Source organism: Passer domesticus, chromosome 3 (genome assembly GCF_036417665.1).
Source record: "Passer domesticus isolate bPasDom1 chromosome 3, bPasDom1.hap1, whole genome shotgun sequence".
Taxonomy (NCBI): Eukaryota; Metazoa; Chordata; class Aves; order Passeriformes; family Passeridae; genus Passer; species Passer domesticus.
Window position 1 is genome coordinate 24,791,777 of NC_087476.1, and position 115,548 is coordinate 24,907,324.

At 37.5% G+C, this 115,548-nt stretch overlaps 2 protein-coding genes across 9 annotated transcripts; one reads left to right on the plus strand and one right to left on the minus strand.

Annotated features, from left to right (window-relative positions):
- Positions 1-2,748: 2,748 nt before the first annotated feature.
- Positions 2,749-29,426, plus strand: GFRAL (GDNF family receptor alpha like). Of its 3 annotated transcripts, none has more exons than XM_064412217.1 (10): positions 2,749-2,908; positions 6,101-6,235; positions 11,918-12,076; positions 13,566-13,970; positions 14,690-14,746; positions 15,808-16,135; positions 17,974-18,233; positions 20,917-21,015; positions 26,006-26,087; positions 27,129-29,426. In XM_064412217.1, the coding sequence occupies exons 1-10, from the start codon at positions 2,887-2,889 to the stop codon at positions 27,214-27,216; spliced, it is 1,635 nt and encodes a 544-aa protein (XP_064268287.1). In that variant the 5' UTR covers positions 2,749-2,886; the 3' UTR covers positions 27,217-29,426. The 3 variants fall into 3 exon arrangements, with proteins under 3 accessions (XP_064268287.1, XP_064268286.1, XP_064268289.1); XM_064412216.1 differs by having other exon boundaries at positions 11,924-12,076; positions 13,566-13,997; XM_064412219.1 differs by lacking the exon at positions 11,918-12,076 and having other exon boundaries at positions 13,566-13,997.
- A 2,773-nt stretch (positions 29,427-32,199) lies between these two features.
- HMGCLL1 (3-hydroxy-3-methylglutaryl-CoA lyase like 1) lies at positions 32,200-106,919 on the minus strand. 6 transcript variants are annotated; one of them, XM_064412220.1, is made up of 9 exons: positions 106,739-106,918; positions 86,117-86,194; positions 85,042-85,149; positions 81,567-81,662; positions 79,697-79,845; positions 64,962-65,025; positions 60,376-60,564; positions 37,549-37,674; positions 32,200-35,465 (listed from the first exon to the last, which is right to left on the minus strand). In XM_064412220.1, exons 1-9 carry the CDS (start codon positions 106,841-106,843, stop codon positions 35,352-35,354), a joined length of 1,029 nt encoding a protein of 342 aa, XP_064268290.1. In that variant the 5' UTR covers positions 106,844-106,918; the 3' UTR covers positions 32,200-35,351. The 6 variants fall into 6 exon arrangements, with proteins under 6 accessions (XP_064268290.1, XP_064268294.1, XP_064268293.1 ...); XM_064412224.1 differs by lacking the exon at positions 106,739-106,918 and adding an exon at positions 105,563-105,731 and having other exon boundaries at positions 85,042-85,094; XM_064412223.1 differs by lacking the exon at positions 106,739-106,918 and adding an exon at positions 105,563-105,730.
- Positions 106,920-115,548: the final 8,629 nt, after the last annotated feature.

Consider the following 115,548-nt stretch of genomic DNA (forward strand, 5'->3'; position numbering starts at 1 on the left):
TTCCCAGATCCCTGTGAGACAAACAGAGAAGAAAAGAGTTCAGTACTCCTACCTGGGCCAGCAAAGAAAGAACGAAAATTTTCGATGTTAGTGATGCTCATGGACAAATCCTAACTGGCATCTTTCTAAAGAGGAGGTGAATTCCACCTGCTGACACAATTTGTATTCTTTTTGCTGTACCTTAATTCCAGGGGGATAAATTATGTTAGCTGAGTTCGTTCTGAGGCAAGAACATCACTAAAGGTCAATGGCAGTTTCTGGAGGTGTTCTGAGCCATGTTAAAAAGGGAGATTCTGGCCTTAATTTTGTCTTTGTAAGAGAAAGCATATCTTGGTTCTCTTTTTTATTCTTTTTTATTTTCAACTAGATGTCCAGAATTAAAATGTTGCAACATTTCTAGGAATTTCTTTTAACCACAACTTTAACTTAGCAGTACTTTTTGTGTGGAGAAGATAAATAAAATATGAGACATTCATTAGCAAATGATTCTGGGTTTTCTCTGGACAATTTCTATTGAGCAAACAGCATATCTTTCAGACACAAATTGTACAATCAGAAGTTATATCAGATTTTAAATTCTAAGGATAGCTAGAGAGCATTAGCTAACTTTTGCTGGAGACTGTGGCCATCAAGCTAAATATTGATGAAATATGGTTATCAAGATAAATATCTGGTTATTTTTATGAAAAGATTTTTCATTCAAAAATAAATATTTTTGATGAAAATATTCCTATGCTTTTATTTCTTTAGTTTTACAAAATTCAAGGAATACCCTTTTTTAATTAAAATGATCACTGGGAGAAATAAACCCAACAGTGAGCAATAGCCAGAAATGGAGATAGCTGTGAGAAGAGAGTTTATAATGAATGAACATTTCTTATCCAGCATATAAATACTGAATCTTATCTAAAATCTGAGCCATCATTGGGCTTTGCTACCTCTAGCTGCTTTGTTATTCTAATATTTCCACTATTGAAATGGAGCTAAATAGAAAAATGGAGTTCTCATGCTGTTGTTTCTGCTTGTCCACAGCAGCATTAAGCATAGGGTTTAAATCACAGTGTATTTGTTCCTGCTGATATAAGTTCTTGTGCCACCATCATTCTGGTGCTTTGTCTCTCAATATATTTCACAGTCTTGAAGGTCTGATATCCTGACCTGTTTCTCCTTTACTGTTGTCACTGTAGTGATAAGCTTGTGCCTCGCAGTCACAATGAATGCAAGATAACATCTCCCTGTCTCCACCTCCAAAACCACAAGGTTTTTCTTTTTTTTTCTGGACTAAATAGAGAGAACCATCTCATTCTCTGACTTTAGCAAAATTGATATGTGTTATTGACCTGGAGAGTGTTTTATAGGATGAAGAATACACCAACCATTTCTTTAAGTCAGACCTCACTCAATGACATATCATAACCTACTGCTGCATATTACAATGGTTCAAGGCAAAGGCAGATTTAGCTTTCCAGCCTAGATTTTCTTTCACAGCTAAAATTACATTATTCTGTCTAGCCATTATTTCTACTTGACAATTAGGTTTTTCTGTGGCTGTTGGAGATATTAGGTAAAGTAATATATTATTTATTGAACAATTAAAAAGCCACAAACAAATATTTAGTAATTTTGTCATTAAGATCTTACACAAATAATGCAGTTTTAAAAACTAGCTAAAAATCTGTGTAAAATAAAATAAAATGAGAAATTACAGGCAAGATCGATTTTTCCTGAGCTAAGAAAAATAACCAAAATCTGGACTTCGGGTCAAGTTTTTCTTTGTCAGTAGGGACAGGATTTCAACCACTATATCTGTCTGTCTGATAGCTAAGCTGAAAATTTTATGACATCTTTTTGTTTAGGCATTTAAGTACCAAATACAGTTAAAATTTTGTGAAAATAAGATTCATGAGTAGCATGGGGAAATCAGTAGGGATCTGTTGGTTTCTCTTCCTTCCACTGCAAAAGCAAAGCACACACACTGGAGCCGGCAGGTGTGTGATTGCATCCTTTATGGTTGACTGCTTCATTGTTAAGTACCAAGTCAGCTGCTGACTTGTATGGCAAACTGGTTTTTGAGGTATTTCAGTGAAACACCTGAGGTTACACTCATAGTCCAGTCTGGGACTAGACTATAGATTAATTATTTGTTCCCCTGGTCTGCCATCCAATATATTCCAAAGGACTTCTCTCTCCTTAACAGATTAAGATGGTATTCCACACCTGAGATGAAAACAAATTCACTCCTAAAACGGGTTGAACAGTGCTTACAGAAGTTGATAGGACATAGCAACAGGCATTTTCCAAGGAGATTACAGGCAGCAGCCAAAGACCTGCTCTGTTAGTTTCTCTGGAGATCAAATGAGAACTAAGCGCGGAGGGAGTGCCAGATCCCGTGGAAGATGCCGAAGAACTCCTGCGTGTCATCTGGCCGCGGTCCGGCTCAGCGTTTGTGGCAAGAGAAGAGATGTAAGCAGAGGGTGTGACAGAGGCAGCCGAGGCCGCTCCCGGAGGTGGGAAGCTTCATTCCCTGGTCGCAGGAGGTGGGCAGAGGCAGAGGCAGGGCGGCTGTCGGCGCTGCCCCCGCCCGTGCCGCGATCGGAGCCGCCCAGAGCGGCGGGCGGGGCCGGCGGGCGCTGTCCCCCGGACGGTGCTGAAGGGGCGGCCCCGCTCCGGCACCTGCGGCCCCGCTCCACTACCTGCGGCCCCGCTCGGGCACCTGCGGCCCCGCTCCGCTACCTGCGGCCCCGCTCCGCTACCTGCGGCCCCGCTCGGGCACCTGCGGCCCCGCTCCGCTACCTGCGGCCCCGCTCCGCTACCTGCGGCCCCGCTCGGGCACCTGCGGCCCCGCTCCGCTACCTGCGGCTCCTCTCGGGCACCTGCGGCCCCGCCATGGCCGCGCTCCTCGGCCCCGGTAAGTGCGGCGGGCGGGCAGCTCCGGACCCGCGCCTCGCCCCGCGGCCCCGGTCGTCCCTTCCCTCCTTCCCTCCGCACGGCTCCTTGTCCCGCGGTCTCCAGGCGGGGCCCGGCGGTTCGCGGCGGCGGCGGCTCGGCCCCAGGGCGGGGGAGCCCCGGAGATCTGGGCGGCGGGAAGGAGCGGAGCGGCGGGGACAGCCCGGAGGGGACAGCCCGGAGGGGACACCTGACAGGGAACTGCCCGGCAGGGACACCTAGCAGGGACAGCCCGGAGGGGACACCCGTCAGGGACAGCCCGTCAGGGACAGCCCGGAGGGGACACCTGACAGGGACAGCCCGGCGGGGACAGCCGAACCGAACGGACAGCGGCTTGTTCTCTGGCTGGGGAGCGCTGGGCGCTGCCAGTGCTACACACAGGGCTGCCGACACTTCCTTTGGGTTTGAGTGGAGAAAAAGGGGAAATCAACAAAGCTGGTACAGAGAGATTTGGTACAGGAGAATATGATGAGACAAGTATGTTGTATGTTAATTTTTGTTATTCTCCTTTTCTCCTCACTATATACATATACTATGTGCATATATGCCGCTTCTTTTTAACACCCGAGTACTCTAAACTTATATTTCTGTGTTAAAAGTAGGTAGTTCTGCCCCAGGTTTTATTAAAATTAAGTTGTCTTTTATCACTTTTTGATTATATTGAGCTGTAGTTTGCCATTTTGCCTTCAGAGCTTGGTATCCCTCTCCTTCTGCCATTGGATAGAAACCACAGTTTGGTTTCCCCGTATTAATTATTACTTATTTGCATTATTTTAGGATGGCAGAATTGGAAAGTATAATTTCTCCATTCCTCAGTTCCCAGTCTGCAAAATGAAGGTGCTAAAATGTTTCTTTTCCTCCCTCCTTTTAACTTTATGCACCAAATTCTACAGAAAACAGAATTGTACACCTACCTAGTGAATCAATAGGCCTTTGCATAAAAATACAAAATATATCTGCAGATATTTAAATGTGTGTCTTTTGTCAGTATGGACCCCTCCAAAACTTTTAGCTGCAAACTAACTCTTAGATGCCCTCAACTCTTCTATGCAGAATCACACAGTATTCCAAACACTAGAGTAAATAAGTAAAGAGAACAACTGAAGTAATATCTGTCAGTTTAAGGAACTGCATAAGCTACAGTGCCCTGGACTCTAAAATCATATAGGACAGTTTGTTTCATGTAGGTTTCTGGCAGTGTACCCCCTCTGTGCTGCTGACCCATCCATAATATGTCACTAGACCTAAAGAAGCCCTTCCTTCAGCTGAAGTGCCTTAAATCATAGATTATGCTACTCACCTTTTTATTTTGCAAAAACATCACCTCCTATTTTGGGGCCAGTTTCCAGGTAGGTTCAAAATGGGCAGCAGTGTGAAATACTCCCTAAAAAGTAGCAGGAAGGCTGTGCAATCAGTCCTCTTTTGACTGTCTCAGCCATTGGTCCTTGAAAACTGTCTGAACATGAGGAAGAGATCACAGAGTCTTTGTGTTGTAAATCCTAGTCAGATGAGTAAATCTTCTGTTGTGTAAGAACCTAAAAAATAGATAAATTCTCATCCAGCAGAATACCTTTTTTTAAATAAATCTGTGGGTTTATAATTTTGTTTTGCTTTATATATGCAGTCATTTTGCCCTGTAAAGTATTTGGCAATTTTTTTTTTCTGTCATCTGAATAAATAGTAATTTCAAAATAAGTAAGACATTTTGGAGACAATTCTAGGACTAAAATGTTGTCATAATAAGCCGTAATTGTCCCTATGGATAGGGCCAGCTGCACATTCCTCATGGTCAGGATGTAGGAGCTGTTCCTATCAATATGTCTTCAAGGCTGATGGACAGACACAGCCTAGGAGTGTTTCAGGCTGGAAATCACCACCAGTCCTGCCAGGAACATGCACAGCTGAGGAAGGATTAGCACCAGCTATAATAAGCACATGGGGCCTCTTTCTTGTCTCATAGGCACACTAGATGCTGTTGCACCTGTCAATTATTATGTATTAAATGTTGCTTCATATTTATCAACATGCAGCTGAAAAGTGTTCCCTGCAGCAGCATTATTATACCACTGGTAAATAATTCCCAGAAGGGATGGCATCACCTCCAAACAGCAGTGGCTCTTTAAGGTTATCAAGAGGGATATTTGATATGTAATTTCTTATTCTAAAATGTATAATTGAAAAAAGTTAATTTCTTCTGATAGGATCTGAACAAATCCTGAAGCAATATTTCATGCCTCTTGCAAATGATGTTTAAGGGATTAAACAATGCTGGAAACCACTTAAACACCACATGAACTTACCTGAACATGAGGTGGGGGGAAAAAAGTTATTTTGTCAGAGAGATGCTGTGCTCTTCAACAGCTAAATAAAACACATTAGGTGTTCAGCAGAAACTTAATTTTGTTGAAAATAAAGACACATGATTACAAATTAGAGGTTGTCTTACCATGGGAATGTTAATGAAAGAGCTAAACTTTAGCTGATCCTTCCTTAACAAGGCAATTTAATTTTCTACTGATAAGTCACAGGCAGTGCTGCTTTTAAATTTTTTACCTTGAAACCTCCAGAACTTTTTTACATAATTAACAGGCTCAATGCACTCAAGAAAGCAGATGAAGACATATATGTGAGAGTTGCTTTCAAGAAATGATGCATCTGTGAAGTAAAAATAGAGAGTGAAGAGTACTGTATTTATAAAATAAAATCACATTTATTATCTAACAGTTGTGTATTTGTCAAATCTCTTTCACACACTCTATTAATAAGAATTCCTAAACAGCTTAGCTTGGTAAGATTTCCTGTGAATAAAGTACTGTTTCTTCTGAATTTTATACTATCTTCCTTTCTGTAATTTATTATGGATCTCAGAATTTCGATATGCCCATGCACCAATGTCATATATAACTGTGGTTACTGTTATAATACTGGGGTAAAACCAATGCAAAATATGCCACACTGAAACTTTGAACATTTAAATTTAATTTTCTGGTTGCAAAACAGAGGAAAAGCTTTGTTCTGCTAAAATTTAATTTGCTACCAAATTTGAATCTATAGCAAAACTATAGTGAATTATATTTTTTAAATCTATGTTTAAAGGAAAAGGGTCAGTACAGTATCTACTGCTTTAAATAGTCATTATATTCTGTTTTTACAGTGTTGTTCATTTACTTCACATGTATATCTACTGTCCAGACTACTGACTGTCTACACTTGAGAGAGCAATGTATTAATGCTGGAAATGGATGCGAGAGAGTCTGGAATGCGGTTGAAGATGCCTGCAATATTTCAGGTAATTCTGCATGGTGTACACACCTAAATTTTGAATTGCTATATGCAATTGAGTATTCATAGTTTATTACAATATTGCTGGAGTAACTAAATTAAGTCAGTAAGATTTCAAAGAGAAAAATTATGGCAAAAGACAATCAATTTTTGAAATCCTTTACAATGGCCAATGCTACTTTTAGTGACAGTCATGCTATCTCTTCAAGAAAGTGACAAATGAATTTTCTGCACTATGAATAAAATCAGAGCCTGAATCAACTCAAGAAGTCTGAATTCAGGAGAAATTAGGCTCTTGTGGAATCCTGTTAAATAAAGCTTGTGTGCAACTGGAAAAGAAATTCTGACTTTGTTTTACCCAGTTTGGAGGAGTTGATCTGCCCCCTCCCTGGCAGTGTTCAAGGCCAGGTTGCATGGGGCTTTGAGGAACCTGTTCTAGTGGAAGATGTCCCTGCCAATGGCAGAGGGGTTGAAGGTCCCTTCCAATCTAAACCATTCTATGCTTCTATAATCTAACACAAAACCCAAAACAATGTGGTAGCTACTTAGAGTAATTTTAATTATTGTATTAAAAAATTTAATTATTGTACTAAAAAAAAACAACCTACCAGCAGCATCATTAGTAAGAATAACGTTATTCTGTCATGTGAAAGAATAAGAAATAGATAAAACATTCACCTCTACTGTGAGCTACCTGAATGAATGCCTGAATGTTGCAGGCATTTGATGTCCCAAATGTCCCAAGTCACAAGACATTATTTAAAATAATCAGAGTAGAAAATTCTCTTAGGGGTCTTTCTTAGTGTGTCCTTTTCTAGATACTAATCTACTTTGCATAGAATGGCTGAATACTTTTAAAAACAGATGAAGTAAATGAAAAGTACATGGTAATATAACAGTTAGAACAGTTCCCAAAGCAGCTGGGCTTCAGCCTATGTTCTATTGATTTGTTGAATATTTCATGTGAAACGAAACAGTTTCAAAAGATATGGCTGCTGTTTAGAAAAAAAAAAGGAATACGCAGAACTTTCTGGAGATGAGCTCTCTAGAACCAAAACAGAACAAGCTGAATTTGTTTCTCTCACATCATTCACAAACACATTAGCACCAGGACTACTTGCCACAAAGATATACATTTGTGCTGTAGCCTGTTAATTTTGATACCCTGCAGCCAGATGAAGTGGGCCAGCACGATTACTTCTGTGGTCCCCCTTTGGATGCACAACATTGTCCCATAATATGACATTTCTCTCTCTTACTGTCCTATGTACTTATTAGCTGATATTAATGACATTTGTAACTGGGCCAGAGAAACCTTCCAGAAATAATCATTCTTGTGATTACTTGTTTGGATTTGCATCTGTAAGTTTCCTTAGGATAATAGCTTTTGGCAAGGACTCTCCAGCATTGCAGAGCACTCAGATATTGTGTTGGGTCTAGGACAAATTATACTAAATGTGCTTATTAGGTAGCATGATCCCAGAGCATGTAAATCCAGTCAGACAGCTGATGGTACCTCTCAGACAGCCCACAGAAACAGTGATAGAAAACCTACCAGCAGCATCTCTAGTAAGAATAACATTATTCTGCCATGTCTAGAAACTTCATGCTGTATTTGCTTTCTTAGCTTCTTTATGTCACTATACGATAAGAGACAACACAATGCAGACACACTGCTGCTCTCAAGGCAGGAAAAAAGGAAGTTTATTTTCTGACTCCAACATTTATAGATTTCCAAAGGTGACAGTGGATTGGAGGGTGAAAGTGCCACCTCTCCAATGACACTGGACAAACCAACAGGCCATCAAATTTCTCCTCCTCCATAAAAGAATGCAAAACAATAAGTTGTTTACAGAAAGTGTGTGAGAAAGTTTGCTACAAGAATGCAAACATCAGAAGGCTTAGAAAATCTTAAAAAATCGGGGCGACATATTTATGCAAAATCTAACTACAAATTATAATTAAACTCCTTTGGGGAACAATTCAGTCCATCAGTCTGTAACCTCAAAGTTAAATGTGCTGTAATTGGAGATCTATCCAAACTGTGGTCTCACCAGTCCTAGAAAGGAAAACCTCACACTTTCCCCTGCAGTCTTCAAATTCAATTCCCACTGAGATGACTGAAGAGCTGATTAAGCAAAAGCAGAGATTATCACTCTGGGAGTGTCAGCTTCTGCTCTCTCATGCTTCTGTCTGTGGTCCTCTGTACACGAATTATGTACCTATAAATAAATCAAATTATGAATAATGGCTGCCAAATATTAGGTTGAGAGAGCATTTATTTTTGTAAATGCCTTAGAAGCATATGTATAAGATAAAATATATTACCTAGAACTAATCCCTGGTAGAGAAACAATAATTGAAAACCAGTAATAAAATATTTTCTGCTGTTCATCACAGCTGAATCAATACCATGTACAAACAGAGCAATACTGATAATAGGTTATTTCTACACAGTTTTCAAGAAGTCATGCAAGGGAGCCCCATAAATCTGATGTGCTTCCTGCTTCTGTCTGTGCCCTTTGCATGCTGGTAGCCCCACAGCCTCTCCCCCAGCCCCAGCCCTCGGGTGCTGACTCAGCACAGTGAGATCACAGAGCAGGGGGCCACTGAACACAGCCCCTGACTCCCAGCCACGACTTGTCAGTGTCATGAAGAGAGGTGAGCTGAGTGAGGCTGGGGTGCTGTGCAAAATATACTGGGGTATGGGGGTTTATTCTTCTAGTTCTGCTCACCTTCACCTTTGAAGTCTACTCTGGACCTTGAAAAAGACAGTCATAAATTTTGTGAACAAGCTAATTTTTACACAAGCCCCTCCCTCCTGATCTTTATTGCTCTCTTTCTACTGGAATATATTTTTCTGAAATTATTTTATTATCCCTTACTTAGTTGATAAAATACAGAGTAGAATATCCACACACTCATCTTCATGGGCCATGTCACCACATCCTTTCCATCCCATTTTCATGGTCAGGGAGTACCCTATGTCTGTGACCTTCAATAAATCTCCTGAGTTCCTTGACTTCTGGAACTATGAGGGTTGAGGTCATGATCTGCTTCTGAAAAACCAGAAGGACAGTTGAAGATGGGATTGCAGAGATACAGGCAATCCCAGCCACCATCATCTCCTTCCTTGCTGGTGCAGGAGGTGGAGTGGGAGCAGAGGCTGGGATCAGCAGCTCTTGCTGGCCTGGGACATTCCCCTCTAGTAATTACTTGATATATCCCTCAAACCCTCCTTAGTCAACAACTGGAGAAAGGGCAATGCAGAGACTGTTAGGAAAAAGGGGATCAGGACAGGGATGTGAAGTCAGGAATAGCTGATTCTCATTACTCCAGGCAGTGGCAAAATGCACTGTTTCCTCCTGCAGAGTTTTGCCTCCACTGTCTTCCTCTGCTATTTGCGTCAACAGCATATAAGTGATTTTAAAACTCTGCTCACATCAAAGCTTGCCCATGGTGCTGGTGACACAGGACTTCTTGTCACTTTGCATTTTTACTGAGTGCAGAGTCTTTGCTCTCCACACCTGTGGGGAAGCAGCAAGGCAGGAATCAGGCAGCACCATTTGCAGGGCAGAGACATCAGCCTGTGTGCTCAGTAGACTGAAACCAGTCCTCATGCTGCCCTGTGACCTGGCTGGATCTCGTGAACCACATACTGCTTCTCTTACATATTGGGAGACATTGAATATCTATGAGGTAAAGAGAGGAAATGTGCTGGTTTGGGGATCTACATACCTGTTTTGACAAGGTAGATCATGGCTTTCACAGAATAAAACCTATCTAAATTAAATTAAATTAAATTGCAATTAAATTCACTTGTAATATTCTTAAGTAATATGTAACTTTCTTAAGCAATAATAAATCATAGAATCATACAATGTTAAGTGTTGAAGGGACCATAGAGATCATCTAGTCCCAACTCCCCCTGCCATGAGCAGGGACACCTCCCACTAGACCAGGCTGCTCAAGGTCTTATCAACCTGGCTTTGAGCATTGCCAGGGATGGGGCATTTACAGCCTCTCTGGGCAACGTCTTCTGGTGTCGCATCATCCTCACAGGAAAAAATTTCTTCCTATAATCTAACCTAAATTTCTCTTCTTTTAGATTGTGCCCATTACTCCTTCTCCTGTCACTACAGTTCCTGACCAAGAGTCCCTCTCTGGCTTCCCTTAGGCCCCTTCAGATACTGGAAGGTTGTTGTAAGGTCTCCACACAACTTTCTCTTCTCCAGGCTGAACAGTCCCAACATTCTCAGCCTGTCCTTGCAGGGGAAGAGCTCCAGTCCTGTTATCAACTTCCTGGCCCTTGTCTGGACTTGCTCCCACAGTTCCATGTCCTTCTTATGCTGGGAACACCAGAGCTGGGTGCAGCACTCCAGGTGGGGTCTCATGAGAGCAGAGCAGAGGTGTAGAATCACCTCCTTCCACCTGCTGGCCATGCTGCTTTTGATGCAGCCCAGGGCACGCGTGGCTTTGAGTGAGCATTGCTGCCAACTCACGACGGGCTTTTCATCAACCTTTGCACCCAAGTGTTATTCTGCAGGGCTGCTCTCAATCCCTCCTCTGCCCAGCCTGCAGATGTGTCTGGGATTGCCATGACCCAGGGGCAGGACCTTGCACTTTGCTTCATTGAACATCATAAGGTCTGCATTAGCCCACTTCTCAAGCCTGCCAGGGTCCCTCCAGGAGCATCCCTTCCCTCCAAGGTGCCAGCTGCACCACACAGCTTGGTGCCATCAGCACATTTGCTGAGGATGCATTCAATCCCATTACCATCATAATAATAAGATTTTTGAAAATCTTTTAGGTAATAAAGGGTTGATTAATTTACCTTTGTACCACAAACTAGTATATGCTCTTTATTTTCACCACACATACATGGAAAATATGACCTGACAGCCTGTATGAGTGTCTTTACCATTAAGTCCAAGTGCACATGCAAGCAGACTTGAAACTGGGCCAGCAAACTAAAATTTCTGCATATTTATTTTTTTATGTTAACTTCTCCCTCATTTTTATCCTAAAAATCCTAAGAAATCAGACTATTCTTGGGCTACGTAATATTTGTTGTAATTCTTAAACTTAGGCAGTGAAGTTGTTCTGTGGGATAGGGGTTCAAGGCAATATCCAAAGGGCATTTGTAGGCTTGCACCATCCTCACATGAGAGAGAATCTGATCCAGGGCAAGCATCTCCCCAGCCTGGGGTTCTCATCACCATTATTGTGGGGCTGGGTCTGCCCTCTGTGTCCTGCTTCTCACTCCATCACACAGTGATGCTTCAAGCCTGCACTGTGTGTTCCTGTCCCTGTACCAGGCACCTCATTTCTACTACACAGAACCAAAACAAGCCTCTCAGTTCAGGTTATGCCCCTTCCACTCCTAAGCACCTTTTTAGCTTGGTCTCAGTGCCTGACCTGCCTAAAATAAAAGGTGTGAGTTTAAGGTTTTATGTATTTTTTAAAGGAGAGCAGATTTTCAGGCAATGGATTAGATCAAATAAAAGAAGCCAATATTGTATCCACGGCTTTATTGTATTATTTTGAATATTATTTAAAGTGTGTAAATATTATAAACCATCTTCTCTTGGCAAAGCATATTATTTTTGTTCTTCAATTGAATTGTTTTATGTAACCATATCCCTTAAGCATTCATAAGCATTAATGAAATTATAATTTTAATGGTGAGTTCTAGGTAATAGATGCAAGGCAGAAGACACTGTTGGATGTAATAGAATAATCCAGGTCCTGGTTGATGAATACCCAGAATTTAGAAACTGTGTCTGCACTACAGACGATATCTGTAGCACCACAACTTTGCTTGGGAAACTGTGCAGCATTAATAAAGGTAACTGAACATAAAGTTGGAATGATGAAGACCAAACCCGGTAATTTTGTAACCACCATTTTAAATAGATTCAACTTTCTTTGCATATTGTCAAGTCTAACAAATGCCCCCAAAAATTAATCTTGTCTTTTCTATGATATTCATGCTCCAGCATGCATATGAAAGAAATGCCACAAACAAAGCAGTAAAATTTATGTGAGAAATTCAAATGGCTTCTAAAACTCATGTTGAATCCAGTGGAAAGCAAGAGTGAATACACAATATGTGTTGAGGCTTACTCAATGTCCAGGGAAATTTGAGAGTCACTGGATCTAGGTTGTGTATATAGACACATTCAGACACTTCTGAATGGGAGGATGAGTGAATGATGACACAGGGGTGCACAGTTGTGTCACACTGTGTTGCAGGAGGACCTTCACTACATCTAGGAGAGGCTACTGGATGTGTGAAACATAGTCACCTGCATAAAGCTGTACATAATATATAGAGTGCATCTTTTAAAAATTCTATTGTTCTCAATGGGCTGAGCTCCCCTCAATATATTTCGATTTTTCTGAGAACTCTTATCCCTGCGCAAAGTCTATCTCTGTAATTGAGAATTGCTTAGTACATGAAGAAGTTGCAGTTTCTGGTCCAAAGTCTCCTGCCATAATAATTAGCAAAGCTGACACAAGAGAGATAAATCAGCCAGCGAATGAGAGTCTGCAAAGTGAGTTTCAAAGAGATTCCTGGAACTGATCCATCACACCCTATTGGCATCACACAGCATTCGTCGTAATACTAGACTGGACATTCATATAGTACTAGAATATAGCCTTATTGTAGAGGGAATAATAACATCCTGATCTGCCCCAAACTCCTTGCCTCAAACAAGAAGTATGGATATCTGAAACCTAATGTTGCTTTTGCTTCTAGCAAAATAACATCATGTTATATTTTTTTGCCAATTGAGATTACATCTCTCACCACTATAGAAACAAGTTTGGATGGACTTACAGTAGTGTTGAGTTTACCTACAAGGGGCAGCATATGGTGTTGCCAGGCACTTTCAGGAGTAATTCTCCCTGTTTAACTTAAAATGCTATTTTCGGTAATGAATCAGCCATGTTCTGGAATTGTCATTCTCTCTTTAAAAATTATGCATAAGCTTAAGATGATAATTCATGATATGTGCAAGCTGTAGGTGGTTGAAATTATGTGCAGTTAAACACTTTATGCAGTAATTTTAGTGAGGATTTTTACTACTGTTTTGCAGCTGACCTGTTAGAGTGGACTGTGCTATACCGCTAACCGCACACAGTAAACATGAGGAAGATTCATTAGTTTGTAAGACTGCAATTATGATGTGTTTACACACCGCTCAGAATTAAGCTAGGGCTGCTTCACTCATTGTAGCGCATTAAGACAAGTACCCTTTTCCTGAGTTTTTGTGCTGTGATGATGATCCATCATCCCTTCGATCTATAACTGTTTGTACCTATTTCTGCAGACTATTTGGAGTCTCCCTCAAGGTCAGCCACTGCACCGGGTGTCCCACACAGGAGGCGCGAAGGCCGCAGGCGCTCGGCGGAGCTGGAGAGCTGCAGCGTGGCGAAGCGGCGCTGCCGGGAGGAGCCTCGCTGCTCTGCTGTGCACAGGAGCTTCCAGAGGGCCTGCCAGGCAGCCGCAGACACCTGCAGCTTCCCCGGGCCTGCAAAGTGCTCCTTAGCCTGGAAAGAGCTGAGGAAAACAGCTCTGGGAAGGTGCACGTGCTCAGAGCCGCTTCAGACGAGATGCATCAAAATCTGGGAGGGAATATTTAACAACCCCTGTTTACAGTACTCTCAGGAGAGCCAAGCCTCAGGAGCCAGTGAAAGCGATGGCAGTGATGATGACTATAATGCTGATGTTGATGGTGAGAAAAATCTGGTCACTGACACAAGTTAGTGCTCTTCCAGCAGCCTGAATGCTTTCATACATAGCAGTAGTGTACAGTCTACAAAAAAGTTTTTTTGTCCATTTGCAATTCAACATTGGAAACATGATCATTTTAGGAGGTTTATTTATAAATAAATTCAGAATCTGATACAAACTGGTAGCCTGAGTGCAAATACTGTGGTACTTCAATGTGTTAATTTGATACAACCTGATCTAAATCAATCAGTTTCAGTTTTTCACTATAACTAGAAGCAGTATAAGACCAACAAAAATAATTTACTAATAGCAAGAATTGTCTGCTAGCCTTGACTACAGCTCATGACAAGCAGTTATTTGAACTTGAAAACTGGTCCACTGATAAACATATTAAGGCTCCTGGCTTTTATATATTCATAAGAAATCTTACTTTATAATGAACTGAAAAGCTCTAAAAAACTCTTCTTGAGTCCACATGATCTTTAATTATGTAAAAAATGCTAGGAGCAGCCTTTGATAAACTGTGTTTTGACCCCAAAACTTATGAATATATGTAATAGTGAATTTAGAATTTGTTGGTGGGTTCTATTTGGTCAAACAAATTTGTTTTATTCTTGTTGATTTTTACTCCTGGCACTATGTCAGCAAGACAACCAGTACTTTAAATTTAAAAAGCTGTTATTTATAATTTATGCCTGTACCTCTATCTTTTTCTTCTAGACAATATTAGTATGGAAACAAAATTACAATGGGGTTTATCTGCTCTCTCCAAACAAGGTAAGCCTGAATTTACTTATTAATCCTAATAAATAATTTTAGTTCAATTTTCAGACAGTGTGCAACATACCTTCAGATTAAAATGAATACTTTTCACTGAAATGGATGAGCAGGGAGTTAATAGACCAAACATATCTTCAGTTAAGGTACTGGGTAAAGAAGAACCCAAAAATGTAACAGGCAACAATCAAGTAATGTAAATGGAAATCAGGTAACAATTATAATTTTGTCAAACTTAGAGAGGCAAATCTTATCTCATAAACATTTTAGAGTCTAGAATTTTCGAGCTATCTTTGGAAGGTTTATTTCACAGTCTCGAAATACCTAAACTGATGTTAAAAGCACAAAAATGCCATTTCTATTCTCTTCTTCATTACTTATTACTTAGCCTAGCTGTGGCATTCACATTCTCTGACCCTGATTCCTTCACCCAGAGTTTTTCTGCTGGGAAGCTGAAAAGCAGTGAGGCCTCAGAGAAAAGAAAAACAATTCTTACCTCATTTTCTTTTCCTGTGTTGTGCTCACATGTGGAATGTGTTTGGAGATTGTTTACCCACAGGTGATTGCTTGATTGGACTCTGGTGTGAGTTGTTTTGTCTCATTTGCCAATCCGGGCCAAGCTGTGTCAGGACTCTGGAGAGAGTCACGAGTTTTCATTATTATCTTTTTAGCATTCAGAAGTATCTTTTCTGTATTCTTTAGTTTAGAATAGTATTCTTTAATATAATAGAGTATAATGAAGTAACAAAATAGCCTTCTGGTAAGATGGAGTCTTCATCATCATTCCTGCCTTCATTGGTGGCCCTGCATTTACAATACCCAGCATAAGACTGCACAATGGGAGATTTCAGCTGTTTCAGGAGGGTTGCTTGTGAGCAATGCAAGAAAGAAGTATGAAGTTACTCCATAGGCTTGAAAGAAGCAAGAAAGAAGGAAGAGCTGGATCAGAGTTTTGGGAATCAAGCTTTATTTACTGGAATTATGCAGGCAGGACACCTACCAGTCATCACTCGAGAAAAATGTTCTTGAGATTTTATTTTTAAAACTGTTATTCATTTTAGTGCACACAACAAACAGGAGCTGTTTGGATGTGAACAGGGAGTGTGTTGAAGATGAGGTTTGTAACAAACAGTTGTCCCTGTACCTAAAAGTTTGCTCAGTAAATAAGAAGTGCAACGTGGAAGGATGTCAAGCAGCCATAAGGTTCTTCTATCGAAACATGCCTTTTGAAGTTGCCCAAATGATGATATTTTGTGACTGCATCCAGCATGATGAATCCTGCCACAGAGCCAAAGAACTTCTCCATGGCAAGCCCTGTGCAGTTACTGTAGTTCCACCCCCATCATGTCTGAATGTAATCCAGATGTGTGAAGAGAATGAATTGTGCAGGTGAGTAGAAGTATTTTGCCCACTAAGGTGCTTTTTAATAATGGTTCTGTCAAACCATCTCTCTATATCCCAGCTATAATAAAATCATTTTCTGCAGTGTATCTGCTGTGTTTGACATCTTCACAGATGTTTGGATCAAGTGTGGTAATTCCAGAAGCAATCCCACACGTAAACTGAAATGATTAATTTTCAGAAAGGTTTGTAATCTAATGTGGGCTTTTCTTCTGCCTGTATCATGACACTTAACACCATTTCTCCTGGACAAACTATGCTATTGCATATTGCCATTATCCCTTTCTTCTGAAAACACCTGCCTGTCTGCACCTTTGCCCTCCAGCAATTTGCCCAAGTTGTGCAGCAGACCAGACAGAATTTGTTTGGTAAAAGTAATTACCTTTTGAGTGCAGAGTCTGACCCTTTGTACCTGACAGCCATGCAACCAGCTTGGCCTGTTCAAAAATCTTTTATCTTTATCTCTTCTTCTCAAGAATACTCGCAAAAAGCTTTCAAAAATCTGGCCTGAAACATGCATAGACCACCAAACTCATGAAGGAAAATGCCTTTTCAAAGTTTCATTTTATATTTTTAAAACAGGATTACCCATATTTGTAGTTTAACCTATTTGCCTCCTTTTATGGACAGTCAATTGGCCCACTTTGTTTTTTAGTGTGGTCACCTTGTGGATTAGAGTTGAATTTTACCTCAAAGTTGTGCTCAAATTAACCTTCAGTCAATAAACCAGGAGATGGTTTTGGTTTTGTGCAGATTATTCAGATTGATATCAGTGAGAACAGCCAAAGGGCTATTAATGTATGTCTGCACATCTATAGACATGTAATGTCATTATGGCTGAATTCCCCATCATTTTTGGAACATTAATGTTTCCTGGCACTGACAATAAATGCATATAATTAGCAAAATTAATCTGTGAATTATGGCTAGTCACATCCAAAAATCAGGAGGTGAATGAAAATAATTCCATTAGAACAGAGGTGGCATTGCTTTGCGATCTTTTATTGTGTAACAAAAATATTTACAAAAATTTTCTAGCCAGTATTGCAACAGTCCATGCTTTTCCAGGTGACGTGCTTGTGGCTACTACACAATATCAACAGCAAATTAATAATATATATAGCACATATTATGTTATAACATATAATAACATATATCATTCAGGAAGAATATTTTAATAACTGTATGTACAATATACTAGACTTTACCTTTATCATCCCCTGAAATTTAATATGATAGATTTGTTTTTCACTATTATCTACATATTTTTTAGTTAATTTATAATGGATATTTTCTATTGTCATATACAGTGCATTAAAGGCCAATTTTATTCCATCCTAACAGCAATAAATGGGAATAATTTGAGATTATTGAACTGGTTAACAAGTTAATTCTTCATGTTGTTTATCTCTGCTATCTGACATTGGATGTAGATTATTTAATGCAAAATAAGTTGAATGTTTATTCCTCGTTCACACTGCTCAAAAATAGAACCACTAGAACAGCACCTGGTGTGATTTCATTGGGATGACTGGTCTAATTCCTGCATTCACATTTCTTCTCTGAGTATCTGAGGCTGCTGGAATTCACACTGTATTTTCTGGATTCTGGGAAGCAGGTGCTGATTAGAAGTGCAGTTGTTTTTTCTCAAAATCAGAGCAGAATTTATGTCAGCTATCACTGAATATTGCAATTTTTAATGCTTAAGTGGTACCTTGGAAACACACTCCCTTTAGTGCCATTCATTAAATGTCTTTTTATGAAATCGCATTTGTTAAAATGTCATTGTACACTTCTTTTGTTTTCCTTTTTTTTTTCCCTACCAGGAAAAAATACACAACTTTTCGGTCAAAGTGCTGGAGACATGTGACAAAAAAATGTTATAATGACGAAGCCTGTCTTGAAACTTTGCTCAAGGATGACATGCCCTGTTCTGCCACCACTGATTGCAGAGCAGCCTACATCAGCAGCTGGGGCACGATGCTGCACACGGAGTGCACCTGCCAAAATCTGCCTCCCATGGAGCAGCCTTTGTGTGAGCTCTTCCATCACATGCTGCACAGCAAATCCTGCTTCCGTGACTTACGTGAGTAACAGCTCCAAATTCACAGAATAATTAAAGAGAATTAAAACCCTAATCTTTGCTAGATCTTTGCTGCCACTGGTTTCAGGAAGATCTGTAGCTGTGGGTTTTTTAAAACATAAATAAAAACAAAAATTCAGTAAAAACACTGGGTGTAATTGAGATGAAATATAGGTACTTTCTGAGATCCAGTAATGACTTTCATGTTAAATATACATGTCCTTGCCAAGACTTGGGTTTAGAGAATTGTTAATGCAATAAATGGTAATATAGGAGCAAATATTAATGTTTTATTCTGAATCTGCAAAGTGCTTTCAAAGCAAAGCTCCTCTTTATCCCCACATATTGTGTCTGGGTCACATCACAGGGTGGTTCTCTATCATAGGGTGGTTCCTGGTCTCCCACAGTATAAACTGAACCTGAAGGTTCATCTTCAGCCTCTGCAGTGCTTCAGCTGCATGCAGACATCCGGTCCATCAACCAGATCAAAGACCAAAGTATTCTCTTCTCAAATTGCTGACTTATCACACCAACTATTTGGCAATATAGATCCTCTTAGGATATATTTCTCTCTAGGGCATCATGCCCTGTGCCAGCTATCGTCTACATGAATACTCCAAAATTATATATATATATATATATATGTATATATATATAAAATTATATATTCCAAAAAAAATATATATATTCTTAATTCAAAATTATATATATTCTTAACTGAGGAGAGGTAGTGATACCTAAAGATTTCCATTAAAAGAAATGGTTCTTTCATAGTTTTGCCCGTTGAACAGTATTTTGAAAATATATATGGTTTGCGTGCATGCATTTCATTGAATGAAGTAGCTACTCTTTTAGTTCTAGAAACCAAAATGGTGCCACTGATAAGGGTGCTTTTTTAGTGTGTCACTCAAAGGCTACCCAAAAATTAAAATCAAGTTGCTGAAATATTGTTTTTAGTTTGGTTAATTTTTACTCAAATCCAGACTCTGAGAAAATATTAGAAATCTTATAACAACTCCCCCTGGAAAAGTGATAACATAACACACCTAGACTTCAGACTTTTAGCAGTGATTTTGCTGATGAATATTATTTACTTGCTTGCTTTAGGGCTGAATTTCACAGTCCAAATGAGTGAGCACATCATCATGTTAGTCATTTCTTAACCTACAAAGCAAAAAAATGATTCTCATGTCTGAATAATCAAATAATTGCTGACGAGCTTTTGCCATTCCCTGAAGCAGTCTCAGGATAAAATTGTTTAAGGGTTTTTGTGATTGAAACTTCCCTAACCTAATTGGGACTGAAGAATGGAAGCTTATGTTTCTTGTGTTGTGCAACAATTTCCTGGCAGTTAAACAAAAATAATTTGGCGATCCAGAGCCTTTGGTGGACCAGTACCTACTCTACAGACTACTTCCAGCTTATTTTTGTTCTTGCCTTTTTGTTTTGTTTTTTTTTCCTAGATGTCTAGTTGTCATGCAGCTAAACTGATGATGGTGATGATTATAGGTTTTATTATAAAGCATGTTTTTAATGCCATTCTCTGCATGGCAGTACAGAGATGTGAAGTGACCACTGTGTAGGGCCCACCCAACCCCATGTGCTGACTTATTCGTCTGGCCTGGGGGTGATCTTTGGCTCACTTTCACTCTTACAATGGCAATGGTCTGTAACTCTGAAACATTTCTGGACAGGGTTTGAGAAGGGGATCTTTGCCTCCAGAACTGGTGTGAACAGACCCACGAGTGGTGTTGACACCATCTCATCTTCCCACCAGTGCACAGCACTGCCTTTGCTACAAGTGTTTGCTCTCGAGGCTGTGCTCACAGGACTGCATTTGCTTCAGACTCAGTAAAAGGCAAGAATTGTGACAGACTGCTGCTGTGTGAAGCAGAAGCACAGGGTGGATCACTGCCAATGTAGGATCAGTGTCTCAACAGGAATAAGACAAAATATCAGTGAGGGAAAGAAAACAATTAGGTTTCCAAAATATTTTAAGTCTGGGTTGTGCTTTTGGATCTCACAGAAAAAAAAAACCAAATTACAGGTAGGTTTAGTCCACTGTTATTTGGACAGTGTTCCAGGCTGCAAACGTGTGCATTTCTTATATTACAAAAATTTCTCAGCTTGCTGTTCCTGTGAGTGAACAGATGTATACTTGTATGTTTTATCCTTCTACTCTGTAAACTATACTACTTAAGTAAACCTCCTATTTTTCATTTCAACCAAAGAGATGTATTTTCAGATATATTCATGAAGTTATGCCCACTGAGAGGACAGGCCTTCCAGAAAAAATTTGTTGAGGCCTAGCAACACAGCTGAGAATAAATTCTGCCTTGTGGAAATTGCTTCAAGACTGCTACCCCTTCTCACCACTTCTGTATTGGTTTGATGGACCCAATTCTTTTGGTGGGCCTATTTTTAAAACAGTTTATGTGAAAAGATAATTTAATCTCCTTTGTGGCGGAGAATATTTTCAAAGCATGCTTGTCATCCATAAGAAAAACTGAGCTGGAACAGGAAGAACTATTATGCACTCATACAATTTGTTCATCAAATATCAGTAAACAGTATTTTTAAATAGCTCCCTTTTAAAATTATGTGGCTGTTAGCAAATTATCAAACAATATTAATTTACATATTATTTTAAAGTATTTTAAATTGATGTTTTCTTTCCAATATCCAGGTAAAATTTCTATTCAAAAGAAGGGTTTTCACTGGGTAAATACAGAAATGCCAGGGGAAAAGATTTCTGGAGCACAGCTCCATTCTTCTGCAACTAATGGTGAGTTTGGGCAAGTCACTCTATGATTCCCACAGCACTGCTCTCCTTGGGTGGGTTCAGGCAAATGAGCTCGACCTGTTGCTCCTTCATTTGGTCTGGAATTCTCCCTACCTGTTTAGCTTATACATCCACAAAATAAAGTTAATCAGACTGAACCAATTACTCTGACAAATGGTTTTGAAATAGATGTCTCACAATCACTGTACTATAATTGGGGGAAATTAAGCTATTAAGCCTGCCAGAGCCTGACTCTGTACAGTCATTAGAGAGTAGTAGTCATAATGTGTAACACAAATTATTATCTTCGATGTCACACCTACTTCCATCTCTCTTGACTTTCTGTAGTAGTTACAGCAACAAAATTAGAAGCCACAGTAAGTAGTCTGAGTAGGGGCTTGTGTTACACTCCATCATACTCTACCTTCTTCCACAGCAGGAGGGCACACACTATCCCATGGGCTGAAGAGCTGCAGCTTTTACTTCCTTTTATTTATTTTATTAGAGCTGCTGTTTTCATTTCCATGCATTTACAGTAAGAAATTAAGCAGCATAAAGCTAAAGTATATTGAATTAATATACAAATGTTTTCATTGCTGAAATAATATTATTTTATATTTCCTTTTGAGGGGCCCAATTACAGAGTGAGAACTCTAAAGAGCTTAATGCACAAATATCACCTCTAATGAGAATGACCTGTTCTACCTTGTGCAGGGCAGATTACAATTCTCCAGACTAATACTACAAATTAGTTCCCAGAACTGTTCCTACAGAATATTTTTGACTGTGAAAAAAAAAATTCAATCTCTGCATGCAGTAGAAAATAAAGTGACTTCTAACCTCTCCATCCTCCAACTATTGCTGAAGTGGTCAACATGGATAGGGGATATAAAGGATATAAAAATGGATGAAGGGAATGGGATTCCTGAGACCTGTGTGTGCATAATTAAGCATTTGGTTGTAGCATTAGCATTAAAGTTACTTAAGAATCTTGCGTGTCATCCAAGTGCTCTGCGTTGCCAGAGATGAAAGTCAGGGACCCTCAAAGAGTAGTCCAATTTTTTTGGACTGCATTTGCTGAGTATTGATTTCTCCTTGCCAGTTGCAGAGGGAGCCTGAATCCCTAGCTGGAACGAGACTCTAGAGGTTAAATAATGCAAGTCATGATACAAGAAATACTGCACTAAGTGAGAAAATGCAAAATGTGAGATATTGCACCCCTGTGACTAGTTCTTACTGCAGACCCTTTCAGTGGGTAAAATGCATTTTACATTTCACTCAGAGATTCAGATAAATATTTGCAAGAAGCAGCCTGCACCCAGTTAATTCTGTTCATATTGGAGTCTGAATACTTTCCAAAAACCTTTCCTTGAAGTCTTAACAGAACTTTGGATAGCTTTAGAAAAATAAAAAATGCTGACCAGCCTAAACCATACAATAAAATATTCTTTCTATTGTAGCTGTCATGTACGTGAGATGGGAACTTTAAGCCATAAAAAGTCTCATAGGAAGACAGGTCAAGAAAAAGAATTTGATTCAGGATATCTGCCTGATGGTAAAAGCCATACTGCAAATTGTTTCATAAATCCCACTGCCAAAAATCTAACTCAGTGTCCTAGATTCAAATGCTAATAAATGTGCATTACTCAGGCTGCAAAGGGAATTATCATCTTTACAAAATGTTTATCTTTAATGAAATCAAATCCCAAAAAGATTTCAGGGCACAGAGGCAAAACAATTAAGTTGTCAAATATGGCCTTTCACATGTGTGAAGACTTTTGAAGACATTTACTTCTTGGCTATTTTCTGCTTGAAAAACAAGAGATAAAATCTGCTGATGTCTCCACATAATCTCAGAAGAATCCTTTACTAAGTTTGTCATTGAAAGATAAAGGAACTCTTTCACCAGATGAAATGAATGGCCATCTACAGATAAACATGCTCAGAAGAAACTCAGTATGTCTTCAGCTTTTTCTTAGATTTATACTTTAAAATATAGCTTACTGTTCAAAAAACCAGTTAGATTTCTCAGTTTAATTCAGCAGCATTGCAAATCATCCCATTGGATAAGATTGTTTTAATAGAAGGAGTCTTTCACAATAAGTAAGAAATCTAAGCATATATACATATGTTCAAATATATTTGTGAATAAATAGAACCATGGAAGTTGAAAAATTATTATTCCGGGTTTGGTGTAAAAAATGTGATACCAGGATTATGTGAAAATCTTGGCTGTATTTAAACACATTCACATTCTCAGGAGGGAGCGGGCCAACAGAGTCATCTTTGGGCTGGTACAACTCTTTTAGCAAGATGTGATGTGGGCAGAGTCAGAACCATATAAAAGTTAATGAGACTTTTCCTGTAAGCTTGAATTTGATCTCATTTTGGAAACAACATCAAAAAGTTATAAATCAAATAAAATTTCCCTAAACTTCTAATATGCCTACCTAATTATTCATCTTTAAACTGGTTTTGGATTTTTCCTATGCAAATGATATCAATGACTTTACAGATCCAAATAATTTAAAAGATTACTTCCTGCGCTTTGTTTTGAAAAGTGATTCATGTGGGAAGATAAGGATTTATTTTCATCACCATGGAGTTTTGAGGCTAAGTTGTGGGTTGTTTATGGAAGAGGAAGCTAGAAATACAGAACACTTATCCTGTTCTTGTGAGATACAATAAAATTTGACTTGATCCAAAATTATTGAAATTTCATCTTAAATTGTAGTGTTATCATATATTTCCTACTGAAATGTAGAGTATTTAGATAAACAAGTAATTGGCAGGGTTTATCTGTAAGTATACCAGCTGCTGTGGGAACTGAGATTAGTTCAGCTCCAGTGCCTTTAATGTGTAAGGTATCAAACACTCTCAGTCTGACAGTTTTATAAATGTAGGAAAAAGCTGCCTGTGACAAGCTGCAGGTAGCCAAGAAACCTCTGAGCAGAGGCTGGTGTTAATCTCTTCGATGAATATGCACTAGCTATACCTAAGCAGATGGATCCACAATAGAATAAGATTCACCAAAATCCCTCTTTGTTCCTGATAGAACTGAATCAACATCTCTTTTACCAGCAATTCATCAAAAACACAGCATTCTTTCAGATTTTGTCAAAAAAATAGAAAAAAAATCAGTTGGTCACTTCGGTATTTTGTTTGATTGAAATGAAGCACATTTTACAAATTTTATAAGAAAAAGCTCACAATGTTCTGTTGAAAATTTATTAGCCCATTTTTAATCATCCGTGACTGTCAATATATAATCTGTTAGATATAATAACTTTTGTGGTGACATATTTTAAAGTTTCTGCTTGCCTAAAATATGTGTGAAAGTCACTTTCCACTTCAAAAAAGTAAGAAACTCCTGCCCCACAACTGCTCCTACACTTATAAAAAGTTTTCAAAAATACCTGCATGTACAATTCAGACTCAGAAAATGAAAAAAAGGCCTACAAATTACTCTTTTGCTAAAACCCATCATCTTAAGCAAGTGCTGTAACTTGAGAGCTAAGCCAATTGCTGATGTAGTTTTTAATCTACATTATTAGCAGTCCTAAGATATGACTAAGATTGACCTCACCCCTCTTTATTCAAAAATTCACCATATTAAGTATCTTTTAGTAGGTTACTGGAATAAATGGAATGTTCACTCCCTTTGTGCAAATTGTGTTGGTTTGATCACTGCTTTCATTTTCTTACATTGGAAAACTTGAACTTGGGGTAGTTTTTTGAGAAAAAGTGAGCCCAGTCCTACAATAACTGTCCAACACCCTGCTCAGCTCCTTGTTTTCCTTGCTGTGGAAAACACATTTACTCTCTCTTCCCAGGCTGCTCCAGCATCCATACCACCTGTGCTTGGATTATATGATACACTACTCCTGCTGCATGTATGCAGTGCACACAGAAATGCCCCATTTAGGGTTTGTGTGTGCATATGCATAACACATGAAACATATAATAACTGATAACTTAGTCAGAGACCCGAATATGGCCTTCTCACAGCCAGATAAGCGCCTCAGTGCTGAGCCCAGGATCCATCCCTTCCTTAGTGAATGTTTCCCTGGCTATGTAGGACAGAGAAGCTCAGGAACAGCATTTGGGCCCTCTGCATTTGAATTCCCCTATAAACAAAACTTACCTGAGTGTACAAAACTTACCTGAGTGTAGAAAGGCAACAGAATCAGTGCAACAGGAAAGTCACAGTAAGGTCTCGTGTTTTATGCTTGTGGCTCTGCAGTTGTGGCCACTTGTCACACCTCTCCATCCTGTGTCCAGGGCTTATATTGCACTCCCAACTGAAATGTTTTCTTCAGATATTTGATCAAAACAAATGGATTCATTACACCAGGGAAAAAAGAGATAATCCTCCTCTGGAAACTAAAATTTGTAACAGCTCCCAGTTCTTCAACAGTTGGAATTTTTAGTACATAAGCCACCTAAGTTACTTTTTGGTGAGAAGCCTAACAGAAAAAGGAAACTCCATGGGAATGGGGCCCAGAAAAACGGTGTTAGGTCCCATTTTAGGTTAATTTGATTCTAGGTGGAGTATTGCTCCACACTGAAATTACAGTAATATGTGAAAAAGAAAAATAAGTCTAGTTGATAAGTAAAATCCAAGTCTGCACTGATACACAGAATAAAATTAATATTTTAAAATCAGAATGGAGAATATTCCAAAATAATAATCATAGTAACAAGCTGTTTCCCTGCTGCAGCAGAGTGAAAGATTCTGCTATACAAATGAAGTGCTATTGGAGCTGGTATTTATGAAAAGAAGTCTGAAAATTGCATTGGATCAAATGGTAAAGGTAGAGTTATTCCTACCACTGACATACATCTAGGTCTTTTCCCTCCTTTTAATTACTTTTGTCAAAATTGATAGATCATTTAGTTCACATATGTATGACTTCCAATACAGATCTCAAATCTGATTCTTATTACTAAGAAAGCAATTTTTTCATTTCTGTTTTCTGTTTTTATTTTTTAGGTGAAACTGTCTACATTATTGCTTACTCTTCCTGCATAGCTCTCATCCTAGGAATAGTCCTGTTGACTCTCCTAAAGATCAGGTAATTTGATAGGGATATTTATCACTGGTTCTAGGAAATTAAAAAAACAGAAAATAAGATGTTTTGCCTTGGTTAAAAGGCGGACATTGTGATTGTCTTTAGAAACAGTCCAGCATGCCCCAGTGATGGAAAGAACTGACATTGTGGATGTCAGCAGGGAAGAGTGAAATATGATATGTATCTACAATGCCCTCCATTCATGCAGAGATCCCAGGCTTTGGGAGGTTTCATTTCCTGTCCCATGGCAGGGGAAGGTGAAATCTGAATTCAAAAACTCTGTGAGACTACGTTCCTAGCCCCATAGCAGGCAGGGGTAATGCAAAAAGGAAATGAGAATATTCAGCATTATAACATATTTTGAAACCAAATCGTGAATGCTGCTATTGTAGCTAATATTCTTGCCAAATGCCATTTTTGCTCACAGGAGTCTGTAAACAACATCCACCACCCCTGCCATCCTTTCCCTTTCTCCCCTCCCTCTCTCTCTCCCTCCCACCCTCCCACCCTCCCTCCCTCCGTATAAGAAACTGCCCATACACCAATGCTTGGTAAGAAAACAGAAATGTGCATTCACTTAGTTAAATGAACATGGCCTTTTCTTAAATGATACATTTTCTTGGACCAAATTAAATGGCCAGATTTCAAGAATTACACTGTCAGATGATAGGTAACAGAACATGATGTAGCAGGAGCTATGTATAGTGGGAGGGATATTGAGTCAAATTTCATTATTACATTCCAAGGCAGATCAAAGAGGAATTGTAGAAAAATGCAAAAGGCAAGTCAAGGATATATGGGAACAGAGGCTTTCTCTTTAGGTTTGCAGTTACAGGAATATCAGCATATAAAGAAAATTCAGATTTAAAAAATACAGAAAACAGAAGAAAGAAGAATGCATTAATAACAATGAAGGGGATTATTTTATGCCACAATGTTCATCATAAAAAGAGGAGAATTTTGCCACTGATTTCAATTAAGCCAAAGTTCAAACCAGAAGCTGTATAGTTTATTGTTAAATACATGCACATTCTTTGTTTTCAGAGCCTGCAGAACAAAATATGAGTCAAGAAGTCCCTCGCCAGACCATTCTTCTGAAACATTTATGGCCCATTATAAAAGTCACAGATGAACTACTCTGTTGCTTATGCTTTTTATGGCTATTCCTGAAAGCCAGCCTGTTGTACATATGTGATAATAAAATATATATTAGAAAAACTACTATAAATTATGAAATTTTGTAGTTAAGCATACAAAATATTTTTTTATATTTATTAGCTTATTTTTAGCCTTTTGAAAGCTGAAAAAAGGGGGTAAAAATGGTAAAGCTGTGCTCTTTCTTATTTGTGTAGATTCACAGATCTGTCCTGAGCTCTACATTTCCTTCATTTTTAGTTGCACATGACACTGGTATAAATGCTATATCAACAATGACAATCTTTGAAGTCCATCCTTTCTGATCTCAACTCATCTGGAAGAAATAAAAAACATCCACTCAGAAACATTTTAGAGACCTGATAAAGGGCACATATCTGGCAGTTTTGTATACCTGGCTCCCAGGTACCACGTACCTGAAGCAACAGTCACAGCAAAGCTGTCTGTAGTTTGATGCTAGAGCACTTGCAGGGTAGGAAGAGATCAGGATTACAGCCCCCTTAAGAACTAAAATGACTCTCTGGAATAATGCTTTGACTCCAAAATGTAGTTGCTGAAAATGTTTTTAATTTCTCCCCCAATATGCTTCTAAAAGAAACTAGTGGAGTTTGCCACTTTGAATACAATAACTTTAGAAAGCTTTTTTTTGTCTGAATGAATGCCCAGTGGAGAAAGTCACTTGTTTGGGGCTGAAGTGCCTGCTCCTCAAGAGAGAAGCTGTGACCCATCTCATCATCTGTTTCCTATTCATTGTCTCTAGGCAAGACACGAAGTGCCTAATTGTCCCCTTGCACTGTCCTGGGAGCCATGGTCCCTAAACACCACCCTGGATCCCACTTTGTGGCTATGAGCTCTGGATTTCTCTCTATAGATGAGTTGTTCTGCTAGATTTAAGCTTCTATTTACTACCAGTGAGTTGTCTTTGTTAAATATTTGTAGCAGTCTGGTTCTGGTGAGCACAAAATAATGGACTGCAGTTTCTTATTCAGCTGTTACCATGAATAGCACATGTATGGTCTTGTTATAATAGTATTTGATTAATTAACTTTTTTTTGGTATGTGATTAGTTTTAATTTTGTTTGAATTATCACTAAATGTAACTCACTCACCTCCAGTTTTGACCATGAGACCAACGGTCTAGGGCCACATCTAGTGCTAGATGACAGATCTAGGACTAGAAATTAATATGATCAGAAAGAACAGAATCCCTGCTCTTCTATGTGACTCTTGCTTCTGGCTTTGGTAGCTTGCAAAGTTATTACTGTAGAGCAAAATCTTATGTGTGCAGTTCTGTTGAGGAGAAGCTTAGAAATCTTAAACAATTATTACAACATGGATTTTCTCTGTCTTTATTATCTGCATAAACCAAAGAAAGTCCTTTTTGTTTTGCAGTCAAATGTTCTGTCATTACTAAATCAGCATTTGAACAAAAATACAGAAACAGAGAAGTGAAGTTTTTTTTGTTAATCAAAAAGATCTCCTTTAGCAGTCTAGCAATTTGCAGCATCTGGCTTAACTCTCACCAAAGTTGTGTATTAATATTCTTCATTTTAGAACTGTGAAGTGGGAAGATTTCAAATGGAAAATACTGTTAAGAATATGTTGGATAAAACCATTTCATTATACAGGAAATGTACTTCTGACATGAAACTTGTGCTGGTTTTCAGTCTGACTTCAAAAACCAGTGAATCCTCCATGTCACAAAATTTGAGGAGATACATGTAAATTCAGATTTTACTAAACCTCAATCATCAATAGCAAAAAAATTACCTTCTGTCTTAGAAACTTTTTTTTTCTATCTTACGATTAGACACTAAAAACCCAACTCAAATATGTGCTTAGACACACGCACACACACACACAAACAATTTGAAACTGGGGGTATGTTACTCTGAGAGACAGCAAGACATTTAGTGGCTATTGTGTTTTTCTGCAATTTCACAGGCTCCCTCCTAAGAGATGACTTAGATGCTTACTGGGAAAAGTACATTCCCTCCACTCCATGTGTACAAAGTAGTCTGTCAATTGTATCTGGGTGTTAGTTATTAAATAAAGGAATTTCTGCTGGGATGATCTGTATTCCTGTGATCCTGATTATACTCGAACTGGTTCATAATTTTCTGAACAGAGAATCATAGAATCAGTTAGTTTGGGAAAGACTTTTAACACCTTTGAGTGCAACCATGATGGAAGAAAAAGCAGTATTTTGTAAGAGCTTCATTATTAAAATATTTTCCCCTGAAGTATGACATCTGTGTCCAATACCCAGATGAAGAAAGTTAAGTCTCTTGATGACAAGATTCCCAGGACACATGTAATTTTGTAGCATTCATGCTCTGTCCACTGGAGCTGGGACATCACAAAGTGAAGAAATGAAGTCTCATGAATTTTTGCCTTTTACAGCACTCTCATCTGAAAGGGAGAAGACTGGGTTCCGGTATTTTCTTTGAAGATTGTTTATACATTTTATCTAACAATTGTTTCAAATTAAATGTGTGATGATTTTTTGGGACAAATACACAGGACTAGCTCTTCCTTATGCAGTGTGAAGATACAAGGCTGCAAAGCCCAAGTTTCTACTTCTGTCATGCCATAGCGAGTGTGGAATTCCTCAAAACAAACATTTTTCCCTGGCTGTCTCACCTGCTTGTCTGGTCAAAAGAAGAGCTCCTTGGATAGGCATGGGCTCAGCCTTTTGAGGCTGTTGTGGGAATCACATCCCGGTGCTCTGGGCTAGACATCAGACCAAGCCAGGAACACAGAAGGTGGAAGGAAGCAGCACCAACATCAGAAGATGGTGCCGTAAAACAAAGAACACCATTCAGTTCTTTTTGAAAATGACTGTGGCTGTATTTCCACCAAGGAAAATACCAACCCTTATGTTCAAGCTAGTGAAGATAACTAACTGCAGGTCATGTTGAGGCACTTCAAGAGTAGCATGGGGTAGGGAATTTTGCTGTTGACTTTGCCAAGAAAATTCCCCCATTAGTATTTTGATGTTTCAGACCACATGCTGAAGTGATTCAGTCTCCCATGAAGTGTGTAGGGAATCTTAGACATCACTTAGCACAGATTTCTACCCTGCATTGGAACATCTGAAGTTAGATAATGCCTCATTGAATTTTTCGAACTCCTACGTCCATTCCTGCCTGTGGCTTTTAATATTTAGTTAATGGAGGAAAGAAATATTTCCCCAGTAACTTAAAAGAGATTTGTCTGCTGTAAAAACACACAGGAACACCAGATTAAAAGGTAATCCTAAGAAAAAGCACTCAAAATGGATTACAAGGTAACAAAGTCAACACAGGCATACACGTCAGTGACAGTTCATATTTGCTAATGCTGTATGCATGAGCTGGTTAGTCAGAGCTGCTGAATCTGGCATAATACATGAGCATATCAGTTTCAATAAACAGAGAGACAGATTTTATTTCAGCTGTAACACCACATATTGCAAAATCACAAATGCATTTAACCGGGTGGATACATGACAGTTCCTTGACAAACATATCATCTCTTTGACATTGGTTTCAAAGGACTAAATTGACTTTGGCTGTAGTCCTGCCTGCTGTGTTATTGCAGCAATGAAGATCAACACTGCATTGCAGCAGGACTGTAGAGAAAAATAATCTTCAAAGATATAACAAAAGAAAAGCTGATTAATTTTGATAAGCAAGTCAAGAACTGGAATTCATTCACTTCTTGCCACTCTTATACTTGTTTAGCCACTTTTGTGGATACTTCACAATCAGTGAAGCAAACTGAAGGCAATGTCAGAAATCACAGAAAAATTCAGTGGCAGAAAGTACCGATTTTCTGATATCACAGTAACTAAACAATATTTCTACCCCTTAAAACAAACTCAGTGAAAAAAATGGGTAGATCTTATATAGTCACACTAAATCTTTGGATAAGCATTATTTCATTTCAACAACACTGATTCCAAACATAAGAATTTTGTCTCACAGACTTGTAGTCTTCATTTGGTGACTCCTTAATACAATAATAAAAGTTTTATGAACTCAAATGACACTATTAAGAGAGGAAAATTAGCCAAAGCCTCTCTGGACTTATTCACAACACTAGAGTATTTAGTTCTTATTTCATAAGCTCTGGTTATACACAAAAATGAGCCATTAAAGTGCTGGTCCAGAGCCAAGTTGCCCTAATACATAAAAGTTTAAACTACAAAGCAAGCTGCTGCTGGAAGACATTAGAACTGTATGGGATCTATTTCATTGCTGTGTTCTGGAAGGCACTAAAGAATGATTATGCCCATACTACTGAAAGTGATCAACTTTTCCTCCAACAAGGCACACCAGTCATGCCTTCAACAATGCAATATCTTGACTTAGAATTTTTATAATGACACTGTGATAAGAACAGCTGCTCATGGAAGCCAAACACCTGGATGCAAGCCCTCCAGAGCCAGGGGGCTACTTCAGAGTGAAGTGGCAGCAATGAATTCAGTTGGGGACAGAGAATGATAGGGACTAGAAGAGCAGACATCATTAGTGATGGTTCACTCTGAATATAAGCATAAAGGTTTAGGAAGTCAGAAGCACTGGAGAGCCTCATCCCATGTCTCACCATGTTTTTGAAGGGGTAGAGTCTCAGCTGTTTTCCTATGTGCTGAATTCAATGCTGCCAATGTGAGTGATGCACGCTCATGGCATGGCTATTGGATTAGCCTTTGCTATTGAAAGAAATTGATGCTTATTTTTTAAAGCCAGAGTTTAGGTGTCAAAATGTTCTGCATAGTCAAAATTATGCCATCCCAGGAAAGCAGAGCAGCAGCATTTTACAAACCTAAAAAACGTCAGTAGGCAAAACATAAGATGTCTCAAGATTCTCAGTCTTACTACAACTAAACAGGGATTTTATAGGGACTGCTCCCCTGGACCCACAGACCTAAATTCATCCCAGGTGGCAAATTTGGCACATAAACAGTGGGTTGGGGTTTGCTTTTTTTTTTTTTTTTTTGTTCTGGCTCCATGTTTCTTTCTCTCATAACAATCCTGACAAACAATCTATTTGTCTGTGACCTCCACCCTGGATTACGATAACTCACGATGTGGTTGAAGCTGAACATGTGGGTAAAGTACAGGCTCCAGATGTGACTGCTCATCTTTTCCAATGCTCACATCATTACAGAATAACAGACCTGCAATTAAGGCTCTCCACAAGTTTCCAAGTAGTTTCTAAAACAGACCCAATAAAGAACTGAGGCATTTTAGGTTGTTCATCCACATGATTTAATAGGTACCCTGTTTCACTGCACGGGGAGAATCAAGAGCCTTGAATCAAGAGCCAACTGTCTGCAAACCAGACAGTCCAGATGCTGAGAAGCCTAGGATGCACTGTGCACAGAGGCATAAAAATGGACACTATCTGTCCAGTTCCTTACTTGGCTGATAATTGAAGGCCTCACCGCCACCTACAAGAAAAAGAATGCTGCCATCTGTTGCAGAGGCACTGACATTCTTTTCTTGGGATTTTTCTGGGCTTAGAAATTTTTAATTCCATTCTACCCAGTGGCACAAATTCATCCAGATTTATGAGCAAGTGTGTTCTTTTTCAGTTCATAATCACAGGATTAGCTGAATTGGAAGGGACCCACAAGGATCATCAGGTCCAGCTCCTGGACCATCCCCAAGCGTCACACCATGTACCTGAGAGCATTGTCCAAACACTTCTCAAACTGTCAGGCTGGTGCTGTGACCACTGCCCTGGGGAACAGTTCCAGTACCCAACCACTCTCTGGGTGAAGAACATTTCTGTAATATCCAACCTAAACCTGCCCGATACAACTTCAGGCCATTCCCTTGGGTCCTGCCATGGGTGTGTATTTAATCTCCCCAGGCTGAGCAGCAAGTTCAGTCTCTCTCTTTAGTCTCACATTCAGGTTTGCATCACAACTGCGTTTTTTCCAAGGGCTGACATCACTTTCAGTCTTTGAGAAGCTCAATATTGTTTATGTTAATTACACATGCTTGCTCAGAGGGTCTTGGGTGGAACAAAATTCATCAGGACCTACATGAAAACTGCATACTTCAGCTCAAAATGAGCTAATTCTGTGCCTACAGAGAAAACTAAACAGGAAAAATTATTATTAAATAGGAAAGTATTACAGTAAAGTTAGTCACCTTCAGGGGTAAATGACAAATAAATTAGGGAGTTTTTAAGATGTCAATTCTAGCACCATGTTTAGGCTTAACTGTACTGCTGCAGTTTCCTTACCTCTTCATTGGGTCTAATCCATTACAGAATTTTTAAGTCTGTGAATGGTTCAAGGCCTGGTTTTATTTAAGTTCATATTTTGATATATGAGCTATAGTGGCTGCTAAATAGCAAAGTCCCAGCTGAAACATGGGGAAAAAGAGGAAAGAGCTTTTTTGTGGTGATCCAACCATGCATCCAGGGCAGGTCAAGAAAATCAGGATGTTCATACTTTCAGGAGTACTTGAAAGTCTTCTTACTAGAATCTGCAGGAAAGATTCAGTATTTTGGAATGATAGGCAAGATATTTCTTGCCTCACTTGAACACATTTCTTTTTTTGTCCTTTGACTTGTACCAAAAGTAGCTTATATTAATTTTGACTATCATTACGACATAAACAGAAAAGGGGTATTATATCAAATTTATAGCTTTGTGTTGCCTGGAATGCAAAGACTGACTTTCTTCAATGATGCCATTCTAAACTACACAACTGGCTAAAAGATCTCAGAAAAATTCACTTTGGTATTTCAAAGGCAAACCATGACTCAGCTGTAACTTGGCAGACTTGAGTTCCAGACGAAAAATTATTCAGCCTTTTCTTATGTGTTATCTCCCACTTTCTTTCATCTTACCTTTTGACAAGATTTCACATTTTTGAGGAAAATTTGGAATATGGGTGAAGACCACAGTCCAGGGTCATGTCAACAGGCTATGTTCAGAAAAAATATAGATCAAAGTACACAGAGAAGTACAGACAGGTCCTACACAACCAGCCAGTAAGAGTACTGAAGTTTCAGGATGAAAAACATGACAGTATTTTCATGGCATGCTTGAACATTTATATATAGGATAAGGCTCTTTGAATTTGTCCATTCATTCATTATTGATCTAATCTATTGATTATTGAAGAATGCAGTTCATTGGCATCTTGTTGAACTAAGGCATTTAAAAGAACAGTATCATTATCAGTAGAGCACAAAACAATTCTAAGTGGTCTCCTTTGTGTAAGCTAGTCCAGCAAAATACTATTATCCTAAAAACCTGTGATTTCTGAATGAGAATATCAATTCATAGCCTGCAGAATGAAAAATCTAATTTTTTGATGAAACCTTGGATGAAAATGTAGCCCCTTCTACACCACTATGAACCTGAATGATGTTGAAAATCTTGCCAATTTTTATTTGCTTCATATAATTAGGTTTTAATAAGTTGACCAAAAAATGCAAGTACAACAAATTTAACATATGTAACAAATAAGGAAATTTGCTGGAGGATTGGAAGGATCTGGCAGAGTGCCACTCACCACAATGTCTTGGAACAAGATAAAGTCATCCATAATTTAGCAGATGTTAAACAAAATTTAAAAGAAGTTCCATTGCTAAAAAATTCTTACAGTGAATTCAGATTTGGCTCTGTGTTCATAACACAGTGACTTGACAAATGAAAAGTGAGAATTCAGATAAATAAAATACATAATAGAATGGCCACACACGGTGTGAGATCTCATAAACTACTGAAAATATTTGTACTGTTCTGAAAGACATCTTGATTGAAATTTAACTATGTACTCACTGGTTCTACCCGTTTTTCCTGAAAAGAACTAAAAATTCAATTTAAAACATGGTAAAATTTCCTGGTGTTTATACATTTTCCTCATCTGTAGAAGTATGAAGTACAGGGTTCTGCACTACAATTGTTTATTTTTTACTTACAAATCAGACAATTCCTGACAAGACAGTACAGTACAATAACTTTTCCTTTTAAAAACAAATTATATGTCGGTTCTATTTTGTTTCTTTGATGCAATGGTTTTCTTGGTTTTTTTCCTAAAGCAAATGTCCTTGGTCAAGGTAAATGGAAAATATAATCAAGCTGTAAAAAGAAAAATCCATTTAATTGATAGTTCCAGTACTGAAGGAAGCTTGTGCAACTTTTGAGTTTGTTTTCTTGTTCAAAGCTCTGCAGATGAAGTTTCCAGCTTCCATCACGGCACAAAGATTTACTCCCTAAAAAAGAGGTGAAAAATGTTAAGAATAATAAATGTACATGTTGAAAATGCTTAGATTCCAAGTTTTTTGCTCCAGGGTCTAATTTTTGCAAACAAAAGGCCTGATTCATGTTATAGGTCAGTAATGGGGATCAGTAAAGCTACAGTGATTTACAGATAGTTACAGCTTCTAGTTGTTTGAAAGGTTCTACTACTTTGAGAGTGATTTCTTGCCCCATCAGCAGTGGACCAAATACTGGAGTAATATCTTTCAACCTCAAAAGAATCTGGAATAAAGAGCTGGAACCACAAATAGAAGTTAGAAGAAAAATATAGGGTCTAAATATGTGCTATACTTATTTATTATCCAACACTACAAAACTTCATGCAAAAAGCATGAGAAAGGATTCAAAAAGCAAAGACTTGTGTTTTGCTATTGCATAATCTAGAATTTAAAATTAAGCAAAACCTAAATAGAATCACCATCAAACCAAACAAAAGAAGAAATAAATATTTGATGGTGAGATTGTCTCCATGGGATTTGCTATCAACCTTTAGGACAAGACGTATTCTTGCTTGGCCACCAGATTGTTAACAGATTGATCAATCTTATCAAGAAGCCTAGGACATGGTATATTTCATAGAATCCAACTATTTTTGCTTAATTGCTTCCTTTTGCTATGAGTCAGTTGGAAAGGTTAATGAGTATTTTGCCCAAGGAAAGCTATACTAAAAGCGTAAGTCTAAAGTGCACAGAAATGTAAAGTGAAATGCATGATTTCTCCTCCTTATTTCAAAGAATTGTATTGTTTCAAAAGAATAAACACCTTCATGAAGAAAAGCTATCCCAAAGTGTGTACAAACAGTTCAAAACAGAGTCCACTTGTACAGTGGACACTTGTGACTGAACAATTTCTGATATCTATCCTGAACTCCCTAAAAAGCAAATGAGAGCAGATAAATGCTTACAGTGAACTCTGTAAGGAACTGAATACGCTTTAACAGTGCCCAGGGAAAGTGCAATTCAGAAACAAGTTCTGCAATCCTTTCATGTCAAGGAAGTCCATTGGCCTGTACACCACACGAAACTGCAGCCTACAAGCAAGCGATAAGTTCCAATGAGCTCCTCAATAATTCAAATCTTATTTCAGATATCAGGCATTTGGATTTCTTTCTGTGGTAGTTTAATTGCAAACAACACACTTTGTAGTTTTGGCAGTTCTTTATATGTTCTCCTTTGAACTTGACTCTCCAAGTCCATGTGGAAATTAAACATAAAGTAATGGCAATACCTGAGTTAGCACAAACTCATTATGCCACATATCCAGATAAATGGGGACTGACAGGAAGACCAAAGAGCACATTTATTGAAGAAGGCAGTAAATGAGTCCTAGGAACACAGAATAATTAACATGCCAACCAGCCAGGGATACTAAATGAGTGCTCTTGAGGTGTGGATGCTCACTGGTAAGGTTCATTAAAGCACAGCTCAGGGCATGTAAGCTGCTCTGCCCTCTCCTCCAAGAACAGACTGATAATAAAAATGACTGTGAAGCCTCCTAGCCAGTAACAGGTTCTGTACAATTTTGAAATATATTAAGTGGATACCTGAGAAATAACAATGCCCTGTGCTTAGGTGCCAAACACCACAATTTTTTTCAACTTTGAAGTCAGAAAAATTTACAACAAATTAATAAGCACTATGAGCCAAATCCAAGACTGTGGCAAAAGCTGAGATCTCTTCCACTGTTGAGATGATCAGCCTTCTGTCACAATGTCTACAGTACTGAATTTTTTGTGGTTACTGAGGCAGAGCAATGACACAAAGTAGCTGCTACTAAGTTCCTCATAGCTCCAGGTAGGAAGAAGTGGATTATTCAAATTATGTTAAATACATAAACTATTTCTAGTCTAAATTGCTGATGAAGACAACACCATTCCTGTTATGTGTCAAGCCATATTAAAGCACTGAGTTTGCAAAAACTACTATGGGCCCTGAATATTTTATTGTACAGCACAAATTATTGTGAGGTACAAATCGTATGTTTCCTAGAATTTTTTTTTTCCCTTAAAGTCTTAAGTAGAAAGTAAAAATATCTTACTGTGTTGATCCCCAGACCATTCAGCATGTAGATCACATCCTCTGTGGCTACATTTCCAGTAGCACCTTTTGCATAGGGACAACCACCAAGTCCTGCAACAGATGAATCCACCACAGCAACTCCCATCTGGAAAATAACAACACAAAAAATGAAGCATCAGCACAGAGTATTATTTATAATTTTTCATAAATGGCAGGCCATATGTATTAGTTACCATGCATAAAATACACATTTCTCCACAAATGGATGTGTTCCTTGGAGGAAATTTCTTATAATGGTTTTAGTCCTGATATCTTTATAAGGTAAGACTTTTCAGACACAGGATATGGAACAAAGAACTAATGGCCCGTTACATGTGATTTTGGCAGATGATTGCTCTTTTATAGAAAGAGGTTTTAAGTCTTTTCTCTCTTTATCTTTCAACGTGGTGCTTTTAAATAACCTGCATCTAGTATGAAATGTTTTTATGCAAAAAAACCCCCATCAATGGAAGTTCTCCATAGATATATATATGTATAGGTTGAGCTTGGGATATTTTTAAGAGAATACTTGGTGCACAAAGTGTTAAGCTTTCTCATTTAAACGAGACTTAAATTTACTTGAAAGACTTGAAAAAATACTCAGCTGTGGTAAATTAATATTTGTTTGCTTTTTATTTTCTTCCTGCTGCATTCAAATGTCTTCTCTCTTCTGATCCACTCAGTGTATTCATGACAAAAAGTAGCAAACCAGTTACCAACTCCACCCAGGAGATAATATTACATTTCCTATGGGATAAAGTCTTCTCTAGCAGACTGATAAGGGAGGAGGCAAAAACGGAGCCAGTGACTTCCACTGATATGTTTAGGGAGTTTTTTCACCCTCTTATTCTATGATTTGATTTTTAAAATAAAGCTGAAACTGGAAAGCAATCGTTTTCTGTTACAATATATTAGGTATGTGATCCAGGACACACTGGGTCTCCCTTGTCAGAGAAGGCTCTTCAGTCTTCCCCTGCCTCTGGAGGCATTCAGGCTCTACAGATAATCAGAAGCAGGCAAGGGAATTAGGCAGAACAATTATTAGGTCTTCAAAGAACAAGCTCCTCTCTGCCTTAAGAGCACTAGAGGTTTCCCTTCCCCACAGGAATAATTTAGACAGACATACACCAAAACTGTAAGACAGGTCAGCCAGACTGAAATTCAGGACAGGAGTTCCTGTGCAGAGATAAATTTTCAAAACGCTGACTGGGTACAGAGAGATTCAGAGGTTAAGCCAGAGGTTACCCACATCTGCAGGTCAGGAAGTTTGGTTTAGAGGTCTGACTGCACAGATTGCTGATCCCCCTTCCGAGGAACCTTCTGTCCCTGCAGGCTGCTCTGGGAGCCTGAGCTTCTCCTTCCCAGACATGCATACAACTCGCTGGCAAGGTCAGCAAATGATACATCCTGCACGTTCCTGCAGTTGCTAAGTCTCCTTTCCAAATATACCTAGTATTGGTTTTTTTAGTTCTGAAATAAACTACCCTAATGTGGGTTTGTTTTTTTTTTTTTGTACTTGCTTCTGGTTTTAATGGTGCACTCCATAATTTTATCATTGGTCTTACAGACTCTGAACTTCCAACATCTCTGGAGAGCAATAATAAAGGAAGCGTTGTCCCAGGTCCTATTCTTGGACAGAGGATATTATCTTGGTCTAGGTAGCTGCTCAAAGCCTGTCATTAAGACCTCAGAGGAGTTGAGGTACATAACTGTGACAGGCAATAGAATACTATTGAATATTGCTCACATAATAAGAGTCTCTAAAAAGAAATACTGGACTTTAAAGCACACTAATTTGTGACTTATGGAGTGAATCACCAAAGTGCATGTTTCACATTTCAGTCACTTGTCACACTCTTTTTTAGGCCACCAGTCAGAAAATGTGTTATATGACACACCTGTGTCCAGTACTCAGAGGATTCACAACAGTACTCAGATGCATTCACAACAGCTGGTAATTCTGTCTCTTTTTGCAAAAGCTGCTAAGATTCATGCATTTACTGTAGAACTCATTGGCCCCAGCTCCACAGTGGCAGCTCTCAGCTTGCAAGCGTCCATGCAGACACACACACAAGGCTTCTTATTGGAAAGATGCAGAAAAGGGTGTCTAACAGGTGGATGTACAGGTTGATGCAAGCATGATCCCAATACTATGCCCGCTCTCTCAGTTTGATTTTAAGATTTCCGTCAGAAATTATTGTTTCAGAGAGGAAAAGATAAAAGAAAGTGTCTTGCATGGAGGTTTTCCCAATCTGTCATAACTGCTAGAGCATTCTTCTTCATGCAGTCATGTTCAATAACTTTCAATGGGGATAAAACTATAGGCAAATAATGTGGTGAGGTACATCAATGCTGTTAAATTCACAAGGAATATCATCAAACTCAGAAAAAGCTTCAGTAGTTATTATAAAAAAACTTCAGTAGTTTTTATAAATAACTTCAGTAGTTATTTTTTTAAAAAATTATAAACAGTCACTTTCTAATCCCAAAAAATTATCTCAATAAATTCTTGTTCTTTTGCACAAACAGGAAAAAAGTATTTGGTAAAAAACAGCCAAAAACGCCAGTAGTCTGCTCCAGTCCTTCAGAGGGCACTCACTGTAAGCAAAACCGAAACCAATATCCTCCAGCATTAAAAGGGCATGTTTAAAAGACATGGAATTGACACATATTAATTCTTGATATCCTTGTACAAACACTAGTGATGGCACTGTAATTCTGAATTTGCAATGCAAATCTCACAGCAGTGGGGTACAGGTGGCTTGTAATTGTTTGTTGAAAGTGTTGGTGACTATAGGGGTGAATACAGGATACCACAGCGACTTGAAGGTAACATGAAACACCTATCTGTGTCTAGCCACACACTTGTATTCTGAGGCAGCCTTGTCTGAGTTATTCAAAGCACCCTCACTGGAAGCTGGAATAAGCTCAGACAATTTATCTTATTGTAGATGCAAGAGCATATAAAACCCTGATGCCTTCTGCTGACTAAGCTGTGGGAGCAGTAATTTCCACATGACAGACAGTGATAATTGCTCTGTCTTTTAAATCATTGACTATTTTGGCTAAATATAAAAAAAAAGGAGAAGGTCTAATAGCACCTTTACATTGGTAGCATCCTTGTGGGGATGGCTTTAACCCTAGTACAGGACACTTAACCCATTACTTCCCAGAAACAGTGCATAAACACGAAGTCTCTAAAATTGTATCTCTATCAGGATATATTTGCTGTTTGAACATTAAGCCACTGGTAGACAAGGTCTAAACACAGCATATATAATAGAGCAACCCTGACTGACCTCCAAATCTGACAGTTGTTCAAATCAGTGATCTTAATATGCAGTGAGCAGGTGTCTCTCCTTTAAGATAATGTCTTTTAAAGTTCTCTTCATAAAGCTTTTGAAAGGATATCTACTGCAATGTACTATTTCAGCAACAGGGTCAGCTGCATCTGTCTGCTCTTGCATGTTGTACAGACAGTTATAATGTGTTTGCTGACTCAAGTGCAGAATCACTCCAGTTCATCTTCAGTGTGGCCCCATTCAAAAAAAATCCTTAAATAATCCACATGCTAAGCTCCAATCTAGCAGTGCTAAAAACAGATGTTGGAAAACATCCCTCAGCAGTGCTACTAACTAATTTGGAGGTTGATATTGCAGCCCAGCCTGTCCAAGCACATAGTCTGAAATAGCACCTAATAAATAACTCCTCTGCACCTTTGAGCAGCTATGAAGCTGTTTTGTTTTTGCAGCCATTAAAAGCACAAGGAGCTCTAAAGTAAAACCTAAAAGTTGACAAAATATGTAAAACAAGGTGTTTTCCTTCATCACATCTTCCCCATTTGTCAGACTTTTACAGGAGATAATGAGTTTCAATCCTTTTAGCAATCCAAGCTTGAAAAAAATTCACTGTCAATATGATGTTTAAAAAGTCCACAGTCTCACTGTCACTTCCTGACAGGCACTAAATTGTGGTGACATTCATGAGAAGTTGTACTGCAGCTATTTCATAGGATATGTCCTAAATGAGCACTCACTGAGCTGCTTCCACATGGACGTGTGGGGGTGAACAATGGCTTGGCTTCCAGGACAACTACAGTACTTCAATATTTTTTGACACTTTTTGATAATCACAAAATTCCTGACAGTGGTTCCTGAACACCTTCCAAACTTTAGCTTTGGCTAGCTTTAGCTTACTCTCTAGAGAAGGCAGAGGATTTTTTGCTCCTGTCCCATGCTAACTTCCTAATTCCCCAATGAGAAAGCAAGGAATTAAATTCATCACCTTTGTCAAACAGCCAATTTTAACAGGAAACCATTATTGCCAGTGAATAATAAATGCTTCATGTTTCTCAGTTTGCTTTAGTAGCTCCCCATAACTTTTTGTTGGGACAGTCAGTCTCCTTCCTCACTGATCTTTAAACCTGGTTTGTCTGGCAGAAGTTTAACTTTGTTTCTCTCTTAAAAATGGCAAGGTCAGCATCAGTAACTCCAGGAAAGTACGTGGTATAAATCAGAAGCTATAAATCAGGTCTTTCATAAATTAGGCTTCTTCTAAATGATGAGATTTTGAAAGCATAATATCAAGGATACAAGGTATGGATTAAAGAGGAAAAGACTTGTGCCACAAAGGGGCCACAGCACTGTGAAGTTCAGTGCCCAGAGCCTTAAAGATAGGGCATGTAGATACTGCAAAGAGTGCCTGCATTCGTTCAGCTTTTGTTCAAGGAAAGGAGCAGGAGGGAGGGAGGAGTAAGATACGCCAGGTCAAAGGCTGCCCACACAAAAGGCAGTACAGGACTAATGCTGTTTAATCCTGCAGCCCAGTCAGTGCCTAGCTGGCACCCTTGGAGTAGTGTGCTTCTGCCACTGGCACCAGCCTGCCACCCACCACCAGGGCATGCCAGTGGCAGAAACATCCTCTCCTGCAGAGAGCCAGAGAATTAGCCAGACTCTGAAATGACCATGCCAGCAGTGCTTTTCAAAGTTCAGCCACTACAAAGACCCTTCCCTGATTTACATGGGCAAGTTGTCTCAAATCAAAGCTTGCCATTCTCCTGTATTGCAATATAATAAATGTATGCAAATAAATATTATTTTGGTATTCAATAAATTAAAAGCAAAATTTTCTACGTATAAGGCAATAAAATGGGATGACATTTCTCTGTGGAAATCTGTGAAAGTTATCTGCATTTCCTTCCTGCTTCTTTTTTTCTCTGCTTCTGCTAAATGTTAACACATCACAAAACTGCTTTTGAGTTAACACCATCCCTACTGACCACAGGGTGTCACTGTAACATTAAAATACCTAATTTTGCAGTTCACGTCGTTTGAAAATTAATACATTCATCGGGGGGAAAAAAATCCTTTTCTTCCAAAACATATTGAGATGCAAGCAATTTGTGGGCAGACGTGCCACATAAAATAGGTTAATACTGCATTCCTTTAACTCATTGTACACATCTTTTCATATTGCTACTGACACATTTATTATAAGCAAAGCTGGCAATGACATCTAGAGCTAAAGTTCCCTAACACTTTCCATCATAAGGCCTCACTTTCAGTTGTTTATTACTTTGTCAGCCTTTAACTGCTGGAACTTATATTTTCCATACCTTGTCTCTGCCTCAGACTGGATTGTTTTGAAAGTTTCAGTGAAAAATGGGCTTGGTCACTTCCGGGAACAAGTTTTGGGGAAGAAAAACACTCTGTTACATTAATATTCAATAAGTTTTACATGAGTTTCTTGGAGGTATTTTTGTAGCTTTGCAGTCTCAAGTTTGACACAGAAGGGATACTGATCTTAAGAGATCCCAGTCTGGACTTAGTTACAAGCTTAGGGAAGTTCCACTTTATTTACCACCTTGTCAGGAACTGGTCAGTCCGGGAGTTAAAATGCCTAAGGGTCAAGAGAGCAGCAGCTGACCATGATTTTTTTCTTAAGCTCAACAAAGAATTGTGAAGCAATTTATCTGAGACTGAGTTGGAAAATCTGTGTCCCTGACTGACAATGCATCACCTGCACAAAAAGCCTGAGCAGTGAGGTCTGTGTTGCAGATCTGGTTCTTCAGAAAACATTCATGGATGTTTAGGGGGAATCAGTTCCATTCAACATGAGACTGGTTTTGAGATTTTGGAATGCTAATAAAAATCCTTATGCTATAACACAATTAATGAAGCAGATGTTCACAAATCATTATTTTTATTGCCTGTGCGGGCTGATTGTGCTCCTTTTATGAATATGTGCACTCTTATATTTAAAAACACTGGGGTTTGCTGGTGTGGGGCTGTGCTCGACTCCAGCTCTCCCTTGCTAAGGATCACAAAGCTGCAGGGGGAGCAGGAGGCACACCAAGGTCTTGTTGGAACCCCTGAAGATGCAATGATCATCAAAATATTAAGTGACTTTCCAGTCTCCCTTCCTTCCCTCCCCAGGCAAGCCAGGGCATTGCCAGATGCTGCTGCTGACTCAAAGTGGAGTAGCTACTGCTCCAGATGCTCTTCAGCAGAAGTTGCTGCTGTCAAGCAAACCTGTGATGGTTTAACAATTTATCTGCTTCCTATGCCATGAAATAATCTGATCTATAAACACAAAGTATTTGTTCTATAGACAAAAGTTTGAACACAGTCAGGAGACCAATGAAATACGTAGGGAAGAGAAGATAATAATCTTGGGATCTGGAGGGAAAGGGGGAACTAGACAGAAAAGTTTGGGGTAGGTTGGATACAGCTGTCCAGTCCAGAGATGCAAAAGCTGTGCCAGGCTGCCTGTGCCCTACATATCATCAGGCAACAACAAGGTCTTTCTCATATGCTACATGCCACTGTAAATGAATAAAAATAAACTATAAAATAAACAGAGGGCTTTGAATGGACAGGGGAGATAAATGATTACTAAACTCCATGGTAAAGTTACTGAGGGTAGCTTTAGGAGAGGAAAATTAAGCTGGGACTGGACAAAGAATGCTTGGAGCTGCTGACTGTTATGTCCAGTGACGAAAGAAAAAAAACCCCACTTCCTTCCATGGGTGGCTCACAGAGGATAAGCTGAGTAGACAAACACCCACTAAAATTAAATGGCTTAATTATCATAATATGGGGCATCATCTGAGAATGAGTTGAATGAAGGACAGAATGGGTAAAAATTAATGTTTGAGGTGTAGGCTGCAGGCAGTGTCCTTCTCTGTGAGCCACAACACTGAAAAGGGCAGAGGACTTCTATGAAGAATCAGGGAAAGGCACTGATTGGAAAGGTCTAGTATTTGAAGTACATGTGGCAAATGTGAATCTATCAATGAAAATGGCATGTGAACATGTGAATCTATCAATGAAACATGTGCATCTATCAATGAAAATGGCAAATCTGACCCAAGCATTTTTCCTGTATTCAGGGAGCATATAATGAAGTTAATCTATCATGTGTACCCCTCTTACTGTATCTGTACCTTAGAAAGAAACTACAAATTATTTTGATCTTACTTTTTTCATCCTCGCTAGCTTCTGCCAATTCCCAACCCTTCTAGTTACTGGAAGATCAACTTATGTTGAGCCACTCTTCAGCTTAAGCTGCGTGACCAAATTGTTCCTGGTGGTGAAATTTCCCTCACTTGTTATAACCAGAACACTTGCAGCATTATGCACTAAGTGGCAGTGGACACTACCTTGTACCCATGTGAGCAAACGAAACAGATTGATGACAGAAAACATCTATTGTTTTAAAATAAATTTGCAGCAGTGACAGCATTTATAAAAACACAGGGAAAGTAGAGCAGAACTAGTTTCATTCCACAGTATCACTATCGTATATCAGCATCAGGGTATCCAAAAGACCAAAATAACAGTATTTAAAATGCCATCTGACTTCAATTCAGCCCGAGCCTTCATGCATTGTTACAGTTTTTCATATTATTTTCAAATGTACTATAAGGATATGTAGAATTTTGAATCCTAGTTTGGTCTTTACATAATCCATAGTATCTTTTGCATTTTGTATTAATGCATAATAGACGCTTTATACTTGGAATACATAATATATTTTTATAGCAGTTATTTTCTAATGCAAGAGATTCCTTTTACCATTTCTGGAGATAAATCTTGCAACAGAAATGAACAACTGTGCATCCTACTCAAGCTGAACATTTATATATCTTCATCATTCACTATTACTCCATATTAGATTTCAAGTCAACCAAAAATAATTGGTACAGACAATGCTGTTAAATAAAACCTGCACTTTTTATTCAGACTTAACTACTATTTCAAATGTCTCTTAGTTCTATTTTCAGAATCCCCTGAGTGAAACAATACTTTATTCTACTTCAGTATGTAAGATGTACAGAGGTTCAGAGACTCTGCTCACCAATATTCATTGACAAACCACACTCAGCATAAGGAAAGGTGGATTTCCAAGATGTGTGATAAACTAACCTTAGAAAAAAGTCCTGGCATTTGTTAAATCTTTTGGATTGCACAGGTGCACATCCATCTTCTCGCATATATATTAAAAATAAGAACTGCATCCTCCATTTAAATGCTTTAAACTTATTTACAGCTAGACTGGAGACAATATTTATCATAACAAAGTATAAAGCCAAATGTCCTTTTTCTTCAGGAGCACTAAAGATTAACAGATTAGAATGTTTTCCACATGTCCACTTTACTGTCAAGAGAATATTAAAGAAGTTTTCCAGCTTCCGCAGCTCAGCCAGATGTCAATGGATCCCACAGTCAAGCAAAATTGGCAGAGTAGCCTTCTCATGACCCCGGCATTGTTTTATCAAGGATCAGTTTAAAAGTATAAAGGGCCCATTTCTTGCTGAGATCTGTAATGTTTTTCAGCCCTTTTCCCCTGCAATTACACAAAAGTGCTGACTTTGTTGAACTACTGATATGCAGTAGTATTTCTTATGACTTCTCTCACACTGTGCTGTAATTGCTGTTTATGTTGGCACAAGAAAAGTACCACGTCTTGTTTCCACTGTACATTTCCGGACTCTGGTTTCAGTAACATCAGTGTAGGATATTGTACTGAGCATATGTTTTGTTGTGTAAACATTAGCTGGTAATTTTCCCTGTCAATCTCCACAGTATGGCTTCTAATTACCAGAGGTTGAGGGGCTTCAGATGGACATTTTACAAAATATTTACAGCAGCTATCCTGCTTCTTTTTTTTCTTCTTCACTGCTATTTGTGTTTTGAAAATCATTGCAAGAGTAAAAACTCCATCAAATGGAATAAACAACTCCATCAAATGCCATAAAATAAAACCCAAAACCAAATGTATTCATTCTTGTGCACCTCATTCTCTAGAGTAACTAAAGACCAGTTTCCCAACTAGTTAAGCAAAAATCATGGCAATATTACAGTAAACATAGAGTAAAGTACGAGATATTTCTGTTTGCTTGCAATTTGATTATTCTGTTGTAGTTTTTTTTAAACAAGGGGAAAAAATACTTCTATTGGCATTTTTTTCTTAAAATTCATTCTTGCTAAATAGCCTGTGAACTTGCAAATGGCTGTGCACATCCTTATTTGATTCAAGACTCAGACAAATGTACTTAACAAATGGGACCACTATGGTCTTGTAAGAAAATCTACTGCAAAAATTCAGAACTAAGGAACAATCTCCCTTTAAGAGCTACGGAATATATGTTTTAGTCATTCATCTGTATAATTTTAAGGAAGTAGCACTTTATATTTTGTGCAAAAACTACAGTGTCTTGAGTAGAATTCCAGGATGGGAATAATTCCAGTAACAATAACTTCAGTAACATGGGCAAAGAAGATACAATCAAATAGGGCATTTTTTGGCCACCCTAGGCAGAGAGATTTTTTATTTCAAATAAAATTTTCATCACAATTTTCATTATAATGTAAGGAACTGTTTTTTTCAAAGTGTGATAGTTTTTAATCTTTTACTGTTCCATCATAATTGGATCAACTTCATAATGTTCATCACATCACAGTACCTTAGCACATTACACTGCCTCCCCTTCAAATACCTTGATTAATTAAGTGGTAGCATTAAGGTGGGGGAGCCATGAAATGTAAAATGTCTTGAAAATATTTTGCTCTTATTCTGATGGCAGTTCCTTTTTATATAAAGACATCTGTAGTTGTCTATCCAATGTATCTGCCGGTAGTACAGCTAGAATACTTATTTTGTTTAAAAAGGTATTCAATTTAGCACCTTGTATTTTGCTATAGATGCATGTTTTATTGCTCTGCTAAATCGACTTTTATTTTGTTTACTTGGTTTATTCTTTAGAGGAAAAAATACTCCATCAAGTAAAAAATTATTTCCTATTGCTGCAGCTCTTAGTGCAAGCAAAATTTAACTTCTATGAACATTGGAGAAAAACAAATCTTTCTTTCTATAAGTGTTTACTTTATGCATTTGAATGGACTCTGTTAAGCAAATCACATCATTTGCCTCTGGCAATCTTACCACATATCATTTGCACTAAGCAACAAAGAAGAAAAAAGTAAACAGGCAAACATGCAAGCTGGAGTGTATAACACTACCATTCATTTATGTTTAAAAATAATAAAAAAAAAATTTATTTCTGAATGCCTGGCTGTTTCAATTCATAGTGCAATATTTCAAAAGAAAAAAAAAGTGACAAATTATTTGACTCAAGAGACTGTTTCTGTGTTGCTTCTGCACAGCACAGGAAGAAAAAAATGATTGTCATACTTTAGGTACTACATCAGCTTTGGTTTCTGTCTTAGCTGAAGAGTCATCTTCAACTTATTCCACTTATGCAAATGCTCACTTGCTCTCCCAAGCTACAAAGATCCACCCAGCACTCATTTGGAGTGAGTTCAGAACTCCAGCCCTCTGGTTACAGTTATCTACAGATTTTCTGCCATTTAATTCACCTTAGAAAACACCCTGAGATCTTGTTTAAAGCCACTTAAGCCACTTGATACATCTCAAAATAGGAAGTAAGTCTCCCTCCTTCCCTGCTTACTAGATGATAATAAAATTCCTTCTGAGGAGCTGTAAATATGCAAGAATGGCCAGAGGTTTAGTTCCACCCCCTCAGCACAGCTGTCTGTAGAGCTGCCCAAAAAGGAAGGAAGCAGCATCCTGTAAACACTACACTTCCCTACTGGAGACCCTGGGATTTGTCATTCCCCACGTCTGTTCCAGCCATGGCAAACTCCTCTGACCCTTGCTTAGGTCTGAAATTCAGGTTCCATGCATGCCCTCTTTTTTCAGCAAAAACTATAATACACACACTCAAATAATGAAAGGTCATGAAAACAATAATTTCCAAGAGGGACGCATTGAAGTGATTCAGTCCTTTTTTTTTTTTTTACAGTTGCTATTAAACTTCAAGAAAAACTACTTCAGGGTAAAAAGGGAGAGGGAGTAATTCCCACCAAGTAGAAAAATAAACATGTCTAAAAGCCATTTATCTTCTTCTAGCTGATGTATTCAGATTAAAGTTCCATATGATTACAGGGAGAACTTCTAAAAACAAGTCAAGCAACACTTATAGACAAAAATTATTTTCAAAAAAGAATGCAAATTAAATGAAAAATTAAATGCTGAAAAAATGGTTTTAAAGGTACTTAATTGTATCTTGACCAAACTTTTGAAAATCTTCTTTCACAATTATTTTTTAAATTATGTTGAAATATTGTATTTTATTTCTGTCATTGCTCTACATACCTTTTTAGTGTCCAGCATAAAGTTCAAATCCCCAGAGACATTAGAAGCACACTCAGAGCTGACCAGAACCTCTGAAATCTCATCTCCAGAGACATCCTTAGATGTCATTATGGAATGCCATTTGTGGAATGCCACAAATGCTACTAGGAATGACAGCAAAAACCTCTCTTTTGTGTGGCTAATGCACAGGAAGCTGTGCTCTTTTGTAGCCATGTATATGACCAAACACCAGAATGGCACCAGGACTGGAATTCAATTGTCCACTGTGTGTAATTCTTGCATAGTCCTTGGCACAGCTTTGCCCTGGGGCAGACAGAGCTCCACCAAGCAATTTCTGGCACAGTCGGGGAACCAGCACCCTTTAGGGACCATCATAGCTGTCAGTCTGGATTTTTGGTTTTCAGGATGCAAGCTTTACATAGCAATTGGCCACAGTGCCAGAAAGGCCAGGATCTGCAGAGCATGGCAACCCTTTAGAGGAGTGACACAGCAACAGCAGGAATGCAAACATACAACCTCATCTCCAAAATTCCCAAGGCAGCTGATGAGATAGCAATTGAGGAAGAAATGCATGTTGTGGCAGGGGTGCTGAGAAGGGACAATGGGATGGGCCTGCAAGGATGGGTTCTGAGATGAGCCAGTTGTTCAGGACTGTATTTGTGGAAATCCTATTTCATTTGTTGTGGAAGTTGAAAGGTGTGGGAGAGACAAGCAAGACACCGTAAAACTACAAGGGACAAGTAACAATTGTGGAGAACTAGCTTGTCTTTCTGTGGGTGAGAGAGTGCTTATGTAATGCTGAATAAGGCACAAGAAACAATCTTCAGACCAATGAAAAGTCTTTATTTTCCAGTCATCTAGATAATCAAGACTTTCATTTTAGGAATTGAATCAAACACTGTTGTAAAATAACAGTTATCAGTTCAATTTCTGATGGCTACAGGCAGTCATCCCATTAAACCTACAGCCAGTCCCTATCAATCATGTAAATAACCACCCCAAAATACTACCTTTTATGCATGCAATCCAAGGCACAACAGAAATATGCATGGGGAATTTGACACCAGTGTGCCCTCACCATACATTTTATGCATGCTAAAGATCAGTGACTTCAGGTTTTTAGTGCTGTATTTTCACAGCTTCTGAAAGTACTAAATATTTACTTTAAATGTGGCTTAGCATTTTGAAAACTATTTTATACTAATTTGCTCTATAAACACCTGAAACCCTTTTTTTTTAACCTTCTTACATTTCCAGCATTTGGAAGTAATTTGTTTCTAGTCCAAAAAATGAATGTCTGTCTCTAACAAAAAGAGCTGGATTGGTGCCCAATCCACTTCAGAACTGGATGATGCTGACTTTTAGCCATTTAAATAGTCAAGTTAAACAAGACACGCTTGGGATGATAAAAGGGGGTCTGTAAAGAGACTGCTGCTCTGGCTATGTGGACTTAAATCTATCAAACAATGACTAGGAAAACAGTGAAAGAGAGAAAAAAAATTAACATAAGTACCAGGGAAAACATTGGGGTTAGGTGAATGCAGGAGCACGGTATCTGTTCACATCATTCTTTCCTCTTGCCAGTGAGCTGCCAGCAGGATATTTACTCTGCTTAAGCACTGACAGAGGCAAAGAATGGCAAAAAGGAATTACAAAGGGCAACAAGGACTTAGACACTAACAGACTATGTGGAGTATTACCCTGAAAAGCAACTGTTAATTTTGTATCTAAATTATATTCTATGCAATTTTGTGTGAGCCTTTTTTGCAAGTTCTACTGTGCAAATTCTTATAATCTGGAAAAAGGTGAAAAAACCAGAATTGTCTTATCATATCTTGCTAATACTAGTTCCTTCCCCTTTTTCAAACTATAGTTCCAGATAGGAATGTACCACTGACACTGCAGAAAGAAATGTGCAAATGAATGCCACTTACAGGGTGGGGAACTCAGAAATTAAAGCACTCAAGACGTGATTAGGCAAAAAACAATAAAACAGCATTCCAAGAAAAAGAAGTGTGCAAAGAGGACACAGGCACAGGAAAAAAAAAAATTGGGGCAAATTAATTTTTTTAAATAAATACACAGCCTCAATACTATTTGTATAGAAATGATCTTTGCTTTTAAGACAGAAAACTAAAACCACTTCAGATTTTATTTGTATAGTTGCTGCAATGATTTTCCATTTATATTCCATTTAGACATAGTAATATGTACAAATTTGCAGAGACATAAAGAATGATGCATAGATTTGCATGTAAAAATCAAATGTTTAAAAATACTTTAGAAGATAGTTGAGGCTTGATTTTAAGCCAAGGAAAGTCATGTCTACTGTTGCAAGTCAGCTCTAGTGAGTAATTTGAAGATGAGAAAATCTATACCTGATGAAGGCTTTCTTTTCTTAGTATCATGAAACAGACTTAGACTTGAGGTTTGCTGGCTCAGTAACTAGGTCTGAAAGCTTCTGAAATCCAATATTACAGCATATTACAGGCAGCTGAACAATGTACATTTCTATTATTCATTAATCCTTTATAGTAAGCTAAGTTTCATTTCAAAACCCACAAAACCATACATACAGGCTACCTATTGGTATATGCATGTAAACAAATCTTTGCCTCAGGAAATTTCACTGCTATTTCAATACACAATAACAAATATATTCCTCTTCCTATCCGAAAATGTTCAAACAATAAGAACCTTGAAGCAAAGTCTACTATTTAGGTTTTTCCTCAATTATACTGTAATAGTTATAATAATAACAGTTATAATAATAGTAATAATTTATTTGTGGACTCTCAGACTATCAAGTTTTCCTGAAGCATAAGGATAGGGGTCAAAAACGTACAGTTCCTAAGAAATTGCACACTGTGCACATTCTGCAAAAAGCAGCAGAAAGCAATAAAAATACAGCCGCTAATTCTTTTATACTGATCTAAGAGAAGAGTAAAACTAGGGTTGCTAATTCTTTTGTACTGATATGAGAAAAGAGCAGGGGTGGTGCTGCCTGTTCATTTGTTTAATTCTTTATTTTGCTGATATTACAGGCAAAAACATAAAACCAGCACAAAAAGAAAGAAAAAAAGACAAAATACATCTGTCAGATTTTGAGCATGAATGCCTATGTTCTCATTTTCTTCCCATATGTAGGTCTGATTTATCCATTTGTGCAGTATGTTTTTTCATTTACAATAGTAACTAGCTGACTGCTCACAGTAGCAATATTATTTGATAGAATGCAAGGTTTTTTTCCCAACTTTCTCAAAGTAGACACCCTCTTTTTAAGTTTTCTTCAGAGGAAGAAAGTGAATATTTTGCAGCCTGCTACCTTTGCATAACGCACCTGCCATTTTCCCCCTAACTTCTTTGCTGTCAAATAGAGTCCTATTCACCTAAAATTCCCAAGGCAGCTGATGAGATAGCAGTTGAGGAAGGAATGCATGTTGTGGCAGGGGTGCTGAGAAGGGACAATGGGATGGGCCTGCAAGGATGGGTTCTGAGATGAGCCAGTTGTGTAGGACTGTATTGGTGGAAATCCCATTTCTTGTTAGCTTTCAATCTCAAACAATTCTACTCTCATGCTTCCCTAATATAATGTACTTTTTTGTCTCCAACATCTGCTTTTTTAATTGCTAGCTTTAGCTAAGTGCTATGTCATTTCCACAGGGAAGGGGGAATGAAAGGAAACAGAAAAAAAAGGCAAATTGATGTTTTCTAAAGAATTTTATTTTACTGACAACATTTTGCCTAGCTTGCTAACAATTTAAAAGTACTGTTTATAATTTCAGACCCAGAAAATACCCAGTAAATGCCCTGGATAACTTAATTCTTAAAAAAATCCAAAAGTAGAAATCTGGGAATACCCTTATTTAAAAGGCATGTTGCAGTAAAGTCTCTTGCTATACCTAAAATTTTGTGTACTTCCATTCTCTTATGGTTGATCTCAAACATTTTCTTTTGCACGTTTTAGAATATTACAGAGATTTCTGTTTAAAAATTGTGCTAGCTATCCCTGTTTCTCACAACTAAAATCTAAAATTTGAAAAAAAAAAAAAATTCTACAAGTTAGAACAATTACCCTTAACATGAGCATTACAGTATTGCAAATTATTCATTTAAGCAGGAAAACCTAGGATCCACAAGCCAATATATCCACAACTCTGCTGATGGATGCTTTCCAGCTTAAAGAAGTTCCGTTTCATAATTCCATTTGTTTCCTGCCATTTAGCCAACTTTCCACTTATTGCATGTCTCCACACCTCAATATGAACTTCCAGTGCAGAGCACTGTAAACTGTTTCCTAAAAAATAAAAGCATATGATGGCCATTGTACCTCCTTTGTCTTCTTTGGCAGTGATTGCCTTGAAGAATTCCAGCAAAATACTGAAGCATGACCAGCCCTTCCTGAATTCTGCACAGCTACCCTCAGTCAAGATGAATTTTTTTGTAATGTCTCCATATCTGAACCTTGAAATTAGTTTCTGGAGATCCCTGTTAAGTCTTCTGCAGCTTCCTGGCATATATTTGTAAACAGCAGAAGAAAGCAAACTTGTGGGGTCTGCTGAAGCCTTTCCATTTCTATGCTTTCCTCAAAATAGGAATGCAAGCATATTAAATTTTTTTTCAAGATCCCCAAATATGTGGATACTTCATATGGCAAGTCTATCCTGTGCTCACATTGTCTTCAGAGTGCCAGGTTGTGCAGGATAAAAGAAATGGAAGGTTACAGGGCTCAGATAATTTGATTAGGCATATATGTATTTTGATCACTTGCTCACTTATATACCTTAGTTTTTAACCTAAAAAGTACATTCTACACAAAACTTGAAATCTATTATGTTTTTAAATTTCAATTTCAATAATTAAGTTTTAAATCTTCATAAAAACTATCTGTACTTGTCTGATGATCTTCCTCTGTTTTTCTTCTAGCACCTCCCAAAGTTAAAGAGATAAGCCTTATTTCAGTTTTACAAATAAAAAAAAAAAGTAAGAAAAAGCCGTGAGTACAGTGACATGTCAAATTAGGAAAGGACAAGCCAAGATGCATGTTATGGTTCCTGTCTCCTGTACCTCCTTAATTCCACACAGTACCTGCCTATTAGCTTAGGAAAACAGCCTGTAAGACAGTGTTGAAATTTTAACTGAACTGTCATGATTATTTTTCGCTCTGCTAAAATTTAGTTCAGATATAAGTAATTTAATTGCCAGGTAGTGAGTGCCGCAGCACACTGCTGAAAAAACCCCAAAATACTAGTATCATTTAATGCATTATTGAAGCAAGAATTTTGGCAGGTCAATACAAGTTCATTTTGTCAGTTACTATAGAACTCCCCAAACCCAGTAATTTTTGATGTGTGTAGCAACAGGCAAATCTGGCTGAACCAGCTTCCTCAGCTAAAAAGTGCATATTCACTGTTACGGGAGAAATTCCTAGCACAATGAGTACATGCAAATCTTCACACTTTTTCACAGTTATTTGTCTATTTTCTCTACCTTAAAACCTTCTCTACTTAAAAAAAAAAAAGAAGTGTCAATTCATTGCACTGCACTATAGCTCTGGATGATTGTTCTTTTCAGAAAAATAAAAACATAATGTTACTTACCAATGAAGAAGGATAAGGTATTGGTTTGTTTTTTTTTTTTTTTTTCCTTTCTTGATCAGTACATAAATCTCGTGAAAACTAAAATAAAGGTTATAACTTATAACTTTTTACAACATAGTTTCATAAAACTGTACTTGAAGAAAATTATCCTGTTGTTTCTTTTTAAATCAAGAGATTAACTGGTGACTGTGTACATATTTGTATGTATAATTCAGTAAAAAGGTAATAAATAACCAACAGAAACTCTGAAACAATTTATCTGGAACAACTATACACATGCATTTGCCTTTTTCCCATTCAGTCTTCCATCACTTCGATCCATATTTTCATGCCATTTTATTATTATTTTATTTCATCACTCCTCTATTCTATTCAGCTATCTAACTTGCTTGGCTTCTAGCTATAACTACTAGTCATTCACTGGGATAAGCTAGGATGAGCCCTCATCCTTGTACATGTCTACTAAAATGTGCCAGACAAATGCAAGGCGATAGAACTGACTGCAGGATACAAATGTTCTGTGAATTTTCTAGTACGGAAGTGTTCTTACATATGATGTATTTATTTGGAAATGCATCACTATGGGCATTACAGGTATATTCTCTTATGTCAGTCACAGAAATTCAGATCTGAAAATTTAAGAAGAAAATGTCAGCAAACATAATCTGGCACCTGACAGAGATGTTTCAAAGCTCTCAGACACCAACAACAATTTCTCAGGCTTTCTTGAGTCTGTTTTTTACCAACAGAGCTCCAAGTGGAGAACTGTTAGGGCTTTGTGCACAACCAGACACAAAACCCAGGAAATGTTTTCTGAGTTTAACTGAGTAGGAATATCTTGCCTCTGAAAGACAAAGCCCCCAGCTGAGCTCCAAGACCAAAGCACATGAGACTTGCCAACTCTCAGCACTCACTCAGCACCACCTGCCATTAAAAGCCATCCTTAAAGCTCAAGGTATTGTTGCCAATCCCTTCTCTAAAGACTCGACTGTCCTAAAAAGCAGCAAGGACAGATGACTCCATAGAAGAAGGCAAGCAAGGAGTCCATAGTCATAGCCAGGCAGGGGCAGCAACATCACCAGAAAACCAAAGCCGTGAAGCTGAGTCAGAGATTTAAAACTGGAATCAGGTCTGGACACAACAACCAGGACCAGACAAGATCAGCCAGGTCTGAGGTAAGCCAGTAAGTCAAGCCAGCAGTGAGGATGAGAATGAGAATCAGGGAGGTACCAGACGGCACAAGTGCAATTGCAATGCTGCTGCAGAGCAGCTCAGGCAAGGGCCAAGCACCAGAGCTTCAGGTTTAATGCCACTGCCAGGTGGAGGGGGAGCCTGCACTGAGGATCCTTAGCAGCAAGCTGCTCCTGGACAAGAGATCTCAGCAGCAAGCTGGCCTCTAACCTGCACCCAAAGGGGGCCATGACAGCTTGTGACTTCAAGCAAGCTCAACAGCTATAAAAACCAAACCCTGCATTAAAAAAAAAAAAAAAAAAAAGGACAGATACACCCAGGAGATCACTTTAGGTGGAAAATTAATCTCATCCAATGTTTTGCATGGAAGTTCATGTAAATCATGGAAGAGGGAATTTTAAACACAGGGGTTTTTTAGCTGCTTAACTGAGGCTCTGCCATTTCATGCTGCTGGCTTTTGTAAGCTCTATTCCTGTAAAAAAAAAATGGTCCTTGTAAATTAATAAACCATGAACTTCAGCACCTACATTCAGACTCCTCTCCTGTTTCTGGCAGTTAAAACAGCCAGGCCAATACTGAGCACTTTTGAGTGAACCTAGATTTTACTACATAAGGAAACTGGATGCACAAAAAAAAAAAAAATAAATGCAGTTTAGTGAGGGTCTGCAGCATACAGCAAGAGACTAGAATCAATTTAGTTAAGTGATGAAGGGAAAAGGTCAGCAGTCAGCCATTTTTATTTGGATTTACTTTTCTCTTAAGTTTATTTCATCTTTTGAATTCAAGGATCTTAAAGAAATTAATAAAATGTTATTAAATATTGTAAGCTCTCTAAAAGGGGGTATATTATGTTTGTAATAAAAACCTGTACTCTCAAATCTGGATTTTGCAGTCTGAACCTTGAAAGTTTAATTAAAGGCTTGATAAATTCTGGTTTTGGTACTAAAGTGGGGATTTTATATTAAAAAATCCTTTTTCTGGAAAAAGACAGAACTCATAAAATTAAGTTTCATTTAGCATGTAATCAATCTCATTCATCTCTCTGTGTCCAATAGGGTGAACATGATTACACAAGGTGGTAAAAATCCTTGGTCTTTCTAAGTCATTAGGGTTTTATAATTGTTTTCTTTAAGTTAGAGTTTGATCCTCATAGTGTAGGGATCAGTTCATTTTGATGAATTAAAATAGCAATTTGTATTTGTTATAAAGACATACAAATCTATTTCTGGTAACTACACAAGTTTTACAGGAAAAGAGTTCTTTAACACTTCCATTAAACACTTTCCTTTCCACGCCCCTTCTGTACACACAACAGAAGTCAATTGTCAATGAAACTCAAATCTCCTTAGATCTTAGATAAGGTAAGGTCTACCTTAGCAGGGCCTCTCCAGAAAGAACTTTCCTGACCCATCTTTTTACCCTTCCTTGGAGGTCTGTAACAATTTCCTATAAATGTTTTACTATTTCTGTTAGCTACACTATGTGTTTGCCACATTATCTAATGCACACATGTAATTTTACTCAAAATACCATAACCTCTAACCAGATCTTTACATAATTTCACATCTTCTGAATTGTCTTTTTAGTAAATTCTATACTTTGGTAGTTTTATGTTAAGCCATGTAACCAAGAGCCAGTCATGTTTCTACTTTAAATGTTTACTGGTTTCTTTTGAAGCATCACTTCATGTTCCTCACATTTTTACACACATTATTTTCATCAAATGAAGTGAATTTCCTTTCTATCTGTATTATTGCTCCAGCAATTAAAAATATTACCTATACTTTAAAAGTTGGCTAATCTCTCTCCCATCTTTCACTACCTATCCTTTTGCTAAAACAACACACATAAAACTGAATACTAAAATTGCAAGACTACTGCCCTCCTAATTTCTTATACAGATACGGCCTGTCAGTTCTAGATGACTTTGGATCAGTCCCAAATGAAAGAAAATATTCTGGGTAGTATAATCCTGCATGAAACCATGTGATCTGTATAAAAAATCTCTTACTGAATTACCAGCAACTCTTTCCACTCCTAGGAGATCTCCCATCGAAGCAATGCCTGAATTAGTGCAGAGTGATTTGTGGCTTTCCAGCTGTCATTCATTAATTCTTAGGAAACACAATATACAATACAACAGTACTCAGCCTGGGGTTGTTCAGCAATGTCTTAGGAAGAGTGTAATTTGTCTGCTGAATGTTCTTTAAATGTGTTTTCAAACAATAACTGTAGCCTATTATTTCTATGACCCCCCAAACACATTTCACTCTTGCTGAAATATTGTGTCGGTCACGCAGACCCATAAATGGGGAAGGGAAAGGAATTGTGTCTGAGAAGAGTTTGGTTTAGGAAACAGCAGCTGAGTTGAAGACAAGGGCTTTTATTCCAGTGTTCTGCCATTTCTGTATCTTGGCAGAAAGGAAAGCACAGGCAAGGTTGACAGCAGGGACTAGAAGTGACCTGGGCACTCTGATTAGCACTTCACCACACAGCCGACCTGCAATTTAGGAGTTCCTGTTTCCGAAGGAGTATTGCTTTAGAAGGAGTTACAATTCACTGCTAGATGCCTTGGGTTTTTGACCAGAGACAGAGAGGACGCTGTGAAGTGCAGGACCTGTTTGAGGATACAAAAGCCTGGGGACCTTCTTCTACGTGAGCCAAGGAGCTGCTTGCACAAAGCCAGTCAGAGAGACTGTGTAATGCCTGCTTCATCAAGGACTTTTGGCAAACTCTGTGACAAGTTCAGCTCAGCCAAAACCACTGCACCTTTAGACATGTACTTTAGGAGACCTTCACAACAGAGGGAAATTTTCTGGTAGGTCTCAGGCACCCTTGCCTTCCCAGAAATCTGAGAAGGTTGCATAAGAATTTAAGTCTTTTGCTCTCTTGAACTTGAATGTTATTTATCCTAAACTGCACATTAGGTACCTGAGAGATTTTTTTTTCCTTTAGCTCTTACAGAGTTGGTTGAAGAACTAAACAAAAAGATAGCAAGAGGTAAACATGAGACAAGAATCACTTCCAACAAATGTTGGAGTTAACAAAGCAAAGCCATTGTTCATTGTTTAGTAGGCACCATGACAGCAATTATTTAAAAGAAGGATTTGAAAAACAATGCTTCAAGTATTTTTATGGCCAACTCCTCCCATGCTCAGGGGTTTACATGCTTTTAGCTATTGCATCTGTAACTGAAGCTAACTGTGAAATTAGCAATTTATTTATCCCATGGTACATACATGTTACATTTGTAACAGTAAAAATGAGTAAGGGTGAACAGAGAATGCTGTGAATAAAAGCTAGAACCTTTCTTACCAGATTTTGTCATTCCCTATTTAATCAAATACCTGTGGATTCCCATATGGAAACTTTCCTTGTTCCTTCTTGTGGCATATGCCACTAACACTGTTAACACAATTGTAGCTAAATAACATAATATGAGCTCTGCCAAAATAACAAGTCAGACAAAGGAAACTTTGACCAAAATGACTGCCTGAATTGCATGCAAACAGAAGACACCATTAAGTATAAAATAGAGCAATAAAGGCCCACAATTTGTAAATAGCCAAGGACTCTGTAACCCTTAGTAAAAGTAGGTCTCCTTAGCAAGGCATATGCATTTGAAGATATTTCTCAAGACTGAATCTTGGCAAAAACTACATTAGAACTTGCAGTCAGTTTTCTGCATTGTGTCCTATTCTGAAACTTTTATGGAAATTAACTCTGATAATTTAGGCACAGATTTGAAAGCTGATTAAATAAGATTGTTTCTAATAAGTTGTTTCTAATCTTACTTGGAAGGCATAACTGATAAACAAAAAAGAATAATGAAGGCATATGAATAGTGATAAAATTATCTAGACTATTCTGTGCACATAACTACTAATATTTTAGATTCATCTATCTGAAGTCAAGATGTAATTATGCATTATTCCATTTTCTTTTTAGACACATGCACAAAGTAGAAATTTTAGTTTAGTGGAAAACAAACATACAGCTGTTCCTAAGAAAACTGGAACCTGAGATACCAGAAAAAAAAATTATTTAATGTCCCTCCTTCATCTAATGTCAGTGAAATGCAATAATCATAACTGTTTCTTAGTGATTTTGTATGGAATTGAAGGTAATTAATGTAAGAGGTTTGACATTTCCTGGTAAAAGCAGCAGCAATTAATACCAGTACACAATCTGATGTGTGAGGAATATTTTCCAAAAGTTTAGTGAATGCCTTTTTGCTCTTCTAATGATTTCTTTAATAGCAGGATTTTTTAATATTGCACACTGAATTAAAATCAGAATACTACTACTGGATATTATAAAAGGAAAAATCAAGTCACCTGCATGGCTGTGAGGATATTGGCTAAGGCCTGGCCATAAGTGTCATGACAGTGAACAGCAAGAGCACTCAAAGGAATTTCTTTCATAACAGCTTCCAGCATTTTTTTCATACTTCCAGGCGTCCCCACACCAATTGTGTCTCCCAGAGAGATTTCATAACAGCCCATGCTGTACAGCCGCTTAGATACCTGATTGGAAACAGAAAAACACCAAGAGGTCAAGATGAAAGAGTACAAAACAGGGTCAAGAACATACACTAGAAAGGACGTACTTCTGTACAGATTTTGTATTTTGACCTACTGAGGTGGATCTATTTATCAGACAACCTATATTCATTCTTGAAAACTGCCACAGAAGAAGAATATCCCACAGATTCTCTTATTTTAAAATTGTACTTCTGCTACATTCTGTACGTGGAATAGCTAACCAATTCAAATCCATCAAAAACTTGCTTGCTGACTCTCTAACAGAATCCAAACGAGCAAAATTTTAAAATCATGAATGAAATTTCTGTCAAGCCCTTTTCTAATATTTTCTTCTCTCTGGGGACTTCCCATCTGTTTGGTTTTCTCCATGTACTTTTCAGCTTACAAGTTGTGCAGGGCAAAGACCTGTGCTTTTGTTTGCATATTACATGAAGCCAACAAAGATAATAAATAATTAACAGAAATACTCATTTTTCTTTCTCTTGGCACTTAAAAAATCAATGAAAAGTGAAATTTTAACGTGCTGCAGTCAACATTAATTTTGTTTGCTTTTCATGAAATCAAACATTAAATTAATAACAAAGTAAAACTGCAACTTAACATTCTAGTCCTTAAGTTTTAAAATTTTTCTTAATATCAAACACAACCATATACAAATAGGTTTTACTTATGTTAGCAGAGCCCTAAATATTTCTGGAATTACATCTTCGAGGAGTTCTTTGCATGAGTGAAAACTGAGGTCTGGCTTCATAATTTTTGCATGGAGAGAAACACATTCAGAAGCACAAAATCATATTTTCATTGAAAATATTGCTTCAGGAATTGAATGCAGGAGCTTTCCATCTATTTTTGTTGGATACATTTGGAAAGATTCCACCTAATTTTCAGCTGCTCAACATGTTTGTCCCCTTTAGCATTCCCCACTGTGTATGAAAGATCCCAAAAGACCACTGCACTGGAATGGAATTCCAGTTTAGAAACTAACTGTTTAGAGATGAAAAAATACAACCCTCTTCCAAAAAGACATCTTAAGTCACACTGAAGTCTGCTGTTAAAACAATTCCAGGACTCCATCAGTAGGATTGCTGTGAGCATGTCTGAGGAAGTGGACAAAGTGCTGCACCAGCAGTCTCGGAAGCGCTGGATTAATACTGCTGTTCACTTAATTCAAAGAACAGCTGAAAAAGAACAGCTGAAAAAAAGAAATAGTCTGAATCATCCTGTTTAAGGCTTGGAAGTGCTATGACTATTGCAAATGTGGTAAAACTGTGCTTTAAAGTCAAATTCCCTGGTTCATACACACATAAGTTCAACGTACATTTTAAGACAGGGACATTCACCAGAATGCAAAACAGATTCATCTCATCCATATTTTTATATCATCAACACATGGCAAGCATTTTAACTAGACTACTGTTGAGAAAGAAAAAGGATCATCTGCAGTTAGCGGTGGATGACATTCAGTTAAATCCCAAAACTTAGTGTTTCTTCAAGATCAGGGCAAAGAAATGTACTGCATTTCCCCCCCCCCGCCTCTTCTTTTTAATGCATGAATCAAAGTTTTTCCAGGGTAAGCATTTTCATCATAACTTGGACTATATAAACTGCTAGAAATCATATTGCATTCACTTCTTTTTCATACTCAGTCCTTAGGTCTTTCCTTAATGCACAGTCCTGAAAGATGGAAGAAGCTGAGCATCACCACTGACTGGTCACGATCTAAACTGAAAAAGAGATCTATATTTAATTTATAGCTTGGAAGCTGAATGGGAGTTTTTGTACTGAATTTTCTATTCTACCATAGTAGAAGGCAGCTTGTTAGTTATAGTTTCGTAAGTTTTCAAAGAGGATTTTTGGGCGGAGAATGTGGGAGAAGAGAACACTATTTTTTCTATGTATTCAGGATGTGATTATGAGCTTTCAGCTTTGTTGATTGAACAGGGTTGTGCTCTGCACCACTGAGCAGTTTTGCTATGCATATGAGTCTTGTGCTACTCCCTTTGGAAACACTGCTTGACACCAAGCATTGATCAAAATGGGAACTGGGGAACCAGCACTGCAACCTCTTAGGCACGTGAACAGTCCTACTCCTGGAAATAATATCAAACCCTGTACTCCTATATTGAATACAAAAGCCGATAATCCAGTCAAAGATTATTTTAAGCAACTAACAATCTAAAAAAAACCTGCAGTTCTTGTGCTGTAAGGGAAAGTTTAATGATCCCATAATATTCAAAGAACAGTAGGCACGTTTCCTATAGTTTGATCAGAATGCGTCCTGGACAATATTTAATTTAATGAATTCACTGCTTTAGGTTAAAAGGAACCTAAGGAAGAAATAAGCAGACAGAAAGACAAAACCAGCCAAGTATATGAAGGAATTATATGATAATGGATTATACAACTGGCTTCAAGGATTTTATACAGTGTTTCTGAAAACTTTCAAGCTTTATCTGCCTGAAGTTGAAATACTCAAACCACAAAATGATAAATGGTTAAGCAGTGACTTCCTTTCAAGAATCAGCAGAGTAATAAGATAAGACTAGGCAATTTATTTTAGGATATGAAAGCTGTTTGTTTGTTTTAAATAAAGAACCATACAAATATACCTGATAGATTCCAGAAGTCTGAAGGCAACTGAATTTTGCATTCACTCAATAACTTTGTGTAAAGCAGTTACGTATCTAGTATTCCAGAAATTAATGTAGTCTGCAACTAATTAATTAATTAATGTAGTCTGCAATCTGTAATAATGCATGTAGTCTGAAATAATCCACCTCTTGTAATTGCTTTTTGCTTCAGTTAAAAAATATTTTGCTTTAAAAAAATTGAAAATGGTCACTGTTACTGACTGCAGGAGAAACTGCCTAAAACTTTCAAACATAGCTGCTGATTGCAATACACAGTCAAAGGAGTCAAAATGCTCCCATCCCAAAAAGATGATGACCAGAGCAGCAGCTCTCTGAAATAGTTTAGCAACTCAAAGAGTATAGTGATTTTTGTAATGCTGATTCTGTGCATGTATTTATATAAAAGCTGTCAGATGCTTCTATATATACAGCAGTGCTTGATGAATCAGGGATGGAATTAATACATTTAATGTGGTAGCTTTTATTCATGAACACATACACAGTGGTATACAGGTATGCAAGAAGACATTTATTAGGATGAAGATAGAAAATAAAATAGCTGTGTGAGCAAAAGTTTGCAAGTCTAGAAGATTAAATAGCAATCCCACTGGCAAACTGATAAGGAGCTCTTCTGTGCAAGGAGAGTCAGTAAAAAACAGCAATACACAGAAAGAAGCCTGTTGGGGAACATGGCAAGCAGTGTGTCATCACTGCTCTAACTAAAGCTGTGTCATTTCTAACCTTCACTTCATATTAAAACAAATACATTTGGAAATACTGACTACCTTCCAAATTAGCTTTTTTTTTTTTTTTTTCCAAAGAGTCTGAGTATGTGTGGATGCTGTGGGAGAAGTATTATCACAAATTTCATCTAGAGTGTATACTAGAAGAAGATGCAGGAGAACAGGACCTGAAAACCACCCACACAGAACATAACATATCATGAAAATGTTGGCTAGTTGCTAGTGCTACAAATTAAAAAATAATGGTTTAGATATTCTGCTGGATCAACAAAAACGGGTGATTAAGTGTAACAGAGAAAACAAGCCTGTCTCTAGGTGGAAGGCCAGCATGTCCTGTCTAAAGCCTCCTGGAATTTTTACTCCACTTTCTTTTTTCCCAGTCCATTTAAGCTTTGATGCCTTCTTTGCCCTCCTGCAAAACTTTTACACTTCTGTTTCACTCATCTCTCTTCTGGAAAAAGGGCTGGACTAAGATACCTTCTCCCTTATCTTATATGCTAAATGGAGAAAAGGGGTAGGGAGGGAAGGTGCAAGTTATTCCATCATGGCACTAGAGCAATTTAAGAAATCGTACTGGGGGTGAGTTTTGGTTCATGTCAATCACATGACCTTCACCAGAAGCACAATGACAACACAGCGTGCTTATTCCAGCATAAAATGGATTTAAAAAGCAAAAAGCTGAGGAGAAAACCCTCACAGTCCACTGACATATGTGCTTGAGTCTATTTTCTTTAATAATTTCTTACTTTCTTGTTAGATGAAATAGTGCATAATATTTTTTCTCATGACTGATAACAATCAAAATATGCTATTTTTCTCACATTTGACTGTATACGGTTAAGTGAGGTTATGCACCAAGTTTTAGTATTAGCTAGGTTTTTTGTTTGTTTTCCTTAAATTTTATCCATTAAAGATCTTTTTATGATTAAGTAGAGAGAATTACTTATAGCTATTTTTAAACATATTTTTGATTAATTAAAAAGATAAGCCAGAAATTCATTCTTACTTCTGCCACTTTATCTGGTACAACATTTCCTTCATATGGGCATCCCAAGGCACAGGACACATACCTATAACAAAAAGAATACACAATGTTCTGGTTTTTATAAATATATATATATATATATATATATATATGTATTCATCCACACTACATTAAAAATAGATTAAATATAATTTTGAATGCATAAACCAATCAATGTACAATAAAGATTTGAATGAAAAGTTAAAATTACATCAGATGACAACAGAAGGTTTATCAATTTTCCTTTCAGATCACAGAACAGCAATGCAAATCTTCATGCTCAATATATGTTACAAGTTGTAAAGGACTGCCAACGTGGCCAAGTTTACAGTGTTGTAGGAGACTTGTTTTTTCTTGGTATTTCCAGCTGAAGTTGCAAGAGTCAGCTGAAACTTGGCCTTGCCTTGCCCTCACAAGGTATTCAGAGAAAGATATCACTTTCTTCCTTGTACTACTATCCACATCATAGTGAGAAACCATGGACACAGAATACTCCTGACAACCCCACAGTCTCATCAGAACTGTAATGAGGACATAAGTCATCAGAACTGTGGTGAATGGGGAAGCTTTCACACTCTCTCTGTACTGGCATTTCTCTCCCAGTGCCCCAGAAGAATTATAGCTCCATTGCAAGCTGTAATTTAGGCATGCCTTGGGACAAGAAGAAACTGAGAAGCCAAACTGTGTCCCCTCAGCAGCTATTGGCTGCACAAAGAACAAAAACTGAAAGCCACAACCAAACTTCCATTGTTCAGCCCTAATGCTCTATTAGCATAGAATTCAGTTTAAATTTCCTCTTTTTAATGACAATTAAGACCCATGAAATTCTAATTAAACTTCTAATTGTTTATCTTAAATTGATCAGGAATATGATTAAACTAACCAGAAACATCCAGTCAAAGTAAAAAGTGTGACTGTAAAAGGATTTACAACAGATTCAGAGGCCTGCAGAGCCCCAGTCCCAGTGGGAGGTTGCTCAACTGCCTAATAGGAGAACAAGAGCCTTCATCGATCTCCCATCATTCCCTTTCGCTCAACACTGAAGGATATAATGTAAAATTATACACTGTATAATGCAAAAGGGATTGAACAGATGCCAGTTTGTATGTAGTTAAGGTCCATGGGGTAAAGGATGTATTGTTTTTTTGCAGTTGAAGGAGAAACTGATTGATAGAATGTGAAATTAGGATCAGTAACAGGCAAAAACAAATTGTGAAAAAAATGTCCATATTTTAATGCATAGAGCATATTCCATCCCTTATATGAAGGCATGTTACTAGAAGTAACAGTAAGAATGAAGCCAACCTTAAATCTAGAAAGAGCTTGATTAGCTCTGACAAAGAAATGGAAATGAATTTTGTTTCCACAAAAGTGGTTGGGTCCATTACATCCTGCTCATAATTTTAACACAGATGCCTACTAGGCATGATTTCAATTATCTATATGTCATTATGAAAACCAGGTTTTTGAAACTTGGCCACAGAATTCATTAACTATCAGCCCCAATTTAGATGCCACTGCTTAAATTCCAAAATTCTGAATTTTCATATCTACATTAAAGATAATGTAGCTACTGTTAACAGTTAAACACTGTCCTGATTTTCAGTGACACAGAACTGAAAAGCAATTCAGGATAATTTCCTTAATTTTTTTTTATGCATACAGTTTTTCAAATGAAACTAAGCGTGAAGAATTTCAGACCCAAAGGATTGCTTTTTACATAACACTACAGTGCTTAGAGCTAGTGACTGCATACACCTACTGAAATTATTTTCAATATCAGCCACAGCATTTTTTATGAAGTGATTAAGAACAGTACTAAATAATAAGTAAATGCAAAACATAAAGTACATATGTGCACATGTTCCCTTTACTTACATATCTTTACAGGTTCCTAATGGCTGCATATGTCAGATCAAGAAGACATGCATTTGGTAGTGATAATGTGGCATGAACGACATCTGGGATGGAGTAGGGCAAACAAAAGTAAAAGCAGGCCAAAAGGTATCTAGAGAACAACAGAATACTCCCTGTGGTTCACACCAGACAGCAGAAACTTGCCTGAGCTCACATAATTCAGCTGGGCCTGCTGGGGTATGAAAGTATGTGGTGACCTGAGGAATCTGCCTGCTACAATACACAAATCTGTTTGAGATTATGAACTCTCTGCATACTTACACCATTGCGACTAGACTGACATTTTAAACAAGGAAAATATGGTAGATACAATCTATCTGGGCATCTGATATTCAATATTAAACTGGAGAAAACAGGGATTACTAAAAGAATTTGACAGGAAAATTCTCTTCCTACCAGAGAGACAACAAAGTCCTGTGAAGAATTAAAAAACAAATTTTCAGTAGAGTTCATCAAGAATGAGCTTGGCAGAATTTTATCTAATATTTTCACTTAATAAGTTGGAATAAAAAGTAAAGATGTGACAATAACATTAAATTTGAAAGAAAAATACTTAAAATTCAGCTATAAAAGAGCAAAGTGCACTTCAGACATACATCAGGATAAGCATTTTTAATAGAGGACATAAAATAGCAGACAGAATCACCAAATAAGCTGAGCTGGAAGAGACTCACAAGGATCATTAAGTCCAGCTCCTGGACCCTGCATAGGACCATCTCCAAGAGTTACACCATGTGCCCGAGAGCATTGTTGAAATGCTTCTCAAACTGTCAGGCTGGTGCTGTGATCACTGCCCTGGGGAGCTGTTCCAGTGCCCAACCACTCTCTGGGTGAAGAACCTTTTTCTGATATTCGACCTAAACCTTCCCTGACACCCCTTCACCATTCCCTCAGGTCCTGCCACAGATCACCACAGACAATAGATCAGTGCCTGCCCCTCCTCTTGCCCTCATGAGAAAATTATAACTGCAATGAGCTCTCCCCTCAGTCTCCTCCAGGCTGAACAGACCAAGTGACCTCAGCTGCTCCTCATACAACTTCCCCCTCCAGGCCCTTTGCCATCTTTGTTTCCCTTCTTTGAATGCTCACAAATATCTTTCTTGTATTGTGGCACCCAAAACCACACACAATATTCCAACTGAGGCCACCCCAGTGCAGAGCAGAGCAGGACAATGCCCTCCCTTGCCCAGCTGGCCATGCTGTCCCTGATGCCCTCAGGAAAGGGCTGGCCCTCCTGGCTGCCAGGGCACTGCTGGCTCATGTTCAATTTGCCATTGACCAGGACCCCCAGGTCCCTTTCTGGGGCACTGCTTTCCAGCATCTCATTCCCGTCTGTCCATACATTCAGGCTTGCCCCATCCCAGGTGCAGAGTGTGGGACATTCCCTTCATATGGTTGGTGATTGCTCTAATTTGTCATTGTCTCTCTGCAGGGCATCCCTGCTTTCAAGGGAGTTGACAGCTCCTCACAGTTTTGTATCATTTGCAAGCTTACTTAGTATCCCTTCCAGTCCTGTGTCCAAGTCATTTATGAAAATGCTGAAGAACACAGGACCTAAGAGGAAGCCCTGTGGAACTCTTTTTGAAAAGGTCTTGCTGCAGTCTTACAGGAAATGAAATACAATTTGAGTCAGTTGCAGAAAACTACATGCAAGCTGGAACACAGGCAGGCAAGCACTGAGTACTGCTAATGGGGGTACAGAATGCCTAGCATGTGAAAACACGATGTCTGTGTGAAAGAGAGAAAATAATCATGTGTCTGGTCTGAGTATTTGCCAGGAAATCTAGAATTAAGGCAGTGCTGTGTGGGATGTTTTGTAATTGCATTTGTGTGTTTCCAAACCATTAAGTGGATGTGTGAGGAAATATGTTTCAATACAAAGGCAGATCTGTTATCTACACATAAATTTGTCTGTTACATTTTCCTTTTATTTTTTGGGTATGAAAGAACCCAAAGGGCATTAAAGTCACAAGAGAATACAGAGCCCCAAGACCTCCACCCACATGACTCCAACATGGGAAACAACTTTGAAGGGCATTCTGCAGAACTGCTTGGAAAGAAGAAAATTACCAAAACAGAGCCACAGAGAGCAGCAGAAGACACAAGTTAAAGGAACAGTCTGGTCAACTGCAGCAAACACTACTGACAAATCAAGAAGAATGAGGAGAGACTACTGTTTCCGAGATCTTGTCATCAGGGAGTTTGGTGAGAGTTGCTGCAGTTGCAAGCAAGGAACAGAAGCCAAAGTGTAGGAGTTAAAGGAGGGAATCACAGAAGAGGGTCTCTAGACAGTAATTATAAACAGCGCCTTCAATGAGCTTAGGAATGAAGAAGAGATAGGCGATGAGATATGATATGAAGAACCAAGTAGGGTCAAAGGTGCAATTTTTAAGAGGCAAATGCTTGCTTATATTGCAAGTGGAAAAGAGCCAGAGGACAGTGAGAGGTTAAGAAAGAGAATAAGGGAGGGAAGAAATAAGAGGAAGAACAGAACATGGGGTCACTGGGGCAAGTGGAGGGGGTACAGATGGAAAGTAGACAAGAAACTTCTGCTGCTCTGACAGTGGAGGAGAAAGGACAGAAGGAAGTACCTATTTTTCTTAGGAGAAAAAGCAAGATCCTATGTGAAGAAAAACAGCAGAGGAAAGAGAAGAGTTTGAGCAATAAATTACAGAGGCAACTGGGATTTAATTTGTGAATTCAATTAAGTTGGAGAATACAGCTGTTTTCTAAAAAGATAGCAGGACTGAAACTAAAAAAATATACCATAATGAAAGAGACTGTTCCGGTCTCAGAATATGCACCAGAGACACTCCACTGTATGAGAGCAGAAGCAAATATCTGGGAGTTCACAAAGTGGAATCTGCAATGGAAGTGTTTAATTCTAAGTATGTGCTTAAATCTTTGTTGAATCAAGGCCAGACGTAGTTTTAACTAAGTCTTCAGTACACAAAAAAAGAAAACAGCCCATGAAGCCAGAGAGGGAAAGAAGGACTTGCAAGTGAACACATTGACACATGATGCTTTAGCAACACAAAAGTATATGCTGTTTTGCTCACTCAGGTTTTGAGAAATCAGAATCCTTCTCTTTAAGAAAAAGTGACAAAAAGTTTTCTACTTGTTTCACCTGGCACAGTTTACCCAGTCTCTCATCTGTCTGCAGATTTCACTGCAGATCAGTATCAGTCTTCTACTAAATTGTTTCCTATGCATATAAAACAAAAACAAAACCAAAAAAAACACACAACTTGACTGTGTAATATTTTGCACAAAAATGCTGAACAGCCTCTGGAGATGGGGAGGGAGACGGAAGAGGAAGAGAGTTTTCAATTTCTTCCAGTATGCCAAAACCAAATTTCAATGTTCCACAAGGTCCCCATGTACAAGGACCCCATGATCAAGGCCACTAGGAATGGTGATAATCACATCAGCCCAGTGCCTGTGAAGTGAAGGATATAAACCACAAACAGGGTATATGAGCAAACATTTCTTTACCAAAGTGTGTTAAAAGGAAAATGAATCCAAGCAGAAACTGAACTCCATGTTGTAATCAGCCCTTTGTCAACTTGTTTCAGCAGGAGTCCCAGAGCCAGATCCACAGCTGCTACCACAGCTGGAAGCATGAAGCCTCCTGAGAAGCCAGTTGCAGACTCAGATGCTGCTGTTTCCTGTTTATTATTATAGTGTAAGTTTGCATATAATTTACCATGTTCACTGCAGATGTATTTATTTTTATTGGATGTTTGTGCTAAAATGTACATGCCTATCATTTGATGAATTCATAATATTAAGGTTGATCTATTCTGTCTCTTTCCAAAGAAAACCATTTATCAAAAACAGGGAGTCTTTACTGCAGGGAGAGAAAAAAACACAAAGAAGTGAAGGGAGAGAGAAAGGAGATTCCTCCAGAAATACATTCTCCAAGGCAAGTCCAAAATGTGTAAATAAAGCCAAGATCTTTTTTTCACATTTGATTTTAAAACAACCAACCCCCCCCCAAACACCCTCCCCCTCCCTCCCCCCCCAGAAAAATAAAAAATGAAACAATCTCTCCATGTATTTAGTGCCCAGTTATAAGTAATATGTATCCTTTTCACAGTGAATAGTACAGAAAAAAAATTGTTAATATTTTTAAATGCCAAAAACCCACTATTAAATTGTGAACTATGATAAGATAAAATACTGAACTACGTCCTACATAATAGTTACTTCTCTTAAAAGTAACCAAACTGTTACAATAATGAAGGACCACTAAACCATTTAACTTCTCTCTAGTTACCTATGGAGCTATCAGTAACATACTGTCAAGCACATCACATTGTTAGCTTATAATGTCATATTAACATTTCACATCTGATTTACCCTACCCTTTAGGAAGACATGGGGATATTTTTTACTTCCCACAGAGATCCTTCTTTTTTTCTTCCTTTTTTTTTTTAAAGCAGCTCTTTTGGCCTGCTATTAATATTTTTTCTCTGTAGGTACAAAACAATGGCTAAAAGTTGGTAGAAATTTATTCCTCAGGAAAGCCTTCCATAGTGCAATCATCCAGTATGACAAAGTCAGTACAATGGCTCCAAGATCCTTTTTTCAGCTGTTCCCAGTAAGAGAAATTCACTAAATCCCTTATCCCAGCAATCTCTGGCTTCTTAAACTTCTGCAGGGCACTGATTCCAGCTGGCTTAATACTGTGTAACCCTGTAGATTTGTTTACCATTCACATACAAAATCGTGTTCCTTCCAAGTCTATTAAATGCTCATCTACATTTTGTTGTTTCTATAACCCCAACTATAGGCTCACTTATAGTGACATGAAGGTGTTACACTGGTTTTACTATTTAGAAAAGTGGTAATAGTATAAATACAATGTTCTCAAAAATAACTGTGAGAATGCTGAACTTCACAGTGTAGTCTTTACAATGGGCAATCTAAAGCAATGAGAAAACACATGCATTTGAGCCTTAAGTATTCCAGAATAACAGAAAAGAGGAGATCTGAGTTTCTGGCTGTATTTGTGAGGCACATACAGCTTTGAACTGTATGATTTGTGCAAAACCGAATTATTGAGTTTATCTCATGGTATTTCTAATTACATCTAAAAGATCTGCTACTGTAAGGCCATCCAAATATTTCAACTTAAGTTAGCTGGGATGGACTGTAATACAAGAAGAAAAAAAGAACATTGTTGAACTGAATTATAAAAATCTGATTATCTTGATAAACAGGAGTTTTAGATAATCAGGATAATCAGGATAATCTTTATAAACAAAACAGGCTTCACTATTAGTTTCTAAAAACAATTGCTGCAAGTACATTAAAACAAAAAGAATATATTCTTCCACATCTTTCTTTTTCAAAGGAAATCCCAATATCATTAACGCAAGACAAAGATAATTAAAATAAATTCTTTAAGTCTTGATTATATTTTGTTTAATATATATTAGCATCAAAGTGAAACAATAATTATTTCCTATAATTAACAAAAAAGTATGTTGGAACCTGTAAGCTTTATTATAGCATAATATAAAAGGTGGTAGTAGCAGTAATAATAATAATAATAATAATAATAATAATAATAATAATAATAATAATAGTACACAACAAGTGTATCAACCAAGTAAATCAACCACTATTAGAATTATGTACAAACACAGATGTAAGCCAAACAGTGATACATTTCAAAATGCTTTTATGTACTGTGAACTGCACCATACAACTTATTTTTAAAAGGCATAGGATATAAACAAAGGAATTACATAGAGCAGTTCAGAATTAATGTGTGATTGCATGAGCTTTAATTTATGAAGCAGCAGCTTTGTAAGGAAATGACTCTAGAGGTATTCTACAGCAATCATTTGCATCTGTTTTTTTAACACTGAATCTCTAAATATTTGCATGCACATTCACATTTGAACAAATGGCCTTAAAAGGGCTGTTCACATAAACATTTTTCAGGTCTGGGACATAAATACAGCTTTTAATTGCTGACCATGGAGAAGTGTTTTTTTAGTAAAGGAAAAAAAGTACAACCTTTCAGGCTTATATCCCTGGCTCATTTTTTGTTAGGAATAAGGAACTCCTATATAGTATTGAATGTTTCAGAGTGAGATAGTCTGATTTTATGTCATGGTCAGGACCCAAAGCACCATTTTTGGAAAAGAGAGAAAAATACCAGTCCTTACTTCCTTTACTGTTCTATCGTACTAATTGCAATTCATTCCTGTGTTTTTTTTAATTTTGGAATTCATAAACTCAGAAGAATCTAGCTTAATGGCATACATTAATGTGGAAGAAACTAACTTATTCAGAGTTTACTTAACATTTTCTTCATACCTACATTCATGATACACAAGTTAAAGGACAATCCAAGTGACTACTTCCAATTACCATTTCCCACAATTTTTCATCAATATTGGCTGTTAAGACTTAATTTTTAATCACTGAAGTTGTGATATCTTTAACAGTACCTGAATCATGCATTGCAAGGTGCAAATTTAAAACCAGCACTATTTTCTGTCACTTTACATGTAAAACACACATAGTAGTAATTAGCTGACCACACAGTTCATAACTGATTTGGCTGAGTGTCTTCACAGAGTGTGTCCCAGATGTTATTGTAAAGTTTTTATGCATGTATTAAAAAACTCCCAAACTAACTCAAAACGCCAAACAAAAACCAACAGAACCCCGCCCCTTTATGATGCTAATAAATGGTCAAACTTCTAAGACCATATGCAACATTTCAATTCTTCATAAACATTTGAACTGATTTAGTAAACATTTAGAAAACTGAGGACTGTGCTACAGATTTTAAATGTGACAGCTTACAACATAAATTTTTTGGATGATGATGGAGTCAATGTTAGTGCAGCTGTAGTAACAGTAAGACATGCAAAAGCTAAAAGTTTAGTTTCAACTGTTTGAGTGCATTTTTCATAAGATTCAAGTATTGCCAATGATTTATGCCCACTACATAAATTGTAAATTGCCAGTAAAAATAGGAAATACAATTTGAACCCCTTAAAATTATTTTTGGAAGTATTTTTCAACTGCTCAAATAAGGAGTTAGGGCAAGGCACTAAATTATCCATTTCCTGCAAATAAATAACACTTTAAACAATAATAGTGCTTTAGAAAAAAAAAAAAAAACAATCTTGGTATTGAAATGAACACAGATACAGTTTAGGCATATTTTGATTTTTATTACTTTAGTAATTGTAGCAAAATATTTAGCCTACAAAATTTATATTAGAATTTAAAATGTGTAGTCCTGGGATCTTGCTTGAGAAAGGGCTGCAGGTTTTGGTGATGTTTCTTTAAATCAGCCAATGTCTAAAAGGGTAATTAAAAACTAATTCCACCAAGTAAAAATCTTTGTATAGTCAACAGCTTCATCCTGTGATACCTTGCTGCACAAAGCCTATTGTCACATTTCCTCTATTTCTTGTAATTTACACAAAACACAAAGTCCTAATCCTTTGCCTATGCAGAAGTAGAAGGGGATTCACTTGTTCTTATTCCTGATATCAGAGACACTCATCCACAGCCTAGCCTCAGACAGGCCACCTATAGAATGACCAACACCAGATGGACCTAAACTCCTCTGCAGCCAAAAGGATGGATCATCCAGACAGTGTTTCATCTTATCCTATGGCAGGTACTTTTAAAAAGCACATACATTAGACCACAGCAAGAAGGTTGCCTAATTCCCTCTAGTAACTACTAGAAAATTTAGGATGACAAGCTCAGGCTTGTTGTGTGGTCATGTTCAGATGTGCCTCATGCAACAGCTAAAGATGTGACCAAAAACCACAGACTTTAATAGCTAATTCTTTTTTGATTTATTTCTAAGAAAAAGTCACCTGGATTGCACTGAATATTTCTGTGAAATCTGTTTAACTTTTATGTTCTGATTATCTTTTAACTTTTTTCATTGAGAAAGAGAAACACAGCATTTTATTTCATTAAATATAATTAAAAACTCCAGAAGTCTTCCAAATGTACTGCAATATTTGGGAACTAATGAACAACTTTCTCTCAAGTACTAATGAATTCCCTATAGTAGTGCAGGCTGTTCTACCTGAGAAAATCATAGTTTAATTTTCTAGAATTAAGTCTGAAATGTCAGACTGCTTCCATAACCTCCGTCCTCACAAGCACATGAAATGATGTAAACAGATTTACTTGCTTCCTGGATTTGGTACTCAAAACTGATGATTCTTCTTTAAGGGCATTTTTTCATTTTTTTACTAATTGAAAGTTTTAAGTCCACGTTTTAGACCTTTTTTCAATTGCTGGGAGATCTACTATTTAAAAAAAATAAGTCCTTGTGAATCCTCTATTTCCATATTCAGGCTTCTGCTGTTTCTTTTCTGGTTTTCACAATTCTACTCAAGAAAATACACTGGAGCTTTAAAGAAAGTAGTGAAGTAAATGGACACTAAACAATCCCTTTTGATTATTGCTTCTGAGCAATCATTCTGTCTTGATGCTTTCCATAGGCTCTTGTAACTGCAACCCATGAGGACTGCATCTGAATGAGTATGAATAGGGAGGGACGCAAGTCAAAGTATCACAATACTTTGCAATTATTCTCTTTAAAACATATTTGTCTAGAGTCTGATCCATAGTACTATTTTATTTCTCATTAATTACTACTTTGACTCCTCAAAATCTTCCCAGGATGGATTTTTTAAAATCCAATTGTATGGAGTTAACCAGTTCTCTTTTATCTTCTAATGTAGTGTTCAAAACATTCTTTCCAACATTTTCATATACTGAAATCCATATTTAGTGGATACTGATAATGAATTATTGCCTCAGAAAAGGCTTTTTGTTATGAAACAAGGCTTCATATTCTGCAGTATAGATTCTCAGCATGTTTTTTAGCAGATTGGCTACTTTTTAATTGAGTTATATTAGATTACCTGGAAAAATATCAGCAATTCTCTTCAACTTTTGGATTTGTCAAAGTGTGTCATTCATAGTCCATCATCTCATCTCTTATGCCTCAACTTCTATTTTTTACTGGACAAATTAATATGCAAACTAATATAATGTGATGGAGATACAAGTAACATTCACATAAATGTAGCTTCAATATATGTATCTTCTCTATTTGGATCCTTTACATCACTACAATCCCACTGATGCCAAATTATTTTTTGCCTTTTCTTTTATGTACCTTTTATACAACTTTAATGTATCCTCAGTATTCTTGGCATGCATACTTGTAATTCCTTAAGTCTAATAATTTATCATAGTCCTAGTATTTTGTTAGGCCAAGACACCAAGCATCCTAAAGGCTCATAGTAGGAGGCCAGAAAACCCTGTGTTATCTTGGCAAACCCAGATCCCAAACCTAGTAACTCTCTAGAACACATCCTGTAAACTAAAGATTTGTCCCATCCAGGGGGGGAATTTCACAAATGGGGAATATCACAACATTCATCCAGGTCTCCCATTGGGACATCCTTGTTAGATATGCTAATTTGCAAAAAACTGTCCACTGATTTATTGTGTGTGTTTGCATTGTGGCACATTCCACCTTGGTGAAGTGGTGCACCAATAAGGAAGGATCCTTATTAAAATACCAAGGTAAAACCCCTTATCCCTTAACTATGTCTGGCTCTCAATTTTCTAAGACCAGGAAAAGGCATCACCACAAATAATCACCAAAATTAAATTATTCTGTTAATGGCTATTTGACTCTGAATGATGCACTTTTCCTGTAAGCCTCAGCAAGAAAGCTGGAGTGCACTTACATGATTTTCATTCACAACTTTGAATCTGCTCACTTTGTAGCATATCTAATATTAAGCATTTCCCTGTTGAAGTATTCTGTAACATACTGGACCTGGCATGACAGACTCAATCAAATTTTCCTGCATATACTGTACGAAGTTTATCTTATGTTTGCATATTGCACTGAAACTAGAGATAGCTCTACTGGATATACAAAGTAAGCACTTTCAAAATATAATCTGATTGTATTTTCCCTGAGTTCAATTATATCCTTTTTCTTCATCTCTGTACTGTTTGCTTCACCACCTGGTTCTTGATATTCCTCCCTTTTATCTCTTTGCCTTGTTTTTGTTCTTTAAATTATTACTTTTTTTGCTGTGTTGTTCTTCTGTTTTAGCTTTTCTGCCTCCTTTCTCTCTCTTCTTTTTTTTTTTCCTTTTATTCTCTTTCTTTTTCTGTGTGAAGAAAAATAAAAGCCACATGGTTTGTCAGAGAGTAGATAATAAATGTTTGGGAATGTTATAGAATCCTGTCATAGGAACAGCTACTTCCATCACATCAGGGTATTGGTGCCATAGTAATTGCTTCTGGTATGTCACAAATGCAATAGACAGAATCTGGGGAGGGGAAAGCACCATGCTGCCACTTTTTTAAATGTATGAAAACTAGTGCACAGAAGATAAGTTAATATTTTAAGCAGAAAATCAATCTACACTATACCACAGGGGCTCCTTCATCACCTACAATTTACATCTTATGGATAAGTTGCAAAGTCCTTTTTTTGACATCCTCCATAATTATCCAAAAACGTCTACAATACATAGGCTTTGAGGATGGTCAGTTGCCTATATTGTACCATTTAGTCAAATTTTTAGTAAAACACAGGAATATAAAACAGAAAATATCTCCTGACATGCCTAGACATCTGAAAAAACCAGAAAACAGAAGTTTAGTGTGAAAGTGTTCACAAGTGGATAAGATTTGTTGTTATACACTTGCTGTTTTGTCTGAATTCCCTTAACCACCCTTGTCTGGGACCTAAAGTTCAGGCATCTCTGAGCTTAATCCTCCTGGGGAATTCAATTTGCTAGTTATGTTCTCAGCTCAGAATTCAGAATTTTAGAAAAAATGTGATGAACAGTGGTGGCAGACAGCTTTTAAATAACAGATCTCTTATAGGAAAAGTGTCTGAGGGAAGCAAATAATGACTCTACTGGTAGATTAGCAACTGGAAAAAGTATTTAAACTCTGGTACAAGTTACTATTTTTTAATTCAGTGAACATCCCTACCTCTCTATTCAGTGATTTTCCTCCTGAAATATACCCAGGCTAAGGAAAAGGAATCAGAGCATTTATGAGCTATCTTTGGTTGGCCCTTGTGTGCATCTGAAAATCATAGAAACAGAATATAGTTTGGATTGAAAGGGGCCTTTAAGATCACCTAGTTCCAACACCTCTGAAATGGGCAGGGACACATCCTTCCAATAGATCAGGTTGCTCAGAGTTCCATCCAACCTGGCCTTGAACAACACCTCCAGGGATGCAGCATCCACATCTTCTCTGGGCAACCTGTGCCAGTGCCTCAAGATACTCCCAGTAAAGAATGTCTTCCAAGTATCTTATTGAAACTTACTCTTTCATCCTGAAGCTTTTCCTCCTTGTCCTGTCATTACAGTTCCTGATGAAGAGTCCCTCTCTGGCTTCCCTGCAGCCCCCCTTGACCCCTATGAGGTCTCCACAAAACCTTCTCTTCCCCAGGGTGAAGAGAGTCAACTTTCTCAGCCTGACCTTGTTAGTGATATGCTCCAGTGCCTCTGCTGGACTTGCTCCAACAGTTCTATGTCCTTGGTATGCTGGGGAACCACAACTCTATGCAGCACTCTGGATGGCATCTCATCAAAGCAGAGTAGAGGGGCAGAACCCCCTCCCTTGCCCTGCTGGCCATGCTGCTTTTGATGCAGCCAGGACACTACTGGCTTTCAGGGCTGGGAGCACACTGCTGGCTCAGGCTGAGCTTTTTGCCAACCAAAACCCACAAATCCTTGGGTTGGACAAGATGATCTCCAGAGCTCTCTCTCAACCTAAACCATACTGCTGTTCTGTGATCCTCTGGGGCACAGTTATAACTAGAAGTCAGATTTCCCTTTCTCCAGACAAATGCCCAAACATTCACAAACTGTTGTGAAAAAACGTGTGCAGTAGCATCACCTCATCACTATTTCTAGAGCAAAGAGAAAAACCAGTATTTATTCCCAGACTGGTTTTCACATACGTAGTCTGTGAGGTATCTACCTCTTTCTATTTTCAAGTCCAGGTATTTTCTGAACATGATGTAGTTTACACTACTAGTAATCCTCAAGGAATCCCACTGCTGAGTTTCTCCTTGAATCTATGTGAGCCCTTCTGCATTCACAAGGACCTTCACAAATAATCTTAGGTAAGTAGTTCTTACCTGTGATGCAAAGAAAATGGAAATGAAAATCTATACTGTTCATCAGTGAGTACCATTAGGATAATTTTAAGTTGAAAAATAAATGCTGGGTAATTCTCGAGTTTCATGCACTGGAGACTCAAAAATTTCAATGCCTGGGTTATAAGGATAACTTATATACAGAACAAGTTTTTTCTTAGGAGTAAATTTGTTTTCTCACTTTTATACCTTAATGTTGCAAAGTATGTAGCGATATATTATGAATTCTATAAAAAAATAAAAATTTGTATTGCATTTTTTTAAGGTGCTAGTGTTACAAATTCTCAACAGCACAAAAGAAATTTTATTCTGCCATCTGTGACAGTAAAAACTAATTTTTATAATAAAACCTCATAAATACTCCCTTTATTTTTTATTTTCCACAGCAAAAGAGTTACCATCAGTAGTTAAAAATGCAAAAATAACTAAATATATTCAATCCTAAAAATAAAAATCACAGTAAAGATTATTATTACAATTCATCTATAATGTACAAATTTGGTAATGAACTTTTCTACTGGTACCAAATAACCCCTGTAACAATGACTCCAGTATCTCTGTATTACTTTAGAATCTGTATATTTACCCACGCACTGGAATATTCATATTCCTTGCAGATTTAGTGACTTCTTCAAACCTCTCTATGCTTTCTTCAATTGAACAATTAATATTCATTTTGCTAAAAGATTCAGATGCTGCGCCAAATACCGAGACTTCTGTAGCTCCTGCTGCAATCTAAAAAACACATTTCAAGAAAACAGAATCATAATACTATATTAAAGTATTAGATTGAGCATTTAATTCTGTACAGCATTCTAAAATTTTAAAGTATATTAAGTATATCATCCGTATCTAAAATCTAACTTTAATTCCAATTTTTTTAAGCTATAACATACAAACAGATTGAATTAAATATTGAGATCATTCATTATGGCATATTTCTGCCTCTTCTTAGAAATTAGTTAAACATGTTTTTAAAGTGATGAATGATAAAGGGAATAAGATGTAGGAATTCTCATGGACCAGCTATACAAAATAATTTTTTAATACTTGTATATATCTTTTTAGAAAAGGAAAAGATCATACAACAACTATCACACTGTCTGTTCCTCCTGAATACCAAAGTCACTCTCATGCTTGGGAAAGCTTTCTGTGCACGTATGCCTAGAGCAGGAACAATAACCAACAGGGATTTCTTTGTTAGAGCCAGCTCTAGGATCAAGGGCTCCATTGGTCTTGGTGTCACAGTCGATAAGGACAATATGGAAAATGTGTACATGAGAGTCTGCTGAGAGAAATCTTAGCAAACACCAGTCTAGAAAATGTGTAAATGTGGTGACTTCACTGAAGGTGCAACTAGCCTGAGCTTGTATTCAGTACCTCAGTAAATCAACTAACATGAGGCAAACTACAAGGCTGAAAGCCAGCTGATAGGAGAAGAAAACATTTTAGCTTAATAGTTAGAATAGTTAACTAACTCTCACTCTCCAGTAAGAATAATACTCTTGTTCAATAAAAAAGTATGGAGCTTTTGCCCTTACTCTATGCTTCTGCAGGATAATGTCTAAAATTCAGCAACCCATACAGGGACAAATATTCTTTCAGAGGGAAAAAGCCAACAGCAAGGAAGAATGTAGAAATCATCTGCAAATATTTTTTATTGTTTTCCCTTCATTATATCATTAAATACAGCACAGAGATAAAACACCATTAGTTAAACTCATACAAGCTACCACTGAGACAAAGTTGCAGCACTATACTCTGACTGTTGACAGCTAAGTCAACTATGCACAGGATTCTGTTTCAACAGATATTTCAGTAGAGGAACTGAATGACAAACTAGACCACAAATGTCCACCAAGCATTATACTTTCCAAATACAACCTGTCCTACATCAGGACAAAAGCATAAGCACTAAAAATTTTCAAAAAACAAAAGAAGTTGTAAAGATTAGACTAACAATGTGTATATTTTAAGAAGATTGAACCGCTTCATTTTCACTCCTTTACACACTTCAAGTCTGTGATTTTTTCTATTTTGGAAATTTTGACTATTTTGGAAGAACTGAAATAATTTAAACTTTCAAATCCAACCAAAATGAAATCCAGAATTGCTATAAAGCTTTTTCATTTAAATGAATCATTCCTCATTGTTCTTCAGTGTTTTCCACCAAGACACTCTTCAGAAACTTTTCTAGGGCCAACAGGTAAAAGAGAAAGAACTGTCTTGCCCTTTATATACAAGGAACTTACAAAGTTCCTGGTCAGTGCCTCCACTAAATTATGAACTTAACATCACTCTGTGAATTTCCCATTTTTCATAAAGAAAATTGGGAGTTTTCAGTGAAAAAAACTATAGCTTATTTCTGACATTAAATAGATAGATTCTGGTACTGAACTGAAAGTGTCTGAAACATAAAAGAGGTAAATGTGGACAACACCTATGAAAGCACTCACAGCAGAATGAAAACCTTGAAGATTAGGTGTGAGAACGGGATATTGGACTCCAGGATGCCGTTCAATGCCCCTCATTACTTCTTTGTGATCTGCCATCTAAAATAAATAAATAAATGAATAAATTGTATTGATCAGCAGTTATTTTCTGATTTTATATAGCTAAATAGAAATTGGTTTAGACTGTGTTTTTGCCTTCATTACTTTTACAGTTCACATGAAAAGTCTAACAACAAGGGGGTTAAACTGATTTTGTAGAAATACTCTTTTGTAATTTCTTAACTATTTGTGTTGTAATTTTTTTTAGATCTATGTGAATATAGAACTGGGGCTAAGACTTCAACAGTGTTCCTTTGTGCATATCTGTAAAAATATAATTTGCATCATAAACTGACAGACTTACAATCATGCTGTTCATGAAGTGTTACAGCAACTTGAACTTTGCTTCACTGCCCTTAAGAGGTGGAATTAACAGAATAACTGAGATTTAAGAAACATAGAAATCTTTAAAACTTCAGCACTCTGATAAATGCAACTTGACAATGTTAAGCATAACTGAACTTGAATTACTCAACACAATAATCAGAACATTTCAAGACTAAACACATCTATTCTTAAAGAGACAGCAAAATCCAGATGTCCGCATAGTGGAATGTTTTAATATATTCACAAGTTTCTTTCTGAAACTTCTTTGTTGTAGCAAAGATCAGAGTACTTTTTTTCCTTAGTCTTCCTTCACAAAAGAAAAGCTGCCTTTTTAAGATACTCTTACATATGTAGTCATACATTCAAGATTAAATATACTCCTTGTACTGATGAAGATGAATGAATAATAATAAAAGGCAGATTCTTTAGAGAAACACATTTTCTTAAAATAAGTGGGTTGAAAACAAATATTTTTCAATGGTGTGCACACCTGAAAACAATACAAAATAAAACATATCCCTCTTATTTAATGTCTTAAAGATTCTGAGTTTTAAAAAAAGAATAGTGCACATTAAATGCTTTTTAAATGAGTTCTCCTAAAAGCAAATCTCTCAAGCAAACACTGTTAAATTGGATTTCTGTTTTTTTCCACACTGGTGAAAAGTATTTTGAGAAGTACCATGTAAAAAGATATATGAACTACAAAGCTTTCATTACTCCTTACTTTCAGCAGATGCCTTCTTGATAGCTATGCAGTACCACAATTCTAAATACATGGTATTAAATTATACCACACTATTAACTAAGAATACTGCTTGTAGCCTGGAATCTTCCTGTCACCAGCTTCCTTCTGTGAAAATGAATGGATTACAAATATCAGAAAAAACTATGTATTCCTCTTCAAATATAAGCCAAATATGTATCTATAAGGAAGTGGATAAATGGCACAAAAGGTGTTCTATAGCCAGACACAACTCTTTTCTTATCATGAAATAAGTGAAAAAACAAAACTTTTTGTATTTGCTTCTATGTGAAGTAAATTGGTCTGATAACCTCACAAAAAACCTCTGTCAACACCTTAGTTATTTAAGAACAATTTTTCATTCCTTAATTTAATGTAAGTAGTAGCTACATTTCTCAGGGCAAAGAAAGAATGTCTGAAACCAAATGATAAATTGAATGGCAAATGCTGGAACTAAATTCACTCTCCACAATTATAGCCTGTCTTAAAATATACTGGAAAACCAAAATGACACTTTTTCAACCAGCATAAACCTGCCAGATCCAAATAATATTATAAATATTAAATCTGTCCCATTGCTATTTTTTCTGTAAGTAAAATCCCATCTTTGCGCGTATTGCATGTTATAAGATTTTAAATTGTAATAAAATACTTCTTTTCCCAATTTCTTTAAAAATAAGCTTCCTAATAGTAGATATTTATAATTTTTGGCTATTTATGTTATAGGTGTGGGATCCTGTTTTATATGGCACCTTGCTACTGTGGAAATTTTTCTTTTAGATTTTTCAGTAAAAAAATATCTTTGCCAAAAACAACAGTGGATGGGAAACCATAAAAATTTAAAATACTGAAACAGAAATAAGTGAATGAGTGATCTAAACATAACTGTAAATACTATTCCCATGACCTATGAAAAAGAGAAAGAAGAAGCAAAGTCAAGACTGCACTGTCAAAGCAACACAATCCTATCTTTTAAATTAAAAAAAAATTAAACACTAATAAAGCCATTAAAACAAAGTATTCAGTGAATGAATTTGAGATAAGAAGGGATTGCTAATTTTTTTCTAAACTGACAAACCTCTGCTAAATTTGGTACTCGCAATGGCTCACAGGAAAAGGAAATAATTAAACAAGAAAGGAAGAAATACACTTTTGCTTTAGACATTTTCTTCTAACATTTGACAATGTTATTATTCTCTGTTGCAGTAACTGACAAAGTGTGATGGCACTTAGAAAAACTTAACCTATTCCCTTTTAGCAGACAAGAGACCATTGCCCCTGCATTGATGCCAAAGAAATTCTGCATTGTCACTATTCTCTTCACCTTTCCTACTACCCTTCTTCTAGACTCTTTGGTGACCCTGAGAACACTGAAATAAAGCAAAGGAGTCCCTCAGAGTGCTGTACAATTTGCTTTGTTAACTCTTGAATAAGCATGGCTGTACTAGGTTTTTCTCAAGAGAAAAGCCTAGAATACAGTCCAGGCCCAGGGTGTATTCTCAGTTTAAAATGACAAATTTTATGTACATTTTGTCAGATGTGCAACATGCAAGAGACATAGTTAAAACTAAAGTATTTTCTCAAATTCATTAATTTCTTGTTAATTAATGTAAATTTGTTAATATTTGTAAATAACTTGTTATTTGTAAATAACTTTTATGCTCCTTGTCAAATATAAAGCATTCAAATGCTTCTATGCAAACAAGTGGCAATTTCCTGAAAAATAGTTTAAATTGTATAGACAAGTACTGACTTATTTCCATGTTTGCAGAAAATAATTAATTTGCACAAACAGGCGCTAAATACTAATCTTCAGGACTGAGCCTGAATTTGCAGCATTAAATCTCAAATGGAAATGTGACACTGTAATGCCAATGAAGTTTTGCTGCCAATTCCAGAAAGGCTAGGTTTCTGCTGAATTCTAACAAATGTAAAAATTAATTCTGGAAAAATAATAAGCAAATTTTTATGATTCATCAAAATTTAAGTGAAGTTCCTGATAGAGTGTTAGAACTCCACAATAAGTAAGATGCCTAACTACTACTACTACATATACAGAAGTCCCAAATTTAGATCTTCCAAACACATTTGCCAATGTGGAAAATTACATTTCATTTAGAGAAAAAGAAAATAACATATACCACTTTTCTTTTTTACATCAATGACTACTAGTTTTAGTAAAGTAGAAAAGAAGTAGGAACAACATTATATTATATTAATGATGTGTCACCATTACATATTGAATGTTATATAAATAAATGGAATGGTATTTAAATTTAAATAGTTGTGAATAGAGCTGATTTTACATACCTGAGGCACCCATTTGGATGAAACAAAACTGGTCACTTCTATTGCAGGCAGGCCTGTTTTGGAAAGCTGGTTGATTAACTCAATTTTTATATCAGTTGGGACTATCACCTATAGATATAGAGACATATTTTAGCCAAGTATTTTATACATAAGAAACCTTTTTAAGTGAAATGTTCCCTGTATATAAGCAATACTTTTTTATAAAATAATGAACTATTCTTACACATTTTACCATAACTCTTCTGTTTCCTGACAGTAGGAAGCATAAGGAAGGTATAAGGAAGGTACTAGGCAGTATACATGATCATACTCCATTTTCTGCCCATCACAAAAGGAAGCACTTCTGTGTAACTGGTTATAGATCTGGCCTCATTATTAGTTATTAATTGAACACCAAACTAGAAAGAACTAAAAAGGAAATACTAACAGTGTGACCAGTGAAAAATGGGAGGAAAAAAGCTCCATGGCTGCGGCAGAGTAACTCGATTGTGCTAACAGCACTAACATTTCTGGTATCAGTAACAATGACACATGTGAGCTTATCCTCCTGTTTGTGGAAATAGATGACTGTTTCTATACATGTACGCTAAAATCTCTTTCAATCTTCTTCCATGCTTCCCTACCACCCTTCAGGCAAATAATGCTATCAAAAGAGTAATATTTTTCTGCCATGTCTCTTCAGCAGGAAACATGATAAAACCGATTTTACTATTCCTTCTACATTAGCACTTGAAGCAGAAACACAAGTTGCAAAGATAGTCAGTGTTTCATAGTGTTTGCCAATTATCTCATGACAGAATGTTATTGACTGACAAGACAAATTCCAGTAAAATGAAATGTTGAGTAACAGAAAGGCTAGTTAGCCAAGTGTAGAAAGAAATTATATGATCTAAAAGCTGAGTAAATAGGAATACACTTTCATTCTAAATATAAAGGTAAGTTATCAATATGAAAATAGATATATTTAATAATACAAAATGAAAGAAACATAATTAGCAGGATGTAAATGCTCTACTTAATGAAAACAACACTAAAACCCATGTTAGCACACACACACACACAAAACAAAAGTTACCTTCTCATTTTGTAATCCATCCCTTGGTCCAACTTCTACAATCTTTATGTACTCAGGCAGTCCAGATGCTTGAGGTTCCTGAAATAAAAATCAATACTGAAAAATAAACCAATTAAGATCAACACCAAGATAAAAATATACAGATTGTACTTGTCATTTCATATGATTCTGGGTATAAAGTCATATTGTCAACATTAAGTTTGCTCAGCACATTTAAAAATCTGTGAGAACATGTTCCACACCTTGACCTAAGGAATAAAAGTTAAAAACAGAAGTTAGTGAATGTTCCACTGCTCCTTTGAGGTCACGAAGGTTTATTAAAAAATGTATATAGAACCATAAATGAACATTGAGTTTTACAGTGAGAAATATTTCCATTTCAAAAATATTTCCAATGAACAATCCAGCCCTCCAAACTTATAACTGAATGTTCTCAATTTAACTTAACAGGTACTTCTCTGTAAACGTTTGCAAGACCTGGCTATAAATCTGAAAAGAACATAGCGGTCAAGAAATGTTAAAGAGATTATTAATGAAAAATGAAAATTACTTCTCTGACTGAAGAGGAAAGTTTTAAAAAAGGATTTAAAGGCAAAAGGAAAGCCTCTAGTAGATAAGAAGGAGAATTTTTCAGGTGTAAGAGCAGCTTTGGAAAGGCAGGAAGCTGACAAGGACAGGAGGGAAGGAAGGCAGCAGTAAGGTCAAAGGGCTAAGGAGAGCATGGGGAACTGGAGGGGGAGGAAGGAGAAATGAGAACAGGAAAGCAGGTGAAGGGAAATGAAACTTCCTTTTTTATTATTTAGCTGCTCTGTGATTGAATCAAGTTGACATGTGTGGCAGTTAACGTAAACTGGGCCTATGAGCCCTGGAACAGTTCAGAGCAGTTGGCTGGATTGAACCAAAAATTGTGTGCCCTTAAAAACACACCCCAAGGCCAATTTGGGGCATGCTGTCCATGCTCAGGAGAGGACAGGAGAGATACAGGCAGCTTTGCCAGGAGCTCTGGAAATACCCTGTTTTCTGTATTGCACTGAGGACAGAAGCCAAACCAGTTCTCCATTCCAGTGCTGAAAGCCTGAGCTGGGATCAGCACGAGCTACCTGCAGGACAGCTGCTCCAATCCCCACCACTTCTCCCAGGAGTTTAACGCCACTGGAAGGGTGACACTGTCAGCACAGGGGGACAGCTGCTGCCCGTGGGAGTAACAGCTGCCCCAGACTGGAGACGCTCTGTAAATACAGCTGCTAATCTCACAACATCCACAAACAAAGGAAAACCCCATATTTTATTTTTCCCTGAGTAGTATCATCGGAGTTGTTTAAACCAAACAGCTGCTAATTTCTCTTCAGTAATGGAAAATGAGCATGCCAATGAGCACCCTTGGTTTCTCCCTGCATTCTTGCTGCCTGTGGGCAGTTCTCTGCAGGACTTGCCAAAATACAATAAATATATTTCAGACCATTTACTGTGTATTTATCTGAGCCCAGTAAAAAGAATAGGAAACAGCTGTATAGCATCTATTTGATCACATGGAACATCTGGTAAGTTGAAACTCTGTCAGGCCCTGCTAAGCCCACACTCACTGACAGTATAAACCTACTTAAATGTGAAGGTAAAACCTTCACATCTGCTGCATATTGTTCCTCTTAAGTTATTTTCACAAATATGGCACTGCTTCAGCACTACAGGCATAAATCTGGGTTATTTCATGATTATCAGATCCTTCTTGTTGCAAGACAAATGCCACAGCTGTGTTATGAGTGAAGCTGTGACTGGAAAATAAAAAGAGAGCTAAAATAGATTATGTGAACCAAAGCATAATTTAGAGCATGAAAAATGTCCATAAAACTTTGAGAGCAAAAAGCGTTCATTTTCTAGGCCAAATCTTGTAAATCCTATTTAGTGCCTACTGTGGCAAAAATTTGTGGAAATCCAGAGCTGTACTTGTCTTTTCAGATCAGTTCACATAGCCCCATCAGGTGATGTCCGCAGCCCTTGGAGTTCACAGGGGTCAGAAGTTTGGAGGGGGTATTGCAGAAAGCCATTCAAGTACTGGTTTTTATTTTCTATCCGTGATATTACAGATGCACAATCTCTTTGAACCACAGTCCAGGCCTCTCAGCCCATGATTTTCTCTACAACCTCACTGTTCACTAGTCAATCTCAACTTGAATTCACTGTTCATGGAGTGAGAACAACACTGAGAACCACATAGGGAATGACTCCCACATACTGGAAACTCAAGGCAGTACTATAAACAAATCTGTACATTCTTCAAGCTGATGAACTAACAGCTTAGAGTAAACTTCTTGGCTCTGAGTCCAGAGGAGTCTTGCTTTGCATCGTATTTCATCTAATTTTATTTCTGGTATATTGATCGCTCCTATCTTCAACGTCACTCAGTTTCTCCAGTATGGCATCCAGTGTTGTACTGAAAATGTCTCCTGTCCTACAATTATCAGCAGATATTAGCACCTTCATACTTTCCTGTGAAATCTTTTGGACTATCATTACCTTATTTTAGTACTAACATGTATTATCTAAAAAAAAATTAAAAAAAAATTAGAGTAGCGCTATAGAAGAAAGATGCTAAGAAGAAAGGAATTCCATCAGCAATGTCATTCCAGTCTAATAAATCTGCTTTCAACATTATCTCCTATTTCCTCCTCAGCCAGTTTCTTATTCAGCTCACACATTCTGTTCTGATCATCCTTCTCCCCAGCATAACTAGTAATTTCTCCTATGCTGCATTGCTGAAGCTCAGATAACAAGCAAGTCAAAGACAGGCAGAATACTTAGGTTCAGGTCCCTGTATACTATTTATACACTTTACAGTCCCTTTCTGCTGGATAGAACACAGAAACAAATTGGAATAATATATAAATAAGAGTATGTGTACCATCTTCTGCTAAAGTGACTCTAGCATTTTTCTATGCTGTGGCCCAAGATGAATCCAAGGAGTAACGGAATCTCACCTGTCCTGTGAATGAATACTGTAACTAGCTGTTGGGACATTCTTCCAAGAGAGAAAGAAATATGTACTTGGCAAAGCTGTTGGGAAGAAAAAGGAGACTCCACTTTCTAGGAAGTTTTCCGATCACAGTGCCATGCTTGCAGGACATTACTTAAATAACATCTAAAGAAATCACCCGAGCCACGAGTCATATTCTGTGCCAGGCTCAATGCCATCTGCACCCACGAGTCAAGCTTCAAGTGCACAGAACACACTGAAGTCTCTAAGAACTTAGGCAGAGTTTAAACATTTCTCTGTTTACTACCTGGATGGCATCAGACCTCAACCAGGACTTGGGCTTCATGAATTGAAGGACTCATTTCCCCAAACTCTGACTGTAGCATTTCAAATGTACACCACACCCTTGGGTAAAAGGAATGACTTTCAGAACCAACGAGACCAACTTAGAGCATTTCAACATCTTTAAGTATGGCATTAAATGCCCTACAGATAATAATTAGAAAATAGAAATAAATAGAAAAATGCAAACCATTTGCTTTCATAGTTTAAATGAATGAGAAATTGTGAACTTTGCAGAAATACAAAAGTTCCAATTTTAGTACCACTAAACATGTCAGGTATACAATTTTGTTTCAGAAAAAATATTTACTAGATTGAACTATATGAACGATTTTTATGTAACAATATATGAAAAGCAGTAATGGCAAATACTTAGGGGCGACTGCTTATTGAATAATACAGGGTCTCTGTTAAAAAGTAATGACCACCAAAATATCATGTTTTAAATATCAAAAAGGAAATAGCTGACATAAAAGACTAAGAGCCTGGAAAATTTGTTTTTCCATGTATCAAGCCTTGCCAAGGGAGCACAAAAAGCATATAAAACCACAAAAAATTGCCTCTCTCAAAACAGAATGCAGCCAAAGAGTATTTTTAAAAGAAACAGAAAAAGGAAAACCAAACCATTTAGCTTGAGACACTGAATGCCGAATTTCTGTATGGAAACATTTTCTCTCAGCTATAAATAGCTGCAAATTTAGGTTCATTACAGAAAACCCTAGTAACTTTTAATTAAAGCAGTATAATCTCCCTAATGTAACAATAAATGTAAAAAGATTAAATAAACACACTTTTTTAAGCTCTGTCACTACTTCACTACTTCTACTTAAGGCGCTGAGGTTCTTTTAGCCTTCTAATTTTTATTCCATGAAGGTCATTCCTAAAATTACCCAGAGCTTCTCAAAGGCAACTGAAAAACACAAAAGTAAGAGAGAAGGATCTGGAAGTTCAGGTCTTTTCAATCCTTCTAAGATAAAGCTCTGCTTTCCTTTTCCACAAGGTGGTGTTCTGGCACAGAGGACAACTGAACAATGGTAGGTCCATCCTGTACAAAGAATTACTCAGGAAATCAGTTTTCAACAAGAATCAGCAGGGAGGTGGCATCGTAACTCCATAGTGTATACCTGCAGTGACATGGAAAAATGCCCAAAACCCGGGAGAAGGCTCTAAGATAAATAATATGATTGCTGGAAGCGGAACAAAGAAAACTGGTCAATCTTCTGAACACATAGATGTCTCTAAACTTTACAAGACATAGAGGAAATAAACAGGAAGAAATTAAAATTCTTGTTCACATAGTTCACACTATTAGAAGGCAGATATAAAACATATTAATTCCCAGCTTAACTAGAGAAAAATTGGAGAAGATTCAAAAAACAGTGGGACACACCTGAGGAATATCCCTCAGTAAAGATAAACCGAGTATTCATTCTAGAACTTCTGCTGCATGCTGCTGACATGGCTACTGGGAGAAGAGTAGCCATGAATGGACCAGGCAAAAACCTTCAACCCCTAAGAATCTTTCATCACGTGAAATTTTCCTATTATATCACTCCACATTCATGACCTGAATGTTAACACAGACATGCCAAAACCAAAGCAGCTACAGAAGAGTATAAAATTCCACTGAAATCCCAGAAGAATCTCAATAAAAGCAATGCATAAGATAACACTTAGGACTCTCCAAATTGTTTCTGATGCTGACTAAGTAAGAAAATAAAATGACAAAACTGATCCTGGCCTATAAACTAGGATGTCATAGATAAAACAGTAGCCTGACACTTAATGAGTAGAAATATTGGGCCTTTCTACTTCAAAAAACAACTCAATCAACTAGAGATTGTCCACTGGATGGCAAAATATAAAATGCAAGTAAATCATTACAGAATAAAATTAATTAAGTGCAGAGTTAACTCACCCGGAATAAACCAAATAATTGTTGAGGTCAGAAGGTTTGTTTGAGCTTTTGAAAGAGCAGTGATTTACATATATCAGGAGATTGTCTGAACAGGGAGAGAATTCACTGTAAGGATTTCTATGGTAAAATTATAGCCCTAATATTTCTACTGTAATTTACATTAACTATTAAATTCCAATATAATCTACTAGTATACTACTTCTTATTGTTGCAGGGTTGTTTACAAAACAAGTAAGAAATATGATTTTAAGTAAAAATTAATTTAACTGAATTATGAGACTTATGCTCACATTGCTGGAGTGGCCAGTTGTTTGATCCAATCCTGTTTACAAAGATTATTTTAATGGTAAAGGCAAAAGTGATAAAGTACAAATAATATTAACTAATAAATAAAGAAAAAACTATTACTTTTATTTAGAAAATGGAAATTAAGATTTGGGAAAAAAGAATTCTGTCAAGTATTCTGATGAGCTGGCAAATCAAAAGGCAACAAATGACATTACTAAGGAATGCCCAAAAGACTGAAAAAAACCCAGTTGCTATGTTAAGAATACTATTCTTACATGAAACTAGAACATTCAAGTCATACTCAACTACAGTACTCATGGACATATTTACAAACTTCAAAAACCAAAACACCATCTACAAATCACTATTCCTTTTGCAAATCCTTTACAATAGGTCTTCCAAAGCCACAGCAGATCTAGCAAAGGTATTCAGATCAAGGTTAAGAAACCTCAGCTAGCATCAGTCCAAGAAACAGTCATTTCAGAGCATCTCTTTGGAGCAACTGGCATAATCTCTATTCTTCTGCCCAAACTACAGCCTAGAAGCAAATCAGACCAATTTAATTCTTGCCTCCTTGTTTTCCCATGACTCCCCTGTAAACAGAGTATTCACATCAATACAGACCTAGACCCATGGACTGACTTCACAGTTTGATCTTGGATCCCTCTCATCACTATGGACCTGCCTGACAGGCACTGGGTTGCATGGCCAACTCTGTTTACCACCAGTAGACTAAAGCCTGACCATGATTCACTGACCTGAGCTCCCAGCTGTAACTTGGTGTTGAACTTGGGACTTCCCTTAACACCACAAACTCACCCAATGTCCTGAACTTGTGCTTGAACCCCTTCTAGGCCCATCCTCTCGGATACCACCTCTAGGCCTACACCTCTCACCACTTGGCTCCTGTGGGACTGCCTGTTACCAGCCTCAGGGCTCTCCCCACTCCCTGACAGAGAAGTTTCTTATTCTAGAGTTCCCTGTAATATCTGAACCTTGTTCCTTAACATCCAATTCAGAGACATACTCCTTGAGTACTTCTTTAACCCAAGTCAAACAGGCTGGGATTGGAATACAGCCTGTTCTTCCCTTTCTTTGACCCTTTCTATCAGTTGCACCTAAAACAAAAGCAAAGTAGTTGCTAATGCTTAGCACCCTAAGGATAAGCTTTGTTGATGAAGGCCAGAAATATCACACTTCTCAGATTAGAGTAGCAGCACTCATAAAATACATCTGAACATTAGTGTTTTGAGTATTAACTCTCTCTGATTTATCTCCTTATCTGCTGGAGGCTACAGCTATGGGATGCTATGACAGTAATCCCAAAGAATAACACTTTATTCAAGCAACAAACAAGGGTTTCATAAGAAAAAATACAAGAAAATTCAACTAGCAGGAAAAGAGCTCTGCCTGATACACAAACAGAATGATGTTTATAAAAGAGAAAACTTGAGCATAATATGCAATTGTGCTAAATCACCTATCACATAGACAATTGTCACAGAGGTACTAAGTTTGCAAACCAATTTCACAGCACAGTACTTCCCCGGTCTTAGTAAAATGCAATGAGATGTAGCAAAACAAATAAGGAACTCCTTTCTGTAAGAAAAACCACTTCTTTCAGACAAACACAAAACAGTACATTTTCTAAAGATCTACAGAGTTAATAAATCAATATAATCTCTGTCTACAGAGTCTGAGAGAGGGAACAGGAGGAATTCCTCACTTCTCAGACTATTTTCCTTTATATTAGATCAGAAGAGATCAACTCTCACATACTTTGGATGAAACACCTGCTGATTATTTTCTATGACTTGTAGTTTACTCTCTTGCTTACACTGAATGTTCTTAATGGATGGGAAACCAGAACCTGCAGCTGCCTCCAGTACACAATTTACCTCATATAACCAACTGAAGTGAACTCAGCTTGATCTATGAACACATAAACTGAAAGCCTGGAACTGTCTGTTTTGTTTAATTGAGAGTGTAGTCATATATTTGAATACTGTCTGGAGGTATCTACTTTCACTTTTATTTTAAAAGCATAAGAATAAAATGCAATAATAGTACATTTTTAAATGTATAAGAGGGTGAAAGTTGTTTTTTGTTGTACTTTTCATATCACAGGGCAGACTAAACTCAAGTTCCTTCTTAGGTTATTACTAACTTTCCCCTTCCATGAGGAAATGCAGAGTTCAGAAGTAGCAAACAAGCTTAAAGATTCTTCACTTTTTCTATAGTGTGTCGTGGGTTTGAAATGCATTCAGAAACTACTACTTTTAGTCAAACAAATGACATGTGTTACCATACTGATTTTGCAACAATATTCTTCCATATTTCTTTATGACTTTCTCAGTTTCTTCATAAACTAGATTTTCTTCTTGATCTCTCCATTACACAAAATGTAACAGTGTTTCTTTCAAAACTGATGAGCTACACTGAACTACTATGCCAGGCAAGTGTTTTTCTGAGTAGCAGGATATAAAGCCATGAATTGTTAGCCCATATTCTTTAGCTTTAATCCTTATTAAATCCTTGCTTTGTAAGTTTTCATATATCATTTTCAATCCCCAAAACTGTACAAAGCATAGATCTGGTGAAATGACAGCACACAACCTAGCTGGTGGTGTTATCTCAGGGACACAGTAAAGGCTATGATGGATAGAAAATCAATAAAGCAGTATTTCCCACTTTATATAACAGTCATGAGCAAAATCTATTAATATAAACATTCACAAATAAACATATGTAAGTTTTGCATAAAATGCAATTACTAGTAGTATTTCAAATAATATAAATAAATATGGGGAAATATAAGCATATAATGATCAACATTTAGGATTTATTATTAATTAAGGCATTTAATTTTTATTTTTATAGCTCAACAGAAACAAAGCAAGTGAAAGTATACTGGAAAATATCTATGAAGCAATTTTGATGTGCAGATAGTTACAGACCCCCAGAAGTTTTTCCCTTTAGTAAGCAAAGGGAAGAAATGTGAATTATATACATTGAATTATATGCATTACACATTTTAAATTGATCATCAAAATCATGAGAGTCCATGCTACATTCCAACTATGCGGCCAAGGACAACTTACTACATGTCAGTACAGAGTCACACAGACATCTCCTGGGGTCATGGCTTAAAATGCACCTAATGCAAGCTCAGTAGGTCAGAAAATTCCACAGGCATATGGCAGGCTAACAAAACTTCTGTCCTGACAGCTCTTCAAAGAAGGAAATCAGGAACTGGAGACTGAGTGTCTAACAGACATGTCAATTCTCCTGCTATGATGTTGGATGCTCTTAAAAAAAAAAAAAAAAAAAAAAAGAAGCTGCATTACAAGACAAACAGAAAGATAAAATCAAGCCCAAAGATTGTTCACTACCTTTGAAAACAAAAAAATACCATCTTTAATATTCATGTCTATATTTCACAAAAATTCATTCATAACCTAACAACAAAAATGACAGACCACATTTGCCAAATAATGGTCTCCTTCATGAGACTGAACTTTCTGAATTTTCACTGATGACTTGACACCTTCGGAAAACATTTGATGCTGTTTTCAACATATGCAGAGTACATGGAATAGCAGAGATCTGAACACCCAAATTACAGCCAACAGGTCATGCAATATAAAAAAAGCACATAGATGTGCTCTAGTCACAGACAATTTTTGATAACTTGAAAAATAATGATCAAGGAATCTATTAGTAGCATCAGGTGGTAGCAGAGGCATAGACAACCACAGTTAGACTTGTGTTACAATGAAATCAATAATAAATTGTACTAGAGACCTCTATTATTAACAGGAGGCCAACACAGGCAGTCATTTCAGGAAAAATTAAAAATGTATTTTCAGGACATGGTGTATACATTACCTTTTTCTATTTCCCTAAATGCTTCTCTTGGCTAACAAGCAGCATTTCTCCATTGACCAAACTGATTTACAGCCAACTCACTTTCATCCATATCCCTATCTTGGTCAAAGCCTGGAAAAGCAATTATACTCTGCCATCTGGGCTGGATGAAAAGGATACAGAGAACAGAGATCAACAGCATACTGATGACACTGGAGCCAAAACCTCCCACACTTTCCTTTACTATTATTTATGGTAATAGTATTATGGTGTGTACAGTGTTTTACAGGCAAGACTAAAGACAGAATTCTAGAAGGGAGAAAGAGTGGTGTTTTTCCACACACATTGAAAAAGCAGAGGCATGATCATCATTACAAATCCAACATGTGCAAGTAATTTGCTCTTTAAAATACTTGGGGATATCAGTGGGGGGAAAATGAATATACTGCCCATCCACCCTATCAGGTAAGTCTCTCTAAATAACTCATTGTCAATAAAAGTGAGTTATGCATAGATCTTTAATAATTAAATTAAAAGCTGAAAGTAAATCAACTATTCTCCATTACAATTGCAATCAAAATCATCTTCTGTGTCCAAAGGCTGGGCCTAAAAGATCAAGTAAATCATGAATTTAAGTACAGGTGGCCCACCACTATGTTTTCCATAGCTCTCTTTCCAAAAGATACTGACTAAAATGACAGTATTTTAATGGCTTTTTGTTTCCTCACTGTTGGCAAATCATCCTTCAGGAGAATTTGAGATTTGTAGTTCTTTAGAAAAATAACATCTGTAAAGCGTTACCAGAATAATTTCCCAATAATGGTAAGGAAATTATAACTTTAGCACTACGCTATTCATGATGTTTTAAAAATCTTCCATTTTCACTATGAAATTAGTCAAATGTGAGCATATATAAAGAATATAGTTTTCTTCCTATTTAGCTGAAAATAATTAAGGGCGTTAAAAAATTTCCTTACATGAAATTTAAAAAATATATCATGGAAACATGAAAACATTGAAGTGGAACAAGTAGAAGAAAATATATTGGTGCTGGAGGAACTATGACAAAGACAAAATCAAATTGGGAATATATCACTTCAGACTCTTTGAGAAGATTAAGGGTTTTCATGGCAAAATGAATGATGATATTTCCCAAATTTTATTGCTTTCACTTCTAGACTTTGCACATTTAGGAAGTTTGTGTGGTTTTTTTTTAAACCTCCAGATTCTAAATAATAAGGTGCTCAACTAAAGAGAAACAAATTTATGTAGCTGTAAAATTAGTAATAAGACCAGTATTAAGTAAGGACAAAAAAAAAGGGAAAAAACATCTAATAGTACTAATATTAGCTGTACTTTCATTTTACTGTGACACATAAACTTAACTGAGGGATTTTTCCAGTGCCTGACAATAGATAATACTAGTTACGGACTAAATGGCAATACAGCCAGACCACTCAATAAGCTCAAAATATCCTGAAATGTTCTTAATGATAGGACTCAACTGGACTTTAAAAATCCTTAACTATCTACACAGTTATGTCTACAGGTGTCCTAGGTATCCCTGTGCAGTCAATGTATATATTCACAAAAACCGTCTTAAGGTTCCCTCAACACAGCATGCAGGACACAGGACCTGTGGCTTTTTGGAAGCTGGAGATAAAGGAGGATATTATAGGGCATCTTACATGGTGTCAAGAATGAAACATGGCCAACTGAATGAAGGCACTTCTCAGCACTGTCAGCAATGGCCAAAAGCTTATTCAACAACACAGCAAACGGTAGGGGCACACGTCAGAGGCTAAGTGCAGGCACCCTTGTGCATTTGGGATACATCTGACGTGACCTCTAGCCACTGAGCCAGAAGACACGAGTCTGCAGTAAATCCTGTTCAATACCTGCCAATCCTATAAGCCATCTCAGCTACCTTAGGGCATCTCACACGGCACCAGACAACAGTGCTTAGGAAATTGAATCAAGTCATGGATATCAGAAAATTCTCAATCACCAGTTGATTCCTCTCTGCATAGCCAACAGCCAGCTGGCTTAGTAGCTTAACTTTCCACCATCTTCATTCATCCCATTTGGGCAAAAGTGGCGTGCCAAGGCCACTGAACTGGCCTATAACCTGTCTTCTCTTTCCCCAATAAAATATTCATGTACACTGCTTTATTTTCTAGGAAGCTAATATATAGTTCAATTCAAATTATGTTTCCAGGGTTTTAAAAATTCAGCTGTGATCAGCTGCAGATTCTGTTAAATCTTTTCCCTAATCCCAGTGTTCCACATGACACACCTTCATCACTTACCTTGTTCCTCCATTTCTCACATACTAACACCTATATTTAATCTCATCTTAACTACTTGCATTAAAAGTAAGCCCTAAAGCCACATACAGTTCCTTTCCAGATGCTGCTGTTGAATTATTTCCCTATGGGTTTCACCTAACATTCCGGCAATGTCCTCTGGCGCTTCAGTCCACACATCTCATCCATTCAAAGCCTTTAAACTGCTTTTTCCAAGAAACTCATAAACTAACACCTTTATTCCCATACAAAACAGCTAACATCTGTGGACAAAAAAAAACCCACTCAAACAAAGAAGAAATGTCTACCCAGCACAGTTTTTTCACCAGTGCACCTTTTAGCAGTTTCTGCATATAATAAATCTGTGTTTTTGTCACAAGAGCTGCTGAGAATGACTCTCATAAGAATATTTAATCCAAATAAATTCAAATATAATGCCACAACTGGAGTAACTTTCATTCATTTACACCAAACTGTAAAATAAATCTCCATTTAACAAGGGAATTATCTAAAAATAATATTGGCTATAAAAACATTCCAACAGTAAATATAATTTCCTTCTTATCACGTGCAGCATCTTTCTCATCTTCTGCAATATTAAACCTTTGTCCCAAATGTTAATCAAAATCTTCACCACTGACATGATACCTAACCCAGTTAAGTTATAGAAGTTAGGGAAAAAAAAGCTATGAGCTGATTACTTCTAACTGTAATAACTTAAGTTTGAAAGGCAACACTTAAAACTGTCCGTGGAAATAATTTTCTGAAATGTAAACCACGCGTTTAGCAGTTTTCCTCTGAAGTGACTCCTTAAAGGCCAGATAATAAAATATGTATCTGATTAATAACACCTTATATAATAAAGTTCTTATTATTCATTGTATATTATGTCCTTATCAACATATTACGAAATATAAAAAATCCTTCATCTCTACTGCACTGCTTAATTTTAAAGCGTGTGCGCCATTGTGACATTTCTACCCCAGAAGGGCTATATAAGCATCCATTAACAGAGCAGTAATATTTCCCTTTCTCTGAAAAGCAAAAATCCTGAATCTGTTTTACAGGTATTTAGCACAGTATGAAAGTCTGATTTTGATCATGCTCTTATCACAGAAATTTCTGATCAATCAAGAAAGCAATTTCTCTCAGAATTCCAATGAGTTTTCCCTAAGTGACAGAAGATAGATGGATTAGATAGACAGAGAGAACCTTTTCCTACATACTTCTGCATAATTTTTATTCCCACACATAAAATTATTATTTTTCTAGCATTTTCTGAGGATCAATTAATTGATGAGCCTTACTGAGTGCATAGTACTTCATAACATTGTATGTCAAGGTCCACATCTGCATTATCATGTGCACCAGCAAACTTTTATTGTGGCACATTTTGCCCAGCAAGTTCACAATACCACACAACATCATCTCTTTCATACTTCATCTATCTTTTAAATTTTACATTTGGGGGGAAAGAAGAATGTTACAGAAAATATTATACCTTTGTTAAATGAATGAGAGAGGTAAACAATAGAAGAGAATTCAACACAGCCTGAAGTACTAAATAATTACTTTTCTGAAGCTCTCCACAGTTTCTTTAAACATAACTTTCACATTTGACACATTAAAGATTCTCAACAGCCTTCAGTTCCTAAACTTTCAGAGAACCATCACCTTGTTTAAACACCTCAAATACCTATGTAGTGAAAGAAGGATGACAAGAACTCAGCTTTATCTCTGGACTATACCTACACTGCACCAGTTTCTTACTGCATGCTATTCACCTATAAACTGAAATTCCAACACATGCTTCCATAAACATGCGAATCTTTCAACACAGGTGCTGCAAGAGTTGAAGCTCCCTTTCTCCTCAGAAGCACCAAAAAATAGTCCTATCATTAAAATGTAGAGAAAACAAGTAACTTCACCCTGGGTACTCAGCATTCCACCCTGACGCATTCCAGGAACTCAGCATTCCTTCCAAGTGGAAAAAAACCAACCTAAAAGCCACTGCAGAGACATCAGTTAATGCTGTTTATTAGTCAGCATATCAGAAAGTTAAAAACCAGAAAATTTGATTAATTAGGAGCAGTAAATGTTTTGCTTTATGAAAACTTCTATATCTGACCAGCTGGTACAGTAATCTTCTAAGGTGAGATTTCCTTACCTAAACTAAAAGACAGAAGATCCACAAATTGTAAATAAGAGTCTTATTAAAAGATATTCTAATTTATTTCAGTAGGAATTGAGATCTGAGTGATCTTCGGCAATTCACTCATCTTCACTCCCAGCCAAAGCAATGAGAAAAGACTTATCTCAAGATGCATGAATTGTAAAATGATTATTTGATATGTGGGTGTCTTAAATCAGTCCTCCTCCTTGAGCTGGCATGAGAGTAAATGAACATCACAGTGCCCATATTTAGGCTTTGAATGAGATGGAGGTGGGAAAAGTCATAAATGGGATCTCAGCAAAAAGTAGATATGGGGTCTGAGCAAAAACTTCCTGTGCATTCTTTTACTTCCCAAATTTGCAAAGCAAATCCTTTACAGAATTTCCACCTTTATTATAAAATTCTAAATTCACTCAGTAATCCCAGTATAGCAGAGATCTCTATCAATTAAAAAGCTCCTGTTATCTGTCCAGTATTTACAGGCCAATGGTATAAAAAACTGAAAGTCAGTGACGCAGCTTAGGTGAAACCTACACTTTATCAGCTTTGGCACCCCTAAAAAACCAACAACTCAGCCTTTTCGGACTTACTCTCTCCAATGTTCTTGAGAGCTTGCTCTGCAGCACATGAAATACCTGACTGAAAAAGTTGGCATGAGTCTAGTGACTTGATCTTCTGAAGGGGAAACTCCTCTTGACTTCAAAGAACATTTTAGAAAGAGCTCAGCATTGCACTCCAGTTCAATTCAGTGGGAGGGTGTTTTATTTACTATCTTCAGTGTCAGCATGTATCATGTCATTTGTCATTTCCAAATCCAACAAGAAAAACCAGCATGGTGATACAAACTTAACAGATTGCTATAATTTAAATTATAATATCTTCCACTTTATTACTATATTTATTTTATTATATATATATATATATATTATTTCTATTTAATAACTTTTTATGCTTTAAATCTTATAAAGACTATGAAAATAAATGTTCCTTGGAATCTGCAACAAAGAAAAAAAAAGTCCCATTCTTGGGACATTCTTGTAATATGTTCACTAAGAAAAAGATCCATTTAATGAGTTCTGTATTGACAAGGCCTCTGCATATAGAAGAATAAAAAAGAGCTGGGAGAGTGTAGGACTGGAAAACAGGAACTTCAGTGATCACTCTTAGTGATCAATTAATTGGTCTTAGTTATATGAAAGACAACACAAGGTCAGCATGAAAACACAGAATGAGGTAAAAATGGTGGACAAAGGGAAGAGGGAAAAAAAGATCTTTGTCCAATGAAATTAACATACTTTCTCTATAAAGATTTCATTAAGTATCTTTAAATAATGCCATCCCTTGAAAGAGTTAAGAAATGAAACATAAAGTCCAGGAAAACTACCTTGTGATTCCTCTACTTACATCCAATTTTCATCAGATTAAAAATAAAAAAAAAAAAATTAAAAGGGTATAAAAAATGATGTACAGTAATTGTCACAGTAAATTAATTAATTTGCAATATTGTTGTCAGCAATTTTTATAGTACTTCTTAGCTTGAAAAATTAAATTAAAAACTGAAAATAGCCTAAATAGTTATTTGATGAGAGCCTGCAAATGTTAATTTATTCCTGGAATATATAATTACATGGAGATAAAAAGAACATGAAACACAGTATGTCTCAAATCAGTTGCTCTGAGGTGTACCTAAAATACTCAAATAAAAGAGATCTGCTGTCTCCTCCCAGACTGCATAAAACCATGTGCCTCATTTTTGATGGTGTAATTTGCATCAAGAATCAAACATAAGTGTGGAAGACATACATAATTGTCACATGGACTGTGGGTTTTGTTGTTATGCTTGAGTTACTTTAAAAATAAATTTGAGAGGTTTCTAGCACATGTTTAAAACATGACAATTTGTTACTAAATCTAAATTAGCACATTAAAACTGAAAAAGTAAGACACTTGTGTGCATCTCTTGATCCAAGAGTGTCATGCAGTGAGGAGATGAAGAAATCTTAGTGTGTGCATTTTGAGTCTGAATATTTAGGCACGTAGCACATAAATCATTGGAATCAAGTCTCTGAAACAGAAGTTAGCTGTCTAAATTAGAGGACCCAAGTTTTTGCTCATTATTTTATATATTTAGCACCTGGCATTTCTGTTCCCCCCCCAGTTATAAAACTTTTCAATGGTAATATCCTGAACAACTGTTAATGATTCTGGATATGCATTCCATATGACAGCCTAAGTCTGTGACAGAAATCCTACAACATAACATAGCACACATCAGCATTATTTAGACAGATTACACTTCCTAGAGTCACAGCTACGTCCAGCAAAATAAGAGACTAGAGTCTTATTTTTGTCTTATTTTTGCTTTAATTGCTGTAAGTGTAGGTAGCCCTTACCAAACCATGACTCCTTATACATTCTTATTTTACTATACCCCTTAGTACACCTAGCTAGTAGTACATAAATGCAATGGTTTAAGAAAAAGATGCTTATAATTTAGTTGTGTTTAGCCACTACCCTATTGCAGAGCAGAATACCCGGTTTAAAGCAGATGAATACTCACACCGAAGTTGACACTCTGACCTTAACAAAGTACTGTAAGCCAAGCAATTTAAAAAACTCATCATGGAATTGTCTCTTTTAAAACATTTACATATCAATCCTCTACTCCTTATTATATAATCCTTAAAAGTTCTTAAAAACCAAATAATTTTCACTACTATGGAAACCACATCATATAATCCTTTCAGTAAACATAAATCATATCCTCCTTACTGTGATTAAAAAGCTCCTAAAGAATTCTACCAATGGGTAATTTGTTTTTAAATTTCTACTTTATATTTATTATATGGCCTGAGTATAGGTGTGTGTTTGTGGGTAACAACATCTTCCTTTATTTTAAACAGCTAATTTCTCTTCTTCCCACCCTGCCCACACATCCTCCAGGTCTTAACACTAGATATCAAACATACCCAAGCCATTTTACATTTCACCTCTCTTTTCCCAATCAATGCTCCCAAATCATGCTCCAATTCCAGTGGTGCAAGACCTAATTTATCCCAGCTGGAATTCAATTTCTTGAACATGACTAACCAAAATGGAACAGATACAGTTTCTTTGCAATGTCATCAACATCTCCCTGTTTGACTGAAAACACTTGATCTACTCTGTCTGAGGACCTAAATTGATTTTTTTTTAAACAGCTATATTGGCAACTCATTGTCATCCAATGATTTGTGAGGATTCCAAGGTTCTTCTTCAATCTCTTCTAACAATAAAGTCAAACTTGCTAGTTTGGGTTATAGGTCTCAAAGCATCTAATCATTCTCTATCCTTGAATTTCATCCCAGTCTTTTACACTTTTAGCCATCCAGCTCTTCCCTGCTGTGTTCTTAGCACATTCCTAATGCATCAAAATTCTGTTCTAGCCTATGTGAAAACATAACATTAAGTCTGGAGTATAAGACCAATGTCAATTACTCTCAGACCATCTTTTTTCCAGCAAGAAGGTTCCTGCTAAACCAGAGGACACCAGCAGCAGATTAACACCTTCCCTGCTGCTCCCTAAGCATTTCACAAAGCAGACCACAAAGTACATTACACACTCTGGTCAAATCCTGTGAGTCACCACTAGTAATGACCTTGATCTCTGCAGAAATCTCACCAACACTGCAGGATCTACAGCCACCTCTTTTCTCTATAGACACCGGCACATTTTACAGTTAAAAAAAAAAAAACAAAACAAAAAAAAAAAAAAAAACCCCATGTCTTCAACAAAATCTTGTGTGACTACAGCTCTTATTTAGTAAAAATAAATCAGACCTTTAATATTAAGTTAATCAGACCTGGTAATAAAAACCATATACAGTGGGGTAATGCTAAGAAAAAGAAGCTGAACTGTATTCCTTGTATGAAGCATTACAGAAGTCTGAAGCAAACAGGTTTTGGTTTTTTTTCAGAAATTCTTCAGAATTTCTGGGGTTTTTTTTCAGAACAGTTTTTTTTCAGAATTTTTTCAGAATTTCTGAAGCAAACAGTTAAGAAATTAAGAATATGGAGAAAGATGAAGACACTGCAGCAGGAGGAATGTGGTGTGTCATTAACCAATCAGGTGTTCAGTAATTTTTTGATGCAATATAGACTAGTCTAAATAAGACTGAAATAGGTATTAGTAACTTCTGCAAATACATAGTAGAAAATTCTGTTTACTGTCTATTTAGCCACCTAGCCAAATTACCTATTACTTTTCATCCCTCATTTTTAATAACTTTACTACTCAAGCAAGTCTATCTTTTAAAGTCAAATATTGTTCTAAAAATACTGCAAAAATTGTTGGCTAAATGAAACAGAAAAAAGAAGGGAAAACAAAGACTAAGATATCCCACTACTCACTTTAGAACCCATTATTTCACCTCCAGTAGAACTTCAAGTGGTTAAACCTGGACAGGACTACAAATGAGTCAGCACAGTATATAACCAATTTATTATATATTTGGGGTTTTTAGACAAAATAGAATGGTTTTATTTTTATAAGAGCCCTGGCAGCAACATTTACATTTTACTTGGTGCTTAAAGAAAAATCCTGAGGAACTCCTGAAAATATTTCAGCAGGTAAATAAACTCTTTATCAGCCATGAAAGCATTAGTTCTGGGAAATGGTTCTTGTACCTAAACCCTCTTTCCTATTTTATTCCTTAGTGTACTCTCATAAATATCATTGCAGTGGTGCTGCCATAACTTTCTTGCATAGGCTGGTCATAAAAAAAAACAAAACAAAAAGACCAACAAACCTTTTACAACCATTACTTGAGCCAGTATAGTTACAGATCACATAACAAGAAACACTTATTTCTTGAATGCAATAGGTATGGAATGCACTCCTACACAAGGAAAACCTTTGTGGGTTGTTTAAGAATACACGTGAGAAATATGGAAATTTGAACAGATTCATGTAAAATCACAACAAGGTAATGCAGAAGCAAATGAACAATGACCAACTCTGTATTTAATTAGTCTACTGTGCAGCTCAAACCCACATCAATGTGCACGGGGAAGACGCTTGCTGTATATTCTCATGTTTGCTGCCTACTGATGCAGACATCCTCTGTATCCTTGGACGAAGGAAAATGGTGATGAAAATAAAAGAAGAGCATTGCAAAAATTAAGCAAAATGATCCATTACAATAAAGAAAACTTTTCTTTTAATCTACTCTTTTCTGAGATGTTAATGATTGTGTTTGACTGCAAACCCACTCTGTTGCAAAAGACTTTTCAAGTGCTTCATCTGATAGGGGGAGAGAGAATGACACAATCAAGTGGCATATCAAGGTATTTTGAAGGAAACTTGAAAAAGTTCAGATCTTTTGAAAGGAAATGATGCACCAAAATGTAGCAAGGGCACGTGAACAGAATTATAGTGCTTTGCTTCAGGCCTAGTATATAAAAGTCCATTAATTCTATTTTATTTCTTTACCATAAAAAAATCCACTTAAAAAAAAAGTTGATTGTTTTTCCCCCAAAATTTAATGCTGGACAGACACTATTCCCAGGGAAATATGATAGCTGGAAGCTGTATGGGGCTTGCCTACACAAAGCCCTATGCTCCCAACAATGTTGCTTTGGGTATTCCATATATGCATCTTTTGAGATATGAGGCTCAGAGCATCCGAAGCAAAATTAAAACGCTGCCAGTTTTCATACCACTCAGAACATTTTTCATCATCTCTCCACCTCTGAAGTCACATTGCTGCATAGGAATTAAATTTCACTTCCAAAGAGTGCAGAAAAATGGAAGATGATAACAGAAGGCGCAACAAAAATCTATCTGAAAATAGAAGGATGCAACAAACAAGAGCTGCTCTTAAAAAAACAAAATTAAAAATTTATTGAAGTACAGTTTATTTTGTTCTAGGCTTGGCTTATGTTTTTGAAGGCTTGAAGCATTGATTGATTACTGGAGCTGGAGTTGGACTGAATGACTGTTCAGAGAGGATACGCTGGTAACTTCGCTTCCCCTCTTGCCCTACAAAGCCACGTTTAGGGCAGTCATGGCCTGAGCTGTTGATTTGGCACCTGCCCGGGCGCCCCAACCAACCTACAGTCCCTGCAGCCAGTGTGCACAGCTGCTCACAGCTCAGGGAGCGGAGGGTGGGCAGCCACCTCCACTCACGCGTCCGTGACAGCCCCCGGCTCTCTCTGCCTCGCCCCGCACGGCTGCAGAGACGCTTCCCCCGACAGCAAGGGCGCCCAAACTCGTCCCACACTGCCATTTCATCATTTTCACACCGGGAATGATCACGCGTGGCGAGGACCACTGCTGAGCGGGCTTGCCACTGCCTCACCGCTGTCCCAGCGCCACCCACCCGCGTTCGCACTGCCGGGAACACGGTGTAACACCGGCCGTGTGCTGCAACACTGACCAGACACACCCCAGCGCTGCGGGGCGGTGGGAAAGGGCCTCCCCCGCTGCTCCGGGCAGGACGGGAGAGGGGAGACGGGAGACAGGAGAGGGAGCCGGGCGCTGCCAGCGGGCAGGGGCAGCAGCGGCGCGGGGGACGTGCCTGAGGGGCGAGGGGGCGGCGAGGGGGCGGCGAGGGGGCGGCGAGGGGGCGGCGAGGGGGCGGCGAGGGGGCGGCGAGGGGGCGGCGAGGGGGCGGCGAGGGGGCGGCGAGGGGGCGGCGGCGCCCCGTCCTCCCCCTGGCGGCGGCCGCGCCCCGTAGGGCCGGCCTCGTCCCATCCCTTGACCCGCGCCGGGCGGTACCTGCGCGGGGTGCGCGGCCGCGGGCGGCTCCGCGATCCACAGCTGCTCCTTGAGGAGGTGCTGGTAGCTGAGGCAGTGCTTCAGCGCGGACGGCACCGTGCCCATGGCTCGCCCGGCCGCCGCCGCCGCAGGGTGGGCGCAGCCTCCCGGCCCGCGCGCGAGCAGCCCCGCGATTGGCGGAGCGCGAGCGCCGCCGCGTCCCCTCCCGCGCGGCTGCGGCGGCCGCCGCCTCACGCCCGCCGGCCGCGGGGCTCGCCCCGTGCCTCTCCTCGCCTCCTGCCCCCCTCGCCTCCTGCTCCTCCTCGCCGTCTGCCCCTTCTCGCCTCCTGCCCCCCTCGCCTTCCCGGACGAGGAGCCGAGCAGCCTGCAATCGCGGGGCGTGCGTGCGGGAAAAACCGCTGAGGAGAGCCGGGAGGGCCGAGCGTGGGGACAGCAGCCGAGCTGCCCCGCACGGCCCCTGCCCCGCACGGCCGCGGGACACCGGGCCCAGCCCGACCTGGCAAGCAGGGGGGGAAAGAGAGGAGCAGGGGGAAGTGATAGGGCTGCTTCCACACCAAGCCTACGTGTCCTGTTCGGCATCCCTGGGCTGTGCAAACCATACCTGATAAACCAGATTGTGCTCGCTCGGGCAGCCAGGTGACACGAGGCTTCGTGCGCACACTGGCATTTCTGCTTTCCGTTTAGACAGCAAAAACTTAGGGCTTTACAAATGTAATACTGTTCAGGTATAACAGCAGCAAGTTATATTTTGTCTGCTCCCTTAGGTTCATTGTGTCAACCAACTTTCCAAGTGAAATTTGTTTCTGGATCATTCAATTTCTGGGGTATCAGGGATATTTTGTTAAATTTATTAACCTTTCCGTCAATCATTTTCTGCAAAAGATTATCAGGTTTACCACCAACTCTCTGTTTCAGTTGTTCACTGATAGATATGATGCTCTCAAAGCCCCATTTTTCTTTTGCAGTTTTGCGTTTCATCCCTATTGTTGTGTGCATCTAAAAATTGTATTTCCATAGCTATTGAAAACCAAAACTGGATGCTGATTGATTGGCTGGGAAGCTTTTGTTTTTTGAAGGATAATAATGGCTTTTCAGAAATAAGATATTTAAAATCCAGTGTAAAAATTTAAAAATATTACTGGTGGTCATCTCTGCAATTTCAAATCTGGCCACTGAAAAGTGGCAGGAAGTTTTGTCACTGACTGCTAGCTGATGCAGTTAGTATCTTTTCTGTCTTTTCCCAGTAAAATATTTGTGAATTCAACATTGTTTTATTTTCATAGTTCAAAATTCCACTAAGGTTTCCTTAAATGCTGACTCTAGGTATTTGCTTTGGTCTTGTTACCTGTATAGTTAGGAATGAAATATAGAGAAGCTGGCAAAAATATCATGCCTTCCTTTTTTGTCTCACAGTAAGAGAAAGAAAGTTTATCAATGATACGGTAGGTATATGTGAAGGGAAAGTCACTTTATTAAGATTAATAATTTCATTTTCAATTTTCTGTACACTTCATAGCCAGCTGGAAAAAGGATGACTGTAATCACAAGTTAGGAGTATGTCTGTGAATACAATGTACCTCTCCTACCTAGCTCACCTGTTCTCAAGTTACTCCAGTTCCAAAGTCAAATTTCACATGGCCTTTAATCATCTTTCTTACAAACACCTTTGAAATTAGTTGCATTGTAATTCTCTGCAGGTAGCTTATATCAAACTGCTATTTCTCCACATTAAATCCATTCTAATGATATTGTTTTTATGTCTGTTACTGTTTTGTTTTTGTAGGGTTTAAAACCTCAGTAGCCTCTTCCAGCCTACATCCAGCGTGGATGTTTCCTATCACAAACCTGCTTCAAGACTCAGAATGCCACCACATATATTCTAAAATTCTGAATTCCTGTGTTGTTGGGCAGAGAAGGAAAATATAACAGATGCATTCTAAAGTAATCCCAAACTGAGTTCAAATGCAACAGTTTCTCATTGTTTCTTTTCTGTTCTACCTCTTATTCTCTCTGCAGTCAGAATTTTTCACCCTTGCCAGTTTTGCACTGAATTTGTCAACTGGTCCTTCTAAATGCAAGGAGTTGTTTCAAAAACAATAGACATATAAATAAAACATGCTCATCTGAAATATGCATGTTTCTTGGGAGAGGGGTGTGATAATCTTTCTATTGAAAACGGGCCTGTGTGTTAAAACCTCTAGAGCTAAAATGGATTGTTATTGCTAAACACGAGCCACATGGGACAGCACAGAGTGAGAGATGCTCCAAGAGGATTGCGTTTTAGGCACACACAAGCATCTTGATACTCTGCTTGCAGAGGCTACAAAACTATTTCAGCCCACTTTATGAGTTAACATGAAGGCAGATACCCTTGTCCTGTGATAGCACCAGTATATTTACTGACCGAAGGGTTGGCAAGGTCAGGTAAAGAATAATGGGCACTTCTGGCAGATCTTTCTGTAACAGCATGTGGGCCTCTCATGGTCTGGACTTCTATGTGCCCTGTGCTGTTCTTTATTTTGATTCTGCGTATCTTTTGTTCAACAATGGCATTTTGGAACAACTTCAGTTTACTAGAACACATGGAAGGGCTCAGATGTGTTTAGTGCTGTATCAGGATAGTGAGTAGAAATTGTGCACAACTGGCTTTTGGCTTCCCATTTGTCTCTTAAAACTGTTTATCATTCTGATACTCCTCTGAATTTATCATTGTCATTGGCTCACGCTGTGTTCTGGTCAAAGGTTTTAAAACGTTTATTAAAAGGAATGCTTTTGACTAAAATAAATAATCTCTCATAGAAGTCATGCCATCAAGCTAACCAGATGGGGAAAACAGGCATATTTGTGTAGTATGCAGAGTAACTCCAAACACTATCACAAGAGATGTTTCTGTACTCCTTATTGTTGCCATGCAGTTACACAGGTAGTTGGCAGTCAGATCATTAGGAGTGGAAACATAAAGCTGTTGGATTTCCTGCAGTGTGACACAAAACCTTGGCCAAGAAAGGCATGGTAAAAATAGGTTGATGGTTTATAAGCATCTAAAAGAAAATAAGAAAGTTGTTTAAAGAGTGATTTGATGACAGCAAGAAGGACAGAATCAGAAGCAAGGGAGCTATTCATACTGATGATAATCATAAGTGCCAAACTGGCAAGCAGCCAAAGTGCCTACTAGGCAGGGATCAAAGACACATATGGTGAGTCTCAAACAACAAGTAAGCCATAGAATTCTGGCAAGCATTGCAGGAATAATATGCTCCAGCCCTGACAAAGATGAGGGCTAAAAGAAAAAACAATGGGGCTACCAATGCTGGATCATACCTCAGGGAAAGCAAAGCTTTCATCATTTCAGTTTTATTGGAGAAAAATGTAGATAACTTCTCACATATGGTAGGTCTGGTTGATCTAAATTGATGGGAAGTGTAACACAATGTTAAAAAATATCCTTTACCGTTGTGGCAGTAAATCAGTATTCCATTAGCTGCAGCATCATTCAGAGACAGCATTCTTCAGAGAGTTAGTAATAGATTTACTTTGCCAAAATAAAACTATATCCCAGGTGATAGACACCTGGCATTTGAAACAGACACAATCAAGAAGAAAGTCCAAATTAATGTCTTGCCAGATGTTGGAGCCTGTTCTTTTCTATTTTTTCACTAATTTGGTCAGATGGCAGGGTTTATGACAACTAGATCACAATGTAAAACAAGCAATCACAAAAAGGGACACATTTTAACTTTATTCTCATGCTACTCTGCAGCATCAAAAAGGAAAATAAGGAAATTCTGTGAGTTCAGACCTGGTTTTGTAGTTATACTCCATACACAGTGTCATTAAAAAGGGGACGTGTCATAAGCTGTGATATTTTACTTTTGTAAAGGGCGCTGACTTTTACACTGGCAGGAATGGTACTCGGCAGCCCTTGGGTCTTTGGGTGGTCTCCAAAGTACCAGCCCCGCATAGCTACCTAAAATTATTATGAGGCTTATCAAGGACAGCAGAGAATTGTAGCAGAAAGTGCTTATTTATGGATAACATTTTCCATTTGAGATATTTTCATAACTGACAGAAATGCTGCTGAACCAAATGTGTTCCGTGTCTGACTCCATCATTTAGACTGTGATTTCTTTGTCTCAGTGACCTGACCTACCACTTGACAGTATCAGGAGAAACTATGAGCCAATTCCTGAATGGATTTTCAAGGTGCTACTGTGATATTTAAGAATATATTTCCTTTTCAGAGCAAGTGTTTTGCCTCCTGTTATACAGACTTTGTTTCCATCTTTTTTTCACATCAATGTACTTAGTATCTCCATCTCCACCTAGTCTTCTCTGCCAATAAATGCTGATGTGATTTCTTATAGGGATTATAAGGTGCAATATGCAGTAACCTCTGATTTCCTTCCTCTCTATAATTTTAAGAGACAACAAAATAGTATTGATTGTCAGTGAAGCCGGTTTTCTTGTTTTTCAGAAAAACCCTCTTACATCATGTAGGATAAACTATAAATTACTCTTAGAAAATGTTTATTGGATAAATAAATGCTGGAAACACTTTTATGCTATATCCATTTTTCGCAAATAGAGGGCTTTTATCAGAGTTTAGTCAAAACAGGACACAATAACCTCCTGAAAATTGTACCTGCAGTGCATTCTGGGAGTGGTGCTTTCCAACCATTAAAAAAGAGTTGAAGACCTGAACCTTTTCTGTTCTCTTAGGGAGAAATTCTTCTGATTAGTTTTAGATTTTTATTTCAGTTTCAAATGAACCATCTTCTACAAACCATATGCAACTTCTCTATTTCAAACTTGTCCAGCAATTAAAAATTAATTAGGCATTATCCAATAAAGCACAAATGCATGTGGATGCTACGAGCTCTAAAAACTAAATTTAAATGTTATTTTTAAAAATTTTATTATTCTAATTACTGAGTTAATGTGCAAAACATATTTTGTGGGCATACCAGGAATAAGTGTTTGAGGGTTTTTTGAGGCATTTGCCATATAACTGAACTTTTAAAATTACTTGCAGTATGTCCCAAATTGCTATATCTCATCATTAAATTATTCCAGAGCAATAGCAAGAGTTTAAATTATAGTATAGTGACCAGTATGACACTAGAATTTTTCTGTTTCTCCTTTCACCAACATTACTCAACTCAGGACAAAAAAAAAAAAAAAAACCAAAGAAAGAAAAAAAATTGAGAAGTTTTCTGGTGCAGTATAAATGTGCGTAATTTGGCAACTAAACAGTAAAAAAGGCTGAGTTATTACTTAAGAGACAAAGCAAAGTTTGTGTGTGCACATAAAGGATGTGCTTGCCAAGGTAGTTTGCTCATGTTTAGTACAGCAGTTTTGTGTTTTTCAACTTACTTCATATCATTTTGCCTAAACAATGTGCAATTAAAATATATCCACAGTAACTGAATGCAGTTTTGAAATTATCAACACAACAAAAACTTTTGGACAAAGTACCACTGAATAATGAAAAATAAATTAGAATAGTGTGTAGTGTAGGATAAAAACAAATATATCATGTGCCATAATGCAAAGTAATCTGAGATCATCAAGTAGATGTGTGCATCATTTTTTTTCTCCAATTCTGTTTGTATTTAACTTCAGAGTCAGATTGAAGTTTTCAGTTGAGTCCTATGATCTAAAATCCTCTTTAGTAGTATGCATAAGTAGGACAAAGAATTGTATTTTTTGGCTTCAATAGTAAAGACTGAATCAGGCAAATGAATGCTGTAACTCTAGGGGAAGGGCTGACATAGGAATTACTGGAATGGTATTGACATTCAGAGATTTCCTTTTTAGCAGAATGGTAGCAACAGCACTATAAAGTGAAAAAACTTGGAAAAAGTCAGGTTTTTTACATCTTGTTTTGCTATCTTCATTACTAATGCAAGATTTAGTCACATAAAAATTGATGTTGCAAACTACTTCATGTTGCATTTGCAACAAGAAACACATTCTTGAATCCACAGCATTTCTAACAAAAATGTATCTGTAAACTTCATCTGGGCAGAAAAAACCCAGGATACCTTTAAATTAAAATGCTCATTTCATTATGTGAGGCAGAATGCATCTTACTTCTGTTTTGTTTAGGTCTCACAGTGTTGCATAAGAAATATTCTGTGAAACAGAACAGTTCTCTTTTTCATAACAAGAATGTCATTTGCGGTATCAACCATTCCATGCTAAGCCTTAATTTTCTCTTTCCCCGATTTAAAATACAGTTCATCTCCAAAGCAGATGTTTGTATACCAGGATGAGAAGAGATTTTTTTCACATACTACATCTGGGAGTTTTAAGGTGTATGTGTCAGTTCATAGAATTATCAGAGAATCATAAAATTGCTTAGGTTTGGAAATAATTTTAGAATCATTGAGTTCAGCCATTAACCCAACACTGCCAAGTCTATCACCAAAACATTTCTCTAAGCATCACAATCACTTGACAGCACAAGAAATAGAATTTTCTTAGGAAAAGTCATAATTTTCTCATCTTTCTGACTGCAAATAATGACTTTCAGAAGTGTTAGTGTGGCCCTAGTACAACAGGGTGCTAGTTTTGGGATGGAGTTAATTGTTTTCATCACAACTTGTATGGTGCTGTGTTTTGGAATTGTGATGTAAACAGTGTTGACAAGACACTTATGTTTATTCCTGATCATTGTCAAATCCTTCTCTGTTTCTCTCAGTGGTTGACTGGGGGAGGGCAAGAAGTTGGGACACAGCTGGGACAGCCAACTGCAAAATGATCAACATACTGATAAAAGCTGAGGAAGGAGGAAACAGGGTGACATTCGGGTTTACAGCATTTGTCTTCCCAAGTAACAGCTGTATGTGATGGAGCCTTGCTTTGCTGCAAATGGCAGAACACCTGCCTTCCAATGGGAAGTGCTGAGTTGATTCCTTATTTTGCCTAGCTTGCATGCACAGCCTGGCTTTACCTTTTAAACTGTCTTTGACCCTTACATATTGCAGATCCTAGTGCAGTAAGATTCTTTAAGATATATAGTTTTCCAGAAGGTCAACAGGTAAATATACTTTTGGACTTAAAACTATTGTGTTTTGGGGTTTTTTGGTTTGGGTTTTGTTTGTAGTTTTTTGGGTTGGTTGTTTTGTTTGGTTTTGGGGGTTTTTTTGGGTAAACTTTTTTGTTCCTTTTCTGCTCATGAAGAACTTCAGTTAAAAATTTTGAGGTGTTTTGTGTCATGTCAAGGAACATCATTTGACACAATGCCTCAATTTTTATAAATCAGATTTGTTATTCTGAGCTCAAGGAGTGCACTAACAGAGATTGAAAGTAGTATGAGTATTTATCATTCTCTTTTACTGGGTGTTTTAAGAAGCATGAGCAAGGGGGAACAGGTCACCATGGTGTGCCAGAAGACCCAGTGCAGGCAGGAGAGACAGCATTGCAGTGACAGAGGCAGTAGGACTGCTCCAGTGCTTGACAGCCAGGAAGGGGAACTTTAACTTTCTTTCACAATTGGTCCCAGAGAGACTTTGGCTCTTCAGCCTCATTAGCATCCATTTCCTGCTCCTTCCCATAGTGTTGTCACCACATATGTTCATGAGACAACGACCTTGTGTTCCCATTGTAAACACAGTGGTGTTTACCCATGTTACATCTGGACCTGATGTAGTGACCACTCTATTTAAGTTGCCAAAACTTTTCTGTTACAAAAGTATGTACAACTGTTTCTAAAAGGACAGAGATCTCCATGTCTTGTAGCAAGAATTTGGAGTTTAACAGCGGTATAGCCTGGAGTCAGGAACATATCCCCTGTTGCCTCAGTGAATATCACTTTAATTTCTAAAATGTTGAGAAATGTGATTTTCTAGCTATGTTTTATTCTTTTATGTTTGCCAGAGACTAAAGCAGTTTAGTATTCCAGTTGCTCTGAGCAGATTTTTCTCTTGCATGTTACTCCAGCATGGGAAACAATACTGAACCTACATCTGGAGCCCACATAACTCAATTCCTGCCACTGCTCCACAACAAACACTCTCAAAGAGTAAAACTTAGTGAGACAATAAAGAGGAGTTCTGGAATGAAAATAAAACTTCATGCTTTTGGGTTTCAGACAATCTCTTAAATATCAGGGTTTAGGATGAGACCTCCTTAATAGAGAAATAATCCAACATCTGCCTACTGCAGGGGTATTTTGCACCTTTATGTAAAACATCTGGTGCTGGCTACCATCACGGACAGGACTCTCTGCTTCAGAGATTACACATTTGATGCATACGTTTTTTATAGTATGGATAGAAAGTTCATAGGATGCTAATTCAGAAAATGTGAGTTCTAAAAGAATTTGGTTATACCTGTAGACTGTTTTATTTCTACTAAAACAATGATTTCCAGCAAGAGATCATTCAGGTAATGTATATAAGATGCTAATGGTGAACATATGAAAATATAACCACACTTGCATGCTTGCCTTGAGACTGACTGTATCCAGACATCAAATAAAACGTTTCCTATCCCAGTTTATCAAAGAGAATAGAAATGTGGTTAGAGAAAGGTAGTCAGAAAAAAGATCCATTTTTAAAAGCCTATTATTGACAAAAGAATATAAAATATAGCCAACCCTGTTCATTTTAGACAGAAAAAGCTAGGAGAATATGGTAGACAGCGTGCAGGATCTCTTGCTGTTCTCTGTTTATCTGTGACAAGGAGTTAACATTGTAATTATGAAGAAATGTGTGCATTGTTAAAAACATTTTAAGAAAACCAAGGAAAATTTTTGTTTGCCATAGTTAGATATCTGAACAAATCATTGCCATAGCATTTGAATA

Excerpts from the sequence above, each read along its gene's own strand:
- GFRAL (XM_064412216.1), top strand. The coding sequence starts at position 2,887 with ATGGCCGCGCTCCTCGGCCCCG. Across the intron at positions 12,077-13,565 it reads ACTGTGCAGCATTAATAAAG|ACTATTTGGAGTCTCCCTCA; the intron begins GTAACTGAACAT and ends CTATTTCTGCAG. Across the intron at positions 16,136-17,973 it reads GAAGAGAATGAATTGTGCAG|GAAAAAATACACAACTTTTC; the intron begins GTGAGTAGAAGT and ends TTTCCCTACCAG.
- HMGCLL1 (XM_064412220.1), bottom strand. The coding sequence starts at position 106,843 with ATGGGCACGGTGCCGTCCGCGCTGAAGCACTGCCTCAGCTACCAGCAC. Across the intron at positions 81,663-85,041 it reads CATCCAAATGGGTGCCTCAG|ATGGCAGATCACAAAGAAGT; the intron begins GTATGTAAAATC and ends TATTTATTTTAG. Across the intron at positions 79,846-81,566 it reads TTCAAGGTTTTCATTCTGCT|ATTGCAGCAGGAGCTACAGA; the intron begins GTGAGTGCTTTC and ends TGTGTTTTTTAG.